Source organism: Fusarium coffeatum, assembly GCF_003316985.1.
Source record: "Fusarium coffeatum strain FIESC_28 chromosome Unknown BRIP53273_contig_307, whole genome shotgun sequence".
In the NCBI taxonomy this organism is placed as follows: domain Eukaryota; kingdom Fungi; phylum Ascomycota; class Sordariomycetes; order Hypocreales; family Nectriaceae; genus Fusarium; species Fusarium coffeatum.
In genome coordinates, this window is record NW_022158096.1 from 1 (window position 1) to 137,349 (window position 137,349).

The 137,349-nt window shown below is 48.9% G+C and overlaps 36 protein-coding genes across 36 annotated transcripts; 18 read left to right on the forward strand and 18 right to left on the reverse strand.

Moving 5' to 3' along the window:
- Window positions 1–3,364: 3,364 nt before the first annotated feature.
- Window positions 3,365–4,651, reverse strand: FIESC28_10408 (uncharacterized protein; the record flags this gene model as incomplete). The annotated part of the gene is made up of 1 exon (XM_031164540.1): window positions 3,365–4,651. The coding sequence occupies one exon, from the start codon at window positions 4,649–4,651 to the stop codon at window positions 3,365–3,367; it is 1,287 nt and encodes a 428-aa protein (XP_031011366.1).
- A 3,172-nt stretch (window positions 4,652–7,823) lies between these two features.
- FIESC28_10409 (uncharacterized protein) lies at window positions 7,824–9,965 on the reverse strand (the record flags this gene model as incomplete). Its single annotated transcript, XM_031164541.1, has 2 exons — window positions 7,824–7,897; window positions 7,946–9,965. The coding sequence occupies 2 exons, from the start codon at window positions 9,963–9,965 to the stop codon at window positions 7,824–7,826; spliced, it is 2,094 nt and encodes a 697-aa protein (XP_031011367.1).
- A 1,085-nt stretch (window positions 9,966–11,050) lies between these two features.
- FIESC28_10410 (uncharacterized protein) lies at window positions 11,051–13,086 on the forward strand (the record flags this gene model as incomplete). The annotated part of the gene is made up of 3 exons (XM_031164542.1): window positions 11,051–12,551; window positions 12,602–12,703; window positions 12,962–13,086. 3 exons carry the CDS (start codon window positions 11,051–11,053, stop codon window positions 13,084–13,086), a joined length of 1,728 nt encoding a protein of 575 aa, XP_031011368.1.
- Window positions 13,087–16,452: 3,366 nt separating this feature from the next.
- FIESC28_10411 (uncharacterized protein) lies at window positions 16,453–17,628 on the forward strand (the record flags this gene model as incomplete). The annotated part of the gene is made up of 3 exons (XM_031164543.1): window positions 16,453–16,657; window positions 16,708–17,291; window positions 17,344–17,628. 3 exons carry the CDS (start codon window positions 16,453–16,455, stop codon window positions 17,626–17,628), a joined length of 1,074 nt encoding a protein of 357 aa, XP_031011369.1.
- Window positions 17,629–18,775: 1,147 nt separating this feature from the next.
- On the reverse strand, window positions 18,776–20,788 carry FIESC28_10412 (uncharacterized protein; the record flags this gene model as incomplete). The annotated part of the gene is made up of 3 exons (XM_031164544.1): window positions 18,776–20,444; window positions 20,582–20,671; window positions 20,754–20,788. 3 exons carry the CDS (start codon window positions 20,786–20,788, stop codon window positions 18,776–18,778), a joined length of 1,794 nt encoding a protein of 597 aa, XP_031011370.1.
- A 463-nt stretch (window positions 20,789–21,251) lies between these two features.
- On the forward strand, window positions 21,252–22,519 carry FIESC28_10413 (uncharacterized protein; the record flags this gene model as incomplete). The annotated part of the gene is made up of 4 exons (XM_031164545.1): window positions 21,252–21,283; window positions 21,357–21,445; window positions 21,495–22,384; window positions 22,436–22,519. The coding sequence occupies 4 exons, from the start codon at window positions 21,252–21,254 to the stop codon at window positions 22,517–22,519; spliced, it is 1,095 nt and encodes a 364-aa protein (XP_031011371.1).
- Window positions 22,520–22,734: 215 nt separating this feature from the next.
- On the reverse strand, window positions 22,735–23,703 carry FIESC28_10414 (uncharacterized protein; the record flags this gene model as incomplete). Its single annotated transcript, XM_031164546.1, has 2 exons — window positions 22,735–23,606; window positions 23,658–23,703. The coding sequence occupies 2 exons, from the start codon at window positions 23,701–23,703 to the stop codon at window positions 22,735–22,737; spliced, it is 918 nt and encodes a 305-aa protein (XP_031011372.1).
- Window positions 23,704–24,067: 364 nt separating this feature from the next.
- FIESC28_10415 (uncharacterized protein) lies at window positions 24,068–25,171 on the forward strand (the record flags this gene model as incomplete). Its single annotated transcript, XM_031164547.1, has 3 exons — window positions 24,068–24,237; window positions 24,407–24,855; window positions 24,906–25,171. 3 exons carry the CDS (start codon window positions 24,068–24,070, stop codon window positions 25,169–25,171), a joined length of 885 nt encoding a protein of 294 aa, XP_031011373.1.
- Window positions 25,172–26,407: 1,236 nt separating this feature from the next.
- On the reverse strand, window positions 26,408–32,126 carry FIESC28_10416 (uncharacterized protein; the record flags this gene model as incomplete). The annotated part of the gene is made up of 2 exons (XM_031164548.1): window positions 26,408–31,361; window positions 31,612–32,126. 2 exons carry the CDS (start codon window positions 32,124–32,126, stop codon window positions 26,408–26,410), a joined length of 5,469 nt encoding a protein of 1,822 aa, XP_031011374.1.
- A 3,824-nt stretch (window positions 32,127–35,950) lies between these two features.
- FIESC28_10417 (uncharacterized protein) lies at window positions 35,951–38,466 on the reverse strand (the record flags this gene model as incomplete). The annotated part of the gene is made up of 2 exons (XM_031164549.1): window positions 35,951–38,150; window positions 38,201–38,466. 2 exons carry the CDS (start codon window positions 38,464–38,466, stop codon window positions 35,951–35,953), a joined length of 2,466 nt encoding a protein of 821 aa, XP_031011375.1.
- A 595-nt stretch (window positions 38,467–39,061) lies between these two features.
- Window positions 39,062–40,229, forward strand: FIESC28_10418 (uncharacterized protein; the record flags this gene model as incomplete). The annotated part of the gene is made up of 3 exons (XM_031164550.1): window positions 39,062–39,069; window positions 39,121–39,914; window positions 39,973–40,229. The coding sequence occupies 3 exons, from the start codon at window positions 39,062–39,064 to the stop codon at window positions 40,227–40,229; spliced, it is 1,059 nt and encodes a 352-aa protein (XP_031011376.1).
- A 374-nt stretch (window positions 40,230–40,603) lies between these two features.
- On the reverse strand, window positions 40,604–41,200 carry FIESC28_10419 (uncharacterized protein; the record flags this gene model as incomplete). The annotated part of the gene is made up of 1 exon (XM_031164551.1): window positions 40,604–41,200. The coding sequence occupies one exon, from the start codon at window positions 41,198–41,200 to the stop codon at window positions 40,604–40,606; it is 597 nt and encodes a 198-aa protein (XP_031011377.1).
- Window positions 41,201–42,074: 874 nt separating this feature from the next.
- FIESC28_10420 (uncharacterized protein) lies at window positions 42,075–42,566 on the forward strand (the record flags this gene model as incomplete). Its single annotated transcript, XM_031164552.1, has 1 exon — window positions 42,075–42,566. One exon carries the CDS (start codon window positions 42,075–42,077, stop codon window positions 42,564–42,566), a length of 492 nt encoding a protein of 163 aa, XP_031011378.1.
- A 1,348-nt stretch (window positions 42,567–43,914) lies between these two features.
- Window positions 43,915–44,741, reverse strand: FIESC28_10421 (uncharacterized protein; the record flags this gene model as incomplete). The annotated part of the gene is made up of 3 exons (XM_031164553.1): window positions 43,915–43,996; window positions 44,126–44,278; window positions 44,419–44,741. The coding sequence occupies 3 exons, from the start codon at window positions 44,739–44,741 to the stop codon at window positions 43,915–43,917; spliced, it is 558 nt and encodes a 185-aa protein (XP_031011379.1).
- A 6,297-nt stretch (window positions 44,742–51,038) lies between these two features.
- On the reverse strand, window positions 51,039–52,244 carry FIESC28_10422 (uncharacterized protein; the record flags this gene model as incomplete). The annotated part of the gene is made up of 1 exon (XM_031164554.1): window positions 51,039–52,244. One exon carries the CDS (start codon window positions 52,242–52,244, stop codon window positions 51,039–51,041), a length of 1,206 nt encoding a protein of 401 aa, XP_031011380.1.
- Window positions 52,245–53,741: 1,497 nt separating this feature from the next.
- Window positions 53,742–55,706, forward strand: FIESC28_10423 (uncharacterized protein; the record flags this gene model as incomplete). Its single annotated transcript, XM_031164555.1, has 2 exons — window positions 53,742–53,912; window positions 53,967–55,706. The coding sequence occupies 2 exons, from the start codon at window positions 53,742–53,744 to the stop codon at window positions 55,704–55,706; spliced, it is 1,911 nt and encodes a 636-aa protein (XP_031011381.1).
- Window positions 55,707–56,584: 878 nt separating this feature from the next.
- On the forward strand, window positions 56,585–57,973 carry FIESC28_10424 (uncharacterized protein; the record flags this gene model as incomplete). Its single annotated transcript, XM_031164556.1, has 1 exon — window positions 56,585–57,973. The coding sequence occupies one exon, from the start codon at window positions 56,585–56,587 to the stop codon at window positions 57,971–57,973; it is 1,389 nt and encodes a 462-aa protein (XP_031011382.1).
- An 870-nt stretch (window positions 57,974–58,843) lies between these two features.
- Window positions 58,844–62,567, reverse strand: FIESC28_10425 (uncharacterized protein; the record flags this gene model as incomplete). Its single annotated transcript, XM_031164557.1, has 8 exons — window positions 58,844–59,081; window positions 59,131–60,400; window positions 60,460–61,228; window positions 61,284–62,005; window positions 62,064–62,135; window positions 62,247–62,319; window positions 62,380–62,409; window positions 62,502–62,567. 8 exons carry the CDS (start codon window positions 62,565–62,567, stop codon window positions 58,844–58,846), a joined length of 3,240 nt encoding a protein of 1,079 aa, XP_031011383.1.
- A 1,798-nt stretch (window positions 62,568–64,365) lies between these two features.
- On the reverse strand, window positions 64,366–65,910 carry FIESC28_10426 (uncharacterized protein; the record flags this gene model as incomplete). The annotated part of the gene is made up of 4 exons (XM_031164558.1): window positions 64,366–64,446; window positions 64,502–64,860; window positions 64,912–65,540; window positions 65,597–65,910. 4 exons carry the CDS (start codon window positions 65,908–65,910, stop codon window positions 64,366–64,368), a joined length of 1,383 nt encoding a protein of 460 aa, XP_031011384.1.
- Window positions 65,911–66,751: 841 nt separating this feature from the next.
- On the reverse strand, window positions 66,752–67,795 carry FIESC28_10427 (uncharacterized protein; the record flags this gene model as incomplete). Its single annotated transcript, XM_031164559.1, has 2 exons — window positions 66,752–67,232; window positions 67,293–67,795. The coding sequence occupies 2 exons, from the start codon at window positions 67,793–67,795 to the stop codon at window positions 66,752–66,754; spliced, it is 984 nt and encodes a 327-aa protein (XP_031011385.1).
- A 1,070-nt stretch (window positions 67,796–68,865) lies between these two features.
- Window positions 68,866–71,394, forward strand: FIESC28_10428 (uncharacterized protein; the record flags this gene model as incomplete). The annotated part of the gene is made up of 7 exons (XM_031164560.1): window positions 68,866–68,890; window positions 69,313–69,462; window positions 69,516–70,075; window positions 70,124–70,397; window positions 70,444–70,619; window positions 70,673–70,856; window positions 70,910–71,394. The coding sequence occupies 7 exons, from the start codon at window positions 68,866–68,868 to the stop codon at window positions 71,392–71,394; spliced, it is 1,854 nt and encodes a 617-aa protein (XP_031011386.1).
- Window positions 71,395–71,632: 238 nt separating this feature from the next.
- Window positions 71,633–73,744, reverse strand: FIESC28_10429 (uncharacterized protein; the record flags this gene model as incomplete). Its single annotated transcript, XM_031164561.1, has 8 exons — window positions 71,633–71,866; window positions 71,938–72,179; window positions 72,232–72,706; window positions 72,758–72,969; window positions 73,024–73,113; window positions 73,168–73,279; window positions 73,386–73,487; window positions 73,556–73,744. The coding sequence occupies 8 exons, from the start codon at window positions 73,742–73,744 to the stop codon at window positions 71,633–71,635; spliced, it is 1,656 nt and encodes a 551-aa protein (XP_031011387.1).
- A 6,026-nt stretch (window positions 73,745–79,770) lies between these two features.
- FIESC28_10430 (uncharacterized protein) lies at window positions 79,771–81,613 on the forward strand (the record flags this gene model as incomplete). Its single annotated transcript, XM_031164562.1, has 3 exons — window positions 79,771–80,058; window positions 80,118–80,175; window positions 80,232–81,613. 3 exons carry the CDS (start codon window positions 79,771–79,773, stop codon window positions 81,611–81,613), a joined length of 1,728 nt encoding a protein of 575 aa, XP_031011388.1.
- A 5,744-nt stretch (window positions 81,614–87,357) lies between these two features.
- Window positions 87,358–89,653, forward strand: FIESC28_10431 (uncharacterized protein; the record flags this gene model as incomplete). The annotated part of the gene is made up of 6 exons (XM_031164563.1): window positions 87,358–87,513; window positions 87,647–87,853; window positions 87,908–88,061; window positions 88,111–88,223; window positions 88,274–88,611; window positions 88,663–89,653. 6 exons carry the CDS (start codon window positions 87,358–87,360, stop codon window positions 89,651–89,653), a joined length of 1,959 nt encoding a protein of 652 aa, XP_031011389.1.
- Window positions 89,654–103,692: 14,039 nt separating this feature from the next.
- On the forward strand, window positions 103,693–107,394 carry FIESC28_10432 (uncharacterized protein; the record flags this gene model as incomplete). Its single annotated transcript, XM_031164564.1, has 2 exons — window positions 103,693–104,238; window positions 104,293–107,394. 2 exons carry the CDS (start codon window positions 103,693–103,695, stop codon window positions 107,392–107,394), a joined length of 3,648 nt encoding a protein of 1,215 aa, XP_031011390.1.
- A 1,200-nt stretch (window positions 107,395–108,594) lies between these two features.
- Window positions 108,595–110,223, reverse strand: FIESC28_10433 (uncharacterized protein; the record flags this gene model as incomplete). The annotated part of the gene is made up of 3 exons (XM_031164565.1): window positions 108,595–108,848; window positions 108,910–109,594; window positions 109,648–110,223. The coding sequence occupies 3 exons, from the start codon at window positions 110,221–110,223 to the stop codon at window positions 108,595–108,597; spliced, it is 1,515 nt and encodes a 504-aa protein (XP_031011391.1).
- A 3,120-nt stretch (window positions 110,224–113,343) lies between these two features.
- Window positions 113,344–114,111, forward strand: FIESC28_10434 (uncharacterized protein; the record flags this gene model as incomplete). Its single annotated transcript, XM_031164566.1, has 2 exons — window positions 113,344–114,019; window positions 114,074–114,111. The coding sequence occupies 2 exons, from the start codon at window positions 113,344–113,346 to the stop codon at window positions 114,109–114,111; spliced, it is 714 nt and encodes a 237-aa protein (XP_031011392.1).
- A 1,060-nt stretch (window positions 114,112–115,171) lies between these two features.
- Window positions 115,172–115,663, forward strand: FIESC28_10435 (uncharacterized protein; the record flags this gene model as incomplete). Its single annotated transcript, XM_031164567.1, has 1 exon — window positions 115,172–115,663. The coding sequence occupies one exon, from the start codon at window positions 115,172–115,174 to the stop codon at window positions 115,661–115,663; it is 492 nt and encodes a 163-aa protein (XP_031011393.1).
- A 1,006-nt stretch (window positions 115,664–116,669) lies between these two features.
- FIESC28_10436 (uncharacterized protein) lies at window positions 116,670–118,284 on the forward strand (the record flags this gene model as incomplete). The annotated part of the gene is made up of 4 exons (XM_031164568.1): window positions 116,670–116,723; window positions 116,803–116,892; window positions 117,032–118,181; window positions 118,241–118,284. 4 exons carry the CDS (start codon window positions 116,670–116,672, stop codon window positions 118,282–118,284), a joined length of 1,338 nt encoding a protein of 445 aa, XP_031011394.1.
- Window positions 118,285–122,462: 4,178 nt separating this feature from the next.
- FIESC28_10437 (uncharacterized protein) lies at window positions 122,463–123,533 on the forward strand (the record flags this gene model as incomplete). Its single annotated transcript, XM_031164569.1, has 3 exons — window positions 122,463–122,652; window positions 122,701–123,388; window positions 123,440–123,533. 3 exons carry the CDS (start codon window positions 122,463–122,465, stop codon window positions 123,531–123,533), a joined length of 972 nt encoding a protein of 323 aa, XP_031011395.1.
- A 184-nt stretch (window positions 123,534–123,717) lies between these two features.
- FIESC28_10438 (uncharacterized protein) lies at window positions 123,718–124,474 on the reverse strand (the record flags this gene model as incomplete). Its single annotated transcript, XM_031164570.1, has 3 exons — window positions 123,718–123,930; window positions 123,985–124,348; window positions 124,437–124,474. 3 exons carry the CDS (start codon window positions 124,472–124,474, stop codon window positions 123,718–123,720), a joined length of 615 nt encoding a protein of 204 aa, XP_031011396.1.
- A 1,175-nt stretch (window positions 124,475–125,649) lies between these two features.
- On the forward strand, window positions 125,650–127,911 carry FIESC28_10439 (uncharacterized protein; the record flags this gene model as incomplete). Its single annotated transcript, XM_031164571.1, has 1 exon — window positions 125,650–127,911. One exon carries the CDS (start codon window positions 125,650–125,652, stop codon window positions 127,909–127,911), a length of 2,262 nt encoding a protein of 753 aa, XP_031011397.1.
- Window positions 127,912–128,894: 983 nt separating this feature from the next.
- FIESC28_10440 (uncharacterized protein) lies at window positions 128,895–129,783 on the reverse strand (the record flags this gene model as incomplete). Its single annotated transcript, XM_031164572.1, has 3 exons — window positions 128,895–128,919; window positions 129,075–129,360; window positions 129,774–129,783. The coding sequence occupies 3 exons, from the start codon at window positions 129,781–129,783 to the stop codon at window positions 128,895–128,897; spliced, it is 321 nt and encodes a 106-aa protein (XP_031011398.1).
- Window positions 129,784–130,543: 760 nt separating this feature from the next.
- Window positions 130,544–131,358, forward strand: FIESC28_10441 (uncharacterized protein; the record flags this gene model as incomplete). The annotated part of the gene is made up of 2 exons (XM_031164573.1): window positions 130,544–130,885; window positions 130,966–131,358. The coding sequence occupies 2 exons, from the start codon at window positions 130,544–130,546 to the stop codon at window positions 131,356–131,358; spliced, it is 735 nt and encodes a 244-aa protein (XP_031011399.1).
- Window positions 131,359–131,512: 154 nt separating this feature from the next.
- FIESC28_10442 (uncharacterized protein) lies at window positions 131,513–132,586 on the reverse strand (the record flags this gene model as incomplete). The annotated part of the gene is made up of 2 exons (XM_031164574.1): window positions 131,513–132,109; window positions 132,161–132,586. 2 exons carry the CDS (start codon window positions 132,584–132,586, stop codon window positions 131,513–131,515), a joined length of 1,023 nt encoding a protein of 340 aa, XP_031011400.1.
- Window positions 132,587–133,061: 475 nt separating this feature from the next.
- Window positions 133,062–134,565, reverse strand: FIESC28_10443 (uncharacterized protein; the record flags this gene model as incomplete). The annotated part of the gene is made up of 3 exons (XM_031164575.1): window positions 133,062–134,190; window positions 134,243–134,323; window positions 134,537–134,565. 3 exons carry the CDS (start codon window positions 134,563–134,565, stop codon window positions 133,062–133,064), a joined length of 1,239 nt encoding a protein of 412 aa, XP_031011401.1.
- Window positions 134,566–137,349: the final 2,784 nt, after the last annotated feature.

A 137,349-nucleotide genomic window follows, 5' to 3' on the forward strand; every position in this document is an offset into this window, starting at 1 on the left:
ATGAAGAGGAAGAGGAAGAAGAAGAGAGAGAAATTGAGGGAGGAGAGATATAAATATTGCTTCCCTGAAGTGGGTCTAGGTCAGTGATTGTGCGGCCGGGCTGCTGAGGAAGGGCTGGCGCGGTGAGAAGCCCTGAGGTGGCAGAGGCCAAGGAGCTGCGAGCAGAGCTGTATTTCGATTGGCTTGAAAGATTCTAGAGGTGGTCGGCTGTCAACGAGCTGATTGTTTAGCATCTGAATCACTGTCATGGTGCAGCGGCATGGCTCGACGACTAGATTGACGCGTCCCCTGAATGGAGCCACCATGATTGCTCGACGACCACAAGGCCCAACTGACTTATATTTGATTTCAGGGACTTTGTATTGTTTCAATGTTCACAGTGATGTCTTGTCGGTTGACTGTAATTCTATGTAATGTAATTCCATATCATTGACTGCATAACAGGAATATAGCCCCTAGACACTAGTAAACGTAAACTGTTCATGACCTGTACATGTCCGTATCCTGTTGCTCTGTTCTATTGTATTTTCCATGATTACACTCCATGGTGTTGCGCCTGTCACTGCCAAGTATCTCCAATATCAAAATTGCTGATGGACGCAGATGCGCCCAAATCGCCCCCTTTAAAATTCTCAGGGCAACCACCACAAAAGTCAGATATGACATTCTGGATATGCCTCGGAAGCTAGAAATTGGCATGTCATTCTAAAAATGGTGTCCGATTTTTGCTGCTCTTCTGTTTGGCAAGATCACAGACGAGTGTCCGGAGCGGTCGTCGATATAACGTCCAGCCCACCCCCACTCTACCAACGCAGCCTGCCCAACCCCCCCGGTCTGACAGCCGCCAGACCCTTAGCTCGATGACTTGCATATTACTGAGGTCGCATTGAACCAGGGTCTTCCATGGCCTTCCCCGTGGAGGATCGACCAGCTGCTGAGGGCAGCGCAGAGCCGCAGAGTGGCAGATCAGCTGGAGCTTCACCGCCCTGGCTCATACGTCTATATAATCCTCCTGATGCTACCTCCTCCAACTCTTTCCTTTCTTCTTTCCTTCATTATGCCAAACGACCGGTGGCACTCGGGGATCAAGAAGCCCGAGGACTGCGAAGCATGTTGTTCCCTTTTCGTGGGCTTCGTGTTACCTGCCTTCATTGCAGAGCGGCAACCAAATTTTTTATTTTGAACCTTTTTTTTCATTGAGATCTTGGCCTTGTGTCGGGACTTGAAGAAGAAACTCGCTCTATTGTGATGATCTTAAAGTATGAGGACCTATCCTTACAGGTTGGATCTCTTGTTGTGCCCTAACTGTAGCATCGTGAAGGAAGTGCATCTCTCTATCGACATATGTGACGGTATCTCCTTGAATACAATTTAATACTGTTCTTTTGGTCAATCTATCGTAGTATTCCTCGTTCTCGGTCAGGCTTGACGCCTTTTAGTGATCTGCCAAACATGCTCTCTGCGGGGACATTTGATGTTCATGTCCCACCCCTAGCGTCTACTACGAATTCCCGAGGCCCAACATAATGCCCATTCAGTGTTTTCGATGCCCGTCAAAGTCGTCACGATATTTAGAATTGGTGTTTTGGCTCGACATGCCTTGCATGCATCGGAAATGATGCCTCTAGTCCCCCTATGGCGTCTATGTCACTCGTTCATATTATTGTCACTGAACATCATATACACGCTTCAGATATCAGATCCATTTCCTGTTCCTTAAGTGTCACTCCAATCTTCTTTGTCTTTGTTTTGAGCGGGCCTTGGATTTTCAGTGGCACAGTAGAAAGTTGGCCGTAGGCCATATACCACATCGTAGAATATAATTACACTGGCGAATAAATACTCTACCTCGTCCGTTTCGTTCCTTTATCATGTTCATTATGTATCATGAGGTGTTTTGTGGTCTCGGACGTCCCAGGTTGTGCTGTCTACCCAGCTGTTCGCTTTTCAGAGGGGCAGCTCTTTCAAACCACACCCACCGACCGGCAGCTGCTCAGGCCCAGGCAACACTCGATGCACTCCTCAACTCTTCCCTTCCCATCCTCTATCTCGAAGACTGAATGATGAATCGTGTCAAGTTGTCCTTATTTTTTATTTAGAACACAACAGTTTTCATTGTTCTAGTTCAAACTACCCAGGTCAGTTCTGCCATCTTGTTCGCGTTCTGAACACCCAACGGAAATTGTTCTAACGCCATATTCGCTTCACAGCTAGCATGATCACGATCCATCCTTCCTGTCTCTATCGGAGCGCTATCGAAGTTGCTCCATTCTCGACTTTACTACAACCTTCAACTACAAATCGATACTCCTTCTCCCTTCTCGCACGCTCTTCCAGTCAAGTCATCGTTGATCAACTTTTTAGTTCTGGTGCATCACGAACAGTAGCTACACTTGGAGGGAGGTTTGTCTTGTTGCCGTTCATCTCTTCTTCTTCTTGTGGAAATTCAGCCAGCATTATATCACCAGCCAAGGCCTCTTTGACAACCAGCAAGTTCACCAGATCTGGCTCTATGGACCGGCACAAGAGCGGGCCGTTCCAAGCATACTCTCCGCATTCCTACTCACGGACCTAGAATCATCCCTGAGTCTTGGTGGCGATCACAAGAACTATTTGTTACTTGAGATCGGTCGTTGAGGATGACTTGCGCCAGGCGCTGCGATGGTCTGGAGGTATACCGTAACTCGCGCTACCCATCCACATACTTAGGAGCTTAATACTGACTAGCCGTACGACATTATGCAAGTCCTAGGTTACAGAGCGTCTTCGCTTGTCATTGCTATGTTTTTCGGTTAAATACAATCTACGGCTTCTCCCTATAACGATGCAAGTTCAAGATCTTTGCTCTGACGACTTTCAGAGTCTTGTTATTCTGCTGCGGGCCTGCAGGGATATTCGATCAGAAGTCCAATCTTCGAAAGACATATTCGTTTCTCTCAGGTAAGTCACATACTATCGTTACTCGCATCAGCAGTAATACTGATTATATCTTCCCATAGCGCGAAGAAAGTACAGGATACCTGGATAAAACCTCGAATCATTCTCCGACTAGCAGACGGTCTTCAAGACGAACTCAGACCAGGTTGCGTCGCTTTCATAAAAGACTCGAAATACATGGTCTTACCCAGGCATCATAGCATCAAGAGACTTTACACAATATATAGGGGCTTTGCAACAGGAAAGGCAATTGCTAGTTATCAGTGAGAATTCAACTTGATTCTTCTATACTATGCTACTTTGACTTCAGTCTATCCTACAGACGCGCTCTCCAGTTCAATCTGATCATATAGCGGGCATTATTCATCTCTAAGGTGGTATATATATCCCGTCTTCCAATCATATCTCCAGGTATCCTACTAACCTATTATCTGGCCTTAGACTCAGCCAGGTCCTCCAAAAGCTCAGAAGCCCGATCCGCGCCCCCAAGCTCGTTAAGCTCGTCACCCAAGCGTCCTGCTCTCTCGACATACCCCTTGTCGCACAGTATCAGCCTCGTGGCCTTCCGAAGCTGTTCTGCCGAGGGAGTATCTGTCTTGAGATCGATTCCTGCCCCAGCCCAACCGACACGAGCTGATGTATCTTTCTTGTCCTCTGTTTGGCCCGCGCATATCAGAGGTACTTTATGAGACAGGGCTTGTGTTATACTTCCGTATCCGCCATTTGTGATGAGAAGACAGAGCTGTGGCAGCAAAAGATGGTAGGGAATCCATTTGACATATCGTACATTTGGTAGTTCTCCTATTCTGGATGTCACCTCCTCGACATGGGGCGTTGCTACTAGTAGAAGAAGTTGAGGGTCATTGCAGAGAGCCTCAATGGCGGGGATAATCAGCGATGTTGGGTCCATGGCCAATGTCCCCTGGGTTATGCCGACAACACGGGGATGGGCAACAATTTCATCCCATTGAGGCGGCAATTGGACATAGTCGGTCTGGATCTGAGTGACTGTTGGTCCAACGAATTTCGTGTGCTTTTTCTGCTCTCCTGGCTTCGGGAGCAGCTTGAACTCCAACGATGGGGAAGAGGCCTGGATGTGAAGAAAGGGGCTATAAGTGAAGGACTCAATGGGTTCACCAAACGGCAAGTTCTTTAGTCCCAACACTTGTCTCTGCGCATTTATCACAGGCCTCAGCAGGTATGGCAAGATGATCCATTGAGTGATGAGATGATGCAGGTAATTGCAGATCAACCAGAACAACGATGCCGAAGGACTCTCTCCCGACACCGCCTGAGGTGCTCCCCAGCCCGACATGTACATCGGAATCACCCCAAGAGTTGCATACGCAGGGATCTCTCCCAATTCGCACAGAGCTCTCGCTCCATAGGGCATCACATCGACTAGCAGCAGATCTGCTTTGAAGCCGCCCCGCAATACCCGACGATAATCGCTCACTTGGGCGAGAAGACGAATTTCCAGACGGTCATACATCTTGTCGAGAATTCCAGTCTCATTCTTCTCAATGAGGGGCTCATCGACAATGGCGATGGCTTCTGTTGGGACGAAGGTGGCTCCCACCGCTCGAACGCGGACCTCGTTGTCGGCGCTGGCGAGCCATACTACCTGATGACCCCGACGGATGAGAGACTGGGCCACAGCCTGCATAGGATATGTGTGGCCCGCTGGGAAGTGGGAATGTAGGAGGATCTTCATGTTCGCTGCTTCATATAATAATGAAAGAAATAATCGTTATTTGGGCGACGTAGAGATTGTGTAATGTTGAGACTGTAATTGGGGGGTTTTCGGTGAAGTGCTTACATGGCATGGATCTTGTACAGTACCTACGGTACAGCGCAGTGACTCGCTATTACCTCCATACTAAAACTACCTACGTGGGGCCTGGAGAACATGGGGTAAATATTAGCCAGAATCTTCTCTCTTTTTGGAGTAAATGAATCAATTGGAGGCTCGGAATGACTTTCTCTAGCAATTAGATCCGTTCTAAATCAAGTTTGAGGAGGATGATCCTGGTTTCCTTCAAGTCACACATAAGGTTCTTTCTTATACAGGTTGAAGTTACCCTGTACCATATCATTTATAAGTAGTTATTTGATGAATCGCCATTGGTTTTTACATTACTTGTATGATTAATTATTCTATTACTTCCTTTTTGTTATCCTTTTCATGCTCTAATTGAGGGGAAACATTGCTGTCTGTTCACAAGATCATGTTGTTGAACAACACTGGATTTCCGGAACACCGAGAAAAGACCCGCCTTGGCGGCTTCACCTTCCTTTCGCCCACCACTACAATAACAACAAAGCGGGCAAAGGGGATTAAATAAAGACAGTGAAATTTCGACTGCAATATACAATCTCTAAAAGGAAACATGATGTTTCTGCGAAGCTCTTCTCCTTCAATGGTTTGAACAAAAGAGACTTGGTCTGGCTGCAGACCAAGTCCAACCAAAATACGGCGCTCTCTTTTACATTTCAACTTCTGCTAGACTACTATCCAAACGACGACTTCTATCTTCCTAGCAACCGCCTCAAACCTCAGCTCAACAGTACTCAACGATACCCCGCGACATCTTCAACCTCTTACTCTCATCTGTCCTTCCTCTTTCTCTCAACTGCCCCATATTATTCACCTCGGCATCAAGCTCACCGAAATATCTCCTTATTCCCCTCCGACGACAACAACGCCTTCGAATCTCGTACAATCACGTCTATGCTAGATAAGCCAAGTTCGAGCCTCGCTAGCATGTCCTTCTTCTTCGGGAACAATTTCGTACGACAAGCAGCTATGACGTGGGATGGCCAGGGTCCGCAAGGTTGTACTCCGATGCGCCTTGACGCTATCTTGCTTCCCCGCGTTCATATGAAGCTATAGGCATGGTCCCATCGTCTTCAGTATATTTCTGTTTCCCGGGGTAGCTCGCGTCTAGTTGCCGCTTAGTTGCTAGCATTGGCCGTAGAAATGGTGGCGCTGGCCGCCTGGACACCAGGCACAGAAGAGGACCAACCCAGTGAACCATGGTTGACATGAACTCGACTTGCCTTCAATAAGCGGACCAGGGTGTTATCCACAGTGAGAATGACTCTGCTGTAAGTAGTCTTGGACCGACGAAGAGAGCATGCTAACCGATACACAGGATTCAGCGAGGGCGCCGCAAGCTCACTGGATCAGTGCAAAGGGCAAGCAGAGCCGACAGGCGCACTCGAAAGAAGGCCGTCCAGATAAGCAGTCACCTAGAAACTATGTCAAAGACGCGTTATCAGAGAAAGGGCTCAATCTTTCGACAAAAGCAATTGGAACGGTTGGAGTCGACAAATACCCGGAGACAACAGGTTTAGCAATTTGACCCCTATGGGTTCCACATACTGCAAGCACTTCGTTCATGCAAGTCAAGCAGGTTCTCGGAAGATCAAGGCGAAAAGGAGAGACGACTGCTCTGCGCTGTTTCTACCTTGACAATGAACGCCAGCGGCGGCATGGGCATGGGCAGAAACAGTCCGCTCCCTTAGCCATAAAGATGGTGAGCTTAGAAAACGGAGGATACGTAAAGTATACTAACTTGGATCTTTAGATAGAAGCCTCCGACAACACCACATGTTTCGCTACAGAAGCATCTTTCTTCGCAGGGAACATGGAGCAAAAGACCCCTGCAATGCACTACTCGTCAGGCAAATAGTCGCTGGAAATGAGCTCTCTCCTGGCTGCAACTCGATCCCGACTTTTTACGAAGCAACTTGCCAACCATTCAGGTCAAAACCATCCTGAGATTCAACGCGCTGGCTCTGAGTCTGCAGATGCTCCCCTACAATCGCCAGAAAGAGTCTCCTCGGAGTATTGACACCGCCACTTCCCACTGGAAAAGACCTTCATGGACCTCAGGATCTGCTTGGGACGGGGAATGGTACTGTATGCAAGCAATATAGGAATAGAGTAGATGATGTGGAACAGTTAGACAATTGTCCCAAAATGCAAATTATGCTAACTAGATTGCAGGGAAATGTAGCAACAGTCTCATGGTGTCTTGCAGTTCACATCAGGTCTCGACTATTGAAGCAACAGGATCACTCAACAGAGCGGCAAGAAGGGAGGAGGATGTGAGGACACAGTGCCTCTGCGAGTCCTATCTCGCAGCCTTCCAACCTGATACAAGGCCAATCCATGAGCGTCAGGTCACATCAGCACACGAATAGCCCTCTGTTCTTCCTCCCATCCACATATTCTTATGCCCACCTCTGCAAAACCAGTCTCCTGGAGCGCCCCATCAGGTACGATGGCATCAGTGACTCAAACTTGCCCATGAGAAGCACGTTGAATAAATTCTCTGGAATTTTGTGGTGCCCGGGAGGTTACTCAGAATCTCTGTGCAGTGCTTTTCGGATGATTCTTATGAAGTAGAAAATCCATCTTTGGAGCATGGTGCGCCGACAAGGGATCAATAGGACCCCAGTACAGAATCATTATGGTTACAAATCCCATTACAGCTCCGAAGCCAAAGCTATGGCCCTATCTTTGAGTGCTTCATCAGGCCAAATGCTCAACTTGGATTATTGGATCAGGATTTATAGCGTTCCACTACGACATACTGTGAGTTCAAACCCTTAGGTAGTGACTGGGCCCATTGAGCTGTGAGCAAAGGGAAAGTTTGAAGCGATCTGCAATGTGACAAATGAGCAACATTCGGTATTAACTCTTTCTCTCTATCTCCCACAAGAGGTAAGCGCAGCCCGTCTTGACGCCATACTAGTATGCTTTCCTATGATTCTACACCTGCAACATATAGTCAAGTTTCCAAGTTTCTCCAATCTCCAACATACTAGCGGCCAGTCAAGACGCCATCCTTCTATAGATATAGTCAGAATCCCTCTGCTCAGTTCTTCTTCTGCTCTTCGCTCTCTTCCTCGTTCTTCTCCTTTCCATCTTCACCGAACATTGTCTCCTGGGCTGGAAAATTGTCAGTAAAAGAAATCGAAGTCGATCTTTATCACTTACCACTCCATAACTCAGCGTAAACGCCATCACGATCGATCAACTCCCGGTGTGTGCCCATCTCTGCCACCTGTCCCTCTTTGAGGACAATGATAAGATCAGAATCAAAGATTGTACGTAGACGATGAGCGACGAAAACACTCGTTCGTCCCTTCTCGCGGAGAATGCTGTTGATGTTCACCATGAGAGCCTGCTCGGTGTGTGTGTCCAAGGCACTGGTTGCCTCGTCAAAGAAGAGCAGAGGGGGGTCCTTGAGCAGGAGACGGCTAACGGCAAGACGCTGCTTCTCTCCACCCGAGATCATGAGTCCTCTCTCTCCGACCTTGGTATCATAACCGTCGGGGAATGATTGAATGGTGTTGTGAACGTGGGCGCGCTTGGCAACAGCGACAACCTCTTCATGGGTAGCGTTGATGGAACCATATCGGATGTTGTGCTCGACTGTGTCGTTGAAAAGAGGAGTATCCTGGGGAACCACACCAATAGAACGACGAAGAGACTCGAGGTTGACATCACGAATATCTTGGTCGTCAATCAAGACTCGACCAGCCTGGACATCGTAAGATCGGAACAAGAGACGCAACAGGGTAGATTTTCCACATCCACTAGGGCCGACAATAGCAACCTTCTTACCAGCAGGAATCGTCAAGGATAAATCACGGAGAATAGGGCGGTTAGGATGGTAAGCAAAGTTGACATTCTCAAACTTGATTTCACCACCCTTGGAAAGAGCCAAAGGTGGAGCACCGGTCTTCTCCCTGATGTTGGCATTGACCTTCTGAAGGTTGAACAGAGTCTCCATATCTAGCAGAGACTGTCGGAGTTCACGGTAGACGGATCCAAGGAAGTTGAGAGGAACTGAAAGCTGGAAAACAAGCTGGTTGACCATGACCAAGTCACCAACAGTCAGAGTGCCCTCAGCCACGCCGTTGGCGGCAAGGTACATCATTCCTGTAAGTGCCGATGAAAAGATGATGTTTTGTCCACTGTTCAAGAAAGCCAGAGATGTCGCAACCTTGATAGAGTTCTTCTCATACTGCTGCAGAGCCTTGTCGTATCGTGCAACCTCAAACTTTTCATTGTTAAAGTACTTGACAGCCTCGTAGTTGATGAGCGAGTCTACAGCCACAGTAGAAGCCTTGTTGTCCGCTGCGTTCGCTTGTCTTCGGAACTTTGTTCGCCAGGCAGTAGTCCAGATAGTAAATGCCGTGTAGCTAACCATTGTCAAAACAGTGAGAGCTGCAAATTTGGCGCCGTAGTTGTAAGTCAGAATTCCACAAACCATGCTGATTTCAAGCGCAGTTGGCATAATGTGAAATACCATGCTAGATAGAATGAAACTAATTCCCTTTGTACCGCGGTCCAGAGCTCTGGTTAAACCACCGGTTTGCTTGGAGAGATGGAAAGTGAGGTCGAGACGTAACAGGTGATCAAAGACATTGCAGGCAACTCTTCGAATGGCGTTTTGAGCGACAGAAGCAAAGACAGCGTTTCTCAATTCTTGAAAGACTGTTGCGCCAATTCGAGATGCGCCATATGCTAGGATCATGGCTCCAGCAACCGTTGTCGCAGTACCTCCAACAGCAGCAATGTCAATGTTCATGGAGTCAACAATACTTTTGAAATAGAAGGGAACCTGAACATTGAGAACTTTTGCGCCAACTAGTAGAGAGACAGCAAGGCCGACTCGAAGCTTAGTACCCCAATCATCCTTGGGCCACAAATACCGAGTCATCTCCTTCATGATAGCCCAATCGGCCTTGCGCTGCTCTGTCGCAGACTTCTCGGTCGTCGCAAGAGGATCATTTTGTTTCGTCGGTTGCTTCTTAGCGGGAAACACGGCTGATGGTGTCGCGGTCTTGGATTTCGAGTCCGTGGGTGTTCGAGATTGTTCGCGACGCGGGGCTGAGGTCCAGAAGGTCTGTGTAAGACCCGGTCTCTGAGACGCTGCAGACAGTCGGAAGAGCGCCGGATTGTACCGAGGACATGCCCTCGATGAGCGCTGCAGCAATTGAGGGATCATGTTGGCGTTTCGGCTCAACGCGAGCTCATCATGGGATGTCTGGGTTGGTGGGATGGCGGGGAGCTGCCCAGACTTTTGTCAATGCCGATAGCGCGAGACAGATAGGTAGAGAAGACAACAAGGTACCGGAGCTGCCAGGGACCGACCCTTCGATATGGGGATGTTTAGCTGCAGTCCGGTAGATTAATCTAGTTGTCCAAAAAGGTGTCTGGTCCAACCCAGAGGGCTATAAGCAGTGATGATGAAGGTCACATAAGGTAGGAGCGGAATGATGCAACCAATTGAGGCCTGAGGCAGCCGAGGTCGGAGTCAAGACTTGATGGCATATATATATAAGGATTTGACTTGCACTATTTTCCCATATTCGTTTTGTATAATTGAGGTTCAATAAGCTCGAAATCAAATTATTAAGTTGAGTTGAGTTTCGTGCACGTTAATCACGTTGAACGTCAACTTAGACCCTGGCTACCCGCATGTTGGTAGGCAGTGAATGGTCCATCGCACAACCTTGATGAAACTATCATTAGTAGGTATGCCAACTTGATCCCGTTTGAGCCATGTGTGTGTATATGTGGGAAACACTCGGGGTTTCCGCTTCTTATCCCGTCGCTCAGATTTTTACTATTTCTACATAGCGATGGCAGTTCAGGTTACTCAAATGTAGTCTATAATTACTGTTCACAGGCATATTGTTTCACCAAATATTATCCTTTCACGAGATATAAACACAGGATAATTATGGCTATCTCTCATAATAGAACTGGTACATATTCCTGTTCACTTCCCAAGAGGAAACTACTGGTGGGTGAGACCAATGGTCCCGTCCATCGGGCTATTCAGAGTTACACCAACCACTGTGACGCCCTGGCTACAGTGCACAGCCCTACAACTCACGGCTGAGTAGAGAAACGCAACGCCAGTCAGCATGGGCGGGTCTGGTCCATACAAGCTCGAGCTTTGCACTTGATCTTCAGCAATAAAATTGACAGATTACCTCAACTTCATTGTGTCTCTTCAAAGCCTGCATTTTCCAACATAAGGAAGATCTACAATTACTGACAAAAGTTTCGTCTTCTTCGCCCAACATGGACAGCCTAGAGGCTTTCCGGGCACATCTCAATGAGACTCTCATCCCCCACGCCCAGCGCTATCCCCTACAGGCTATCCTCGTCACAACAATAGTCCTCTTCATCACAACGAGACTATTCACAGGAAGCTCTTCGTCAGCTAGAAAAGATGGAGCAAAGACGCCTCCTCTCGCACCTTTCTGGGTTCCTCTGTTCGGTCACGCTCCGCGTATCTTCCTCAGTCCCTCTTCTGCCTTGACGCGCTTCAGAGATCGATACACTCAGGGTGTCTTCTCAATCCGACTGTTCCAGAGTATTCACTCTTTTGTTTTCCGGCCTTCGCTGGCTGCTCGTCTACTTGAGCAGCCGGAATCTGTTACCGACAAGGAGTTTGTTGCGAGACGTATCATGATGACCAACTTTGGTCTTTCGAAGAAGGATCTTGCAGATTATGACAAAGCTGCTGCTGAGGTTCATGAGGTGACCAAGAAGTATCTAAGCGATTCCCATTTGGATGACCTAGCCAAGGCTACTCTCCGGGATCTCGACGACAATGCCGCCGATGTGGTCACATTCAATAGCTATGCTACCGATCAAATGGATTGGGAGAGAATGGCCAATGCAGAGCTTCTAGAGAATATGGGTGACGAAAAGGTGATGGCCATCGACTTTTTCGAGCTCATGAAGACCTTTGTTGCCAGAACTGCTACAATCTCTGTCTTTGGCACAGACTTTGTTGAGATTTATCCCGACATCTGGCCTCACCTCTGGATCTTCAATGACGCATTCCACTCCTTGGCCATGGGTGTACCTGTTTGGGCTCCTTTCCCCGGCTCTCAGCGAGCTAGATTTGCTTTAGGTAGATTGCTTACCTTTATGCGGGAGTTCCATGGCGAGTTGGACAAGTTTCTCAGCGACGAAGAACCTGCTACGAAATGGCAGGACTTTCACACTATCAGCCCCCTTGTCCGTGCTAGAACTGAGGTCTATCGAAAGCATGGTCTATCTTCTGATGTACGCGCTGCATTCGATGTTGCCCTTCTCTGGAGCACGACTGTCAATACTACATCGCTCATTTCATGGTCTCTGTTCGAACTATATCAAGACCCCGTTCTTCTATCACAGATTCGTGAACAAATCACGCCATATGTCGAAGTTGTCCAGCCCAAGAACGATTTCGGGGGCGCAGTCTGGATCCCTCCTCAAATCAAGAAGCTTGACCTGGAAGGCCTACTAACAAAGTGTCCTCTATTGGAAGGCGTGTACCTCGAGACACTAAGGCTCTACGGTGGAGGATGGTCGGCGAGATATGTAAAGGAAGACGTTACGCTCAAGGATAAGGAAGACAGCTTCGTCCTGAAGAAGGGAACTTTTGCGCATGTCATTAATGATCTTCATCACTCTGATCCCAGAAGCTTTACCGACGCCAAGATCTGGCAAGTTGGACGATATCTTGAGGACACTGTGGATAAGGGAGTCAATACACAGAAGATCAACCCCTACACGATCAAGGCATCAGGTATGCACATTCTTTCGACATATAATTGGACTACTGACTGACTCTTTTAGATGGAACACTAACTATGTGTGACGACTCGGCGTTCACTCTACGGAAGGTCCTTATGTACATCTCAGTCTTCATCTCACTCTACAACCTCGAGCCGGCAGGAAGTGAGAGGTGGCCTTCGCCATCAATTGTCAAAGGTGTGGCTTCAGCACAGCCGTGGAGGTCAGTCAGGTTATGGGTTAGGAGAAGGACACCTCCAAAGGCCAATTGAGTTGATTGCTCTTGACAGAGTATTGTCAACATGCTCAAGACACGTATACCAGGTCATAGGTGTCACAATACGAGAATTATTTAATGACCATCTCAAGATGCACTTTGTCTACTCTTTGGAGACCTATCTTATCTACTGAACATGGTACCAGGCGGTGACACTTCCTGCATTGCTGCTCAGCCGGAACTGTTCAGATCGCAAACTGTTTACATGTCAAGCCCCCGAATTCTACACATCGCAAGCCGTGTCTTTCCTCGCCCATTGACACCGACCTGAACCTGATGACACTCAACCTGTTCCATCATCCCAGTCCAGTGAACCCTAGTGGGGCGCGGTTCAAGCCTGCTCCAGCATCAAAAATATCCACAACATCAAAAAGACAGCTTGGAGAGATCTCTCCCCCGGGAAGGCTCGAACTTCCGATCTCCCGATTGTCTGCAAGTAACAGTCGGACGCTTTAGCCAACTAAGCCACAGGGGATAAGCTGATTTGATGATGGTCGCTTTCAGGTTGAGGTATATGTTGTTGCGCGTGGTTTTTGACGGCGCATTTACGAAACAAAGCTCGCGTAGACATGATGGCCGTTTATGTGTCAATTGAATGTGTTGTTGATAGAAGGTAAGACGAAGCTCAGAAGGAGACGGAAGTAGCTGTTTTCAACAACTACAGGCTGAATGTTTTGTTCCAGGCGTTAAATTAATCAATCTAGAAGGACCTGTTGCAATTAAACTTCACCATTGTGCCTTCGACTAGACGATTCATTCGGCTGAGGTACAGCCTGCCATGGTAGCCCAAGTAACATAAAACAAAGCAGTGTTGTCAAGAGGAAAAAGAAGTCCTTTATCACCCATCGCTCTAATGCACAACCGCAACAGCTGTCTTGGAACTACCAACTAAGCAAAGCTTTTACCGGAACACCAAAAGAATGTGTATAGGATTCTAGAGTAAGAGACTGGAACCAGTAAAAAGAAGGCGGGATTGGCAAAAGAAACTCCCCCGGGAAGGCTCGAACTTCCGATCTCCCGATTGTCTATTTAATAACAGTCGGACGCTTTAGCCAACTAAGCCACAGGGGATGCTTTAGTTGCTGTTGAAGATCGAGTCTCTAATAATGCTCCTGTACCCTTCAAAGTTGTTTTTGCGTGCATTGGAAACAAAATGAAACTCTCGCTTGTTGGTATTGGAGTTAACATCTGATTGGATGCGTTTCTGGTATATTTAACTTCAGTTCTTGTGTTTGTGCTACCTAGTAAATGTAGGCGATAAATCTTGCGGGTTAACATTTTGTTGTGTCTAGTTGACCTCAGTCTGGCGTTATTTAACAGAAACAACCCCCATACAATTCCGAAAACTGATCTGATATATTCAAGACATAAAAAGATCATGGCCAACAGACAATGGTATCATGCCATGTAGTAAAGTGTTGCAAATGCCTAATAGTCGTTGATGATACTTCACACCAGTTCGATCTAGCATACCCTGTATCTCCAGGTCAGGCAGGTTAGAGCCGATATCGCTTCGCCATGCAACCCTAAAAACATGACATGGGCTGTGAAAGCTTAGCCCTGTCTTTTCCATTTCATCTGTGACTTTCACAATCCTAAGATCTGATATGAGACCTTGCCAGTGGAGACGTTCTAAAATCCTTCTAAGTGGCTATGTTCATTGAAGGATGAAGACTGTGATGATCTTTGATAACGGAATTGGTAGTCTTCTGGAAAGTTACGAGTGGGCCTGTAAAATCCGTACATAAGAGCTGTTTGGTAGAGAACCCCAATGACTATTTCGTCATTGCTGCAGTACCATGGCGATCGCTCGCCCAGGGGTATGTCACGGGGCCGAAGATCTCGGCTCCGGGGTGCCGTTCTGAGCAATTAAACACCTGGGCTATGCAGAGGCTGAGTTGTAAAATACAGTATGATCTTGTTGGTGACCTGATGCTTGAGATAAGCGGTCTGTGATCTGCCTTGTGGAGTAGAAAGCTTCCTTTCTGAGGCTCAGTTGCCTCTGTACCTCATCAACCAATGACTGGCTGAATATGTGTCCCTAGTGGCAAGGTGGACTGAGGCATTGTTGGACAAGCGACCCTTCTGATGCAATATTCAATCCACAACACGATGCTAGGGCTGAGAAGCATTCTAGAACTTGTCAGATGGGTAACATAAAAACCGAGACGGCAAGACACCTTCAACACTGACTTTAGTATGGGAAAGGGTCTCGTTTTTTTGTGACCCACCTGCTTGTCCATTAGTCCATCTAGCCATCCCAACCAGCAGCAGCAGTCGGCAAGCAGGTCCCGGTCGTTTCCAGATAGAGCATATGCATGGCTTACGATCGTGCCATGTCATGTTCGAGCTCGGCAGACCAGAATACAATGACCAACAATGACAAGTGGACATTTGTGAATTGGCAGAGGCGGTGCAGCTCAGTAGGTCACAGGTTCTTTAAACCAATGACATAACACGTCTGCCATCGCGCTCACGACCCTGAAGCTCGGGGTTGTGTAATGCGCTCGTGTCCTGATTGGCCATAGTCATGCAGTAGCTCTGCCGAGTCGCCGTGAGCAACAATCCAAGGGTCATGGAAACCGACTGCAGTCGGGCGGAAGGACAGCTACTAGCCAAAGTATCGCGACCCCTTCAACGCCGTTGCCGCCAAAGAGGCTGATTGAGATACAAGTACTGTACGTACATATTTGCCTCTAGGGCCTGACTCAATGCACCATCTCCTTGAAGTTATCTCCGGCGCCAACAGTAAGACGAGGGAAATTAAGAAGCGCTCGCAAGGCAGAATAACTAGAGCTATCATACAGCACCAACAATGTCGCCAGAAAGCTGCAATGCAATATTACAAGCACTGCTTGGCCAACGCATATCGTTACTAGTTTCGCTGCAATTCGAGCGACCAAAAGTCTTGGCCATATCATGGACTCGAGCTAGGCCGTGTTATTTCCACAAGAGGCACTCGGTGTTTCGGATCGAAAGCGAGGTAGTAGCCGATGGTTTTGACTAAGATCGAGAGTTTGGGAGTAGAGTACAGTACAGTAGTCTACATTGTATGCAGCAGACAAGTCGCTGATCTGATAATTCGTGTCGTGTTCATCGTATTTCCGTGGACTGCAAGTTACATACTGTAATAACAAACCACTTTCTCGTGCAGACGCCTAGCGGCATGACCCAAGCCTTGTGCCCCGCAAGTCCCTGACTATAAAACCAATCAAAGAATAGTGTCAGGGGTTGGCATGCCATAAGAGCTCCACAATATGGGGTAGCAGATCACTCTTTCCCCATTTTGCCGGTGTCACCTGTGCTGCGCTTTGCTGTGCCGAGCAACAAGGGAAGGAAGCTTGGGTTGTGCCGGGTGTTACTGCCAATAAGGTAGACGTCACCTCATGCTCTTGGCGTTTGTAAGTTACCTTAGGTATCCAATTCGATTCAAACGAAGGATGAGCTGAAGGAAGGTTGACCGGCTTAGACTGACTGGCCTGATAAGATTAAATATCACCCTCCCCCACCCCAAATTTCGAAACACTTGTCTCTAATACCTACTCATACCATACCATATCATCAAAATATTGATCTTCCTCAGTATCACGCAACTCCATTTGATCAACAACTTTCTCCAAACACAATACAACTCACAATGTCGTCCACCGAGGGCATGATCAATGGCGGAAGCTCATCCGCCAACCCAAAGGCGCCTGCGCCTGCGCCTACTGAGGGCAACGGAGGTTTCGTCTCCCAGCACAAAATGTCTGTCGAACCTCCCAAGAAGGAAGACCTTCAGCGCAAGTATGCGACTGTTGTTGAGCATGAGGCTGGTACCAACGACTGGTATGGAAGCATGAGTAAGTGCTGCAAGGACTTTTATCATGGAGTTAGCAACTGACAAGAGCAGTGAACGTTCTCGGAGCCGTTGTCGGAACAATGGGTGCTATTCCCTGCTGCATTGTTTGCCCCAACCCTTACAAGGAAGTCCATCAGGGTAATGTTGGTCTTGTCACCAAGTTCGGAAAGTTCTACAAGGCTGTCGACCCCGGTCTGGTCAAGATCAACCCTCTCAGCGAGAAACTCCTTCAAATCGATGTCAAGATTCAGACAACCGAAGTCCCAGAGCAAATTTGCATGACCAAAGACAACGTTACTCTTCGCTTGACCTCCGTCATCTACTACCATATCGTCTCTCCTCACAAGGCTGCTTTCGGTATCAACAACGTTAAGCAAGCTCTTATGGAGCGTACTCAGACTACTCTCCGCCACGTTGTCGGTGCTCGCGTTCTTCAGGATGTGATCGAGCGACGTGAGGAAATTGCTCAGTCGATTGGAGAGATCATCGAAGATGTCGCTGCTGGCTGGGGTGTCCAAGTTGAGAGTATGCTCATCAAGGACATTGTCTTCAGTCAGGAGCTGCAGGAGTCGCTCTCCATGGCCGCACAAAGCAAGCGTATTGGTGAAAGCAAGATCATTGCCGCCAAGGCTGAGGTAACCCTCAACATTAAATCTATCTTATTAAACACTGCTAACGCACTCTCAGGTTGAATCCGCCAAGCTTATGCGTCAGGCCGCCGACATCTTGAGCTCAGCTCCTGCCATGCAGATCCGATACCTCGAGGCCATGCAAGCCATGGCTAAGTCGGCCAACAGCAAGGTTATCTTCTTGCCTGGTGCCAATCAGACTATGGGTAATGCCCTTAACGCCGCCATGGCTAACGAGACCGGCGAGTCTAGCGGCCGCGCCTTTGGCGAAGAGCAAGACTTTGGAGGTCAGGACCCAGGTTTCCAACAGGCCATGAACGCCCGCGTTGTGGAGAACATCTAATCCCAGATGCTTTTCCTCCGTGCCTTTCAACTCTGAGGTGAAGGTCGGCTAACGTTTGAGGGTTTCCCGTTACGGGATTTAGCCTGGTCTACTTGATTTCGGAAGCACTGCTTCGACTGCTTTCCTCCCGTCTTCAACAGCGCTTCACCCGACTCCGATCTTCCAATCCACCTGATTGGCCTGACACCTTCTTGCTTTTTCTCCAACGCTGCTCTCTGATACCCGTCTCAGCAACTGCTGCTGCTTCTTCTTTTCTGTCGTATTCATTGTATGTATTCTACTTTTCTTCTTCTTATTGGAGACAGAACGATGGGAAACGGGGTGATGACTTGGTGCTTGTGAAGAATACCCTTGCTTTACTCTCACGACCGCTTAATGAGAACTGGAATTTTGAATTTGATGGATAGTTACAATACCCAACCGCTATGAATATATCTTTTTGCTTCGAATCTTATTGTCTCTGTAATCTCCGAGTGCCACGCGATCCAAGCCCCTGCTCGGCTAGAACTTACCTAAAGCGTAGCACCTGTTGGGGTGTCAAGAATTGGCCACCAAGAACATAAGAGACGAAATAATTTTGACAAGTTATGCCAGTTTAGATAATCATTTAGTAGATTTTATTTTGATGCTGTAAGCTTTAGATGACAATTCTTCTATTACGCAGTACCAGTCACACGATCTTTTTGACTGAGCCGAGGCCAATTCAGGATTAACTTTTTAAATTTGACAAATTCTTTCTTCTAAATCCCCTCTGTTCACCATTTCTTAAGTTACATCGGTTAGTACTCAATCATCCTTCTAAAATCAGCGCGTACCGCCCCAAGGAAGGGTGGGAACAGAGAGTCAAGTAGAAAATTCGAAAAATGAGTAAAACTCAACGCCAATATGCCCTCCATCCAAACGCCAGCCAGCCAGGAAACAAGGTGCGGGCAGAAGCTGCCATGCCAGGAGTCTCTCAGGTATCATATATCTACACATCGGACGGAATACCATCCAATCGTTTATCTTTTATTGTGATGTCCGTCCTCTGTGTTTAGACAAGTACGAGTAAAGCAGGTAGGATGAGAATTATAATTCTCATTGTCCTACAATTGTGTCCGATTCAGCGTCGCCACGACTTACGCCGTGACAAGGTACTCGGGGCCATCTAAGCCTCAGAGTGACGCTTCTTCTTCTTCTGCTTCTTCTCCTTCTTGGGCTCAGCCTCATCTTCTGAGTCGTTGTGCTTGCGCTTCTTCTTGCCGTCGGTCTCCTCGGCGGGTTGGGACTTGGAAGGTGTGCCCTTCTCGGCGGCTTCAGCGGCCTTGCGCAGCTTCTTGAGCTCCTTCTTGCTGACAACCTTGGGTGTGCCATCATCGTTCAGCTCGACATCGCCTCGCTCGTACTTGCGCTTGAACTTCTTGACGGAAATACCGGCCTCCTCGGCAAGACGCTCGTAGTCAGCCTCAGAAAGCTTCTTTGGCTTGGCGGGAGTGGCGGCATCGTCGCTCTCGTCGTCATCGGCGTCCTTCATCTCCTCGTCGACCTCCTCAATAAGCTTCTTGGCCTTCTTGATCTTCTTGGCGGGAGTGGTGCCGTTGGCCTCCTCGTCGTCGTCGGCAACACCATCGGCATCGCCGTTGTATCGGCGGGTCTCCTTGACAGTGAACTGACCAGCACCAACGATCTCGCCAGAAGGAGTAACATTGGCACCCTTGGGGAGAAGAGGCTTACCCTCGAGCTTGCGGAGGTGGTTCTCGAGCTTGATACGGTTGCTGAGACCGAGAATGGCACGCTCCTCCTCGTCCTCATCATCTTCAGCCTCGCCAAGAGCGTCGACACGGAGACCAAGAGCAGCCTTGGCAGACAGCATACGGGCGATCTTACCCTTGTTTCGGCCAGTGGCCTGTCCAATGAGCGAAGAGTGGTAGATGAGACCGTACTTGGGTGTATCGTGCTTGGTCTTCAGAGCACGGAAAAGAGCCTTCTCAGCACCGAGAATCTGGATGGTGGAACCAGGAGACTTAGCCAAACTGATAAGGGATCCAGCGTGGGCGATAAGGCGGGCACCAACGAGGTAGCCAACCAGAGCAGTCAGGTTAGGAGCGATGGCGCGCATGCGGCTTTCCAAGTAGCTAGAGAGCTGAGCCCTGTAGTTTTGGTAAACGATGACCTGGTCGGCCAGGAGCTTGATGTTCTCAAGATCCTCCTCAGTGATCTCAGTACCCATGCTGATCTCGGCAGCAGCCTTGATAGAAACCTCAATCTCTTCAGGGAGGATCTCAGAGAGGTCGGAGTCAGCGATGCTGGTGCGCATGCCAACAGCTAGGATGACACGAGCGTAGGCCAAGTTGTCATTGAGAATCTTGGCCATCTCAGGGAAATGCCATCCGTACCACTCCTTGGTTCGCATAGCGTAAACGTTAAGCTCCTTGTCAAGATCGTCGAGAAGCTTAATGGCCTGAATGATCATGGAGTCGACCTTGTCGGCAGAGAACTTGAGCTTGTGACGCGACATGGAGTGAGAGAGACCCAGAGCCATGCGGTCAAAGTTCTCTTCGACCAAGCCGGGGATGAGGTTGGCCAATTGGCCTCGAATGCCTCGGAAGAGATCCATAGTGTTGGAACCAGAGACAGGGGAGATGTTAAGCGAGGGCAAGTTGGAAATAGCTGTGCCCAGCTTCATATCGGCAACGGCGAGCGAAGCCTTCTTCTCGGACTTGAGGTCGTCGAGGAGTTGGGTGAGAAGCTCGGGGACCTTGCCCTCCTTGAGCGAGGCAGCCTCTTCGAGGGCGGTAGCGGCACTGTCGAACTTGACAAACTTCTTCAGCTTGAGCCTGCGATAGGAGAGCATGTCAGTCAATATGGTTCTCGCAACGTGCCATACTTGCGACCGCTCAATGTCTTGGAAAAAAACATTGTCGATGCTCAATGGCGAAAGTTTTCGCAGATGAAAAAAATATTCGAAACTTACATTTCGACGACCTTCTCGGGTCGGCCAAGCTCAGCAGCGAGTTCCTCGTTCTTGAGCATCTTCTTATCAGCGGCCTTGAACAGGCCATAGCTGTCAATTGTTAGTTAATGACTTTCGACATGCAACTTCCTCGTGGTGATGCATCGAGGCCGAGGTCGAGGTCGCGACTTACCCTGCCGGCGTTTCGGCGAGAACGAAGAGCGACATTGTTTATTAGTATCTTGGGGTCTCGCTCTAATCGATGGGTATCGTGGCTTCCTCGCGAGGCACAGTCCGGTTTGTTGAGCGCGGCTGCGAAAGGAAAGATCGAGGGTGGACTTGCGATGGAAAAATTTCAGAACAAGCTTGGGAAGGCTCCACTCAATTTTTTTGGTCTTTGGTACTGGCGCAGAAAGTGTGATGCAGGTTCTTCGGCTGCCGGCAGAAGGAAAGTCCGACTGCTTACGCGGGTCGGGTACGTACCAGCCACACCCGCCTCCTGGCCACTCACGTGTGGGCCTGACGCTCGCGACGTCCAGCTTGCGTTGCAGGCTTGGGAAAGCTAGGAGACCGACCAACTTTGACGATAGACCTAATCCATCGACTCGGCCACCAAAGACATCTATTCATTTCTTGATCTCTCAAATACGATACATCAGGCCCGATCGTGACGCGAAATCTGTGATACAAGATGGAGGGTCTTCTTTACAACGTCAACAGCGGGTGCGTCTAGGCTTGGAGATTAGAGATGGAAGCTTCATGCGAGTTAGTTATGGAGACTAACCCCAGTGAACAGCTACGTCGAAGGCATCGTCCGCGGCTACCGCAACAGTCTTCTCACAGGCCCAGCCTACAACAACCTGACCCAATGCGAGACTATCGATGGTAGGTGATCTGGCTTGTCGTTAATACTTGAGATGCTGATAGTGTCTAGATCTCAAGCTCCAGCTTGGTCCTTCCTATGGCGACTTCCTTGCTTCTCTACCGCCTAACCCCTCGACCTCAGCTCTCGCGGCTAAGACAACCGACAAGCTCATCTCAGAATTTCGATATGTCCGCGCCCAGGCTGTCGGCTCTCTTGCTACCTTTATGGACTACGTCACTTATGGCTACATGATTGACAATGTCGCCCTTCTCATTACAGGCACCCTCCACGAGCGCGATACCCGTGAGCTTCTTGAGCGATGCCACCCTCTGGGCTGGTTCGAGACCATGCCTGTGCTTTGCGTTGCTACCAACATCGAGGAGCTCTACAACAGTGTGCTTATTGAAACCCCTCTCGCCCCATACTTCAAGGGCAGCCTGAGCCACCAGGACTTGGATGAATTGAACATTGAGATTGTCCGAAACACGCTCTACAAGAACTACCTTGAGGATTTTTATAACTTCGTCAACACTCACCCTGAAATGGCTGGCACACCCACGGCCGAGGTCATGTCTGAGATTCTTGAGTTTGAGGCTGACCGCCGAGCCATCAACATCACACTCAACTCTTTCGGCACAGATCTTTCCAAACAGGATCGTAACAAGCTCTACCCTAACTTCGGAAAGCTGTACCCCGAGGGAACCCTCATGCTTTCCCGAGCTGATGACCCTGAGGGCGTTCGCTTGGCGGTTGACGGTGTTCATGACTACAAGTCTTTCTTTGATGCCATCAACGTTGGTGGTGGCCCATCAGGACCTGGAAACATGGGTGGTGGCGCGGGTGAGACCAAGACCTTGGAAGATATGTTTTACCAAAAGGAAATGGAGATTTCGAAGAACGCTTTCACTAGGCAATTCACTCACTCAATTGTCTACGCATGGGTGAAGTTGCGAGAGCAGGTAAATCATCCATCTGCTCTTAGATTCGACTTCAAACTAATTAATCAACAGGAAATCCGCAACATCACTTGGATTGCCGAATGCATAGCCCAGAACCAGAAGGAGCGCATCGGCAACTACATCAGCGTCTTTTGATTTGAGTTATCAGTATCCCCAGTTTTCGTTTTCAGCAGGGTTTTGTGTAGTATAGTAGCAAACGTGAGCTCGTAATGGCACGGAATAATTTCCACACTGGCGCAAAGGAACAGAAAGGTAGATGCAAAAGGCGGCATTGTCGCTCATCTTTCAGGTGGCTTGTATTGTACATAGAGAAACAAGTTATTCTACAAAAAAACAGCTCCCGCCTTTTCTTAGAGCGAGATCTGACCCTTCCAGGTCGCAGGTGTAAGGCCCAGCGTCTCAACCATGTGAGTCCATCGCTGATTTCCCCTCTCCTTGCGATCCATATACTTCATGAGCTTCTGTCGGCGATGCAACAGTAATCTAAGGTTGCGCTTGTTGTGCTTATCCTTATAGCCTCGGTTGATCTGGAGAGCCTGAGATAGGTTGTGAATCTTCGCTGTCAAGATACCAATTTGAACTTCGGAGCTGCCTGTATCAGGGCCAGCTCGTGGCACTTTCCTATCGGCCTGAGGGACAAACTTCCTGGTTTGGGGTTTGAAAATCGTGTCAGTCTTGTGACGGCCGAACTCCTCAATAATACGCTGAACGTTGGCGTGGAAGCGATCCTTCGAACTACCATTCTCCAACGATGTGATTCGCCTCAAGGCTTCGACAGCCTTCTGATGGTTCTCCTCGTGTTGTTTCATCTTGTCCTCCTTGGTTTCGGGTTCCATCTGCGACTCGACGGCGCCGATCGTGGGCTTGGTGAGCTTAAAGGCATGCTCGGTGGCGGCATCGACTTCGCGGTCTGAAAGGAAATGGTTTCGTAGTCCGGGATTCGTCTCCGGACTCTGAGCTGTAGCCTCCTGCTGGCCAGCCGTTTGAAGAGACTCTATGAAAGCAGTCTTCTTGCCAAGGATAGCATCTCCCCATGCCTCCTCTCGCTCGCGAGAGAGCTCTTCACGCCGTTGCACATTGGCGGCCTTTCTTTGCTGTGCTTGAGCCCATCTATACGGATCCTGCTTTGCCTTGCGCTTCTTCTCACGCTGGGAGAGGTTCGCTGTCTGAACGATGGGGAGAAAGTTGGCGGTTGCAGGCTTCACTGCAGGCCGGAGGCAGACTGGGCAATTGATTAGCAGTAGTAGATAATAGAGTTACAGCATGTACATACGATTCAATGAGCCTAGACTCGGGAGTGTCGTTATTCTCGGAGGCATGGTTCAAGCATCAATCTGTTTCTGCTTCTACACCAGAGACCGATGGATTGTCGTCCAATGCCGCCCCAAATTTTCCATAACCCGGTCGCCGACACCCGTACCAGGAACGAGCGAAGCCCCAACATGGTCTAGCTTCAAGATCACGTGCAGATACAGTTCGAAGAGTCTTATCGGCACGCCAATCCGTAAGCAGACTAGCCTAGCACGGCATCAGGGCTTCACTACCACACACATTTTGGAGTCAAAAATTCCGTCGCGAACTTTCCGTTTTGCGACTCTTTGTACGCAACACCATAATCCTCCGCCGTCACCTTCTCCCAAGCCATCCCTTCGTCAATTCAGACAAGAGAACATATCAGTCAAAATGGCTCCCTCCAACCTGCCCTCCGTCATGAACGCCACCAGCCAGGACATCGAGACCCTGCTGGCTGCTCAGTGCCACCTCGGTAGCAAGAACCTTCAGGTTCACATGGAGAACTACCTCTGGAAGACCCGTGCTGATGGTGTCAACGTCATCAACGTCGGCAAGACCTGGTATGTGTGAACTGATATTTTTATGGAATATTCGGGCTTCAATTTGTGTCTGGAGGGGAACATCGAGGCGTACCTTGAAATTCGGGAGAAGGAAGCTATTCGGAGGAGGGGCACAACTTGAACCGAAACACCATACACCAGCACACACCCGCTAACAACCTGCCCACAGGGAGAAGATTGTCCTGGCCGCCCGTGTCATCGCTGCCATTGACAACCCCGCCGACATCTGTGTCATCTCTGCCCGTCCCTACGGTCAGCGTGCCGTCCTCAAGTTCGCCGCCCACACTGGTGCTACCGCCATCGCTGGTCGCTTCACCCCCGGTTCTTTCACCAACTACATCACCCGATCTTTCAAGGAGCCCCGTCTGATCATCGTCACCGACCCCCGAACCGACGCCCAGGCCATCAAGGAGGCTTCTTACGTCAACATTCCCGTTATTGCCCTCGCCGACACTGACTCTCCCACCGAGTACGTCGATGTCGCTATCCCCACCAACAACAAGGGTCGCCACGCTATCGGTGCCGTCTGGTGGATGCTCGCCCGTGAGGTTCTCCGCCTCCGTGGTACCATCTACAACCGCGAGACCCCCTGGGACGTCATGGTCGATCTTTACTTCTGTACGTCACCCTCCAATGCTAACATACGAACACACACTGACTGTCTACAGACCGTGACCCCGAGGCTGAGGCTGAGGACAAGGTCGAGGAGGAGAAGCTCCCCGGCGCTGACGAGGAGGGCCCTGCCGCTATCGAGTCCGGCTTCCAGAACTCCGCTGGTGCTGACTGGGAGACTCCCGCCGCTGGCTTCGCCGGTGCCTCTGGCACTGCTGCCGCCCCCGGCTGGGACGGTGCTGCTGGTGAGGAGTGGGGTGCTGCTCCCGCTAACACCGAGTGGGCTGCCTCCGCTGAGGCCCCCAAGGAGTCTCAGTGGTAGAGTCCTGAGGTCCAGGAGGGTACCGGCGCTCAGGGTCTTGAGGCCTTTGAGGTTGATTGGTAAACAAAACAAAAAAGAGGATACCACAAAATTCAAAGAAAGTGAATTTGACACAAGGTCCTGGAATGGGAGAACAGAAAAGGCATTGACGGATGTGTGGATGTGGTTCAATCAAACTATTCGACAGACATTTGCTGTTTCTCCTATCCCCCTCATCCTTCTACGACAAAACACAATAACTTGCTGACCTTTTTTACTACGAACTTGCACGGGACTGAAGGTTTTTGTTTTCAAAACTTGGCGGTGCTAATGAGGGAAAGATACTCGCCTCCTTTTCTCATTGAGAAGGATGGAGAGGGAAAGCCCTGCGCTGCTGAGGGGATGGACTTGATCGTTATCCCGCCTTGGTTGCTGTGGAATTTGTATTGATGCGAGAAGAAGTCAAATATTAGTCGTCTAAGCTGGGTTTACCCATCTCAAGTGTGTCGTTGAAAGTGATGTCCGTTGTCCGTTGTAGAACACCATTGCGTAGCGTAGTTCAGCCGTAATCAGGGAAGCACAGGGTATAATTCTCATGGATACCTACCTATATATGTCCAAGTTATCTCTGTATACCATCGAGGAAGAGTGTAGCGATCCTACACCGACAAACATATAGCACTAAACCAAAGGAGCGACAGGTTTCTATCATCGTACACGTGGTATCAATTGCTTAAATCCTTGACTACATCTGCTCATTTACCAATCCTCCAGTTTATGAACTCCATGATGTTATTCCCACCCATGGCTAACACTTATGTCAAGTCAATCCAATTCACCGATCTCCCAGTACTCAGTCCCATCGATCCCCGTCCCGCTCTATGAATTAAGAAACCAAGAAAAAGGAACAGACGCAGTTTGACGCTCGCGCTGTGCGGGCCTAGAAAACCCCATATATGAGTTTCGTGTGAAAATAGACGAAAAAAAAGGTTCCCAACTCCATGCTTTAGTCCCAGATGCTTTGATGATGAAGATTATGTTGTATGTAGAATTGGAGAACGAAATGGCTACGTAGCCAGGTGATGTTTATACGAGGTAGGAGATGGGTATAATGCAGAGGCATGCTGGGTATGCTCTTGTGATGGTGGTGAAACATAGAAGATGAAACGCCGTCGAGTCGGTGAGTCATAAATCGTAATTATCGTTCCCGTATGTGTGGTGTGTTGTGAATATGGTGAGCGGCATGCTTGAAGAGGTTTATTCAAGCATCTCCGAGTGACGTCGAATTTCTTCATCACTCAAAGCACTCATCCAGAGACAGCGCTCTGTGATGCCCTCGATAGGTTGGAACCTGTATCGAGTACTGGCTTCCAACAATCTAAGCAATGTCTTGACCACAGAAGCGGCGATGCGGCATCGCTCAAAGTTGACCAAAGGAGGTGTGGTAGGCGAACCAGCCATTTCAGATGGACGTTGCGCGTTGTAAAGAAGGTCGTGGGTGTAGATGCCAACGAAGGGAATGCAGCCCTGATCTGAGCCGGTCTCCATTTCAGCACGGAGGCTGTAGAAATTGCGCATGGGAGTTACCAACTTCTCGAGATCTTGCAGTGTCTCCAAATCCCGGGGAGCGACATGTTGCCAAGTTTTGGTAAGACGGGCAACCTCGTTACTGGATAGAGCGATGGTGAGTTGACCAAGAGTGGCAAAGTTGCGGTAGCGGCGGCAGTGGTTTGCGATGTGAATGTACTTGGTAATGCACCGCACTCTTTCTTCGAGGCCTTGTGTCAGGACAATCTCAGAGATGGCCCATTTGACCATAATGTTGAAGCGCGCGATAACAACCTCAACGCCATGGGCATCGGAGTTACGGAGGAAGTCGACCCACGAGCGAGAATCACTGTGAGCAGCATCTTTCCAGTTCATATCGATAAGCTCCTTCCAGTCAATCTCATTCAGTGCATCCTTCTCAATGAGAGTAAACTGTTGTGCAAGAATCTCCGAGTCAAATGCCAGAATAAACGGCAAATGAGCCGAGTACTTGTTGCTTTCAATAGACTCTGGCTTAGCAGCTTGGCGGTATCCATCGACTGTCGACTGGTCTGTTTGTAGAGCATAAGGGGCCGTTGGTGTTGTCTCGGGAGTTGGAGGTAGTGGCTTTTGTCCCCAGACCTGTTCTTCATGTAGCGAAGGAACATGAACACAGTGAGTGGGAGACATCTCCAAGGCTTGCACCAGTGTCATAGGGGGCGAGGGAGGTTTGCGATTAGGAGCCGGCGCGGGAGATCCAAGAGGATGAGCTGGAAGCTTCACTCGTGGGACCAGACTCTCACCAAACTCAGACTCTTCATAGTCAAGAGCATCGGCAGACATTTCAGAGGAGAGGTCGCTGTCGTCGTCGAGGAATGACTGGTCTTCTTCAACCGATGGAGCTGTGTCACCTGGCTTAATCCCTTCAATACTCTGTGTCTTCTCTACAAAGTCGTAAGAGGCGTGCTGGGAGTCGCCCTCGTCGTTAGTGTATAGGAGGGTTTTCTGCGGACGAGGTGTGTTCTCTTCGTCGGGACCCTCCAAGATAGACATGTTGGTCCATGGGCGAGCCTTGACTGAGTCCCGCTCGAGAATTGGTACAGAACAGTACGACTCGTGAGAAGAGCCAGTTAAGAACGACCTTGCTTCAGTAACAGGTCGTTGGGTTGTGAGATGCTGGCTTTGCGACTCTATGATAGATTCAGGCTCGCTGTCCTCAGGATCCAACATAAATGTTTCCCTAACAACTTGCTGCTCATGGTGCTCCTTCCTGTGTTCGGCATCTAAGATATGTGCGGCGACGCTATCGCTGACTGCCCGGCCCATTGGAAGACCTACAGCTGATTTGTAGGCTCTCCTCGTAGGGAGCTTTCCCTCCAATTTGGCTAGTGCAGATTCGATACCACCGTCGTCGTCATCATCAGGAATCTGAGCCAGTTTTTGTGCCTCTTTTTCAAAAGAAGGGCGCATTACCGGTTTGGATGAATGAGTGCTGAACAGGGAAAGATCTCGTCTCGGCTTATCTGCAAGTTGTCCGACCGAGAAAGCTTCGCTCTTAGGCTGCGTGTAGTCAATCGAAACAACTTCGCCGTTGCCATAAGAGCCACGACTGTAGGAACCTCGACCGAAAGAACCGTGACCAAACGAATTCATGCGCGGGCTTTGAACAAAAGAGCTGCGTATTGACTCTGAATATGTTGTGAGTGAGCCAACGGACTGTGATCTCCTGAGTGTGTTGACGGGATCCAACTCTCCAACATTCGTAGCGGCTCGAAGGTCTCCTCCTGGGCGTCTTCGTAGAATTCGTAGGGGCTGTGGCATAGGCTCTTCGGGTTCTTCGGGTTCAGCGATCGATCCCGCAGACACTGTTGTAGCGTCGAAGCTCTGGACAGTAGATCGACGAACAAGGGCGTTGGTGCCGGAACTTTGGCGACGTAGAATTGAATTCAATGACCGATGTGTTCTGCCCGACTTCAAGCGTCGGTGATTCTGGAAGGACACGGGAGGATGGTTGCGCGTGCTGCGGGCTGCTGTCGAGTACGACACACGGTTGCCATCTTCTGAGATAGGAGCACTGGTAACAGGGGCGAGAGTTTCAAAATCGGGAACAAATGGAGGCAGGGGATCCTCATCCAACGACGGGCGGACGACGTGTTGGTTAAGCAGGTATGAAGAGCGCCTAGGTGTTCCTGTGCCATAAGCGGCGGGAGGCGTAGACGGGGGCGTGGGGTCAGCACCTGTTAGCTTGAAGGCATCAGCAAAAGCTTCAACAGAAGCATTGCTAGTAGGAATCCTATGCAGAAGAGATGGGTCAAAGGGCGTCGTGTCGTCCACGATAACAATAGATTTGCTGCCTGTGGTAATTGCCATGTCACTAACAGGCCGCTGCCTTTGGTCGTGGGGCAGGTGCTCGTAGGAGTGTGAGTCCATATGAGCAGCAGAGTAGTGGAATTCACCGGTGGGTGTCAAAGAGGGGTTGGGAGACATCGGCGGTGGTAGTCCACGACGATCGGCCTCGGCGGCGGCCTCATCCCGTACCGCCTTCTTGAAATCCTCAACGACTTCCGCACCAAGCAAATCAATTCTCAGAGGTGGTCTGGAGCCGTTTGGTCTTTGGCGGTTCTGAGGTACGACAGCTGTTCCAGGGATACGGTTAGTTGTAGCGCCTCGAGGGCCCATATTGTTGATGCTAACAAAGCTGCCTTGAGTGGACGACATCCCTTGGCCCCTGGTACTCAAAGCTCTTCGCACACTGCCCAAAAGTTTCTTCATTCCGTGACCGGACATAGCACCTGCAGGCGTTCTCCCTTTGATGAGACTTTGGTTCTCGTGGTTGGTGCTGACAGTTCGGATTAAGGTATTAGAGAACTCGTCCGGTTCAATGTCGACATACGCTTGGCCTGGAGGTAGCAGGTTTCCGCGAACAAGGCTACCCGCGTAGGGGGCAGTCATCATGAACTCCTGATCCTTGAACGACAACTTGTCCGTGCTATGCTCTCGTAAGGAATCAGTCAAGCTGTTGTTGCGCTTATGAGCAGCCTGGGGTCGCACCCGCTTGCCTACGAGCGCGCGAGGAGTTGTTGCTACGGGGCCCGAATGGGGTTGTGAAGTTGTTGCCACAGGATGGGCAGCCAGAGGATTCGTCTGATGAGGTTGGGCTGTAGGCTGGACTGTAGGCTTGACCTTACTAGGAAAGGAGCAGGAAACGATATCCATGCTTGTCATGCTAATTGGTGATGCTTGTTGCTCCATAGAATCTCTTGTGGCTTGTTTTTGTGGTGTGCTCGGTCGAGGCTCTACTAGGACGGTATCTCCAACATGACCAGCTCGAGAAATATCGGCGATGAAACTAGTCCGCTCGGCAGGGCTCCTCCGGAGTGGTAACAAGCTTTGTATCCTTGGTGTTTCGGCTCCATCCTGCTCCCAGAATGACGGGTCTAGACTGGGATCTCGGTGGCCTACAATACCGCCAGGGGTGATCGGTACACTAGAGTCGAGGGTGTCGTCAAAGTCCGGGCCATCCCAATAAAGTGCGCAAACTCTTCGCCAACATTTTTTCAGCTCTCCGAGAATCTTCAGTTGAACCTTTCGCGATCGTTTACACTGGGAAAGTTCATCCACAAAGTCGTTGAGTAGCTCACAGAAAGTGAGTCGGAGGTTGTAATCCATAACGAAATCATCCATAAAGTAGTTGAGAATCCAATGTCGAAGAGCGACAAATGTGCGAACGCGAACTACCATGCCTGTTTCATCATCCCGAGCCAAAGCCCACCGTAATCTCGCTATGAGCATACGAAGAAGATCCACGGGCTCGAGAAACGCCCGGAAGGTGAGGAAGAAGTCGGAGATGAGTTCGTAGTCCAGGAAGCTGGGAGATGTGATTTCAGCGACAAGGCGCGGAGGCGTAGCAGCTATGACGGCACCAGTCACCGTAGAATATTTGACGAGTGTTCTATCATCGCAAGCGGGTTTGAAAGTGAGATCGTCGAACATGGCTGGTTCGATCTTTGAACTGGATCGGTAACTGGGGCGGGTGGTTTTGGAGAACTGCGCACTTGACGGAGTCTGAGTCAAGGCCGACAAATTTCTTGAAAGTCGAAGCATCGGGACAGCCATGGAACTCGGTCGTCTCGGAGATGCGATATCAGGATGAGAGCTATTGAGCACACCCTGAGGCCGGCTCAGTAGCGAGGCGCTACTGGAGCGAAACTCCTCTGTGGGAGCGTAGGAAGAACCGCGAATCATTGGTGTGCCTCTTCCGGTAAATCGTGGGATACCAATACGCCAGGAGGGGATCGAAATGTCGAGAAGAGGATCAGAGTTGGAATCAAAATCCTCCATAGTCCGTGGCCGATATTCCTCCAACGGCTTGGAAATAACGATCTTAAAGGCGCCCGGCTCCGAGTCCTTCGCAGCGGTTACTTCGTGAACCGTGCTATCGGAGAGGGCGCGTCGGTGCCTTACAGGTCGGAGCGGATAGGAATCGTGCTCGAAGTACGTTCGATGGTTGGTGTCATAAGGCGAGGGCTCGGTCGGGGTCCACTGGCTGACGTGAAGCTCGCTGGTCTCGTCTTGAGACTGTTTGTTTTGAGGGATTGCATCCAAGCCTGCAGTGCTGGGTGGTGTGATTGGGAAGACGAATTGAGGCTGAGGACATCGCTGATACGCAGGGCGAACGGTCGGCCTGAAGAATGGGAGTCAGTGGTTTGTGACACGCAAGTGTTAATACGAGCAAGCGTCGTGTCTCGTGCCAGCCACGTTGCGATATCCCCAAGGCGACGGTAGATAGGATCGCAACAAAGCTGCTAAGACATCTCCCCACAAAGTGCGAGCAAAGGCCACAAAAGGGAGAGTGCGATAGTGTGGCAGGCATGTTCCCAAGGGAGACCTGGGTTGACAGGAGGAAACACGAGATGATTCAGATCTTAACCTACCTCAAATATATCCGGCCATTGTTCCCAACGTTGGCAACTGTGAACTGTCGTCCCTCTCGACCTGCCGATCCGCCATCCGGGGTAATTTCCCATCGGGAAATGCTGCCCTGGTTGTCAGCGCTGGAATCTGAGTCCTTGAGACTCCGAGTGGTATGCTTCTTTTGGTGAATTCTTCGCTCCGACAGAGGAACCAGGGGTTTCGCGACGGTGTTACTCGTGGGCATGCGCGCGACAGTGGTAGTGGACCTTACAGAAGGCCACTTACCGGGCGTCGAGAAGTTGGGGCTGGTGTTTTCCTTTTTCTTGAGTGCTGTTACAAGGCCTGAGCCGGAGCGAGAGCGAGACCTTTGCTGATCGATTGTTTTGGTCGACGTCGGATCCTTGACAGTGGTTGCAGTCGCAGCTGCAGCTGGAGGAGGCGATGGTAAAGGAACTGGGACTGGGACTGGGGGCGCAGCGCTGAGACCAGACGCTGGCGGCAGCGGGTCTGCAGACGATGGCTCCAGGGCCTCCATGGCACGTCCGCTTGCAGGCGCGTTGCCTGTTGGTCAAGAGAGTGCAGAGCTCAAGGTGCTCAAAGCGATAGAGGAGCTGGCAATTAAGGCATTGAGTTAGCAGCAAGTAATTTGGAGGCAGTAAAAGCTGGCGCGCATATCGTGGTTCGGTTTGTGCTGTAGTGTACTGGTCCTGGCGCGTGCACTGGCTGCAGTGTAGTGGGGGATAGAGAGAGATGAGAGATGGAGGGAGGTAAAGGAAAGAAATGAAGGTGAAATTGAGAATCAAGAGACAGCGGCGAGTCCGATATGGATATGAAGAATATGGGGTGTAAAGAGAAGAGGAAAGTAATAGCATGTGTTTGTATTGTGCCTGGACCATCGACCATCAACAACGTTAGATTGCCCTGTTATGCTAGTAGCGGCACTGTAAATTAATTACCAGCCGGGACCAACCTGAGGCCTGGCGAGACGACAAGCATGGCATAACCTGGTCGACTTTCCAACACGGACAATCTTGAAGTGTGGAACTGATGTCATAATGAAAGTAAAGAAAAGAAAAGCAAAGCAATTAAACAAGTGACTTACATGACAAAGCCATAAAGCAAAGAAGCAAGAATTTTGTTATGTTAGCAGAGTATTGTTGTTCTTGTTGATGTTGACATTTGAGTAGGTCGGTTGTTGGTTGTATTGGATGTATCAAACTGGCTGAGTGATCGTCGTCGACCAACGGCAGACAAAAAGATAGACAGACAGATAGCCAAAGACGAGAGACAGAGGGGTCGTAAAAAAAGAAGAAGAGTCACGCTGTATGCGAAAAAACAGACGTGTAATATCTGAGCAGAATACCGGCACGCGATACGACAAGAGGACCCTAGTCAAGCCCTTTCGATCTGTCTCACACGTAAAAAGCAAAGTGAAGAGGAGGAAAAGCGAAGAGCACTTTCAGAAGCAATTGAGAGAGAGACTTTTCGATCCTCTCTCCTCTACTCTCCAACCAAAGCCAGAGCCAGAGCCAGAGCAAGACGCTTGCTTTGAATGGCGCGGGACCGGGCTCTGGACTGGACTAGGTTGGCACATGGGATCGTGGGAGAGACGAAGAGGGTGTGGGGCAGAGTCAACCTAGCACTTAAGAATAGCACTTATTGATTCAGGTCAGTTTTGTAGCTGTACCTTTTGACGCCTGGACTGTACTCGATTATCTTGGTTCCTGTACCTCGAGTGCGGTATTCGTGCCCCATTGAACCCAACGGAAGGGTCACTGACGAGCTAGTTCCAGCTCTCTCCCGACTTCCAGACTGTTGCTCAGCAATCTGATTGGTGATGCAGTTCAGCTGGACTTGACTTGACACGAACTGTTTGCCTCCTGTGCTAAGCCAAAGAATGGGAGTCATGGATACTAGCGAACATCCATCCATGGCAATCACCAATTTCTTGTGTTCCCATCTCTCTCAATGATCGAGAAATAATTGTAATTGTACAGGGTTACGGGTAGTCTACACAGTTGACAAAAATCCAAAGCAGTCAGTTCTTACAGGGATAACCTTGATGTTGGTACAAACCAGACCAGGCTTTCTTCCTCTATCGAGGTCTCAATTGGTTCGTCCGAGGTCAAGAAGTACTCAGTACCTGCAGCTGAGCCCTCAACGGCAGAACGGTTCCCAGCTCGGCCCGTTCTCGCATACCAAGACATCCCTGTCGCACCCAGCCATTGGATTAAAGCCAAGTACCCTCTACTTGCTTATCGGCCCATGCCTCGACGTTGCTGCAAAGCTAACAAACCACAAACCTCCAAAAGACAGAGAAGAGGCACACACTTCAAGCAAAGTGCGAGTCAATTTCCACTTCAATGTTCGGACAGAGTTTTGGTCAAGTCCGAGACGGGACGTTAGGCTGTTGGCCGTGTCGAATCTAGAATTAATGCCCAGTTTTGTCGATCTATCTTATGTATGCTGCGTACTGTACGGTATCGCTCTTGGGTATCAATCCTGATAGAATTTTTTAAACAGTAAATATGCCATGAGGGGATTTTCAGATACTGTACGATAATTGATTGCTTCAAGGTCCGGCGGGGGTAACAGGTCCTGTTCTGTCCCTACCCTCAATCGATCCAGAAAGAGAATCCCATGACCGACAATGCAGCGCAGCTAATGCATAATGCATGGTCCATCACGTTTTTCTCTCTTGGCATAACGTATCCTCATTTTTTCATCACTAAGGAAGCCAACATAATTCTCTCCTCTATCTTCTCTTTCTTTGTCACTCGCGCAATGTCAATGAATCCTTCATGTGTTAGCTCAGGCTCAAGCTCACACTCACAGTATGACAACGCCAAATAGATCCATGGCCTCCGATCTATGGCACCCACTGTTACGACGAACCTTTTAGACTCAAGACCCAAGTCAAGCTTTAGGATCTGATTCGACACCAGTTGTTCGGGTGCCGGGGAACCATCCGTAGTCTTTTCCTGTCTCGGCAGTCTACCTACCGTCCAGGCCCAGGTCCAGGTTCAGGGTAAGGGCAGAGTACTCGAGACTGGCAAAGTCAGACGAGACTGACATGCACAAAATCCTCATGGTATTGTATTGAACGTATGGATGGACGCTTATCGAGGTCATGTAAATAATCCTGCAGCCCTGTTTTGGTCATCTCTGTAAGCCTTGTCTTATTTGCTTGGCCTGCATCGCTCAGTGAGCCGCCATTCATGCTATGGCTAGTACTAGGTACCACTTGGACAAGATAATGTTGAACCCTAACAATGACATTGCACGAGTGCATCAATTCCTCGCATATCACATTATATCCCCACAAACGGACAGTTTAGAGAGACTGTGTGGTCTTCGGTCCCGACTCCAAACAGTCACCACCGCGCCAGATCAACACAACTCCCCATCCATATCCTTCTCACTAACACTGCAAGGAACCCAATGACCTTTGCTTTGACTCGTTAGAAATGCGCTGAATAGAGAACTTATTGCGTGACGTCGGCCGGGGACCCCGCTGGAGGGGAAATGGTTGGACGTCAAAAGCATAACTGACTCGTGGTGATGGGTTCTTTTGAGTTTTGGTGTTGACCGCCTATCAATTCGAGAAAGATTCCTCTCTTGCCGCCCACTATGGGCCGTTTCCGCAGCCGCTGCCCCGGCCGAATCAAGCAAGATCAGATCTGGAGAGCGGTTCATGTTCATGACAAGAAGGGCCCGCTCCGATAAACCATCCGGAGCCTGTGCTCTTTTTTTCTCCAGCCACTCTTTTTTTGTTTTTTTTTGACCAGGCACTTCATGTTGCTCTTGTGAACATATGGTATCTGTATAGATGGATCCTCACATGCTCTATCATCCTGGCACTCTCACTAATGCATCTTCTTGCAATTAGCCCGCTTGGGGCGATAGCCATGTGATCAGCCTTTCTCGATATGTACGCTTCATGGTTACATGCTGCCGCGTTCTGAAAGACGATCGAGACGATCATGATGCCCAATGTCACTGTTACACGATGATAAACTCGAGCATATCTGAGTACCTAGCTTCCAACGCGGTTCCACATCTGCAGCTGCAATTTCATCGACTAAGTTTAACCGATCTAAGACATTGAAACGGCTGAAAAGCTCAAGTCTCGCATCGTGAGATGGCATTTGATTAACCCACCCTGCGTAGTCAACATTATGTGCTTGGTTGGAATAGTTATTCAGTAGCCGTGAATATCCAACATACGAGTCAATATTGCATTAAATATCAGAACGAGGTCACCACCAGCTTACAGAATTTCAGGACAGTCAAACCTCGACCGGTCGAGAGATCAGTATTGGGAATTTCAGACTCTATTCAATACATTTACGAAACAATCTATGCCCTTAATTCCTGAATCTTACCAACGAGCAGCTCTACGAATGCCTCGACGACCTGCCCGTTGGGATCTCTCTTGGCCTCGAAGATACAATCCAAAATCGTCTTGATGCCTACGCCGACACTGTCAGAGCCTGTCTGTTGACCGATCTCGTTGACTGTGGCGTTGACATCGTAGTCAAACTCAGGCGACTCATGCAGAACCGCCGCTAGCTCGCGCAAATTAGATACGCCAGGAACGGCGACCTTCTTGGCAAAGTCGTTATCGATCTCGAGCATCTTGAGTACCGAGGCCTTCGAAGTGGTAACAAACACCAAGAGACGGTGGCCCTTGGGAGGTCGGGAGACGATCAGAGTCGTCAATGCTTCCAACATGGTGTTAGAGAAACGAGGTCCGATAGGGTTCCATCCAATCAGACGCTCAAAGTCGTCCAAGATTAGAATACTTGCAGGTGACTTGTATGCGTCTGTAAATGCCTTGTGGATATAGTCCTTCTTGGCAAAGTCGTCGCGGTATCCAACGAGGTCCGAGGGGGTAACCATTTTGACAAAGGGGAAGCCTGACTGCATTGCGATGTGTGCAGCCAGAGCGGTCTTGCCGGATCCCATAGGACCATGGAAAAGCACCGATGTACTGAACTTGTTCGGGTCCTCCTTGACCATGCCGACGACACGCATCATTTGCTGGATCGTCAAGTTGATGTGTGGCGCGTAAGGATAAATACCCAAGCGAATAGCCTCCATCAACTCAGCCTCTGAGACACCATAAGCAGGTCGCACCTCAGTAAGAGCCACCATGAAATCTTCGCGCTTCACGTTCATGCTGGCAACATCCTGCTTCACTGCAGCAAGCTGACCAACTTCAGTGTGTCGTGAAAATGCACAAGATGCAGCTGCCTTGACCAGACCACTGATCTCAGCACCCGAGAAGTTCTTGGTCAAACCAGCCAGCTCTTCCAAATCAATGCTGGAGTCCAACAGTCCGTTCGCGCTCATCTTGGCAGTGTGGATTTTGAGAATATCGAGTCGGCCCGCCTCATCAGGAAGTGAGATCTCGAGGTGCACCTCGAGACGACCAGGTCGCAACAAAGCATCATCAATCATATCCTTTCGGTTGGTCATTCCGATCAGAAGAATGTTGTTGAGCTGATCAACGCCATCGAGCTTGGCGAGAAGCTGGTTCACCACACTGTCGCCAACACCAGTACCTCCACCGGATCCCGAGCCTCGCTGCTTGCAGACGGCATCCAGCTCGTCAAAGATGATGATGTGCAGACTACTCTCGTCTCCCTTCTCCTTGTACTCTTTCTCTGCTTCAGCGAACAACTTTCGGATATTCTCCTCGGATTGACCAACATATTTGTTGAGCACTTCAGGTCCGTTGATAACCTTGGGTGGGTTGGCGTTCAACATCTTACCAATTTGTCGGGCAATCAAAGTCTTTCCGGTACCTGGAGGACCGTATAGCAGCAATCCCTTGACGTGAGTAATACCCATCTTGGCAATCAAACCAGGGGGGAAAATACGAGAAGCAAATGCGCGACGGAAAATGGTGGCGAACTCATCGTCAAGACCACCAATGCCCATATCTTCGAACTTGAAGTCCGGAGCGAGGATGGCGTTGGAATTAGGCTTATGCATCGAAGGCTTCAGGTTGAAGTCACCCTTTGCATCGCGATGAAAAATAACTTGGCTCTGAGTCGTCAGGATACCTCTGGCTTGGGGTTCTCGCTGGGCCTTCTTGGAGGAGTCATCCGAAGTCATGGCCAAATCTGTCAATGAGACTGTCTTGACGACGACGAGGAGAGGAATATTTCGGTGATCCATCAGAATGCGCTGACCAGGCGAGAGTACCTGATTTTGATATGTCTCGATAAACATCTTGGAGAGCTCGTCCTCATCGTAAGGAACATCGGTCTTCTTGTTGGGAGAAGCGAAGCCAATTTCGAGATCGACCGAGCCCAGGTATGCCTTGCCTCCGGCCGCGAAAGGGTCGTAGATTTCTCCAGTAAACATATCTCGCATAGTGATGCCGGCCCATGATCGTTGAGGGTCTGACAGACTGATGCAGCCCTGGGGGAATCCAGGGACAGGCTTTGCGGTGACAACGTATTCGCCAACAGGTTGGCCTCCTCGGAGGAGAATATAGAGATCGGACCCATCGCGGTTAGAAGGGAAATCGTCGGGAGAAACGGCGCATCTATTCAGATGTTAGTTCAAATTCAAAGATTCAAGAGTGTGAATACATACAGGTTACCGTAGATCAATCTTGATTGTAGGGACTTGTCTGTGACCTTCTCAACTCGAAGATTGACTTGACGAACACCAGACCGCGAGGGCTTCTCTCCATAGCCACTGCCTTCGCCTCCGCCTTGGTAGCTCTGGTAGTTCTGAGGAGGTTGCTGCTGGCGAGGGTCGTTATATCGAGGAGCACCGTAGCCTTGCTGTTGCTGAGGTGGAGGAGGCTGTTGGCCTCGGGAGCCACCCATGAATCCACTGAAAGGTGTTCTGGACATTGTCGATGTGTGTGTATACGAGGTTGCAAAGTCCAAGTTCGGTCGACGAAAGCTTGGGTTGGCTGCCTTATATACTAGCTAGGAAAGTAAGTACAGGTGTCGTGTCTTGTTAATGGATGGATTAGCCAGCTGCGCATACCCAACCTCTACCTATGCTGACACTGTAGGTGTAGCAGTATTGAATCAGGCTTTCAGCCAATCAAGACGCACATATAGAGCCACCCAGATCCACAGCTTACTGAATTCGGCCAATTGTTAGGACAGTTCTTCAACAGTGTACTGTATGAAGTTCTAAAGATATTCGACTTTGAGGCTTAGGTACGAGCAAGACTTTTGGCTAAGTAATAGAACTAAGGTACATCTCGTCAGTTTCTGCCTGAGATTCTATTTGAGCTTTGTACAAACTTACCTCATGATTAGGAGAACAGGACATGACAGGACGCTGATGAATGGAGGGGCAATACGCATTCATTATCAGGGGCTTACAGTACCTTAGTTAGTAGTACCTATGTCATCTTCGGCCCCGCATTCCGGACGGAGAGCTTCTGCACCGAGGCTCGATGTTTAGTTCTTTCCTTTCACACCAACTCTCAAGATGCCACTGTAAGTAGGACAACCCAACAACGCTGGCGCGCAACTCTAACCGAATTATAGTCATCTGCTAGGGAAAAAGTCGTGGAACGTCTACAATGCCGACAACATCGCGCGCGTCCGTCGCGATGAAGCTGCCGCAAAGGCCGCCGAGGAAGGGGAAGAGCAGCGTATGCAGGAGATTGATGCCCAACGCCGACTAGCCATTCTACGCGGTGAAGAACCTCCGCACATTGAAGAACCAGAGCCACACAGACCAGATGAGCCCTCCGGTCGTAATCACGATGCCTCGCATAAAGGCGGCATGCGACGAAAACGAAAGCGACCCGGCGAAGACGATACCGATTTCGAAATGCGGATAGCCAGGGAGAATGATAGTTCAACTCTCGTAAGAACTGAACTTGAGCGTAAAAATACGAGCTCGGCGCCGATTATGGACCGCAATGGACATATTGATTTGCTAGGCGATGAGAAGTCAAGGGCGCACGCAGAGAAGAATGAAGAGGCCGAGAAAGAAGCAAAGAAGAAGAAACAAAGCTACGAAGACCAGTATATGATGCGCTTCACAAATGCGGCAGGGAAGGATGGTGCTATGCGGCCATGGTATTCACAATCTGATGCTGCAGCCCCTGATGCTTCTTCAAAAGATGTATGGGGCAATCAGGATCCAAACCGAAAGGAAAGAGATGCCAAACGCATTGTATCTAATGATCCTCTGGCTATGATGAAACAGGGAGCATCAAAAATTCGGGAGCTGAAACAGGACAGAAAACGTTTCCAACAAGAAAGAGAAGAGGAGTTGAAGAAGATGCGCCGGGATGAACGACATCGTGAGAAGAAACGACGGAGACATGAAGGTAGGGAATATAGTAGAGAACGAAACAGAAGCAGAGATCGTGACCGTGAACGGGAAAGATCGCGGGACCGCCGCGAGCGAAGACACCCATCCAGAGAGCGACGGAATGATGGTGAGCGAAAACAAGATTCGCGGACCCAGAAATATGAGCATCATGACAGAGAGCGATCTCGGCATGAGAGAAGGCGCCATGATGAGGGCGAAGCCCGAAGGGAGCGGAGTGGGAGATATGACAAAGAGTCTCGTGATAAACGAGATCTGCGGTCTCGAGAGAGAGGACCACGAACGACGACAGAGTCGTCATGAACCACAATAGCATTGCATGATACCCTTTTGGCCACTCTTTATGCCATTTCATGAAATAGATTCATTTCGATAAAACAGATGAGGCTACCGATAATACGTCCAAGGTCGTGGAGAAACCGTCATGCACTCTATGCTGTGATAACACGTTTTTCTTGTGAAATCAAGTTATATCTTTTACCTCCGCAACCGTGCCCGGCTTATCGAAGGTAATTTGCGAGGACAATTTGGGAAGGTAGAAAACTGGTGCTGTATTTGATGTGTGTAGGTATGTTGTAGTTGATCTTAGATCATAGGGTATATTGCAGCCAAACTCTTAAAAAATATGCTAACCAAGCTATTAAGTATTCATCCCCCTCTCATAAACCAAAATTAGATACAGCAAGTTCAGTTCTCAACCCAAGGTAGTCTGATCTCAACAGGCTGCATATGGGTCTCAACCAACTCAGCAACCTTCTTGGACTCGGATCCTTTCAAAGCCTCCAAAACCCTTGCGTAAGTCGCTTCACTCAAACCCTCTTTTCGATCACAGTAAATGTCAACTCCCTCCTTGGTAAATATCGTTGGTGCAAACCAAGTAACTGCCCACCTCTCCTTCACGCCCTCTGCAGTGACAACTTCGCCCCAGCCCAGTAGCTCCCAGTGAGTGTGGACAATGGACAGCCACCCCTTGCCACGCCAGTCCCAGCCGATAGAAGAAGCCTGGGTATCGACGCCCTCAACGGTCTTGAGGGTGCCATCCTTGGATAGGGGCTCATACTCGACGAGGTCGTCGATGCGAGGGCGGCCATCTGAGGTTCCTGGGAGCATTTTGTATGTGATGCGCACGTTACGGGCATCGCGCCACATGGAGAGTGTTGAGTGCGTAACGGACCATGTCGTCGTAATCCAATCGAGAGTGGGAGGGTCTACAGGAGGAGAGTTCTTGGTGGATGGGCTGTACTTGGTCGGAGGGTTGAGCTTGATGGGTTTTTGTTCCGCCATAATGGTGATGTAGTTGATTTAGTGTAGGTAGATCTGAATAACAGCGCAGATCTTAGTCTGGGATATAGATTGGAGCTTATGAGATGCGATGGAGAGTGATCAAACTAGGTAAGGAAAGAATAGAGAAGAAGAAGATGGAGAAAGAAGAAAGAAAAAAGCAAGAAAAGTTCACATGAAAATTCAAGCTCAACAAAGGGCCTTGTCTGGTCTGGTACTACCTAATTTTATCTCACCCGAGGAATGAAACACGCCAGGCTTCAGAAGCCGCAGATCCGTCACACAAGCAGTAGGTAAAGATTATTTTCATTCGCTGGTTTTCGTCTAATGCTCCGAATGCTCCTAGCACTGCATAAATTATCCTGGCTCTTTTATGTTTGACTACCCTTGGTCATCAGTCTGATGTCACTTATTTTCCGTCTTCATCTCGAATGTCAGTGAGCAGAGTCAGATTTAACTGTTTATAATGCCGACGCATTGAAGTAACCCCTATGGACGTATTACTGTATATCTGGTGCTCTGTCGAGAATAGAAGATACCTAATTATGCTGTTCAGCATAAAAACAATGTCTTTTTTTTGGCAACCCTTGTTCCTCTCAAATGCCGGCATTCGGCTTCCCTACCCAGGGCGATATGTAAGTTACAGGGTGTCAAGCCACAATCGATGCCCGACAGCCACAATTCCACTACGCCTTAACCCCATATTCCATTTACGCCAAACGCGCCTCATTCTTTTTCATCCCGTCTCAGTTTCACTCGACTTCCATCTCATCCACTGTCGACATGGCATTGCCCAAACATAATTAAAACGCCTGTCACATCGAATATCACCACAGTCATAGATTTCTGAGACTGCAGCCGGGCCCACCCATCCAAGATGGACCCCTCAGACAACGACGTCGAAGCTGTCGACGAAGCCCTTATGGCTCAGATGGGCTTCTCATCCTTCGGCGCTGCTTCACCACCCTCAAAGCGTCGTAGATACAACCCAAACGCAGATGCAGCACTGCCATCAAAGTCTTCTGCAACCGGCGCAAACTCCACAGCCTTGGGTACCCCCTCTAACACGGATGAGATTGCCCTTGATGACGAGGACGACTCAAAGGATGATGCATCTGAACAAAAAGCCCCCGCGCAAGTGCGCCCAGCTGGTCTGCCTCAACGGCCTGCACCAGCGCTGATACCACGCCAGGGCCAAGATTCGGTCGCCCATGAGCGCAGGGATACTTGGTATATTGGATACTACGATCACCTATCTAACGAGAATCCATGGGAGAGAATCGAGAAAGCCCGCGGTTTGACGACACAGGGAACGTGGATCGTCCGGAAGAACGACAACGTTGTGGCGACAACAGATGCGGCGGCTTGAGTTATCAAGATATTGACCGGTGTGATCCTCAAAGAGGAACGGCTCGAACCGCGCCCATATACCGCCTGGGTATCCAAGTCAAGTCACATCGTTTGATGTCTTGGAGCACCGGCACGCTTCCTTGCTCTGGCTTGGTCATTACCACAGGATTTGATATATGATCACATATCACGTGCACCAACACGTGATCTTAGACAGGGATCCTCCAACCTCAAAGCACCAGGACAACGGGACGGCAACTTACTACACCAGCATACCTCAAACCACATGCGCTACCTCCCTCACACTGGCTCAGGATGGACCGGAGGGGTGTGGGGAGCAGGTCAATCACATCTACGGGGGGGTTATCACATCAATTAGTTCCGGGAACACGCCGTCTGTCAAAGAGGGGAAATAAGATGTTGCTTGCTACGAGAACTGGTAGAAGACTCCGTACTCCGGTCGAGATACCCACAAAGAAAACGTTCTCACAGACCCTTGCCTTGCCCAAGACGGCTCCATCAGCTCTTCATTCCCCCGTGTTACCCAATGGAGATCCTTTCACATCACTGCCTCCCCTGATTAGGGCAAGCGTCTCAAATACACTGCTTTACAAACCCGCTGCTATTCTCCATCCCGTCATCGTCTTGGTTCCGTGGTTTCCAGGGTTATCACTCAATACACGCCCCTCGGCAAAACCGATAAGTCGGACGACGTTGCAGTCCTCGGCTGGTCCCGCGTCACCCACACCCCAGAGATGCTTCCTAACCCATCGCCCATGCAGCGATCGGTGCCGACACATCATGTTTTGATGCCAACCTGCTGACGCTATCCCCTGGCACCCCCACAGACGCTTGGGAGGAGGCGTACTTTTAACAACCGCCCCTAGGTCGTCCAGTTCATCCAATCATAAGCCATAAGTCGTGAAACAGCCGCCCATTTCCGCTTTCTCTGTGTGTTTCCCCCACACTGGCTCCAGTAGCCACAAGGCTGGCGTTCCTGGCTAAAAGCCGTCTGCACACCTGCCCTGTCGTTTGTGTTAAAAGCAGCAAGGCACCTCGCGTCAAGCGGCTCAATTTGCCGCGCTTAGTGCCCCTGATTCCAACGTCACCTCCCATTCCCCCTGCATGAACTACTCGTTCATGCAGGTCAAATATGAGGGTGTCCTGGCAAATGCGAAATTCGCGATATTAAGTACAAAAGAAAATCATTGTTGAAATACCAAAAATCCAATCGGGCGTTCTTTTCGCAGAAACATATTTTATGTGCGAAAGTTGAGTAAGTTGGTCATGAGATAAAAGTTGCTCGCTAGATGATAATTTTGTCGTTAAAGTAAAGATGCCGCTCCAAAGTTGATTCTGAAAAGAATCTAGTTCTCAGGCGACGGGTATCGGGCGCGAGCCTTGCTGTACTCCTTGCCGTGCTTGCGAGAAGCCTTTGTCTTCAGCGAACTATGGCAATTGGTTAGTCGCCATGTTACAAATCCATGAATGATGCAAATTGAACTCGCTAGAATGGACAAACCACAGATTGGGTTTGTAACAATCTGACAAGAATGCATTGTATCAAATCCGACTTACCCAACTTTCTTTTGTGTCCACTCAAGGTCGCTGCGAACCTCATGGGCGTCGCGCATACCCTCCTGGAAGCGCTCGCGTGTCTTTGCAAGGCGAGCTTGTGCCTTCTTCTGTAGCTCCATGAGCTCTCTGTGTTTGGCATTCATCTTTCCGGATCTGTCAACGAGTTAGTACGGTGTTAAAAGAACCTTGCAAGCCGGCTACGGCAAGCGAGTGCATTTTCCATGAGTTTACCGACACACAAACAGGGATCTGTCGCGGCGATCATGAAAAATGGTTGGGATAGGTCCACTTACGTCTGAGCCTGCATGGCCATGCTGCGGTCAAGAGGAATTGGGTCAAACGAGTTGGCAAAGCGGTCCTGCATGTACTCCTGGAAGTCCACGCCACTAGCAGAGCGAGTGCTCTCATAGTCGCCGTATCCGCCAGAGTATGTGTAGCCGGACGAGGTAGCCGAGTATCCACCATTGCTGTAAGAGGGGATGCCCGAGGCAGAGCTAACCGAGTCATCACATTCCGGAGGCGAGACGGAATATTGACTGTAGGTGGGGTAGTGGGAGCCCTTAGAGGGAACGGGAAGAGGCATGGAGTAGCCCGCAGAAGTGTAGTGGGAAGACATGGTGATTTGAGAAGGGAGGAAGTTGTGTTTATGCCAATTGACTATTTCGAGAGGTGGTTTGGGTGATGGTTCAATGCCAAGTTGACTTTGAACAAGTAAAGCTCACTTTGAGGTAGAATAGTTGTATATCAAGACAGCAAGTCAAAGAGACTTGGTGTGAGTACTGAGTAAGCTGAGGCTTCGAGTTTGAAGTTGATTGAGAAGTGATGAGAAAGGAAGAAGAATAAACCTTCAACTTGATCAACTCTGGCCTTTTTATACTTTTTCAGAGACCCTCCGCTGCCAAACCGGAACAACTTCAGGATAACTCATCCCAAAACGATTCGTCAACAGGTAAAAGCCCCGCCCACGAGGGCGTGCAATGGGATGCGGCAGGATAATGGCATGGTAGAGAGGTGATCGAGGGACTAGACGAGACGATCACAACGAGATGCAGAGGTGTGGGCCATCACGGAGAGCGACGACAAGGTAACAAACCTTCAAAACTAGGACTGCTAGGAGGGCGACTAGGGGGGTTAGGAGCGGCAAAGGAGTCTTGGGAGGGTTATGAAATGGTACAGACAGTACCCGAACGTATGGCTGGTTGACAACCGGACCAACGAAAGAGAAGAGTGGGAAAACATGGTCAAGATAGGGCTTTACGGGGAGGGTGAAGTTAGAGAACGAATCTTTCGAATATGACAAGAGTAAAATAAAACAAAAGCGTGTGGCTTCAACACGCTTCAGGGTCTCTGCTTGAGCAATGCAGTGACGTTAAAATTGTAAACGGCCTTGAGCTACGCCGTTGGCTGAGTGTAACAAGACCAGTCTAGGATGAGCAAGGGCATGTGCATATGCCGAGAGCAAAGACCGCAATCATAGATGTAAGATGTAACAATTAAGAAATTGGAAAAAATGGAGACCACATTGAGGTCAAAGTGACATCTACCGGACAAATCCAAGAGTAAGACTGGGATATGTGCTTGAAAGGGCAATGGCTCTGTGCCAAAGGCGCCAGACAGGGACATGACGATGCATGTGCCAATGAATAATTGATTCATGGAAAGAGTATACATATCTGTGTGCTGGAGCGGAGACCGAGAGAAAACCCAGCGTGGAAGGGGCCGAACTAGACCGTAAAGTACAATCTACCAGTCGAAGGGCAAAAGAAAGTGAGATGTTGCTAAGATGCCATGCATACCCGGGCCCATCAACAGACACCAGTGGCTGCACTAGCCCTTGGGCCCAAGTGTTGAGAAGGGATAAGAACCATGTGTAGAACTTGTCTTGGGGCAAAAAAGCGATCGGTGCGGTTTCCCACCGATATTTGCTTGACTGGCCTGTTGAGAACTGTAGTGTCGGCCGTCTGAGCGTAGAAGTACAATAACTCGGTAGTTGGGCAGCGGAGGAGGCAAGTCGAGGCCACTCTTGGCTTGGGTTCGTGGTCGAGTGACGTGAGGGACATGGCTGGCGTAAACTAGGCTGGCTTGCTGCTTTTTGGCGATAACTAGTACGAGACTGTAGCGTACTGAAAGCAGGCAGATGGATCGTGGTAAGAAAGAGCCAAACGGACAACGCAACGAACGATGGGACTGACGCTGACTGGTTGGACAGTAGGCTAGATGGACCTAGGCAAGGACAGTAAAGTAGACACCGATGCCCACACCCTCACAAGGCATATCTGTACCATACAGAATACATCTGAATCGGCCGGCTTCCGATACCTTTTGGAGTAGCGGGTAACATTGGGTGGTGGGCGTCAAGAAAAAAGACATTGGTTGCCTCACCGTGTAAACGGATATCAGTGAGAGATCACCAACCGCCTATAAGCCTCTTGGCATTCCACCGCCATATCAAGTTTCAGCTTTTTGAGCAAGGAGAAACTGCGTGGAAACGTTGCGGATACCGGAAACTGCAGAATTCCTGATTGTATCCGCTGTGTAATTTTGGCATGCATTAGAACTGCGTCTGGTTCCCTGTTGCAGGGGAGCAGGCAGCACCGTGGATGGAGACGAGACGGAGCGGAGAGAGTCGCAAACAAGCGCGCTGACGCTAAGTAAAGCCAAAAAGGCGAAGTTGATGGAAAAGCAGCATTGGATTTTTCATCTTGAAGCTCTGAGCCAAGCGCAAATCTGCCTACACCCCCCCATCCAATTGCATTTTCCTCGTCGTTCGGCGTTTTAACCAGAAAAGCTCAGACGTGTCGAGAAGAGGAGAAGAGGCGATGCGCTGCGATGGTCAAGATAGACACCATGCAATGGACTAGGCGAGGATTGGTCCACGAGAAATAGTTGACAGGGTGTGGGTTGAGAAGCGAACGCAAGGCGGCGGGTCGGGTAGAGCTGCAGCAGGTCGGGCAATTTCTGGCATTATTGCTCTCTGCAATTGTACAGGAGAGTACAGTAAGGAGTTGATGCGTTGTCAAGATAATTACCAGACGTTGTTGTGACGGTGGGATGGAAAGGATTGATTGACATTAGGTAGACAAGGGACGGTACTGAATTCCAGGGACCCGATCGAGGGGTCAGTCAATCCAATTGATGGGGGGTCAGGGTCTCCTCTCTTTCTCTCTCTCACACCTGCCCTGCTTGAGGACCTTTCCTGGAATGGTGTGCCATAAGGTAGGTTTGGCAGGAGCAATCCAATACGTAGCACGTATTAGAAGCCTCCAAAGAACCTTAACTAAGGCGGAATAGAAGACCAAGGAGAGGGTGGTGGATGGTGGGGGGAAGGTGCGTGTGGTTTAACGACCAGGTAGGTATCTCTGATGGCAGCACAGGCTGAGCCGACCAGGCAGGGCCAGGACAGGACGTTCCGTCCATCCTGCCATCTGTCACCATTCTTGGCTGAATTTGCTTTTTACTTCTGGCTACTCCCAAATGTTTCACGTGCCATATCAATTTTTTTCTTCTTCCCAATTACGCAGAGCCTCATCGACCATTCATCTACGTATAGCATGGGTTCAATTCGCGCGACTATTGACTCAATCGTTGAACTTTGTACCACTGCAAGCCCACAGCTCTTAGACACAACTCCATGGATCCACTATCACCACTATAACATGACCTTTCTTAATGCTTCATCTACGATTTCTCTGGGTTATGTCCTCTGCGTCCTCGTTCAGTTCGACCTCCTACTAAGCACACTTGACTTAATGCGAACATGAGAAAAAGTAGAAAGAACGGTCAGTTCCTCTTGGTTTCTAATTGGACAATGTTCGGACAAAGTGTCATGATTGCATCCATTGCAACGGGTATTCTATCTTTCTCTACCTCTACTCGCCCCTCCCCCGCTTTCTTACTAACGAACACTAACCACAGGGCAGAATGCGAGGTCCACCATCTACCACATCAATCTAGGTAGTTGGTGAGTAATGGCACAGTTGATTCAGGACTGCTGTGACAGGGTATATGCCTGAAGATCCGTTCGGGTTGAGTCTCTTGACTTAGGACTTACTGATAGTGAAGAGCATTACCCTGACAGATTTGTGGTTCATCAATCGCCTTTCGATTCAGTTGCAACGATACGGTTCGTTTAACAGCTCCGGGAGTCAGCATCATGAGCACTAAAGTGTGACATAACCAATCGTGATTTCCAGGCTCTTTCCATGACAATGGAATCTCAATGGCCTACAATAGTACTGGCCTACCAAGCTTCCCTGTCGTCTTGGAATGTCTCATGATAGCCTATGCCATGAGACATGCCAGCAGCCACTGTTGCACTTGCCATTGATGTTTTCAGGCGATATTATCATTCAACATATATCAAGAAACCATATGCTTTGTCCGCAATGGACCTAAGCCCTGCAACTGTGTCGAAAACCGTTGGTTGGGACTGAAACTCCACACTATGGTCCGTCCGGTTGACTGACACCTACGAATGGAGAGGACGCCCCGTTTCTGTGCAGCTTCAAGGTTGCAACTCAACGGTGGCAGTCCTGGAATCTGCAGCAACAACGCCTTGTATGCTCTGCCCATGTCCATGGTACTTGAAGCCACCGTGACACGTCTTCCAACGGTCACTGTGGCTATCCGCCCTTCACAATAGGAAGTCATCACTAAGCTCTCAGAAGCTGTCACGGCTCATGCACATCCGATGCGGACAGCTGCTTTAATCGCGAAGCACAGTGAATTGCTCTCCGGTCTCACCGGTACTGCGTCCTCGGACTTGGAATGCCTTTGCACTACGGCCGATAATCATCGGTATCAATGAGCGTGTTCCCTGTTCCAGCGTCTCGCGATCCCATTAGCTGTACAAGGCCCCTGGTGATCGCATCTTGATACGGTTTAAATGGCAAGTCCTACCATCAAACCCGAGATCCATCACCTAGGTGGCATGACTTGCGAGCCCTGCGCTGGAAGCTGTACGTCAGTTCGAGCTCAAACTGCTGTGCTTTGATGACTTGCTTCTAGAGTCCACTGGAGTCGTCTGATCTGCCCGCCTCACATTGATCAATTTGAGGTAAAGGCCACGAGATGAACCTGTAGATGATGACTGGAGCCGAATACTAACGCCAGATTCGTCGAGATTGGGGGGAAATCGAGACATGGACGGCTTGTTCCTCCACAAGAAGCCGAGTGCTTTCTTGCTGCAGTGCATCGCATCGCATCGCATTGCATTTGCATGGCAGGGCAGGGCAGGTGTCGTTTTCTAAGAGCGCATCCACATGTCTAGTCCACCAGGAGACCATTGGCGGCGGTTGATCATGACATTCTCTTCTCATTTTCAACCTACTCGGTAAAAACTGAGCAAGTTACAAACAGAAAATCCTTATTGCAACATAGTTGTCCAAGCGTACATTACATACCATGAGACATTATAAACCTAGTACATACCTAGCTACTACTGACTGTACTTGGATTTACACGCCTCCCCTGTTTTTGATACCCTCCACCACGCACGGACAACTCAGCGCCGTTGTGTGCGGCAAGGCGTGGCCCAGGCACACGGAGGGGAAGATGCGACTCTGTACAGGGGGGCTTGATGATGGGGCACCATTTCATAGGATGGCAGTTTTAAAGAGAGATGCAAAGTAGATGGATTTTTTTTCTCTTTTCAACAAGATGGTGTGAACGGTATGCGATGAACATGAGGCTTTGCCGAGAGAGCAATTGATATCCATTCCAATCTACCCAGCTATTTACCCAATGCAGAAGGAGTTTGCCTAGGAAATATCTCAAAACCATCTTACTTGTCTGATAATTCGTGACGTAGGCAACCATCTTCTAAGCAGAACTCGCCCCCAGCATTGAGCGACTCGACTCGACTCGACTCGACTCCCACTCCAACTCCCACTCTCCCCGCCGTCATGATGGCTGTCGTGTAAGTCCGTCTTCAACGACCGGACATAACCGAGAGACAAAATCATGCCCAGGGTAATTCCTCCGAGATACCAAAAAAGAAACTTCTTAAACATTTCTGTACAACTTGTCCAATCCCGGATGATTGGCATCCGAAACTCTTCTGCTCATCTTATTCACTTTGTACAGCCTTGAACGTGGTGAAACATACTTCAGCCCAAGTGATAAGCATCACCGGAATTCCTAGCTTGGATACTTCGTGGAACCCATGTATTAACTAGACCGTTGAGCAGGGAGGTGAGCAATACGAAATGCCGTACAGCCTTCGTACAACAGACGTCAAATGTGGCGCGACCAAATTGTTCGTCACAGGATGTCATGATTTTCGAGTTGATCGCAGAAAAGAGATGCGTTTCGTCTCATGATCTAACTAAGATACCCATAGAGTCCCGTCCTGTCTACTTGTAACCAAGATATCACACCCGACCATGCCCATGCCCATGCCGTTCCCGCTCCATGTTCTATTCCAAAGCGTCCCTGCTATCGCCCAAAGGAATAGATATATATTCTCCCGATGTAACACCACATGCAAGCGTAAAACCAAGGTTCGCGGCCATGTACCCAAAGCGGATATTCATGTCGATTTTTTTTTACTAAGGTGGATTGGTTTCCCCTGTCTCTACCACGCATCGTTTCCATCTCACAAGCTTAGCTCAAAAAGTACAAAGAAAAAACTCAGTTCTCGAAAGACATATGTGAACTCGATCTCCAGTAGTCCCATTGTCGAATGATGAATGTTTTCACAAAGAAGAACGAGTAAGAAATGAAGACACGGATGGAGAAACGAGGGGTGAGGGTAGGGTATATACACATGCCCCTGATGCATGTACAATGTCGGACTACCGTGTTCCGTGTATGCGTTTTTGCTCAATGTCTCATAGGAGCCGTCCTCTGATAGAACAGCTGGGTTCGGCTCATAAGAGGTCGGTTCTGCATTCTGCTAGACAAAGTTTCTTGTCTATGAGAAAATCTTGAGGAAGCCCCAGATACCGATACCACTAAGGACGGGAATCGTCAGGTTGTCATCCCAGCCGAAGATATCCACAACTTCACTAGCAGAAGCTACGAAGCCGGACCAGAGGCCCATAACGCCCAGAGCAACCGCACCTGAGATAGTTGTTTGTTCCTGCGAAACGCCAACAGCCTCGCATATGGTCTTGGGCAGTGAGAGAATACCCTTGAACATGAAGTTCTCATCGCCAGGGAAAGGACCGATGGTGGGCACCAGCCAGCCGTAAAAGAAGTATGATGTGCCAACGCCCACAAGAAAGGCGGCGGTGGAACCGGCAAGAGACTTGCCCTTGCGGAGACGAGGGGTGTATCGACCCCAGAGTCGGCCGAAGGTACTGGCAGCAGTATCACACCAACTGAGCAGAAGGACGCTCATAATACCAACATCCTTGGGGAAGTTGAAAAGAACAATCCAGGCACCCAGGAGATAGAAGATAACACCGTTCCAGCCAGAATATTCGCTCTCGCGCATCAAGGCACCGAGGGCCTTGACGTAGAAGCGGTTGACAGAAGCGTACCGGTGTCGGAGCCAGTCGACTGTGGTGATAGGAATGAGCGCTGACATGAGCCAAGGCGTCACTGAAGTTGTCTGAGTGCCGGTCACGTAAAGCCAAATGACGAAGAAGCCAATTGAGACGTGCAGCACCTTGCGGGGTACCTCATGCTTGTGCACAAATGTTCTCCAGTGTCGATGGATAGGAATCAAACCGAGCGGACTAGGGCTCCGGCTGAAGTCGCGCCATGACCATCCTGTTGGTGCTGAAGGCTGAGGAGGCGCAAGGTGGCCATTTGATGTGGAAGCCTTTCCATTGCCGCTGCCGTTACCGTTGAGCGCGCCATCTAACGCTTGTTCTTCAGGAATAGTATCCTTGGACATCTTGCCCGCTTTCGCAGCAGTGCTTGTCCGCCTTGTCAGGCGCGTTACAGCGTTTGTATCGATCGGAGAGCGGCTGCGGGTTCGAGCTCGTCGAAACTCGGGAGGTTCAGGTATATCCTCATCCAGCTCTTCGTGGAGCGGCTGGGGCGTGGGTGTCCGTCTCCGGGCCGCGGAACGTGTAACGGGGCCCATGTAATCGGAGGCATCACGTTCGGAGGGGGTGGGACTCGGCGAGATGACGCGGGGCGTCTCCGGAACCTTGGATCGGAAGGACATGGTGAGGCAGAAGGGCGGGAGCGCGGAGCAGCGAACGGCACCGACGACTATACGTCGAAGACTGTTGAAACCAGGAGGCCAGAATGTATTGGGTATTGAAGAGTGGAGATGTTTATCACGGCGCGATGAGCGCACCGTCGCGATAGGTTCTGATGAAGATGAAATGGTGAAGGTGTCGGGGGTGTCGTAGTGGGAGGATCCGTGAGCGGGATGATTATGTTGTCGCTTTCCAGGGTCTAGAAAGTGATCGTCCGTGTCGCCGTGGCTATGCCTTCGATGGCTGTGGCGTGTAGTTTGGCCGTTATGTTCGAGGCCTTGTTGTTGTTGCCCTTGCGGCGGCGGATGATGTTGATGATGTAGTTGGTCTTGGTTGCCGTAACCCTGACTCGGGCTCAGACTCTGACTCGAATTCCGCTTCCGCTTCGGAGGACTCGGGCTACGTTTTGGCCGAGTTTTCGGTTTGGAAGATTGGATATTTATTGAATCCAGATTGATTAACAAGGATGCAACGGAGGTCGTATCCCCCGCCGCATGATGGGTTCGGAGATATAAGACGTTGATGACCGGGGCACGCACACATGTAAAGTACAGTCGAAAGTACAGTACTAGCTGGGCGTGTGAGAGTGACGGCTGATTCCAGGTGACGGGGGCGCTGAGACAAGCAGGAGACGAGAGTCAACGAGGGCAAAGATAAGTCGCGTGACACTGGAAATGAGAAAAAAGAGGATACAGTACTGTACAGGACTAACGCAGAAGGGCGAGTATTCTCCTCACAAGTACAGTATTTGGCGTTGGTTGTAGGTAACTTAACGGTAAGGTTGAAGATTTTCCTTCATTCTGGGTCTGGGGAATACGTATCTGTGGCGTTCAATTCCGCTGCTCAGACCTACGGATACAGAGGTACCTAACCTCTAGAGTGGGACACCGCCTTTTACACGCCCACTGTACTGTACATCTACTAATTACAGGTTTGAAGCATGTGATGGACTACTGGAGGGTCCTTTTTGGATGAAAACCTCGGTCTTCAAGATACCCTCATGTAAAGGTTTGGTAAGAATAGCGGGTGGGAAACACCAACCGTTCGCGAACAAGCATATGAAATTAAAAACAAGATTAGCTGTTCCTCCTAGCACTTGTGCTGTGTTCCGGATCTTCCGCCATCTGGTCTGACAGACTCTCTTCCAATCAATCAACATGTCACGTCACCTGCCAAACTTAAGCCCAGATTAAATCATTCATTTCAGGGACTGTCAATTCCCACGTCATCCGAGCTGTAGTGCTTTCATTAAGCACGTGCCGAGACGGGCAGAACACAGCCACATCGACTACGCCACAGCTCAAGATCAGCACGTGGTGATAAGATAAAAATTTCAAGAAATGTTTCGCGCAAAAGATGTCAAAGACGGCCCCTCGTTGCGCCTTGGATCTGTGATATACAGTCCAACTAATTATTTTATATAATAACCATACCTTGGTCTTGTCCACTGTTGGCTGATCATGGCTACTGAAAAGCCCAAGAAGAGAAGCCCTAGAGCTTGGGATTCCCTTGATCCGCCTCTAGCGGACTGGATTCGCGATGCCGTCGCAACCATGGGCTTCAACCAGATGACGCCCGTCCAAGCTGCAACTCTGCCACATTTCCTTGGAAACAAAGATGTTGTAGTCGAGGTATGGCTAGAATTGTAAACTTATGGTTCGATTGACATTCTAACTCATTTCTAGGCCGTCACTGGTAGTGGAAAAACCCTTGCTTTCCTTATTCCTCTTGTCCAAAAACTCCTCCGACTTAGCGAGCCCACGAAAAAGCATCATGTCGCCGCCATCATTGTCTCTCCCACCCGTGAACTGGCTGCCCAGATCCATACTGTTCTTGTCAACTTACTGCAATTCCACGAGGCCTCTGCCGAAGTCCTTCCCCATCTTAAAGGCGACGAAAAGCGACCTTCCACCATGGTGCCCGCCATCGTGCCCCAATTGCTAGTTGGAGGTACAACGACTACGGCACAAGATCTTAGCTTCTTCCTTCGACACAGCCCTAATGTTCTTATATCCTCGCCCGGCCGTCTCGTCGAGCTCCTCTCTTCGCCCCACGTCCACTGCCCTCAATCGTCCTTCGAAGTTCTGGTTCTTGATGAAGCCGATCGACTCCTTGATCTCGGTTTCAAGCCTGACCTACAGAAGATCTTGTCGCATTTGCCGAAACAACGAAGGACTGGTCTTTTCAGCGCCAGTGTGAGTGAGGCTGTTGGCGAGATCATCCGAGTTGGTCTGCGAAACCCTGTCAAGATCGAAGTTAAGGTTAAGATGAAGGGAGGTGGTATTCTTGAGGATAGAAAAACGCCTGCTAGTCTTCAGATGACATACATGGTCAAGCCAGCCAGCCAAAAACTTCCTGCTCTTGCGGAGCTTTTGCGACAACTACCTATACAACCTCAAAGGAGTATTGTCTTTCTTTCTACGTGCGCCGCTGTCGACTATTTCCAACATACCCTGCCTCTAATCCTACCAGAAGGCTTTGCGCTGGTACCTCTACACGGAAAGCACCCAGCTAAAGTACGAGAGAAGAACTTCAACAAGTTCCTCAACTCGGTTTCTCCCACAATATTACTCACAACTGACTTGGCTGCTCGTGGATTGGATATTCCACAAGTCGACCTGGTTGTTCAAATCGATGCGCCTTCGGATCCCAAAGTGTTTATCCACCGCAGTGGACGAGCTGGTCGCGCAGGCCGAAAAGGATTGGCAGTGGTGATGTTACATCCGGGACGAGAGGAAGACTATGTACAGTTCTTGGAAATTCGCAAAACACCAATCGCAAAGTTGGAAAAGCCTGTTGTCATCACCTCAGAGGAAGATGCTGCTGAAGCCACGAAGAAGATGAGAGACCTTGTATTGACAGACAGGGGTTTATTCGATAAGGCCCAAAAGGGATTCGTAAGCTTTGCTCGAAGCTACGGCGCTCACCAAGCTACCTCTATCTTCCGTGCGGCCGACCTTGACTGGGCCGATCTTGGCAACGCATGGGGACTACTCCGTATGCCTCGAATGCCCGAACTCAAGGGCTGGACAGGCGATAAGATGTGCGGTCTTGAGATCGACTGGGACAATTATGCCTACAAGGAGAAGACTCGAGAACAAGCGAGAAAGGCTGCTCTTGAGGAGGACAAGTCCGGCACCAAGAAAGAGATTCAGAAAGAGGAGGTTAAACGCAAGCGCAAGAACAACGAGGCCTGGAGTGCTAAGCATGAGAAGGAAGACGAACGAGTAGAGCGAAGGGAGAAGCGACGCAAGCGACGCGAGGCAGAGGCAACATCCAAGATGACGGACGACGAGAAGGTTAAGCAGATGGAGTTGAACGACCTGATCGCCGAGGTTCGGAGACAAAATCGTGAAAAAGCAGCGGCTGAGGCTACGGCGGCTAAGAAAGATAAAGACGATGAGTTTGCAGGTTTCGACGATTAGACAGGAATATACCCCGTTGTTTGCTACAGTGGTTTCTTTCTGGATTTATAAAAGACAATTGATGATTGAAGCCTTTTGTTCCTGGGTATATTGCGGCTCTTGGATCGAAGCTATGCATCAATATTATACTACCGGTTCTAATAAATAGATACCTACTCTATACGCGTATAGTACGTAGGCCAAATACGAAAATTCATACTGAAACCGATAACCGCGTATTCAGACCAGCTCTAGTGTAAGTGGGTTGCAGGGCTACAGGCAAATTTATTCCAGCAGGCAACAGACTTGTCTGGTTGACTATCTGTGTGGTGATATTGCCTTGATTCCTTTGTAAAAGGTCGGTTGTTTTTTCAATGTCAATTGAGATGTCTTAAGAGATGGAGGTCATTGGAGGCTCAGTTATACCTGGCATAGAAATGAGGATTTTAAACATTATGGATCATGAGGCATGGCTGTGTCCCTTTATTCTCACGTCCTGAAGACACTTCGCTACTGTGGATGAGGAACTAGGTAGATGCTATTATTATACTATGGAAGGTGGCTCAGACAGATATACGAATGACTAAAATAGGTCCAGTAACGTTATTTTAGCAAGAGAAAAGCTAAAAACTTAACCCAAGCAATACGATAAGAACGTTGGTACTTCACCATCAGCACGCGTTTTGCTGTCTGGAAGGACTTTACCAGCCAATCATAACGCTCAATTAAGAGCTGAACCAGTATGGAGTACTAGTCTTCCTAGTCACAGCTGTTGGATACTGTTGATCTGATCTGACCTCACCTGTTCTGAACAGCCAATTCTTGCTTGCTTCAGACCACACCTTGTGCTTGAACTACCCTACCACCCTTTCTTTTTCCTTACATTTCTTTTTCTTCCGATGCATCCGCATCCCAACCCTCACTCTAACGATGAGACCAATAATCCCGTGACCAAGCTCCGAAGACGCCATCGCAAGTCCCGCAATGGTTGCTTGGAGTGTAAGAGACGGCATATCAAATGCGATGAGAAACGTCCTGCTTGCGGTAACTGCATTGTCAGTGAGCGAACATGCTCTTTTCCGCCTTCCGCCGCACCATCAGCTGCTAATTCCTCATCACTGGCGCGATCTGATCCGCCCTTGGCTTCCTCTACCTCCTTCAATGAGCCGTTACTAAGTGTGAGCAATAACGGCAGTCGAATGCAGAGCCCCGTCGATAGCGTGTCCAGTGCAGGGGCTTTACATCGTCCCTCTCCCATACCGCCACCAGCATATCTCGGATATAACGTCAATGTTAACGAGCGGGCTCCTTCAACGACTCTGCCTTCTTTCACAGAGGCTTTTGCTCCCGAATTTGCTGAGTCACCTGTATCATCTTCACAGACAGAAACTCTGCCTCTGCCCGTTTTCACCAACAAACATCTCATACTATTGCATCACTTCCGCAAGTCAGTAATTATGGATGCAGAGAATCTAGACACTATTCTTGATGTTGCTCTCGAATGGTCTTCTCACGCTCCCTATGCACTGGACCAACTTCTCGCCATATCAGCAGACCATCTAGCTGTGCTGCATCCTGAAAGTGCAGCTTCATATCGCCGGACAGCTACGGAGCTTCAAACCCGTGCTCTTTCATATTTCAACAAGGATGCCCAAGAGGTGGCTAACTACGATGCACACTATATCCCCCGGTTCCTCTTCTCATCACTCCTTAGCTTGCATATGCTGTACGACACATTTACTCAATATCGTTCTTCCCTTCATGCCTTTATAGAAAGGTTCTGTAATTCGGTTCACTTACATCGTGGTGTCAAGTCTACAACTTCAAACCGGTACAACGATCTTCTCGAATCTCCCTTGGCCAAGTTCTTTCTTGAGGTCAAAAACGCGGCGGAGCTCGGCGACACGGGTGACGAATGCGCTCCGTTGATAGAACTTATAAAAAGCTCCGATCTAAGCCCAGCATCAGTTGAGGCATGCAGCAATGCCGCCCACACTCTACAATGGGCTTTCAACGTCTATCGTAACCTGCCTCAAAGCACGAATTTGCAAGCTGCATCAGCGTTCCCTGTCGTCTTGAGCGAAGACTATATAGAAACCGTTCGCAAAAACCGGCCAGAGGCCTTGCTGGTCCTAGCATACTACGGCGTTCTTCTTCATCGATGCCGCCGCGTCTGGCTAGTTGGGGATTCTGGTGCCTTTCTGGTACGCCTCATTGCTGGCCATCTCGGGAGTTACTGGCAAGACGCTTTGGGATGGCCGTTGCAGGAGTTGGAGAATGATCAATGACAAGAGGACTACTGGATATGAGCATAGATAGTTGTTCGTATAACTGATACCACAAATGCATAGCTTAGCTCGTATGTATTCAAGTTCCTCCACGTAGCATCTGAAGCCATTGTTGGAGATATCTGGGTAGCGCATATGGCAACGCATATAGTACTGAAATGAGCGCCACCGCAAATGTAAGTAAGTCTTCCGTACCATCTCCGAACACGGTTGTCACGTCTCAATGATTAAGAATCGTATCGTCAAATTATGCAATGATGATCGACTAGGCAAACTAGGTCTTCTGGACACGACAGTAATTAACACTCCGACTAGCCATGCTCATGTCATTTCTGTTTGATTATCCATAGTGTAAGCTATTTCGATATCTACATGAACCTAGGCTTGCCTCTCTTTCCATAAAACAAAATCCTGGATAGGTATGTATCCGGATGTCATTTCTGTTCTTTTAATCACAGAAGCGCGCATAAATAGCTTCCTCAAGTGGTACCGATGTCGACCCAGGAGCCCAAAACAATCGATACCAATGTGAAACTCAAACCACGGCTTCTTTATCTTGCTCTTTTTTTCTTTAACACTTCCCCCCTGAGATTTCAAAGGGGTTGCCGATTTAGACTAGAGCATCAAGCCGCCTAGCAAAAGCAGGCGACTGATCACTCTTCTATGGAAGGAATATGGTATCATAACAGGAAAGAAATTCGGCGTGGACGAGGTGCTTCGACGTACCCAAAGCGGGGGATCAATGAATGAGCTGTGACTCCAGGAAATCCCTCAAAGTCCGTAAAACTCCCACCCGTCCCCAGCTGCATCCGTCGATGCCGCTTCATTGGCAGCTCGGGGTGCAAACTCAGTCCGTAGTTCTTCGTTGAGTCATAGCTCCTCATCGTCCAGCTCTGAGGGCTTGAGAAGACCGCCGACCTTCTGTCGTCGTTCCAGGTCGGCATTCTTAGCTTCCTGCTCTTGTTGCTCCTTCTCAACGATGAACAGCTCGGCGTTGTCACCGGCAAACTCCTTGAGAGAGACAAGGAAATCACGGAGGTTGAGTCGGAACTTGTCGTATTGCGTGTTAAGCGTGAACAAACCCTCCACAAAGCTCTGGATCTGGTTCCTGTTCGAGAGTTAGCATTGCGGCATGAATAATAGGGGATAGAACGTACGTTTGCAGGTTGCGGAACGCATTTTGCAAGAGATTAGCAACAAAGTTGGCAACAAATTCTCGGTTGTCGGTTCCAGCTTGTGCCTGGTCGGGGCTGTAAATAGGTCCTTGGATCTTGGGCTGAGTGCCGTCGGCGGGGTTGATGTAGTAGAAGAGCTTCATCAACAGCATGGATTGCGTCTTGAAACCAGCCTTGTGGTCATTGTCGGTCACAACGAAGAAAACATCCTGAAGGATGGTGATGAAGAATCGCTGGAAGAAAGCATTTGCGGTCTGGACGTCGGTCTTCTCGGCAATGTTGTTAATAAGCTCCAGAGCCATGTTGAGACCAGCTGCTTCAACATCACGGTTGTCGTGTTTGAAAGCCCACGAGCAGGAGTCGATAACAAACTTGAACTGATTGTTGTCGAGCTTGAGCAGAGCAGGGAAGCAGTGCAGGTTGATGGCCCGGAGGAGGTTGAAGAACTCCACTCGGTGCTCGGGGAACTCTGAGAAGTCCTTGTTGATCATTTCCAGGGTGCACTCGAAGACGTTCTGCATAATGGTCGGGACCTGGTCCTCCATCAAAGAAGAGAGTTTGGTGATGATGGTGGAGCAAGCCTTGAGTACCTCGGCATCTCGAGCACCAGGAACGTTACGGTTGTAATCGACCAGAACAGAGTCCAACAAAGGAGGCACCATCTGGGCACGGACAGCCTGGAGATCTTCTGCCTTGTCAACATACACCTCGATGAGCTTAAGGATCTCCTTCTTGATAGTTCGAAGACCTCGGACCTTGGGCATCTTGGTTGCAAGTTCACCATCGCGAGCAACGGCCTCGGAGATCAGTGTACTTGTGGCGTTGTACATCTGGAGCATGTCGTGGTAGATGCGGCCGATCTGGGGGTAAAAGTAGGATCCCACAGATGAGCAAGCCGATACGTTGGTCTTCATGATGTTTCCAATAACCTTGATAGTCTCGGCATCCTGAAGAATGGAGGGGTTGACTGTTGCTTGCTTGATGATTTCGTCCCACGCCGCGTTGGGGATGGCCATGAGGTCAGAGAGAAGTCTCTCCTGCTGGTGCTTGTTGCCCTGAGCCGCAACCATGTAACCGCAGGCCTCATAGAAGGTGTGAACTTGTTGAGGGGTAAGATCGCATGTGATTTTGCCCATGTTTCGGACAATCTCCTCGATAAAAGGCTCCTGCTCGCTAGGCTGGAGAGCAACAAAGTGTCGCCGGCATTGTCGTGCAATCTTAATGAACGTATCACAAGCCATGTCCTGTACACCTGTAATAGCTTTAGTTAGTATCCTGAGAATAGTGAGTAATCAAGGCTTCAAAACAAACCTTCATGAGACTCGTGCATAAACTCGAACAGCTTGTTAACGACCGTCTTGAGAAACTTCCAGTGGGCCTTCAGGAAACGAGGATACTGGCCGACAATGTACATAATGTTACTGGCGACGACAGCCTTGTTGTCTTTGCCTCGCTTCATTTCGGTGAGACCAAGTAAGTCCTTAATGACCGTTACCAAGAAACGCTTCTCAGTCTCCTCGTTCATTGCCAAGGAAATCGATCCAATGGCCCAGCAAAGAACGTTGCAGTTGTGCCAAGACCACTCGCTGCCGTCGACCTGTCGAGCAAGCTTTTCGGTCATGATGTTCTCTGTATCGACCACATCCAAATGTGTCAGGTACACCAGGCACTCTCTGATCGTCTTGTAAAGCTGCACAGTATCGCTCTCCTTGACGAATTCTCGGACAATTTCACCCTCATCGTTTTCGACGATCAAGACTTCCTCGGGACGGACCATCTTCTCGATCATAACAACTCGGAGGTTTGAGAGAACTTCGTTGTACTTGTGCTTTCGGAGAGGGTAGTTGTTAAGGACGGTAGGGTTCGGGGCACCGCCACCAGACATGCCTGCGCCGACAGCCATGAGGGGGTTAAGGTCCGTAATAGGGAGGGCTTGCATCTCCTCGTAAAGCTCCTGGACAAGCTTGAGCCAGTAATCGAGACAAATCTTGAAGATTTCTCGATCATCGATCTGCGATATCCTAATAAGATAGTAGTGACCGTGGATAAGGAAATCTCGGTTAGGAAGTTTTTCGACAAGCTATTTCGTGCATGTTAGAACAGTGTATATGGCACAAAGACGTCTCATAACCTACATTTAAATGCATTCCGAAGAAGTTGCAAAGGAAGAGAGCCAGGTTTTGGATAAACTCCTGATCTCTTGAGTTACTGCTAGGATATGTGCTCTTAAGATCAAGAGTAACCGGAATGATGTTAGCAATGGTGGTCAGGGTCTCAGTGAACATCTTGACAAGCTCCTCGTCATACGAGTTGGGCTGTCCAGGACCTCCTGTCTGAAGACCTCCAATCTCAGTAAGGCACTGCATGGTAACGTTGCGGAACTCGGGGGTCGAGAGGAATCGGGTTCGCAGTGTTTCGATAAGTGGTGTCTCGAAGATGTATCCCAGGGGAATCCAGTTGCAGAATCGCAGAAGGGTCTCGAGAGTTGCCTTGATCAAACTAGGCTGTGTGGCCGTGTTGAGAACCTCTTGGCAGAGGTTAAAGATCTGTGAGAACTCGGCGCACATAGTCTGCTTCAGGTTGCGTGTCTTTGTCGATGTCATCTGCTCGGCTGAGTAGTCGAAGACTTCCTCCGAAAGCAAACGAAGAATAATCATGTTGTTCTCGCAGATAGATAGGTTGGAATGGCATGACGAGATGATTTCGTTGATAAAGGTAGGCCAGTTGTGAGGCCACTCCTGCTTGAGGACGGAAACGAGAACGAGGTTAAGCTTGTTGAGCAAAGTCTTTTGCTGGCGCAAAGACTCTTCGGTGCTCGAGCACTGGATGATAAACTGAACGATGAAGTTTCGGATTCCTAAATGACAAGGCTGGTTAGATATGGCAGCCGAGTTGTTATTGGAAGCGTAACGCACCTTGGCACTGTTCCCGAGGGAGTACCTTCCACCTCGTCATGATCACATTATCCAGAACCTGCAGACCCAAGTCTGTTAAATTTTGTTAGTCGAGCAGTTTCATAACTCGCAAAGATCGAGGGGAACGAAGCTAGCTGCGGTGCAGCACAGCGTGGAAAGTGGCGCAAAGCCGAGTCAACGCACATTTGGTTTGAGGGTACTGCGCATCCGAAAGGATCTTGTCGACCATGAGCCAGGCATCGGGGTCTTCTTTGAACTGTAGGTCGAGTTAGTAAAAAAGCTCTGCACGAGCCATGAGCTGGAGAAGTGTACAAACCTGGTTGAGAGCAGCTTGAGCGGCTTTTTGCTATACGATTGACAAGGCGGGATTAGTTCTTGTTCCTCATCTCGACGCGCGGGGTCTGCGGCTGGTAAAACCCGAGCCAAAAGATAACCTACCTGCTCACCGCGCCCCTCGTAGAAGGAGCGGACGAGGACGTCCAGCTCTTCAATGGAGGCGGCCATTTTACGTTGTTATATCGGGTTCGCGAGGGGGTCGTTACGTGGTAGAAGAAGGTGGTGGTGGTTGGAGGTGGTAGAGCTGGTGGTGGGCGAACGAAGACGAGGCGAGGCGGGGGGAGAGAGAAGATACAAGCAAATGCCAGCCCCAGGCAGATAGACTAAAGCAAGTGAAGGCAATAGCGCAGCTCAGCTCAGCTCTACTCTATAATAAGGAGGAGTTGGTGGGTGTATGATGGTCGGTCGAGAAGAGAATGCGTCGCGAAGGAAGCAGTGAAAAATGAAAAAGAGGAGAAATGCAAAGTTCGGCTTTGGTCAAGCAAACTAAGGTAAAGTGGACGACGTCGGTGAGGTGAGGTGAGGTGTGAAGAGATCCATGAATGGACTGGACCTGGACCTATGCGGGCGGCTCAGGACGAAGTGGAGTTACAAGCCCAGCGCCGCCGCAGCGCTGTGAATAATCTCCATCGTACAGTACAGCAGACACCTATAGTGGAGTATCAGACTCAGAAATGCCCCGCAGTGCAGTCTGCGTCACTTCCATTGTAACCACCAGCAACCAGACCTAATGTAGCGGGAGCTTCCATTCTATCCGCCCAGAAGATCTGATGGATGCTTTTGTCAGCAGCGGGGCATAGCACAGGTACAAAGAGGGATTCATGGATGCCTGTCTGTTAAAAGCCATTGGATATCCTGTCCTATCATTATCACATCAACAAAGTATCTCTACTTTTTGCATCACTGCCGTTTGCTGTGGCTGTTGATGCCTATGCAAAAAGTACCGTGGCTGTGGTTCGTTGGGCCCATGACGCTGGGATGATTTTTGTAACAGTACATACTTCATCACCTCGGGCTATCAATTCCCAGCCTCCCGGGCGCATAAGTAAAATTACTGTACTGTACTGTAACCGATCCATCTCATGATTCGCTATGATTTTCATAACGGCGCGTGTTGGTCACCTTTGTTAGTTATGCATTGTTAATTAATGTTGCCGGATGCGGCAGTCCGATTATTATCCCGATTTTGCTGGGGCTATTGATCAACCATGGCAGACGTGTTAAGGTCTTGCTCAGCTGAACATGTCCGATGGGCGCGAAGATCTCTCTATGAGGTAATCGTAATGCTCTGCAGCAGCCCGATATAAGGCGTCGCATTTCTTCTTCGGCTTAGGGTAGCGTCGAGAGGCCTTTGTAAAAACGCCGAAGTCTTCTGCATTACCTACCGGCGGTACGATGTCATGATATCATTGATAACTATTTATAAGCCCATATAGCCTGGGTTAGTCCTTACCATCTCATGATCGCATTGAAGACCACTATGGCTGAACGCTGCCTAGAAAGAAGATTCTGGACGGCTCTGCCACTCCGGAGAATTAACGGATAGGACAGGGAGCTTGTCATGTTATCACTGACGTTAGGTATTAATGAGCAAACTACCACTGCGGTAGGTCCAAATAGAACTGGCAAGTTTGAAGTTTGGGGAATGATGTATTCAGCTCAAATTGTTATGTGCGAATCACCAGGAGGATGAGTCAAGACGCCTTTGGCAAAGTATCATATTTTTTAAGCTCGCTTTATCACTGAAGACAACACTAGCCAACCCTCTATAGTTGGTTTCTTCGTCTACACAATCACTTACAAACATGGCCAGCCATTTCTCTCGTTACATACTTTCGACTTAACCATAAATCACCCATATCCACTGGATGGACTTGGCTGTTGTGTCTTCAAGCTGGGCTATGTCGTCCCTTCGATCGCCTTTGAATCATGTTGATAGATTTTCTTATTTTTTGTTCTCTTATGTTTAAGGCTTGTAACCGGCCTCGGCCAAGCTCTCCTTGAGAGCATTGATGGCTTTCTCCATGTGACTTCGGCTAGGATCCAGCTGTGAATTACACGTTAGTTGCAAACTCCACCAAACAAGTTTAGGTTACACTTACAGCACTGACGCCCATGTGGCCGAATCGGATGTACTTGGGGGCGATAGCCTTGTGAATACCACCGGCAAAGACGACGCCCTTAGCAGCCAGCTTGGGCAGAACATCAGGAGCGCCAACACCCTCGGGCAGGTAGATGGCAGTCATAGCATGAGCCTGGTCTTCGGGTTTGGTGGCAACGATCTTGAGGCCAAGGTCGGTGATGGCCTTCTTGACCTTGTTAGAGACCTCGATGTGGCCCTGGAATCGCTCTGACAAAGGTCGGGCAAGGATTTGGCTCAAGCTGGTGTGGAGGGCGTGGACGAGCTGGGGAGAGGGGGTTGCGAAGTAAGAGGGCTTCTTGGCCTCATAGTTCTTCATGACTAAAGCATGTTAGCAAAATATACATGACCTCAAGAATGTGTCTCACTCACTAGGAGTCCAGTTCTTCATGGAAGCGAAGTAGGCGGGGATGGGAGTCTTGCGGTTCTCAATGGCAGCAGCGACAGCTCGACCGCTGAAGAAAGAGATGGAGAGACCAGCAGGAACACCAATGGCCTTCTGGCTGGCGGTAACAACACCATCTAGACCCCACTCGTCGAAAGCAATCTCCTCACAAGCAACACTGCAGACACCATCGACAATGACAAGAGTCTCGGGGGAGACTCGCTTGACAGTAGCTGCAAGGTCCTTGAGCTCGCTCAAAACACCAGTCGATGTGTCGACGTGTGTAACTGTAAGGATCTTGTACTTCTTCTCGGAAAGGGCCTTCTCGATCTCGGGGAGCTGAGGACGGCCACCAACCTCACCATCAAGCTTGGTAACGTTGGCACCGTAGGCGCGCAGGCAGTCGGCGAAGCCATCGCCAAAGTAACCAGTGCTGAGGACAAGAGCGTTCTCACCAGCCTCGACAAGGTTGGCAGCAACAATATCCCATCCCAGAGTACCAGAACCGGAGATAACGTATGGTTGAGCGGAGGGGTCGGTGGATTGGAAGAGCTTGCGGGTCATGGAGAGGGTTTCGCCGAAGGTGTTGACGAAGCCAGGGCCGACGTGGCTCTCACTAGGGGCATGTGTTAGCAGGCGAGACTTTGTGATATAGAGCAGAGTAGTCCCTACCTGTAGTGGCCCATAGACTTGAGGACCTCATCATCGAACTCAATGGGTCCGGGAATGAGCAGAGTAGCGTGTTCGGGTTGGGAAGACATATTGGCTGTGGTTGTCGATAGAGGTCGAGCTTGGTTGGATGACGAAGGAGCAGGGGAAGCTGCGTTATAAGAAGAAGAAGTCTGACGCGACAGATGGCCTGAGACGAGAGAGATCCTATCGGCCGACCCAGCGGCCGAATACGTCTTGAAGCCCGCCGAAGAGGGGCCTTCGGCGGACAGCTCCGGAGCGCGGGGCACGGGCGCCTGCACTTTTCTCCCCTCCATTCTGAGTGCCGATCCAAGCAAGAGCGACTGACTGCGACTGGCTGCTGCTGCTGCACCAACCCCCACTGACAACGACAACCGCTGGAACCGCTGTAAGGCCGCCAGATTGACTGCTAGGACTGTCTGAGGCGAACCTGAGCTGAAGGTGCCGAAATGTTTTTGCGGCACCGGAAGCAACCCAACCTAACAACACAAAGGAAATCTGAGCGTTCAGGTCACGGAAGAAGCCCGAGATTGACAGCAGACAGTAAAGATCGGTAGGTGTTCCGAATATGGGATGCAGAGCCGGTCTTTTCGGGTCTTTGAAGTGCCGAGATGGAATCTCAACACCGACAGTAATTTTTTAGAGGTTGTTCCTCTACGTTTGATGATGATGATGGTGATGAATTGAAAGTAACGGAATTGGGTCAGGAGAAAAAGAAAAGGACCATCGTCTGAGTCGCTCCCTGTTGAACTCACTCTAGCATGGACCGGTGTCCCCTGTCTTCCGTCCCCTCTTTTTCCTTCTTTCAGAACAGCTACGGAGCTTCATCAACGTGTTTAGAGGCCGCTACCGGAACGGGAGTCAACAATTTAGTGGAGGTCGCTTCGGAGTCGTGTCGGCATCATGGACCGATCATCCACAACGAGGTCTTTTGACAAGTGGCAGACATCAACGGGTATTCAACCGAAGTTTTTAGGTAAGTATTAACGCTAAACTGACTGAAGAGGACATATCGAATAGGATAGGAATACATCATGATGGAGTTGCGAGCGAAGAAGAGAAAAAAACCATTCTACCCACCGGGAATGGTCCTGTCAGACCCAGATAAAACAGACCGCCAATTTCAGGGATCTATACTTAAGCAATGCCCTTGTAAAAGTCAAACAACTTTTCAGCGCCATCTTTCCACTGCACATCATTCTGTAGGTGATGTCCAGCACCTTCTACAAAACGCAACCTCACCTCGTCACGCTTCTTAGTCCCAGCTTCACGATAATACTTTGCTGTTTTGTGAGATACTGGTCCTGTCATCAGCTTATCTTGACTTCCTGCCATGACAAGAACCTTTTCACCGCTGTCCCCGTCGTTGCGAATGTGTTTGAGAATGATCGATGCAGATGTGAACTGGTACATCATGCTGAAAGGCCATAGGTAGCTCTCATAGCGATTCATATGGCGCTGGAATGGAACGACGGCCGAGAGTGGATATTTATCGCCAAAGAAGGCGCGTTGTGTGAGTATGGGATGTGAGAGAGGTGAGTTGGAATGCCAGAGGTGGAAGATCATTCGAATGGTGAACCACGGGTCCATCTTCCACCAATTCATGTATACGCCCATTCTGCAAAGCTTTATTAGCATCTCAACTAGGAGCCAGAGTCAAGGTTGTATCTTGACTTACGATCCAAATCCTGGAACAGCACCCAGCAGTGCAAGGGCTTTGACATTCGCCAGGCCATCACTGAGAATGCCCTGGCTCAACCCTCCGCCACTCGAGTGTCCGACAAGCATCACCTGGCTCTTGTCGCGCATCTCAACCCAATCGATCACTGCAACGAGATCGGATGCTAGTGCACTTCGAGGAGTCGCAAAGACCATGCGGAAGTATGACGGATGCCATGATTCCCCGTGACCGCGTAGCGAAACAGCATAGCATTGGACTCCGCGGGCAGCTAGGTATTGCATGTACTCGGTCCATACCCAAGCACAGCCCATACCACCATGACAGAATACTATGGGCGGCCCATCTGTTCTGTTAGTGATGGATGGTGAATTGGAGAGAACTTCAATCCGGCCTTCGGGTGTCTCTACCCAGTGACGTTCGAGACCTTCAGGAACGGGGGATGGGGGACCTGAAGGTCGGGTATAGTGAAGCCACTGATAGCTGAGATGGAAGCCAAACATTGATTTCTCCTTTGTGTCGAGGTAAGTAGGTGTATGAAAGTATATAGGCACGAGTGGGCGTTGCAATGTCGTTGATGGTGACTGCAGTCAGCATGGGCATCGTTCCCCTCTTATACAAACATAACTAGCAGTAAGAGAGGATTTCAAGCTCAAGCAAGCACCGTAAAAGGCAGAGGACCCTCTCTTCCGCTAAAAAGTCGTGTTTGTTGCACAATGAAACGCGTTGTAGTACTCGGCCTGCAAGCCACCAACGAGCCATAAGCTTCTGACTTCAGCCGCTCGTTAGCCTGTGGTTTTGGGCCATCCACAAAGCGGATTTATTGACCCTCGGAACAAACAGGAATGAGAGTGTATAGGCTTATTGGTTTTCCTTCCCATACTCTATGTGCCTTTTTCTTGCTGAGTGGCTTCTTCGGTGAGGACAAAGTGAATAATAAACCTGATATCTAAAGCAGTATATGTGAGTCAATCAGCTGCATTGGCTCAAAGAGACGTAAACCTCCAAATGATCTATTTTTACGCTATAGACTAATTTGGGCATCTATCGTTGTCTCTTTGCAACGTTGTAGCCTGTGGCTTACGAGCTGCATAAGGCATGTTAAATATGACCAAGGCCGGCCATAGGAACCATCACACTGAGGTCCATGACTCCATTAATACTGACCTCATATTGAGAATGCTGTACTATCGCTGGCAGGGTTGACTTTAGACTCAAGACTTTCTAACGCAATCGGGCAGAGTAGACGATCAAAGAATTAAAACTCCGCCATTAACTAACACCAATCGTCTCACAAGAAATGATCCCCCAAGGAATATCCACATCTTCTAGAGCGTTTCTAATCCTTCCTCTTCGGCTTTGTATCCCTATCAGCCCCAATCTACCCCGCTCTTTAGTTATGCGGAAGCTTGCCCGTTACACGCAACTTGGCTTGGGTTGACGAGTCACAGGCATGTTGTTTTACTCATTTTCATACACAATATAATTGACTATCACGGATATCCTCTTATTCAGTCCTGTGTCCTCGAGGTGATGTCTATGTCTACACGCTCTAGCTCAACTCGACCAAATAATGCTAGGAAACGTGCTCCAAAAGCGTATGTTCTTGTTCTTATCGGATGGGTCCCGAGTTTAGTCACTGATGAGATATGTTTAGTTGTGTAAGATGTCGCGATCAAAAGATCAGGTGCTCTGGATCTCAACCTTGTCAACAATGTGACAAGAGAGGGTTGCCTTGTCGTTTCGACGATGAGTCTCGCAAAGTGGTGGTTTCAAGAGGGTTAGTTTTGTCAACAGTGCATTCCTTGATGGGAGACTTACTCACTTCCTCCAGGTACATTAAGAGTCTTCAAGAGAGGTTGGCATCCTTCGAAAACAAAGCAAATCACCAGCCGTCGACTATTCAATCGAGGAGCCCAGAGTTAGGTGAGCACATATAACCCTCTTCTAACTCGAAATGCTCTAACTAAGAACCAAGATGATCCAATACACTTACCAGAGACTAATGACCATGCTCCAGAACTAGCAATAAAGACGTCAAGCTCAATATCACCTTGCGGACCAGTCCAAGCACCTAATCGACAACCCAATGTCGAAGGCAATGCTCCTCTCATTAATCCCCTAGCCTTTCATACCTACGACTTTGTCCCAGGTCTCAAGGGCCATCTTTGTGAGTCCATGTTCTCAACCATGCAACTTTCTTCTTGACTCATCAGCCATCAGTGTTCATGGGGACTTCATCGAATTGGTCCTTCAACAAGAGAGTTCTCACAATGACACACGAACGCATCAAAGGAACACCACTGCCTACTCACAACCTTCACTTTGCTGGGCTTGAAGGAAAGGTCTTCGACTTCAAGTGGGATGGGACGAGGAGGCTTGCATCTGGGGATGTACCCGACATGACCGCTCTTCCAACAAAGGACTTTGCTCTGTATCTCATTAATTCAGTCAAATTCCACTGCAGCTGGCTATATAATCTCTTCGACGAAGACATCTTTATGGAACGCTTTCGTCGCTTCCACGAGCATCCTGCAGAGCACGCACAAGCCGAGCCTCTATGGTTTGTTCATTATCTTATCATATTAGCATTCGGAAAGGCCTTTGTGGTGCATTCGACAAAATCTCGACGACCTCCCGGAGGAGAATTGTTCGTGCAAGCTATGAAGCTCATGCCAGATTTTAGCTTCTTCGATTGCGATGTGATAGATCAGTTACAAGTTCTCTGTTGCGCTGCCCTTTATCTACACTGCGTGGATTATATTCAACAGGCCCATCGTCTGGTAAGTATGCAATGGCATTTGAAGGCACATAATGCTCAACAAAGATAGGTCTGTAACGCTCTTCGAAATGCTTTAGAACACGGTATGCACACAGAGATGCAATCCAGCGCCCTTGATAAATCTTACGTGCAGAGATGTCGCCACATGTTTTGGACAATCTACATTCTCGAACGACAAATGGGCTCTCTAATGGGTCTCCCTCTGAGCATATCGGACGATGTTATAAGTGCGCGCTTTCCCGATTTTCCAGGACAACCAGAACGCTTGGAGGCTCTCAAGTTACATGTTGACTTTTGCAGAGTGCTCGCAAAGATAGATCAGAGTGCGTATGTCTCGGTTAGATGAGAATATTTGCTGATAGTCTGTAGCTGTATATGGGCTCGAAGGAAAACTCGACAGTCGATACCTAGAGGCTACACAATCAGTACTCAAAAGCATCGCTATCGTTACAGAACGACTGAACAAGTCGTTTGAGATCCAGGCAGGCGAGGGTATGGCTGGTATATCGCGAATATCAGCGCACCTGCATCTTTTGCAACATCAGGTAAGCTCTTAATAGGAACGTTGTTCGGCGAATCTTCTCTCTAACGCTACTAGTGCATCATTTTAACCACAAGGCCGCTGCTCTATACGTTTCTTCTCTCACGTCTAGGCCATTTGGAGGTAGCTTTGATGCATTGGCTACAATCCGAGAGCGTGAAAGGCCTTGTACAGATTTGTACCGAATCGGCTCAACAGATCCTTAGAATTCTGTCCAGTCTTTCTGAACAGGGCCTACTTGGTGTGTTCTTCGACTCATATTAATCAGTGAAGGCTATTCTAACAAAATGATAGAAACATTCCTACGCTTTGACCAAGACGCAACATTTACCGCTACAATCGCACTACTCATGGCTTCTGCAATTGACTCATCACTGTTGCCAGACCACACTCCCTGGACACAGCGTGCCTACTCTATCTTTGATGAAATGGGGTCTCGTGGTAATCCTGTGGCTAATATGGTTGCGTCTGAATTAAAACAACTAGAAGGTTTGCTGAAAGAGTTTCTGCTTCACAATGAGTCAAGGTCTTTAGTTGCGACTCAGAGCCACAACACTCCGTGTGAAGGGCCCTCTGACGATACAAATACTACGGAAGCATCTATTCCTGGATATACCGAGTCTTTCGGCCTTGATTCTGAAGATGATTTCGGTTTGGGGTTAAACTATGAGCTTAGCGCTGAACAGTTGCTGAACATTGCGAATTCGCTGGATGTTGATAGTTTGACGTGGCCATGGCCTGAGGACCCAATGGTGGAGGGTATGGAGGAGTCTGGATAGATGATCGGATGTTGGGAGAAAGCTCTGGCAGCACTTCAAATCAATGACCAGATTGTATGATTTGACTTAACATGGGCATCTTAGAGTCTATCAATCGAAGTGTTCTTGTAAGAGATACCTATACTAAAAACAGAGAGTACACAAACTCCAATGACATATTGGTAGAAACTGACTAGCCAAAAAACACATCCGCACTCAACATCCCGTTGGTTTCTTGTACAACATGGAGACATTGCAGTTACCACAGTTGTACATATGTAAGGAAGCGTCTCCACTTGGGCTGAGCATAGTACTCATCAAGTTGCTTGATTTCCTCAACACTCAAGTGTCGTCGGCCAGTGAGACAGTCGGCAGTTGCTGCATTCCTCCAGGGGGTTCGGAAGATGACCTTGTATCCCAAAGTGAAGCTGAAGATGACTACGACTCCAATCATGTACTGGAAGAAGTTTTCGGCAGTAAATCCGGCATCGCCCTGCAGTAAATACGCGTCAGTCATTGATTCTCATGATATATGTTACCTAATGGCACAGTTGGATTACTTACGACAGGGTCTACGCCAGAGTAGATACAGCAGATAAGCAGCATAATGGAGATCAACATCAACCAGGTCGGTGCTAGAGGCCAAGCATTTGACCTCCAAGCATAGGTTTCAGAAAAGAGCTGGTCGTTCTGGGCTTTGAGGGCAGCATGGAATCGGTAGTTGGTAAAAGAGATGATGATCCAGTTGCTGAAGAAGGAAGCGCTTGTAATGGAAATCAACCAGTTTAAGACAGTCAAGCCGCCAGCTAGGTTATTATCAGTTTATGAAGATCTCTATACCAGTCGGAAGTCACTTACCAGACAGCTGGATATATCCAAGGACAACAGCAACCACGGAAGTAATGATCAGAGCAAGTCTGGGTCGTCCCTTGTCATCGACCTTGGCGAGCCGTGTCGAGATGAGGCCTTGATGAGACATGGTTCTCAATATTCTTGAAGAGAGATACACTGATTCGGCAGCGATAGCGAGGACACCGCAGATCATTCCAGCGTTAAGAATGGAAGCGATAGCGGGAATGCCTGAGTCTTGGACGGCGACGACAAAAGGCGATGCGGCAACACCGCCTCCACCGAGGAGTCGCTCGTCGTTGGAGGGAACGAGGATAGTGATGAAGACGACGCTGAGCATGTAGATGAAGTTGACTCGGAAGGGCACAAGCTTGGTTGCATGTGCGAGAGAGAAGCGTGGGCTCTCTGCTTCGCCGCCCATGATGCCAATGAAGACCTGGTCACCGACGGCCCAGGTAGCAAGAAGAGCGCAGTTTGCAAATCCCTATGGAGTTGTCAGTCCAAACTTGTCCTTGAAACAGATATTTGAACATACTGAGAAGCCATTTAGGAACGCCGGCAGTTCAGTCCATGTCTCGCCATGATGAACATAGCCATTCGGGCCGGCTCCGAGGACCAAGGCCAAAGATAAAGTAATGATAATCAAGAAGAGAAAGATCTTAATAAGAGATGTTACGTATTCGAACCAGGCGAAGACGGTATTCGGGAGGAGGAAGATAACAAGGCAGGCGAACATGAAGATACTGACTACAGTCTGTGTTAGCTGAGTTATGAACGCGATTCAAAAGACAAATCACTTACGTGATGCGGCCAGAGGGAATGATCCATTTGACCAATACCCGACCAGAATATGAAAGAAACCTGTCTCTGCAGAGACAATTGCCGTCCAGCCTGTCACATATTAGAATTGCTTGTGTATACTTGGATTTTGCTGAAAATACTAACCAAGCCATTCAGCAAAACCAGCACCGAAAGCCAATGCAGGGTCAACCCAGCGATCCGCATAATCGATATAATTGCCAGAGACAGGGAAAGCAATCGTCATCTCGGACAATGACTGCAGAACAGCCCAGACGCAAGTGAGTTGGACCACCAAAAGCAGTAGCTACCTTAGGACCTAAGGTGGTTTATCTTGGTGTATAGCAGTCTAACAAAGTGCACACCATGAAATAGGCGATCACCATATTTCCTGGACCACCAGTAGCTAGAGCTTTGCCAGTGGCGATGAAGACACCTGAGCCGATGTTGGAGCCTAGAGCGATGATCTAGGGAAGGTATATGTTAGGTATGGAGTTTCGTGGGGGCTATCGTAGTTGGGAAGGGATGGACTTACATGGACTTGGCGAGGTGTAAAGGATCGGTGGAACTGTCCGTGTTTTCCCTCTTGAAGTTCGATAGCTTGTGTCTCATCCATGCTTCGTGAAGCATGGAGATCAACGCCATCTTCCTTTGTCATGGAGTTTCGTGATTTCTCCATGACTCCGGGTTGGGCAGCAACATCGTGAAGACTTTCACGGCGCATGATGAAGGAGCTGATATAGCTTCAAACTAATCAAGGATATAGTGATGGGGATAGAAGATGCGAGACGATTGAGTTCTGGTTCTGAGGATTTAAGCTACTTGGAGATGACGATCATGGGTCTTTATATCCATTCTCGACTTCGGCAAACTAAAGCTTTGGTTGAGGGCAGAATCCGGGGAACTTGGGGAAAGCGATGATCTTGACAATCCTACCATAATTGTATTCTACGGGAATGTATCCGCGAGGCTATGATAACCTATCTCAGCTTTAATTATCTAGAGTACAACACTTGAAGGAATAGCAGGCCTACAGAAATACTATGAACTATGACCATATGTTTTTGACTACCATACACCTATGAGTTTACCCCAGATTCTACCCCGGCTTCAGCTTAACTCAAATTAGCTAGAAAGCCACGTTCTATCAGGTCGAGACTCGTCGCGAGTTGTGTATCATTGGTTGGTCGAGGTCGCGAGTGGTCGCATTTGAGTTTGTGACTACCTATCTCTAGTGCTACGGCATCGCTCCCGTTGATCGTACCGTGCTGTTGGAATCTTGAGCTTATCAGTGGTCTCTTGACATGGCGATAACCGTTGAGCAAGGGAGATAATACGCCACTTAATTCGAAGACGGAAGGGCACCGCGGGCAAGGGAGATTGAGGTAATATCTAGAGCAGGTTCACAGTATGACCTGTAGAGAGAGTTGCGGGGTACTCGATAACGAACTCGATGTTATCTTCATTACATTCGTTAAGGGAGCTTAACTCGAGACTGATTGGCTAGGTACTATCCATCTTGTCAACTGTTATCTAGTTCAACCTTCCAAGTACCGCTCTGTCCGGCAGTCATTCAACACTGTCCAGAACAACGTCCGTTCCAAGTTCTACCATGCCAATTCATAAACGTAGGACTCAAAAGCTTGCCATTCTAAGTAACTAGTTTACTACAGCACCCTGCGTTTAAGAGATATACCCCATTCCAGTGCGGCTTGTCTCCCGGTGGCTTTGCATGGCACGTCTAGACTCTTCCAATGAACTGGCTGATACGATCACTTCTTTTTGCTTCAAACTTCGAATGCTTAACGTTATTGTGGTACCCAATCTTGATTACATGATTCAGTGTTGGGAGACTTTTCCTTCTGTTGATAGCATATTGTTATCAGATGTGTATTAAACAGAGTAGTCAACTCATGCTAGAGTCACGATGTCTCCAGGTATTGGCACCTGGAAGTTTGAGTAAGACCCAAAGTCGCCCGTAACAAGACATGATATCAATGAAACAACTTATTCTGGTTTTGTCGATTATTTAGCTCTGAGATTCCCCATGTCAGAATATCGTACTGGACGGTAGAGAGTATGGTCTCAGTAACTATTATGTCCCGATATCCTTATCACGACTATGAATCGTAAATAGACTCTGTATATATCGCTATGAGATATCCAGGCTTAGTTGCTCGCCGTGATGTAGGTAGGGTCCGATGTGAACTATTGGCGGCGAAATTTCGATACGTTAATCATATCACAAGTGTTTTTCTTACAGAGGAGACCAAAAGGATGCTTCTTTGTATCGACACCTCTCCCAGTGCTGGACCTTCTCTTGAACAATGAGGGGAAGACTGGTATGTAGGAGTATCTAAGAAAGATATGTTAGCGATCTTTGATGTGATTGTATACCTGGTGTTGCTTCTCACTCCATCACGCCACTTCAACAAACGGTTGTGTATGTTTCGCAAACCTGATGGTATCAGGTACAATTTCAACAAACCCCACGAATACCGTTGATGCTGTCTGTTCAAAAAATTATTCGACTCAATGTTGCGGTCGAACGAACTCAAACCAAGCTCATCTTCAGAACAATTCCATCCTTCTGCCAATTTCTCGGCGTTCTGGGCATCCAGATGCGGCTGAGACATAAATCACTACCCTGCAATACCAAGAATTGGATCTTGATTGCCCCGAACCAAGATCCCGTCTTGGCCCTGCAAACTGCCGTGGCCAAGCCACTAGAGCCGATAAACGACGCCGTGGTTCTCTTCAATTCATTTAGCAAGATGTACCGATATCTTCTGATCAGAATAAGTCGATTTCGAGCTCTTTGACAATGCCCAAAAGCAACAAACATGATATGGGGCACATCAACGACACAACCGAGTGGTTCAAGGGTCAGCGTTAGGTTACCATATGGACCCTTCTTCGCTACGCCCGCAAGAGACCCTCGGCCCTGCATACTCATGGAAGCCGCCAAACGACAAACCCCACGGACCCTCCCCTCCCTGTAAGAACTGCCCGTCCAGTATAGGATCCGTCAGATAAGGCCGATGCATGGACTCTGCCTACACCAGCACGGGCATCGCATCGTGTCACTAATGTAGTGATCCGGCGAGGTGATTTGTGCAAGCATTCGTCCAGAAGGATGGGATACCGCTCAGGGTATTGCTACAAGCACAAACTGCAGGGTCGAACAGACTGGGCTCCAGAGATGATAGGGGCAACGAGATCGACAGGAGGGACGCGCAACCAGGGCCAAAGATAGGATGAGTCTCTCGCATTACTGTACAGTATCCGTACATTTGATGAAACATACATAGATGGTAGGTAGCACTAACCTAACAAAAAGTCATCTTGCCAACCAACATTTTGGTTGACCAAAGTCTTGGCGGGACGGGGGGGTTTTATATGCAACGACCCAGCCTCGACAAGTAAGAGTTCGTTATCGCTCTATGCCAAGTGATAACGTCGTAGAGAGCAGCGTATCAGGGGTCAGCAGCGCAAGAAGGCTCCCGGAGTGGAAGGTCGGAGAGTTCTGACTTGTACCTATTGCACAACCTGCCGTATTGGGTATCTAGTGAATATGTATGTCAGACTCGGATAGTTATCCCATTCGACTAATTATGCGCAATGCTGTTTTACAGTACATCTCTGCATCGATGTCTTCTCGAATAATGGCCGAGGCCTTCTTGCATGACATCGGCATTCGATTATTTTGGCAGGATAAAGAAGTCTCCCTGTATGCTTTAATGCCCATGATGAGTGAGCCTTGCTGACAAGATAAACATTGACATGACATGGTAGTATTCTTTCTTGAACCAACCAATAAGTGCCTCAAGATATGGATGTAATTGTACTTTGCGCACTCGAATACGGAGATTTCCAACCTGGGTAGTCTCCTCTGATCTCATGCACGAACTTTTAACTCCCTATGTTTTGATGTGGCTCGTCGCACTAAGCTTAACAACAACCTTAGCAGACTGTCCAGTTAAATGAGAATACGCCGCAGGCCATTCAAATTGAGATATGACCTTGATTCTCTCATCGGCCCGTGAAGCAGGGGCATGCAGTTCGGGGAACAGTTGGCGTCACGTGGGTAAAAGCAGGCAACTGCATTTAGAAGATCCGACATCATCCCGAGCAAGCGTATCAGCGACCGTTAGATTCATGACTGTTTGTTACAGTCATTCTGGTCTGAGTCGCGTGTCTCACTGCGAGAAATACTGTCCAGTTTAACTCGGTTCCAAGGTCAGGGGCTGCGCTTGATAACGCTTAGATTGTCTTTGCGGGGGCTGCAAGGGTACCTGGCCGGTCATGTCCGAGCCCGTCAATTATCGTAGACGGTAGGACCCTGCCCTGCCTTGTCAAGGCCTGTCTTTTCTCGTTGCACCATTTCAAAAACAGGGTCTCAAAAAGGATTGGATTGTATTACGTACAAACGCTGGGGAAATTCCTCAAAGGCTGTTGCTTTCTTGTTCTGAACGGGCCACTGGGTAAAGAGTATGGAGCCATCCCCAGATTGTCGGCGATGCGCCCACGGGGTAATGGTAATTGAGAGCAAACTGTTACGTATTACCCCGTAGTTGAAATTCAACGTCTGCGGATCTCGAGATTTCGACATCTTGACTTGACTTGGAGATGCCCTGTATTCGTGCGGATACATGAGGGCACAAATCCAGAGTAGAATCTTTCTAGAAGAAAGCCACAACCGCGGCGGTAAAAACAACCGCGGACCGCAATCAGGGGGCTGCCGACTTGGCAGCTATAGATTCTCGTTTGGTCTTGGTGTTATCGCCCTCTCCCCTCCAAAAGATAACTGTTGTCGCACCACGGTGAAAACTACCCGGGGTGTGCAAGCTATGGCCAGCCTGTCAGCACAAGAGTTCAGCTGTCTTTCCTCCAACTGGAGCGTTCAATCTTGATATGCCAAGATAAGCCATATTTTAATGCGACGCACACTTCCACGATACGCCACTGTTCTAGAAGAGAGCTGTTTTCTCGGCACGCTTCTCCCCTGTGGTATCCTGCAAGATGGGGTCAGAGGCGCCAAATAACCTGTCACGTCGTGTTCCAAAGAGATCTGTCCTCTCGTGAGTCGGATGACGATTTCCGAGCAGGAGCATGGATGGCACCGCGCAAATGTAGAAACCATAAGGTTTGAAATGACCAAACATTGTAATGAAATCACTCGACAAGATCAGTGGGGTGTACTGTAATCTTACAGTTGTGGTGTCATCAATATAGATTGCCAAGGTTCCCGGTATCATGTTGAGCCATAGTTTCGGTAACCAAGTGGCCAAAGACCACATAAACGGTGTCGAGATGCTATCTGGCATGACACCCAACGTGGCAATGCGAGCACTGTAATTTCTCGTACTTCAACTCCACAAAGTCTACCACCTAGGCAGCGTTGGGGGTTGCCTTATGAGCCCCCATCTTTCGAGCATTGCGTCCAGGAAGATGAATGAAAGCTCGCATTCAGTGCACGAGCCGTTGCGTTTCGGCGTTTCTGCTGACTGAAAGATAACAAATGCTTGGCAACAATTGAACTGCCATAGAGAAGTCATGAATAGTAGCCAGTATCGTCACAGTAACATGATGCGTTCATATTCTTGTATGGGCCTCTTCTGGTCGACAAATCCCACCTTGAAAACACTAGGCAGGCGGGTAAAAGGCTTGACTCTTCTGAGATTAACGCAGTGGGAAAAGAAGCGACAGAACCGCGCTCTTGCCTTGACCGGTCATGAAGGAATCCATCAAGGAAGGACAGTACCTTTGCAATGTACCGGTACCTTCCCTCTCGAGTGGAGTAAGCATTAGCGTTTGACAGGGGTGAGGGTTCTCTCCAATTCTCTCCACTTTACCTTCAATTAGGTTGATCGTCTCGCATGGCTTGTGCTCCCCTGGTCGTACTTCTGAAATGTCGCAGAACCGATTCTGGCCAGTAGCTATTGTCTGCTCGTTCTGGTGAGATGGAAGCATTGAAGCTCACATTGCCCGCTGGCCAGGAATGGGAAGGTGCAGTCCTCACAGGAGATGCATGTGCGACCCGTGTACGGATATCCGTATGCTCTGTCGAGAAACACGGCACGGAAAGCACAGACATGTGCAACTTCCCCAGTCCTTTTGCCTCTTTCCAAATCTCATCTCAGTGCAGCCCATTCGAGGATTCAATCTTCCTTCCTTCCCACGAAACAAGCAAGGGGTGCGTATAACCGTGACATCCACGTTGGATCTGTCGAATCGGGCGCCTCTTCTTCCTTCCTCTCCGTCGCCTGGCCCTGGCCCTCATGCCGTTGATAGACTCCGCTCCGCCATCTCAGACTTTGGACCTACCCCAACCATCCATGTTCCTCCGTCCGTATCGCGCTTCTTGGCATTCAGGCCCTCTCGTTCCTCTCTAATATCCACCCGCTTACTTGCTCCAAGCCTAACAGCTTCTTCTTGATCGGCGACGCAGCAGGAAACTAGGGGGGTCTGGTTTCAAACATGGGGCCTCATTAGAAGCTCAAGTCGAACGGATTCTTCCCACAATGGCGACCTTGTTGCCTTTAGCGCACCGAGTCGAATGAGACCCTAGTTCGCTCTGGCTGTTGTCCTTTCCTCCTCGACTTATATATAAGCAGCATCGTTGCCCTCCTTGTTCGCCCTCGATTTCGATCATCATCGCTCCTTCTTCTCCTCAAGGTCCCTTGACCTTTTCATCAATCTTTGATCCCTATAACTCTCACAGAGTTACCCAGCAGGGGAATATCCAACATGGAGTCAAAGAGCTCCAGCGACAACCCGACTAATGTCGGCCAGGAGAAGGGCACCACAGTCACCGAGCAGGCTGGAGATGTCCAGACGGGCGCCGGCTTTGCCTTCCAGGAGGAGAGCTACTGGACCCGAAATGGTCTCACGCTCGAGTCCTTCCAGCGTCGCAAGTTCACTGGCGATGCCGAACTCGATCGCCGCATGAAGCCCCGCCATCTTCAGATGATCGCCATCGGTGGTTCTATCGGTGCAGGTTTCTTTGTCGGTTCAGGAAAAGCCCTCTACAATGGCGTAAGTCTATGTTTCTTGCGTTGCTGTTGCTGTTGCATGTTACTGACCACTTGATACAGGGTCCTGGATCTGTTCTTGTTGATTTCATTCTGATTGGTGCCATGATCTTCAACGTCGGTATGTACTCACCTCGGCTTGGTAAATGAAGAGAAAACTGACGAGTTGTTCGATAGTCTACGCTCTTGGTGAACTTGCCGTCATGTATCCCGTGAACGGTGGCTTCTACATCTACTCGTCTCGCTTCATCGATCCTTCTTGGGGTTTCGCCATGGGTTGGAACTACGTCGCACAATGGGCCACCGTCCTACCACTCGAATTAACCGTCTGCGCTGTCTGTATCCAATATTGGAATGAGGAGCTTTCACCAGGAATCTTTATCGCCATCTTCCTCGTTGCCATTATCATCATCAATATCTTTGGTGGTATTGGTTATGCTGAGGAAGAGTTCTGGTCGTCTTGCTTGAAGCTTGGTGCTACCGTTGCTTTCATGTTCATTTCTCTCGTTCTTGTTTGTGGTGGCGGCCCCGACAACGGCCGCTACAACGAGTACTGGGGTACCCGTCTCTGGAATGAGGACCCCGGTGCTTTCAAGAACGGTTTCAAGGGATTCTGTTCAGTCTTCGTCACTGCTGCTTTCTCCTTTGCTGGTACTGAGCTGGTTGGTCTTGCTGCTGCCGAGTCTGAGAACCCCACCAAGGCCCTCCCCGGTGCCATCAAGCAGATTTTCTGGCGTATTACGCTCTTCTTCGTTCTTGGTCTCTTCTTCATCGGTCTCCTCATCAGCTGCACTGATGACCGACTCAATATTTCCGGTTACTCCAACGCCAAGGCTTCCCCCTTCGTCCTTGTTGGCGAGTACTCCGGCCTCAATGGGTTGAACCACTTCATGAACGTTATCATTCTCGTGTCGGTCCTGTCCCTCGGTGTGTCGTGTGTTTATGGTGGTTCCCGTACTCTGACTGCCATGGCCCAGAACGGCTATGCTCCCAAGGTGTTCACCTACATTGACCGGGGTGGTCGTCCCCTCATTTCCGTCATTGTCCACATCCTCATGGGTTTCATCGCCTTTGTCAACTTGGACCCCAAGGGTGGAGAGATCTTCGACTGGCTCCTGGCTCTTTCTGGTCTCTCAACCCTCTTCACCTGGGGCTCTATCTGCCTCGCTCACATCCGCTTCCGTAAGGCTTGGGCTCAGCAGGGTCACTCTCTGGACGAGATCCCCTTCAAGGCTGCCTTTGGTGTTGCTGGCTCGTACTTCAGTCTCGGTCTGATCGTTCTCGTCCTTATCGCTCAGTTTTACGTTGCCATTGTTGCCCCCCCTGGTTCCGACGGTATGGGCACTGTCGAGGGATTCTTCATCTCCTACCTTGCTTTCCCTGTTGTCCTTGCCTTCTGGGCTATTGGCTACCTCTGGAAGCGTGAGGGCTGGCTGTCCATTGATAAGATCGACGTCGACACTGGTCGACGTGAGCACAACTGGGAGGAGATCAACGCTTACCGCGCCAAGGTTGCCACTTGGCCTGCCTGGCGACGATTCCTCAACAAGATCATGTAAGCCATTGATCGGGTGCTGGAAGTCTGTTTGCTTAGTGTGTTCGAATTGGAGTATCGCACACCATATATCCACTCTCCTGTATGTCTTATAGTTAATTACGATAATAACATGTCACTTTGCATGACTTTGACGGTTTCCTCTGGGTGAAGTGTGCTGATCCTTTGAATGATGATTTGGTTGAATAGGGATGGGTCTTGTGAGAGACTGACTCCTGGCATCATGTTTGGGCGAAAAAGCATGCGCTTCAAGTCGAAGCTGACAAACGAACGGCTGGCTTTAATCAATAACAACTGAGGTATCTGAGATTATTTTGCGACAACTTTTTATCCAGTATATCAGCTATTTTAGCATCTGTCAACCGCGCCCTACAACGACTCAAATTTGACATGTGTGGAGATGGTCACGCCCTTCAGGTGCGCCGTGTGAATCAAGACAGAATCGTGGTGGAGTTCAGGAAATTGGATAGAATGTATTGATGAGAATGTTGGAAACAGTTTACCGCTACATCTGACTATGACCTTGGTCCAAAATAGACCTTTATAATCTAAGAGAGTGGAATGCAATTGATATGCAGGAGCTTGATTTTGATTCGAAAGGAAGATGCTTGACAGAGTGTATGTAACCTCGGTCGCGTCTCAACAAGACATTTACGTGCCTTGTCAAGACTCGACTGCTGCGTTCAGTAGCCAATGGTCCAATCTGGTATTGTTGCGGTCTCCTTGTTGAAGCGGATCTTGTTACGTACAAAGCCAAATTGAACGCGCAAGAGAGTCAAGCACGATCGGTAACGGCGGGTATCCTGGGGTAATAGGTAATGGAATCCACCAAGTAGGTAAGCATACATATAACTGAAGCAAAGCATAGCTTGAAGAGCTTCAGATTGAAGTGAAACTCACCAGAGACTATTACGAGAGAGAAAGCCAACAGAAGTGGAATCATGTCATATCGTGACCTGTTTCTCTAACTCGCGCGATATATGGAAAACCCTCAAAGAAAACATCCATTGATGGCGTCTCGCTCGAGCCAACACATGGATGGAAGTCACTGAAGTACAGTACTTGTGCTCCGGAGCATGCACCCCAGAAACGGCATAGACCCAGAACTCCACCTGATAAACTATCTTTCCCTGGAACTTCAAGGAGATACTGCGCGGGTCCGAGAAAGAAGGATAAGTTTAATTGCAAGCGAATCCATTGGGACCAATTACTTGTACGTATTTTTTACGAGATAGAAATTGGAGACTGTGCGGGGATGAGCGGGGAGGGGACAGAAACGTTATCATTTTTGGGGACGTGCGGAGAAGGGAAGCAAGAGCAAGAGCAACTGACGAGGGGTGAAGGAAGAAAGGAGGAAGTTGAAGTTGTACACCTTCCCCTTGGGTACTGTTCATTGCTTCCCCGGTGCTCTTGTCTTGAATCCGATTGAATTGCACTGCCTCGATCGAGGAGTCTTCCTCTTTGGTTACTTCCAAAGGAGAAGTGGTTTCGTTTGCACGGACAAGTCCCGAGCCTTGTCTGGCATGGGAGTGCTTTGTTCACATGCCGTGCATTTATATGCTGGCAGAACATTGTACACAGGACTTTGCCTAAATTCTCGGCGTTTATCTCCAACTCGTTGACCCCAATTGTATGTGGTGGCTAAAGTTCTCACGTTCTTCTAGAACTCACCAATTAACTGCCTCTATATAAAACACCAAAAAGACAATCACTTACACAACTACTGCCAAGAGAAAACAATACCGATGCAAGATCCAAAGATCCTCCACTTCCCCAGACTTTTGAATCTTGCAATTACGAGATTAAATAAAGGGATCCCTTCTTTCAGCTAACTATTACTCAACGGTTCGTACGGGGACAAGGTGTATCCCCTGCTTCAGCCGGTGCAAGCCGCCTGTGCCGACGCTGGCCATACCCAAACGCCGTTTTGATGTCTCGCGATCTGATTTAAACTCGTGGGCCTTTGCTTTCTCTGCCGTGTTTTAATGCAGGTTCTTCTTTAGCTAGGGGACGATCATTCTGGAGATGGATGACCCGTTTGTAGGGCTGCCAGGATGATGTTGTGATGTAATGGAAACTAGGTATCATGTTTTTGTGTATAGCACCGCTATCAGCCAGATACTGCAGGTTCTAAGTCCAAAGGACACTATACTGTATCATTGAAAGGGATACAGCTGTCACAGCATAGTTTAAGACATTTAACGTCTATGAGACCAGGGATCTTAGAAACACTAAGCTTTGCCAATGTTCTAAAGTTTCCCTAAGTTGTTTTTGCAAATGATAGAAGGAATAAATTCACCCCTGAGACTAAAGATCATTCGAACACGAGATGTATTCCTCATACTACTGCTACCTGGAGACATCCGAAAAGTCACTCGAAGTGAGTAAAGGCACTTCATAAGGAGTGTCATAATCAGTTGCTGGAGTCCTAGCAAGTCCTTGATAGCCCCAAGCTGTGAATGTCCTCACTAATAGGCTACTCATCTACTGCCCTGCTCTCATGGATGCACATCACTGCACTGTCAATCCTGAGAGAGTCTTTCTTTCCTAATCCAGGGTCGTCGATGAATAGTTACGTTGTTTAGGCCAATGTCGTCCATTGACGTTTTTAGCACTGGTTGCATTCTTCGGAACAAATCACGTTACCCTCAACATACCTACAGGTTTTCGGTCATAAGAGCAGAATCGATGTAGGGAAAAGAGGAGAGCCAGGCAATTTTCGACAATGTCGGTACCGCGTGGCATTGGCTGCGAGGTGCAAACAATTAAGCATTAGGTTCGTCAAGAAACAAGCCTTATGCCCAGCAGCTTGCAACTTTTGTTCTTTGGCCAAGCACTCAGTTTAATACTAGGTACTTGCCTGTATTCGATTGCTTGCTAGAGGTAACTATACGTGTTAGAAGAGTTCGGCCAATCACATAAGAAGGTGAAGGTTGGTTGGGCATTGCAACTTACACGGAAGGTACGGGCGATAACTCAATTCCGCGTGAATGCTAATTCGGCCAAGACTGAACTCAACGATAACATACTCTCATTTCCACCAAACTCGAATAAGAACGATAAGACCCTTTCGAATTGCAAACGGACCATACTAGGTTGATCGTCGATTACTAAAATGCAAGATGCTAACGCCCGACAGTGCTCTCGTGCGCCTCCCTCCTCGACCGTCACCATCACCGCCTCAACACCACAGCTATACAAGCAGCGCCAAAGAGAAGCAAAAATCAAAAGGATCACGACGTTGAAGCGTCGATTGCGATGCGTAATCTGGGAATCGAACCCAGGGCTCCCCGATACTTGGATGGCAACGGAGAATTTTACCACTAAACCAATTACGCGGTTATTGCTTGTTGAAGAATAGTTTGTAATTGTGAACTGAGACCTCGTTGATTATCGAAGTTGCTCTTGTCAACAGTTAACAGAGACTTGCTTGAAGACAATAGGACAGATGTTGAGGACCATGTGCCTTACTCAAAGCTCTCCAGCGTGGCGACATATCCAGCTCTTAAGGTAGAGTTAGACATCATGAGGAACTTCCAAGTAACGTCGGCAACAGAACAAGGAACATGTCTATAATGTCCTGGACATCACTTCATCGGCGTCCTGGGCCCGGAGGCTAAGCGTCCCCCTCTGCGGCAACCTTGTCAGGTGAGTAACACAAGAATTGTTCTTTATGGCTTATGCTACTATCATAAAGTCGTCTAAGTGCTGGTCTAAGCCAACATAAAGTGACTGAGTTATCTCGTTTCTTATGTTGACGGCAGCTAATTCTTCCGACACCATAACGCTTATACTTTAGTTAGCGAAGAAGATACAACCGCAATCAAGAACACTCCTAATATCACAAGGCACAGTTGAATCTGAGTTTACTCGGGTTCACTCTACATATTGCTCAACCACAGGCCTACTTACGACGACTTTCCAGTTGAATGCAGCAAACGGAAGAAAACTGTCGACAAGGACGCGACAGGACTTCCGCAATACAGCATTCGACTTGTCCTAATACTATGTGGATCCCTGTGATTGACAAGCAGAGTAAGAAGTTCCCGATACTTCGCCACCATTACTTACAAACATGGATCCCAGGGGTGTATGTTTTCTTTCTCTTCCTCTTAAGCAACTACTCTAGCCAAGAACTAGAGCGTCTATCTTCCACTCGTATCAATCATGGTAATGAGGCTATGGCCGATGGACAGTTGGTGAGTGCGATATGCAGCTGCATGGCTGTTTGTTCCCCTACAGCATAATTGGGATATGTGTGTTGTCTCTCAACTAACAGGTAGTTCACCACTCCGCTCACTGGCCCGGACTGATGGCTGTTGAGTGATCTCAATCTGTTCATTGATCGATAGCCCAGACTATGCTAGAAAAATTTACTTCTGTTTCATCCGCTATATCATGCCAGTTGAGTACCTTCCTTTGTGCTTGCTTTACTACTATGCTATTCATTGTTGTCATCCGGGTACGTATTGGACGATTGCGAAGTGGTAAGTCAACAGAGATATACACCTGTGTGAGTATGTCATAAATACAAATACCACGCTTTTCAAGATTCGTTTTTAAACCTTTCAAGTTTCTGAGCTCAAATTTTATCGCGCTTGCATATCCCGGGGACAGATCTTGAGCAACATGTCTCTTTACTCACAGTCCACTGCAGCGTGAGCTTTCCAAAGAATGCCAATGCAATATTCAGACAGTATGAGGAGATCACATTTCAAAAGTGGTATATTAAGCCACTATATTGTACGGTCAGTAGTTATATAAGTCTAGCTGGCCAGGGATGTGTCGTTGTCGGTTCGACGGCGGCGGCGGATAGTAGCAAGCGATCCCATAGACGCAACTGCACAACTTTTCTGAATGATCAGAATGCTGACTGGTCGTATCTAAGCCACTCTCTGATCTATCCAATGATCCCATGGCCGGTAGGTAGTGACTAAAAGATTGAGTTCTTGCTAATCGACGTCTTTTGGGTATTCACGTATAACTCGTCCACAACTTACACTACAACTTGACACGTGGGTAGTTCAACAAGCAGCTTTAGCAACTCCCAGTTAGTATAGAAGCCTGGCACATGAGTCTATTCATTTCCTGCTGCATAGAATAATTAATAGTGCCTGGCATAATATCTTTCAACCCGCTGCCAGTAATAATGTCGACGTGGTAACAGGATATCCTAAATATGACCAGCGCAAGAACCACGTGTTGTTGTCTCATAGCAGAAGAGTGGTACCTCATTGGTTAATTAACTTCATACAAGTTTTCTTGTAAGTAGGAATAGGGTGTTTGATCAGAAAGTCGCCATGGAGGATCGTAGATACCTAGATATCATTGTCTGATAGGTATTGCCCACCCTAGACAACACTACCGAGATCAGCTTCTCTTCGACACGCCACAAAACTTCAAGGAAATAGGTCCAGATTATTGTGATTGAATGCAACGTTGAACGCATCAGTATCCCTCACAACACGAAACTCCCAATTAAAGTGCCTCGTATAATAACGATTACGCAAGCCACAATCGCGTTACGAACACTTGTCCTGCAACTGTTTCTAAGACCTCTCAGCTGAAACAATTCCATCAGCCCAAGCTACATATGCAAAACAAAGAATACACATTTTCAATCGAAACAAAGAACAGTCAAAATCGTTATAACTACTTTTGGTGTTGAATTGCTCTATTGTTGACAGTTCTGGGGCCTCAATAGAAGACGTCCAAGTTAACCTACAGCGCGCACGTGATAAAGCGAACATGGCCCAGTTCTCTATCGCAACTCTACCTCCTCTTACACTATCTCAGCTCGTAACCTTCAGCTCCCCTCCTATGGAAGCGTCACCGCTCACTCGTCAGCCTCAGCCCGAGGTCTTCACCCCGAAGATCATACAGTTGTATGACTCTCTCTTCAAGGTGAGCGACCTCTACCCCTGTCCTGCTCTTTACTGCCATCATGAACTAAATTGCCTTCCTCTTCTAGGTAGATATTCGCAGACCTCCAACTATGCGCCCGCGCCCCGACTGATCCGCCCTTGTTCCGAATTAGGATGACTACGACGATGAAGAGAAGACCGATGGCTTCTGGACCGAGTTCTTCCTCCTTAGACCCGATCGTGCCGCCTTGAGACGTATCCTCAACGAGTTGAGCCCGAGCCATGTCTTGTCCTTCGATGTTCGCACACAGGAGCTCTTTGCAAGGGCCGTAGCTACGATCAAGGGCGTGCATAGCCTCGCGCAGCTACACGCGCTGGATGTGAGCCATTGACCGCCCGATTGCAACATACGAATTGGTTCTGACACCTGCTAGACGCTCAGTGTCTTCCTATCATGCCTCCTTTCCAAGAGGTACCCGCATCCAAGCTCCGACATCATGGTTCTGCTCGCAGGACTCGACCATATCGATTCCGTCTTTACCGAGTTCATCAGCGCCTTGGAGGCTATAATAAGAAATAGCAAGGACTGTAAGGACTCAGCTCCCGCAATATAGTGGCTGAACTGACATTGGTGTAGTGGACGTTCGATACAAAGCAATTGAGGTGCTGCTGGCGGTGACAGCTGGAGCGTACCAAACAACACTGTTGACGTACCTGATCCAAAGAGACCTCTTTCCCGCAGTCATGAAGGTACAGTTACCATCCGCAGGAAGAAAGATGTTCAACTAACCATCTGCAAGTTCATCCAAGATTCAGACACGCCAGACCAAGTACTCCAACCATTCACATTGCTAGGCCTGCTAGCCAACTACAATAAATTCGAGTTCCAGAACCCTTACCAACAACGACTTAACGACTTTGTCAACGAGGCTGTCATCCAGAAGATAGTCGGCGCCGTGGGACAAGCTTGCCAAACCGTTCGATCTCGATATATCACTATCCAGGATGATCTTCCTGAAGGCTGGACCTTCAGCGCTACCCTTAACATGATTGGACTTGGCGCGATTGCTCCCGGACCAAAGCCTGTGAAGAACCCAGTGTACGATGTCGAGACAGCCAAGGCTCTCTTCACCAAACTGTAAGTTTATCAAGCCTTCGACGTCTCACAACTTGACTAACGCCATGACAGACCGGAGGAAGAGGCTGCTATTCTACTAGCGACATATGACTTTACTCATGCCAACAAGCTCTTCTGCTTCAACTTGGTGACACTGGCACCAGAGCCAGGCGCTGAGCAACCCATTGCTAGCTACCTCTCACTCACCTCATACCTCCTCCAGCACGCCTACCTCTCACCTCGAGCTACCTACTACGCTCATCTTAATCTCATGGTTTTCCGCCTCCTTATCGAAGATCCTACAATTTGCAAGCGCATTTGCAGCGATGAATCTCGTGTGGCAGTACGTCTGTGCCGTCAACGCCAACCTTACCTTCCCCTTGTCAAAGGCGAGCGAGTCCTCGCCATATCCATCCTCGACACCATGATCGATGCCGTTAACCACAACCTCCGCCGCCGACTCGATGTTAGCCTCTACACACTCTGCTTCGGAATCATGCTCCGTATCATCTCGTATCTATCTCGCACACGCACACGCCTCGAGTACCACTGGCCTGAGTTCTTCCGGTCTCTGCTTTCTATTGTTCGCTTCCTCGCCACATATACATCCGATCTCAAGGATCTGCCGCACATTGACACCCTCCTCGATCACGTCGTTAATCTTATCGCCCTCTCCCTATCGGCTGGCGAAGCCTTCCTCCCTACACCCGCCGACTACGATGATCTCTTTTACAAGGTCGTCGAATCGGGCGAGGTTCTCACCAAATTCAAGGAGAATTATCGCTTGGCTAACCGTAACACCAACTCTATTGATACTCTCATCAACGTCAGCGCGCACTACAACCAGATGCTATCGGAGGGTGGTGGAAACCGTCGCAAGCCCAGTCTCTTGACGACGCAGGAGGTTACAGAGGTTATCCGTCAGGGATATGAAACTTTGAGTATTCAGGCCAAGGAGGGCTTGGACTCATGGGAACGTTACAGAGAGGCAGATGAGAGAACGCTACTCAAGAAGATGGCGAGGGCAGCAGTCGGTGACGTGCGTGTCATGGTTGAACGATAGATCTGGTAGTTGAGTGGTCTAATGACATGAGACCTTTCGCGATATAACTTTGGCGACTACATACGCTCTTCGTGCGATCGGTGAAGCCGTCCTACAACTGCTTGTCTTGCGATGAATCTCACTGCTAACCTGGTAGCATTCTACCTTCCACGGCAGTGCGTCAGAGGCCAAGGCCTGGCTTCAGAGATCCATGGGCATAGCATCACGAACCACGTAATCATGTCTCGGTAATTCCGTCATCTGCCGTCTCGCCAAAGCCCAGATCATCTCGTATAGCTATTATAAGATCCACATGCATGTATCGACCACTCCGTGCCATTCTCAAAAGAGTATTCTTTTCATCATGCTTAGCTGTCGCAAGGCTGATGTCCCGGTAAATAGATTGTTCATGATTCATTTCAATATCTTGACGGTCTTATTAGATAGCATTGAAAAGAGTTTCGGTTAATCCGGCCCTATGGAGCAAGATAGTGAATGCAACATGAAACATGATTGCCCTTTGAGTAGCATCGTGGCTTTTGAAGCTATGTTCAAGTCTGAGCCTCATCAAACTAGCCACTTCAAGACAGCAAATCGCTAGTAAACTTGAGGGTTGTGGTATATACCTGGTCAATGAATAGTTACTAAATGGCCGAGATAGCGTTACCTCGGTAGATATGAGCATGTGCTGGTATGTGTCGTGTGACCTGAACCAAGTTACGTACAATAGCGACTCGATGATGGTGTTCTAGGCGTGATCTGCTGAAAGATGGCCAAGTACAGTAACGTCAAACGATCATCTTCATAACAGAGGATATCCGTCGAGTCACCGTTAAGGCGAGAGACAGTCTCACCGCACGAACCAAACAATGAACCTACCGTCCCGCAGCGCCAACGTCGCACTAAGTTTCTTTAAGAACCATTTGACAGGAGACAAGGGTGTGCAGCACAACCACGTGGGCGGCTGTAACATTATTTGGCCTCAGTAATGCGCTGAGTCAACTTTGAGATGGGCAGGTCGCAACGCTTGTTGAACTGACAGACTTAGCGATGCGACTAACATGTTCCAACATGACATCGTAACAGTAGAGTAGTATTCAGTCTACTACAATAGGCATCTAGTCACCGGGAACGCCGCAGTATCCCCTGTTACTGGAAAGTCTTGGTTCCGGTTCCGAAGGAAGGGCGTGGCGTGTATCACTATCACCTCTCATGTTTTCTCATTCGCTTGGCCTGAGAATTCCGACAACGCGGTGACGAGACGAGGCTCCCATGCTTAGCCCAGAGCCACAAGCCAAGCCAAATCCTATCCTCGGGGACATTGATCCCGAAAGTCTTGCTGCTTCATCTCGTCTGTTTGATCAGATGTAAAGTCAATTGTGAAACCAATCTCTTTCTTTCATTGTCGGTCAAGCTCTCGGCCGAAGTCAGATGTTGATGCAACAGGAATAAAGGTTTGTTTGATCAACATTCATATCCATCGTCTCTATGCAGAAAGGGTTCTCTCCATCACTGTCACTGTCACCGTCGCCAAGTGCAAAAGGTCTTTAAAGTCCAGGGACTCTTAGAGCCCAACCCAACCCAACCTGCCCCGTTTGGGCGATCTACTGTGCCCTAGGTACTACGTACTTAAACTCCAGGGCATTGTTCCCCATTCGAGGGTTTTGTAAGGCCGATCATCAAGTACCTAGAAAGGTAACTCTCCTGGCGGGGTATGCGTAGATTAAATGAATGATTGCCAGGCAACAGCTTTCCTGTTAAAATCTTTCTTATTCAACCCCCTCCCCTCGTCAAGGTAACATGGGATAGCGGTCGAGACGGTTGTAGTTTGTGGGCCGAGAGAAACTATACCAAAGATGGTGCGGTCATTTGGCTGGAAATGGTCCCCCCCGGTCAACGGATAGATACCCGTCAACTTTGACAGGTCCACCAAGTAGCCAGGCAAAAGAAAGGAAAAAGAAAGAGAACAACGTGAGAGAGAAGCAACACAACAGATTGTAGGATTCGTAGCAATTCAACCGTAAGCAAGGACATGCCTCACCCGATCCTGTTGGTTGACAAGCAAGACTGGGATGGCACAGATAGCTAACAAGACCGCCGTCACATCGCGATCATACTGTACTCGGTCTACTATTTCAACAAGGTTAAATCGAGTGGTATAGACAAGGCGTTGTTGACCAGAGGAGTCGAGGGAAGAGCTTATTGTCTCGTTTCGTCGTCTCGCCTAGCCTCGCTTCGTGTTAGTTAGCTTGTCACAATCCCAATCCTAATCCTAATCCTGATCCCTCCTAGGGCGAACTCGTCTGTAACGGTGAAGATGAGGCGTTGCTAGCGCCGGCAGGTCTGCAGTCTCTACTCTCCACCTGTCTCGAATCCAGTGACACATGCAGCAAAATAACTTAAGCATATCCATCCGTACATACGAAGCCAAGACCTGGCCTGTGAGTAATTCAATTCTGATATATCACAGCGAGCCGTGCGTGCACGACAATAAAGAACTGATATGTGAGCCTTGTTGAGACCTGAGCTGAAGTCAGCATAACGATGCAAGTCAATCAATCGTGTGATGTGGTTATGCAATACCAATGCGGTGCAGTGTGACAAGACGTACATTCTACAGTATATGGCCTCATCACGTTTGCCTCCGCAATTCTTAATTGATCTTGATTTGCAGATCCTCAATTGCTCGGCGTATATCAATTGCATTATGCCATGCTTCAGCTCCACACCGACGAGACGTCTGTCCTGTCACTTGACATGTGCTTCTCAAGGATAATGCTTCCAGTATGTATCAGATGACGTGATTTTGCACTTGAAACGAAGGACAGCTTGTTCAGTTCGTACGGATACTGCAGTGCTGATACTCTGTAGAGGAAATGATCAGAGACCCATACATTAGCCCAGGATCAGGTACGGAGTACGACGCGACGCGATGCAATGCAAGGAAACCCTTATTGAGGCCATTCCAGTCTCCATCCATCGTATGGGGAAAATACCACCTCAGCTCGCTCTCTTCCCTCTTTTCTGTCGATCGGTCACATCATGGGTGCTTGCTGCCATTAATTAGTTAATTGACAAGACATGGTGGGTAGCCTGTACTGTAGTGTAGCTCAATTAGTGGCGTTTGGGACGTGACAATTCATTCCCCTGCACTGCATGTGCGTGCATCTCACTCACATCAATGCAGGAACCCGACCCGAATGCGCGCTGTAAGTTAATTAATTACCAACCTATCAATGGTTTCTTAGGCTAGCGCCAACAGCCTCTGGTTCCATGGTTGAAGCCGCGCTTAACGCGCTGACGTCCATATCCAAGGCCATACAGATACAGATCCAGCATCTGAAGGCGAAACCGTTAAATGTAATGATAGCTAAAAGGTCCGCGCTCTCATGTTGGGTTGGTAGGTGCGTTGTTGTAAGAGGTAATCATTAATAATACCCCGCGTGCAGAACACGATGCAACGGTCAGTCAAGCATCCTTGTTCATATCCCATCCTTCTCCTAGCGACCAACGTTGTATTGGTGCAATTATGCCGCTCCTCTTCTCCGTTGAACCTTGATCCTGGGTGGTTGAAGATGATGTCCGAAATGTTTTCTGGAAATTGTAAGAACTAGGCCATGATAATCACGTTTTGTTCGGTTAGCCTCCTGTCGTCGCCTATCGGGACCCATGATCAAACACGACAATTGGTTTTCGTAATACAGAGTCCCTCCTTCCTTTCAAGAAATGCTTGCAACAACGCAACCGTGAACAACTCAGAGCGCTTCAAAGTAACCCCCATGCACCAGAGCTTCTCGTTGTAGTGAGGCTGGTGATATGGCCTGCGGTTTTGGCAAAGACCACAAGTCTGACAATAGTCCCTATCGCCGCCGGCCTTTTTCAATTGCAAAAAGAATGCCTGTTGTCGGCGATTTAAGACCCAAATATGGTCAACGTCTTCAGTGGACGTTGGATGGTCTGGGTTTCAAATTAGCAGTTGAACAATAGCGATATAGCAAAGTTTCGATTACCGTAACATGGCCTGGCTTGTGTCCACTTCTTTCAGCCGATATTTCCGACCCTGCAATGTTGACGGAAGCATATATCACGGTACCGCTCGGTGAAGATTGTATTCTCTGGTATCACCAAGTTTCGGAATAACGAGCTGACACTTGCTCATGATAGGCCTTGCAAGATCCAAACGTCGTGCAGTAGCCTATGCAGAGCATGCTCGCGCCGCTGATGCTGGACGCACGTAGGAGGAGGTGGTGGATGAGGACGAAGGGGAGAAGCAGCTTCTTGGCCATCTCTCGAAATTTCGTTGTCGTACTCCAAGTTAGTAGATGACTGGTTGAATAAGTTCATAATGTTGTCCGCTGTTCATCTCAGACTTACACATTGTCGTCGCATATACTTACCTCAAGGTGCTCAAGCCATGCCCAAAGTAGACTCAGTCTATTCATACTGGTTTAAGACAGCCCATTTAATCTCAGGAACTGTCAGTGCGAGAGATTTTTTGGCTGATAAAGTTCAGTTGCACGGCCTGATCGTACCGATGCAGTCAAAGCTTCATCTTGACGCGGAGCAAGTTCCGCTTCCTTGGTATCTAGTATCTAGGTACGGAAAGGCGAGCGGCGAGCATTGTTTAGACTGCCGATCACAACAACATGCCGCCCGAGGTCCGAGTCTATCTCGGCAGTTGAACAGAAACACTCCTCCATATTATCAGCCCTGTATTCCCCTGATGCTTGTTCCTCTGCTGTCTCAGTGGATAACTCGCGTAAATACCCTGACAATAATTGGCACTGAGCTTGATACCAGCATTAATCCTTCGATATCAGAGACAGTCAAAACACAGTTTCTGAACCCGACAGGACATCCACAACAACGAACTTGAATCTGTGCGTTGGAGCATCAATATTCAGCACACAATCCCAGCAAGTGGATCAATGAATCCTCGACAGAAGAACATACTGTAAGAAACAGTAGCGTGCGGAACCATGAAGAGCCAGTTAGTAAAGAAATATCGAGCCGCAACCGTTTGGCCCAATCCTAGGCCCTTGATCACCGTGACCGGCCCTGTTTAGCGGCCTTAGGATCTGTTCCCCGGCCGCCCGTGTCTTGGGGAGGAGTCCAAACCGCACCAGCGCGCGGATAAATCTCACGATGTCTCAGAGGCTCCAAAAAGTAATCAATCATACCAGGTTCCTGGTGCTGAGGGTGTAGGTCGGTATACCAATCTTTGCCCGGACCGGCAAATGCCGGGCTGGTCCCATTGCCAGTGCGCAGTCGTAATAGTACTTCTGATTATCTCCCGAGGTGTTTCTTTACTTGAGACTGGCATGGTCCTTTTCGAGGCTTGTGTTCCCGAATCTGCAATGCTACGCTGCCATTCCGCAGATCAAGCAAATAGCTAAGAAGCGGCGGACACATCGTTCGAGCAGGAGCAAACCCCTGTTGGGCATTGCTGAGCTGCATACGATAGTTACAAGTGATTTTGCTGACCGTATACATGGTAGGTCCACAGACAGCAGGGCCCTAAAAGATGGCAAATTCCAGTAGCAGATTGACGATCTGACGCCACGGACGGCGCCTTCGAGTTTCAGGTACCATCACCAAATATATCCAATGGGAGTGTTTCCCGTTCTCTAGATTGGCAATCCGCGTCTAAGATGGCGCGCTACAACGAGCTAAGACGCTGCCTGCGTGGGTATAGTAAGCAAACTCCAGGTCCTGCAGTGTTAGTTATGTTGCGTTGCGTTGCTTTGCTCTGCTCTGCTCTACTCCGCCAGCTTTGCACGGCTATAGTACGGATACCAGTGCAGCTTCCATTCACACCCCTAAGTTGCTTCACCTTGTTGGTGATCGAACATTAATCTGCTCTCATCTTGCAGCCACATAGATCGTGTCCGGCCGGCCGCCCCAGGCCTAAGCTTCCCGAGCACCACGCAACAAATCAGAGCATGGTGTTGAGTCTGGATCTCTCTGGTGCATACATAAAAAAAGATTAGATAATAGAGTTGTCCTTTTAAGCCTCACCCTCGACTTGTTAAACCTAACTGTCCATCCGGCAGACAAGCGACGTAAGACATGTCTACACGGCTAACCATTTCTTAGTGTGAGTCTGATGCGCCGAATGTTATGACGTACCATAGTATTTCAAGCTTGAACAGTTCCTGCTTTTGCTTTGTCTCTTCAGTGGTCACATTTGTGTGGGGTCATGACTATCCCGGTTCGAAATCGGCATGTAAGCGGACCAATTCTTTGCTCGTGTATATGGAAAGCGACCCGGTGTGGCACGAAACCATCATGCCGTACCTGGTTGTCGTACTTCTTATTATCGTAGCAAACAAAACGGTGTCGATCAGCGTGGGAGTCGGTAGCTAGCGCAAAGTTTCGTCCGTATTCCCTGTGTTGAGAGACGAGAAACGGGAGCGTCCAAAGCGTTTTGTATCTAGCTCATTTGGTGAACCGTCACTAGCAAACTCTCATTCTAACATTGCATGTACAGATGCAAAAGTAACGAATTGAACGGTCCGTCCGCTATTGACACGGTCCGTTTGCCATTCTTGATGAGGCACTTGTAATAACTGATCACCGATCACCCCAGAGTGGCCGAAGGACCAATTCCCTTAGCTCCAGTTGAATATGATAAGAGAAACTTCCTCAAACAACGATGAGGGCATAAAACAGCTCGGATCCTTCTAACCCCAGTGCTAATCCCAGATACTAGATCCGAGGCATGTATTAGCAGCGGCGCTTTTACCGTTACATGCGGACCCGGATCTACACAAGCGGAGGCATCTTGTCCCATGCGGAGCGCCTTTACTGTTCCGGTGGTCCGGTAACTCTGAGCTCACCCGAATAGTGAAGAGAAGTAAGCTTGATGGCTCATTGCAGTACGTAGTTAGCTGGTCTGAAAAGTCTTTCGCAGTAGCTTTGGACTTGCATATTCGACTCCGCAATGATACACGAGATATGCACAACCGTGCAGCTCTGTGGAACCGTTCTTCATGAACGTATCAGCAAGCAGCCAAAATTCTCTCTTCATGGGCTTCGAATAAGCAACCTTTGGTTAGTGTGTCATTGTTGAGAAACGGCAGTATCGCACTTCGCGAATAGCGAAGACCGATGCGAATGGTGCAGTGTTACAACATGCTGTAAAAGAGCCCGGCAATAACGATGAGACTGTTGGCTGGGCACAGGTTGAAGGCAGGCAAGGTTGAGTGGGGACATTTCCCAGGTAGTATCCTTGTTAGTGGCTTGTTCGAAGCAAACTGCGTGTAAACAATGCTTGTCTTGCACTCCTTACACAATCAACCAACAAATGACTCTCAAGCAAACATATGCGCGTTGGTGATACGTATGGACTTGGCCTCGGTTATAAGCAGTAGATGGTGGTAACGTGATCTCGACCTTCTGCAAGGAGATATGCGGACGTCGATTCACGTTGAGATGCAGGAGCTGGGGTGAGCCAACTGCTGGTTCCTGGAATGCCCCTGTTGTGTTTTAGCAAGCATGGAGAAACCCCAGTGACCGACCGACTGGGGAAAGTGAATAGGTTTCCGGTCTTCGGTGTTGTATTTCGCGTAGACTGAACCACCAGATTTTGAAACTGAGACCCGGCGAAATCAGTAGGCCAAGGGTACCCGATGATATCAAGAGCCTAGAGAGTTCTTTCGTCGGTCAGCAGAAGGACACTGGCAAAATGCAAGACGAATCATAACGTAACGTCTGGCTGCAGTGCTCGTCTGGTGGAGTGGGGTTTGAGGCGGAATTGATTGCTCCGGATTGTATTTACAAACTAGTGATGAAGGATTCACAAAGTCTCGATATAGAGAACATACGCCTCGTTCAAAGATCGTTCTATTCGTCGGAAGAACGACATTATAGAGCGGGTGTACCATGTCCAGGTTGCACACCGTGGAGTTGGCATTCTAGCTGCATGTTGTGTTGCATATATCAGATCGAAGCCATGCTACACCCCGAATTGATAAACCACAGCGGCCAGGCTAGGGCGAGGGTATATTATGTAGATCAAGATGCACTATGAGTTGCGGATGACCGAGGGCGGCATTGGTGTCATGTTCTCGTGGTAGAGATTTGTGTAGCCTTTTGTCAGGTATAAACGCTACGCGTTGAAAACCTCAACGATTGTAAAGGTTTTAGGCCGGAAATGTTTAATCAAACGCGTAGGTGAGGCTGAGAAGTCTAAAGGTAAGGCTGACTTTGGAGTGTTGGAAGAAAAGTGCACAACCGCAAGCCAATAGTGTGCGTGGATTGGTAGAAATGCCGTGAGCCGTGATTAACAATGAGATATTGTTAGTTGACGACTGATCACGGCGCAGTTGTAATCTGCAAACAAGACGATTAGGCGGTATAACAGGGTCGGGTATAGACAGGGGCAAAGCCGTCGTTGGTACCGGGGAGGCTTCGCGGAAGCAACGTTTGGGCCATGTGTCAGGGATCAGGTCGTTCCCCCTGGCCTGGCAGTTCTAGCAATGGCAACGACCTTGAAAATCAGCCGGTCCCTGTCAGAACGTTCGAAAGGGGGTTGATGTCACTAGCCAATCTTTAGCGTGAAGATGAGGGTCCAACTTCCTAAAGTCTTTGACCTGCTGCAGACTCGCCAGGATGATCAGAAGGAAAAGCAATGATGAATAGATTGTATTGAGAGGGACTGTACTATACTGTACGTAATAGTCTTGAAGGTGATGCGACAATCATTCGTGTCGGCCCGTTCAAAAGCATTGGTAACGATCAGGGTCCTATGTCGATCTATGCTCACCTCAGCTATTGACCGCGAGAGAAAAGAAACGTTTTGCGGAGGTAATATTGGATGAACCACTCGAGCACAGGTCGTGTCATGGTGATGCTTCAAGAGGGTGAGTCGAGTCGAGTCGAGTCGAGTCGAGCCAAGTCGACCAGCGAATAGCCCATTGTTGTTGTGGGAGCAAAAAGTCCAAGCGAGAAGGAAGTGAAAAGTGAGGCTTAAGTCGATAACTTAGTGGAGGAGTTGCAAGGCAGGCGCCAGGAGGTGCCTGCCATTGATTGATTCAAATGACTAGCACTAGCAAACTTGCTGGTGAGATTTGACAGAAGGTGTAGGCCCGCGCGCACTTTCCATTCGTGCTTGGCCTAGATACGTAAATTTGACAAAGACATTCACAGAATCTAGAAGCCCCTCCGTGAGTCCTTCCCCCGTCCTTTCGTCATGGACCCTGCATTTCAGGATATGGATAGGTAAGGTAGAGATCTGTGTCAATGAATTGATGGATGGCAAAACATCAACGCCAGACGCCACATCGTGCGGTTTACCCTTCTCTGCGGAGGATTGCAACGCATTCGATTTAGAAGAATATTCGAAACGCCAGATCGAGAACAGCTATTGCTACGATGGCGCCGCCTCAAACAAAAGTCTTATCAGGATGGAAGTCGAACGATTCGTAGAAGGAGGAGTTCTGGATGCACCCAATGCACTCACAGTTCAGATCACTATGGGGTGATCATGTTAATCTTGGTTGCTTCTGTGGTACCCTAGCGAGAACCCTGATTTTCTTCTTTCTTTTTCTTTTTGCTTTTCTTTTCCCGTCAAAACGATCAGCAGCTAGTGGATGACGAAAGCATGACAAAAAAGGCAGATCGAATTTTGCGAGAGGCTACGCTGTGAGTTGAGCTGAGCTGAGCTGAGCTGAGCTGAGCAAGCAAGCAAACCTAGCCCCGTCGGTCCCGTCTTCAGTACGGTGACGAAGTGAGACCGAGTTCCTGGGAAATCACATACAGTAGCTCTAGAAGAACAGAATAAAGGGGCGCAACGTCTACCAGCGCGTATCGTCCTACGCCATCGTGGAACTAAGAAGGCGCCGTCTTGCCCAACTTGTGCGCCGAGTGGCAGACTAATTTGGAGCCGGCTCTCGAGGTGAAGCGACCCGGGTGCGTTTGGTGGAATCTAGACGTTCGACGGCGCGGATGGAGTCACGAGGTGTGAATGACGATCCAAGTTGGGCGGAAAAGATGGGGAAATCTTGGAAGGGTCAGATATTTACGGATACTGAATTTGCTTGCAGATGGGAACGTCTAATATCTTAATTGGTCTGGAGTACCTACCAATCTTTACTGTCACTGGGCCATGATATGGTGCGAATAAAACCAGCAACTGGCCAGAGCGCCTCTTTACGGCGAGAATATGGAGTAGGTTGTCATATCAATTGTTTGGTCGTTTTAGGGCATGTCATCAAAAGCAGGGTCCAGCCCAGGCTTTTTGACTTATTGCGTGGCCCAAACTGTGCTATCAGCGCGTTCGCGGGGAGTCGGTGACAGCAGTAGCTTAGATCTCGCTGAGGGGGTCTCGTGGCTCCAGAACGAAACACTTTCGCTGACGATCCAAAAGGGGATTGAGATAGCTCCACGAAAACCTCCATTGAGTCGGTCGTTACTGCACGGCAATTGCTGAGTCGGTAGGCAAGCTAGACGATCCATAGCTCCGTTGTGGTGCTGAAGCGAGACGCAGGAGAATGCATTGGCTCGCACATGTTGCATATCGCCTGCAGACCTGCTCAGGAACAGCAAACTAGGGCTCGACTAAGTCTGCTAGAGGAGGCACAAGACAGCATCAGAAACCGCAATCCCAAGGGATAGTTCTTGGGCTATTTCCCGTGCCAGCGCCCTTTGCGCCGCTGCCATTGAAACTGAACTGCCCCCTTTGCCGAGAGTTTTGAATCAGCCTGTCACTCTGTCTGGTATTATGGCAACCTACCCGGCAGTGGAAGTGATCAACACGCCTTCCCAGACTTTTCGGGTCTCTGACGACGATGACTGACGATATTTCGCGTAGAGATACACTTAGCATGAATGATAGGCCTCCAACAAGGTTGGGATCGTGACCAAAGAGTTTATGGCTTTGATTCGGGTTCGGAATAATGTCATATGTGTTTCGTTATTGTCTTATGGCTAATAATGCTACAGTCTTAGCAGCCGTGTATGTAGGTCAGACTGGGAAGACATGCATGTTACTTGACCGCGACAAGGTGGCATCCAATCCAAGAAGTCATCACCCTAGACTAGAAAATGAAGCTGGTAATAGTTCGTGTGATGAATGCTCTGGGCTTCCTCTGACTCGGGACCACTCCGTTATGAAGATAATCGCTCCGTGATGTGGGCATTCCTGCATCATCGTTTGTACTGTACAGTAGTCTTGTACTAAGACTCCTCTCCTCTTTTCTCCTCCGAGCTCAGCCATTTCACTGACGAGTTGAACACAACGCGACACGATACGATATGCACAGACAATGCAATGCAGGAGGGAGGAGAGAGAACTTGTGGAGTGGGACCGAGGCCGTTGATATCTAACGTTACCTCATTCGACAGTGGTTAGGTGGAAGTTTGTTCAAGGTTATCGGATTTTTACTTTGCGACAAAAAAAATACAGTTTTTATTTTTATTTTCTATCATGGATGTTTATTTCGTAGCGCCATCTGGCCAGGGTAGGATACGAACCGGCGTTGAGTATGATGCTGGATGATGTGATGACTCTAGTTGAAGTCAAGAGATACGTTGTGGTATTCGTACACGCGGTTTCATCTAAAGTTCCCCCTTCGTGATGGATGGTCTTGATGATTCACGAGGGCTGTCTAAACAAACCCAGGCTTGATCACCGCCTATTACTCGAGTTGGACCTCACCATGCATCCATTGACAAGGGGTCCATCTGCATTTACTCTTGTATCAATCATCCGTCTCTCGGGACCTTGCTAAAGCCTAAAAGTCGAGCTCACCTGCCGGATCACCGGGCCCTTGACATCGGTTCAGAAGCATTTTTAGCTGCCCAGACAACAGGGGATACGAGCAGTTAGTCTTTAGCTCAGATGTTTTCTCTCGTTCAGTCGAGAGGCCCCCAAGCCCCTGGTAAGAGAGAGAAAAAAAAGAACCCGACTCCACTATTCTCTTCGGTAGGTACCTTGGGCATGGTAAAGTCAGTTGATGAAGTTTGGAGGTTAGGTTGAAGACTGAAGCCCCGCTGAGACCGGGCACAATATGTCCCGTATGTACTTCCAGCACAGCGCCACTCGTATATTTCCCCGTCTCACTTCTCGCTCTTTTACTGTACTGTACTATCTCTCATCAGTGACTGATTGTGACTGTTACCTTGAGAGGTCTTTGCCCCCTGTTCAGTTGGACTAGGGACCTAAGCTTGGATTTCCATGGGGGCGTGGGGTTATCTTCCCGTCGACCTTGCCCTGGCCTGGCACGGCACCCTCAACACCAAAACCCACTCCGACCCGTACGCTATCTCCTCCACCCCCTGGAACTTGGAACTCCCACTTGGGACAGACCGGGGCCCCCTGAACCGACAAAAGAGAGACATCCCCACTTCACTGACGAAAGACGTGGGTGTGGTGTGGCCACCAGGCCCAGGAACCGAGAGAAGAGAGTCCCGTCCAGAGACCCAAACTAGAGTCACTACCGTACTGCACCGCCCATACATGGAAGGGACCGACTGGGTTAAGGTGATAATACCACCGCATTCCCCAGACGTCTTGTTCCCATCTCTTCTTCCTCGACCTTTGACTCGACTGGACCTTTTACATTGGTTTATCATTTACTTGCTCTCTTCTCATTGTTCATGTTCATGTTAGTGTGTTTGGGTTCGGTTTACGGTCTTCACATTTCACGTATCGCTTCTACTATTGCTTTTGGACAGCACATTCGACGAGTCCTCCGACACAGCCATTTAATTCGTCATCACCTAATTTGATACCGAGCTATCTCTCACTCTCTCACTCACTACCCTGAGCACGAGACTACAAATCACCCCTACTTCTCCGTCTCAACCACTTCATTCCATCAACTCTTGGTCAGCTCGGAAAGTCGACGAATGACTTGACTCACAAGTCACAACCGAAGGACGATACATCAACCGACGAACGCGAAGATTAATTGCGATTGGCCAATTGACGAACTGAACTGAACCGGATTGGATTCAACAAGGTAAGCTACAGGAAAAGAAAGCAACAAGTTGAAGTTGCGAGATGAAAAGCAATTGTCTATTACACCGCACCGTTGTCCCGTTTCACCATCTTTTTTTCTTTCCCCACATCCATTTGCAGTTGGTTGGATACGCAGGTACCGTATGTTGTCCGCAGCAAGGCACAGGCAGGCAAGCAAGCATCCATCAATAGGTGCATCATCACAAGCTATGGCTATATATCTATGCACATGGGCGGATCGTGCCGCATGCACGCTTCAGGCGCCTGGAGCTGGTCTGCGTCTTTGTCGGTCTGGCCTGGCTTGACCTGATCTGACATGATACGAGGAGAGACGAGAGGAAAGACGGTATTGTTGTATGAAATATGACAAACATCCATTGCCAAGACTGTTAGATGGAGAGCTTGGGGACACGCAGCAGTTCATGGTGCAGTCTCGGCCATCACTTTCTAACAGTTTATGGGGGGGCTCCATTGCTTTTTGGAGGGTTCGGTCCAGTGGTTCCCTTCTGCAAGTTCCATCCATGGATACGACCTGGGCTCTCTCCGCACTCAACGTTCCCGTCTTGTCCGCCCTAAGCCCCTCCAACGTCTCCTTCCCTCCTACGCCTTGCAGCGGAGCAGGTCCCCCCCTGCGATCTTGAACATTCCTTGACAACTCGTCCAGCCCGCTTCATTCAGTCTCCCTTCATTCCATTTCTGTTCTTTCCCACAACAATCAACTCAATCTCCTCCCAGGTGACTTACATGACTTGACCGACTGACATTCTTCCTCTTTTTCCCAGCCAACCGATTTCCCCTCCCTCGATTTCTTGTTCCTGTGGTGCGATTCCATCGACTTTGACCCGAACATCATCACGACTTACACCATTGATTGGTATCGACATCGACATCAAAGCACACCAACTTTCAACCTGCACGCATCTCTCTTGGATATCCAGATACGAATTGATTACAGAAAAGATCAGGAACTAAAAAAAAGAACGGATAGAAAAGAGTCGGATCGGTCTTCGGTTCGAGTGGTCGCGCAAACCAGCCGGTGGAAGCGTCCCTCGATGATCTGAACGTCGGCATCGATTGTCAGCGGCAATCGCACGCAATGCTGAGAAACCAACCAATGCGAGCCAGTCTCCAGGTGGCCCCTCTATCTATCGCCAAATCTCGAACCGACTCATCTGGAGATGCTTCATCGACCTTGGAGAACGACACCAGCCTCTACTCACAATCACAAATGACACCACCCGCTACTCCCAATGGCTCGCAGGAGGACCTTTCACCCGCTCCTTCACCTCAGTATACTCCTCCTCCGGCCTTTCACAACTTCCTGCGAGCCTTTTATCCTTTTAACCCCAGCTATGTTATGACCGACTCGAGTGTGACGTTGCCTCTTAACGAGGGCGACGTTGTGTTAGTGCACTCTATCCATACCAATGGATGGGCTGATGGTACATTACTTATCTCTGGTGCCCGGGGATGGCTACCGACCAATTATTGCGAGGCCTATGAGCCTGATGATATGTGCAACCTGCTGAAGGCTCTTTTGAACTTTTGGGACCTGCTTAGAAGTACATCCGTCAATGATAAGGAGATCTTTGGTAACCAGGAGTTCATGAAGGGCATCATTGCAGGTGTTCGATTCTTGTTGGTAAGCTCAATCGATATCCAACTCATCAACCTAGTCTTCTAACACGATGCACAGGAACGAACAAACTGCCTCAACAGAGAGTCCCTGTTTATTCAAAGGAGCGATAGCTTGCGCAAGTGCCGCAAGTCTCTTCTGTCAGAGCTCTCATCGCTAGTCAAGACTGCTAAGCGTTTACAAGAAACACAGCGTCTCGAAATCACTCCCGTGGAAGATGTAAATGACATAATCGACGAGATGATTCTTAAGGCTTTTAGAATTGTAACAAAGGGCGTTCGTTTCTTGGACGTTCTTGAGGAGGATCGGAGGGCACGTGCACCTGCAGCCGTTACAGTTATGGATACAGTTCTCGAAGAATCATGCGTGCCTCCAACACCACCAGCTGATCAATCAACTTTCGATGAACAAAGCCAACGAAGCCCCATTGACACTGATTCTCAGGCTGCCGCTAGTGTCGCTGCTTCTGAGTCGAGTGAGACCACCCAAACCTCGACTTCTATTTTCACGAAACGGCTATCATCACTCAGCTCTCGTACTGGCCCGAGCTCGCATAGATTATCTCAAGGAAGCCTTGCCCAAGCACACCGCCTGTCTGCTACCATCTCTCACAGAGTCTCTCTCGCTGGGCCTTCATCAGTGTCGCGAGCTCATCACCTTGTCACTGAACGTCTCAACCGCAGCCACGATACCTTCCTGTCCCACCTGGGTTCTTTCATCGGTCGCCTGCATCTCCAATCCCAGTCGCGCCCCGAACTAGCTTCTGCTATCCGTCAGTCTGCACTATCTGGTGGGGAATTGCTTGCAGTAGTTGACGGGGTCTATGACCACATTAACTCGAGCTCAGAGGCTCTCGCCCGAGCTCGGTCCACCATGTTTGCACGAATCCAAGATCTCGTCTTTTCTGGCCGCGATACCCTTGTCAGTGCGACCTCTGAAGATGCCGATTTGATTATGCCTCACGACAACACAATGCTTCTTGCATCCGCTACAGGCTGCGTTCGAGCCGCTGGCGACTGTGTTGCCAAGGCAAAGTCAGCCATCGAACGCATCGGCGATTTTGAATTCGAGCTTGAGACTAGCAGCCTTGGTATCGATCTGAGTATTTTGGACATTGACTCAGAGGAGCGAGCTAGAACACCGTCCGTTTCAGAGCCCAATGTACCCGATACTGCCAGCATCGCCGGCTCGAACCGAACTTCAAACTCGTCAAACCCTGCCTCACGACGCCTCACTGTTGTCGCAATTGACAAGCCCCTCCCCGAGGTCCCCCAGGTGACGACACCTACTGATGAACAGACCATTCATCAATCACCTAGCTCCTCTCGACGCTCTTCAGTCGTGGATGACAATATCTCGAGTGTTGCATCCTCTATTTCCTCACTCCGACCCTCGCTTCCTCCTCTCCCCAAGCTTTCTACTGCGATTCTGGCAAACGAGGAATACAGTCCTGTCGATAACCATGACAGCGACTTCAACTCGTCTTCCCGCTTTGACAGTATGGTTGCGTCCAGTGCTGGCAGCAGTGCCACTTACCTTAGCCGCGACTCTGAAGTCAGCATTGTCTCGCAGTCATCAACTCGAGCCACTACGCCCGACCACACTCTTGCTCCTCAGAAGCAACCCTCCCTGTCAAACCTAAGCAATGGCGGAAGTTCGTCGCAAATGGAGGAAGTCGACGTCGAGTCGAGGCTTATGGAGAAGACGTTTGCTCACGAACTCATGTTCAACAAGGAGGGCCAGGTCACTGGTGGCTCACTACCAGCTCTTGTCGAGCGTCTGACCACTCACGAATCTACCCCTGATGCCATGTTCGTTTCTACCTTCTACCTCACCTTCCGCCTTTTCTGTACCCCAGTCCGATTTGCCGAGGCGCTTATTGAACGGTACGACTATGTTAACGACTCCCCTCATGTGGCTGGACCTGTCCGCTTGAGAGTATACAATGCTTTCAAGGGCTGGCTCGAATCCCATTGGAGGGATGAGACCGACCGCAATGCTCTCGATTTGATCATGCCCTTTGCCGAATTTAAGCTGGCTTCCTCACTGCCTTCTGCTGGAAGACGTCTTTTTGAGCTCGCTCAGCGCGTCTCTGGTGAGGGTTCTTTGGTGCCTCGACTTGTCTCGTCCATGGGCAAGACCAATACCTCTGTTGCTTCATACGTCCCTGCTGACACACCACTGCCTATCCCTGCTATCACCAAGGGTCAGCTCGCCTTGCTCGCTTCTTTCAAGATGGGTAACGCTCAGCCTAGTATTCTCGATTTCGACGCTCTCGAGCTGGCTCGCCAATTGACTATTAAGCAAATGAACATCTTCTCCTCCATCCTTCCAGAGGAGCTCTTGGCTTCTCAGTGGATGAAGAATGGTGGAGTCGATGCTCCTAACGTCAAGGCCATGTCATCTCTGTCCACTGATCTGTCAAACCTCGTCGCCGAGACCATTCTCCAGCAGCAAGAGGTCAAGAAGCGGGCGCAGGTGATCAAGCAATGGATCAAGATCGCACATCAGTGTCTCGAGCTCCACAACTACGATGGGCTTATGGCCATTATTTGCAGCCTCAATAGCAGCACCATCAGCCGTCTTCGAAAGACTTGGGATGCCATTTCCACAAAGCGAAAGGATATGCTCCAAAACCTCCAAGATCTCGTTGAGCCTTCCCAGAATAACAAGGTCTTGCGAACCAGACTTCACGACCACGTCCCTCCCTGCTTGCCCTTCCTTGGAATGTACCTGACCGATTTGACTTTTGTCGACATTGGCAACCCTGCTACCAAGCAGATGTGCCTCGGTCCTGAGTCTGAGGAAGATGGCGCTGGTGGTATCACCGTCGTGAACTTTGACAAGCACACTCGTACAGCCAAGATCATTGGGGAGCTACAGCGGTTCCAGATCCCTTACCGACTTACCGAGGTGCCTGACATGCAGGACTGGATGTCTTCTCAAATTAGCCATCTTCGTGACAGCGAAGAGGGCAACGCCAATGTCCAAGTTACATACTATCGCAAGAGTCTCCTCCTGGAGCCTCGCGAAACTGCTAACCGCCCTACTGTTGAATCATCAGCTGCTTCTATCGTTGGCGTCGGAGGTAGCCGTGCTGATCTGTTCAGCTGGATTTCTCGCGACCGCGGTACTTCAACACCTACACCTACCCACATATAAGGATTTATTGTCCTTCGTTTCGACCTATCGGGCTACCACAATTTACCAGTACCATCACCACACGCACATATTACCTCCCACCAGTAACTACTTCATCTTTGATACCCCCCATTTTGTTTGAACTTTATCAGCAGATGGGAAACATCGTCATGTTCCTTATGACCTCTATATCCATCAGCACAACGGCGTTATCTACATTTGGGTCTCACATTTATGCTTTACGGTATTCACATCAGTTCCCGCGGGTGGAACTAGATCGGGAATTTTATCACGAAACGCGAATTCTCAGTCCTTCGAGACTTGAAGCAATTATCAAGTTTGAATTCAAACGCCGCGACCAATTTTTGGCCTTCGACAACTTTCAGGCTACAGCTTCATCACGAAACAGTTCGCATTTATATCTTCTACTTCTTAACCTTCTTTCACTTTCTTTTTTTGCATCCCTGTATTATTCTCTTCGGGTGAAGAACGGACAGGGCATGGAAAACCAAAAACCTTTACGGCACAGGTGCATTCGGAAACGGCCAGCAACGATGGACAGGATTCGTGGGCTGCCTATTGATTTTCGGGTTCTTTTTAATGTATTCTCAATGACGGAGGGTCGAAACTGTTTTGGCTCGCCTGTGCGAGGACGAGTAGATTTGATTCTTATTGTATGATCAAGGAAGGCCTGCCGCCTATGTTTCTTTTTTAAACGTTGTACTTCTGGGAAAGGAGTCTGGTGACACAGGACAGGAGGTGGACGGAAAAGAAAGACAAAAAGGATGTATTCTGCAATAGAATAGGAAGAGCAAAAAGAAGAATGAGGATTCATTGTCCTTGAAACAAATTCCCTGCAAACGTGACTTTGTTGCTAATGTATTTTGTATGCCGCGTATGCACACGGAAACCCAGTGAGAGAAACAGGCTCTGTATAGATATGAATCGTGTATGGCGTGAATCATCGTGGTTGCTACTCTAGAATAGACTAATAAAGAACTAGTTGCCCAATGCCATTTTATCATAGATTCCCAAGGATATTTCCAAGATCCCATAAAACAACTGTCTCATACAATGTCATAAGCCGTCAAAGGCCAAAGCCTACCTCCTGTAGCTAGCTATATTATGGCTTATTCGCATGACTATATGTACCATCGAAACGCCCGAAATGATGAGTATTAATATAAGTTTGCTTATATATATGTTTGACCTTTTGGTGGTTTACGATTCGATGTCTGTTGTCTTCTTATTCGTAGGTGCGACAACAACGTCTTCGATATTCTCATCGCTGAACTTGAGGTCCTCTTCCATGGAGACAGAGTCCTGGATCTTCATGAAGATCACCGGAGCGGCGATGACAAGCGACGCGCCGAGGCAGGCCCATGTTGCAGCAAAGATGGTATCGAATGGCTTGCCAAGGCCATCCATACGCCAGAAGATGGCAGCGCCAGCGGACTGAATACCCTTGTAGAAACCTAGAAGCCCAGTTAGTGACCTGTTTCGAAGGAATAAGAATGAAAGAAGTACGAAACTTACCAGCGAAGTTGGCTGTCTTGCGGCCAGAGTTGGAGAGTGCGCCCATGTACCAGTAGATACAGGTTTGCCAAGCAGCATCGAAGAAGCCGTAGAAAAAGTAGAGAATCATAGGGGCAACGAATCGCTTGGCACCGTCGTCCCAGTCAACCTTGTCGTCTTCATTGGCAGGGTTCATGGCGATCTCGCGAGGTCGCTGATCCTTTTGCCAAGCATAACCACCGCCCCAGATGGCGAAGGTCAAAATAAATAGGGCGACGAGCGAGATTTTCGCACGGACACTGCGACGAACGCTGGAGATATCGAGGGCATAACCGATGATGAGAGCACCGAAGATCTGAGCAAGCCAGTAGAGCAAGTTGTTGAGAGCACGAGTGCGGACGTTGAACTGGGCGAGGTTCATGTTGACGTTCTGGTAGGTATAGAAGATGTTGGAGGAGAAGAACATGGGGAAGAGGAGGACGACCCACGGGGCGTCGTAGAGGGTTTCCCAGAGGCCCTTGATTTCTGTGCTCCAGGAAGGGTTCTTCATGACGATGACCTTTGTGTTGTCCTCGCGGACGATCTTGTCGGCGTCGCAAATCATGAGGGCGAGGATAGCACCGATAGCCATGAGGGCAATGAAGGCAGCGTACGTTCCATCGGACACGGGGCCTGCTTTCTTATTGATGTTTTGAGCGAGGGGGATCTAGGATTCTTGTTAGTAAAACTTGATAAGGAAACCACCTGGGTGAAACTTACCAGAGAACCAATAACTGCACCCATGTTGAAGATAACCCAGAACCAAGAGATGTATCGTCCCTTGCTCTGTTCAGGAGGATACGACATCATGATGGAACCTTGAGCAGCCCACAACAGTCCAGCGCAAACACCGAGCAGAGCACCTGCAAAGACAACGAAAGGCATGTTCTGGGTATGCGAGTAGCACAAGAATGAAGCAGCATAGACACAGTATCCGAGGCCACCAATTGATAGTGTCAACCTCAGTCCCAGCCTGTTGGCGAAAGTTCCAGCAAAGAAACCAACGACAGCAAAAGTGCTGTAAAGAGCAGTGTTGGCATGATCCTGGGCCTCGTTGGAGACCTGACCACCGCCACCGAGACCTGTCAGGGCGTTGAACATGCCGGGACATAAGAAACAGACAATTGAGACCATGAAGAGCTGGACCTTGGGCGAAGCGTACCAGAGCTCCATACGTCCGAGGCGAAGAGTCTTGTACATCCATCCTTTAGGACGGAAACCGGGAGCGGGAGCATCTGAGTCTGCAGTTTCCGAAGACGCCTGAGCGACGTTGTTATCCTTTTCGTGTGTAGACATTGTGGGTGTAGTGTGAAGTCGATGATTGATATGATGTGAAGTTGAAGCGACCGAGGGTCAATGCCCCAATGTGTGCGATGTAAAGAGAGAGAAAACCAATTAAGACAAAACGATGAATGAGTATTGATGGATAGATGGATGGATAGTAAAGAAGGATTGTCCAAGTGGACGGACGTCGCAGAATTAAAGTAGTTTGGAGCCAGGCGAGAAGAAAAGATGGAGAGATCCAATCAAGACACACGACAAATCGTCGAGTTCCCCAAAAATAAACCACCCCTGTTTTTATTGCCCTTTTTCCCTATCGAGTTTATCACGAGAAGGCGAAGAGTTGGACTGAATTGGACGTTCAGGGGTCTAAGCTCGTGAGATCAAAAGTCGGATGGTGGGTGGATGAGATGGAGACTGGAGACATGGAGACATGGAGACATGTAGATGGATGGGGGAGGAGCTGTAAGGGTACGGTACAGTACAGGTGGTGCGGGTAACTTACAGGGGGGGTTGGATGCAACAATGGGATGTCGATCTGCTTACGCTTCAGGACAGTGGCGCTTTGTCAAGAGTAACTAAGAGTTGTGTTAGTAAAACTATCTATCGCCCGAGGTACTACGTAGTAAGTGAGAGTCTTTTGTATAAATGCAGTAGCTGCGAGTATCGAGGAGCTGAGTCTTTTGTTACGCAATGATTGCATATGGTTATCAAAGAGATGGTGTACCAGATCAAACGGTTATTCAACGACTTTCTCGGCCGAGATGTAACCTAAGTACTGAGTTGGAGAACGGGGGTAAGTGCCGGCCAAGGCCAAGGCCGAGACCAAGACCAAGTACCACTTGAAGATGCATCCTTTGCTTGTATGGACTAGAGTCATAACTAATCTAATTCCTACCAAATCTAAACGTCTTTCTCATCCCCAGTTTCCAAACCCTCAAAAAGCCTCGTTATCCTGGGGTAACAATCCTCGTCGATGAGAGGCTGTTCGCAGCATCAGACTTCAGTGGCGCCCCTACAACGGTAACGTCCGCTCGCGAAGGAGACTAGCAGGCCCCTAAATGGTAACGTTCAAGTAAATTTAGCTTAGGAATGTCCCAAGAAGAAAGGACTGAGACTCTGTATGAATGCTACAGTAACGAGACGCTGATACATTTGCTTGGGGTGGCATACATGAGCTGGTAATTTCCTGCAGGTTGAGGTCATTCATCGCATTTCCAATACTGTCTAAGCTCAAGGTAATACGATTAAGCAGATTATCAACCTCTTTTGATATTGGTCTCATGCAATGCAATGCTGCAGATTGAGGCGATAGACATTTTTAGCTGGTTGAGGTTCCTGCTGCTCGGGCCCGCCTTACCGTTAAACCCCAGGTGGAGCTGGAGCTGGAGGTCCATTTTTAGAGCTCTTCCAGGGGAAAGGCCCGAATATTAGACTCCGTGATTGGTGGTCTCGTCCCAAATCTCGAGACCCTACAGCAGAGAACGAAACGGGTGATTTTCTTGCATCTCGCCTGTTCACTCTTAAAAATAAAAGTAAGATATCGATACGAAGATGCACGGCCCATTACGAGAATTACATATATAGGCCATGACACCTACTGTGCCTCTCATTCATAGGTGTTGTTCATGCCACCTACGGTGCGATAATTCTCTGATTTGTTTTCTGACCTCTCCTCTAAGACGGGGCCCGTAATTCCCGGCACTGCCTTCTTGTTCTCGTAACATCCGATATTACATACTTTTTCATTTATCACGATAACCCAAGTTTCTCAGTCTAGTTCTATCCTAGCTCTGAGTCTGCGGCCAGTCCAGTCCAGCCCACTCAAGCCAAGCTATCGCTGTCTCCATCTCTAAAGCTCCGACCGTACCCAGTTAATTTACACCCGCATGTAACGTTTCGCCCAAGCGGATACTATGATACTACAATGTCTTACCCTTTTCCCCAGCGGTTACTGATTGTCCATTGTCGTTACCAATTGTTCGAAACATGCATGTCCAAGTTGGTCTTGGCTTCTGTCAGCTGCCATTTACATCGGTCAATCCTTCAAAGTTATCTGTGTCTACCTATCTTGCAGTACACATGATGATCAAGATAAAGGCGGCCGATTGTTGCACCTCCGCAATAACACGATTACGGTGGGTTATAGATATCAATATGGAGCACCTTCTCCATCGTCCTGTGTAGATTAGTATCGCATGTCCCGTTATCACTTGCAATTGATCTGGCTGTGACTTTGCCAATCTAAGACCCTGCATGAAGACCTCGGCCAGTTGCATGACCACCAATCTATCTTTCCTGCCATCATGACATATTCTGACCTTCAGTAGTCATGATCACCGATTTCTCACTAACATCTCGCACTTGTTTGTAAACAAATCCTTTTGTTACGACACTCATGATGAATTGATAAGCTCTCGGAAAAAGTGAGATACTTTGACGTCTCTGACAGAACGGGCGTGTATTTATGATTTACGAATTCGACTTTCTTTGTTGTCATGATAACAAAACAAAAAGAGAATGGACTTGAAGAATCTGGCAAATGTTGCACATCATTAACCTGCTGGAAGCCGTATGTAGGTCACATTTAATGATGGCTCAACCAACTGCTGCACATGACCACGAGTACAAACACTGATAGAATGGAACGTCGGCCTCGAATAAGGATGGCATTCATTCTGTACTGCATTATAAACCTTGATGACCTGAATTTGGAGCCTATCACGAAAGTCAAGCAAAGCACATAACCATATGCCAGATCAAGTCAAGGGTACAGTCATTCCAGATCACGACTGCCACAAGTAATATAGACGATTGACTTTCTCTTAAGGTTGAACAAAAGAGAATAATTTCTTTCCCATGCCATCCAATGTCATGATTCTCCAATACATGATGCTTGAATGGCCTTATATTACATTATCATCACGTGAGCCTGACAAATTCTGTCGGTCTGATTGGCTCGGACGAGATCGGGGCGCCACCCTGACGTACCAGCGGATTCCGGGTTCAATCGCCTTTTAGCACCGAGGACCCGGGTGTGGGTTTGGGTTTGAAATCATAGTCAGTCACTCACTAAACGCTTGCCTTTCCTTTCACCTCACCTCACTTCCACAACCACAACCACATGCGCCAACCATGTTTACTTCAAGATCCGTAGCCAGACTCGTCCTGCGACGAGGATGCTCTCATGTTTCGCTTCCCTTGAGGCAATTCTCAACATCGAGGCCTCTCGCTGTTAGCTACCACTCCTACACTCTTCCCACCCACACCTCTACGCCTCCTAGAAACGACGACGTTCCCGAAACATCGATAACACAACCTGATCCTCTACCCAAAGTTCACGAGACTCGCCCGCCTCCCCAACAGCCTCAGCATCCCCAACCGCCAAAGCAGCAAGAAGCAGCGACTACAAAGACAACACTGCAGAATGACGTTCCCGCCACCTCGGCATCAGCTCCGAAGCTAGACGAGAAGGAAGCACAGAAGCCGAAGGCCGCTCGGCCACGATCTAAGCTACGCCCGCGTAAGGCTGCCATGAAGTTGACGCCCTCTGCGGTGGAACAACTAAGAGAGCTGCTCGATCAGCCTGAGCCGAAACTCATCAAGGTCGGCGTACGGAACCGAGGATGCAGTGGTTTGGCGTATCATCTCGAATACGTTGACAAGCCTGGCGCTTTCGACGAAACGGTTGAGCAGGATGGTGTCCAGGTCTTAATTGACAGCAAGGCTCTTTTCAGCATTATTGGAAGCGAAATGGATTACATCGAGGACAAGCTCAACCAGCGCTTCGTGTTCAAGAACCCTAATATCAGTAAGTTGTTATTTTGTCCGGTAGCTTCAACACGATACTAACGTTTACTTTCAGAGGAAGAATGTGGTTGTGGAGAATCTTTCATGGTATAATCAGTTCATCTTTTGGTCATCGCATCAGCGTCGGTATCAGCATATCACGAAACCAAACCACCACACTTAACGAAACGACGGCATGCATGCTTGGATATGATATGGACCAAGAGAAACATGCTTGACGTTTGCATATTACCGGGAATAGACAAGAGAACAATCCTGTGACGAGCAGGGTAATGTTGGGAGCTTATCAATAAGCAGCACGAAATCGGCGGGCAGAAGGAATGAAAGCCAGTACCTCGAATCGGCATAATCATCGGCGTTGGGTTAGACTGGAGAGGCATCATCTCCCTTTGTTTTGAGAAAACACATTATACTTATATATACCATTGTGCTTTTTGGGTATGGAATCAAAGATACGTGTCATGGAGAAATGACCGAGGAGCATGTTACTTGTCAAACTCACATCATTAATATTGGTGATACAAGCTTGACTCCCCTGCCACGCCGTACTGCCCAACTCTGTGACTAAAAAAAAAAAGATTCCAATGTGCTTCACGAGATCTTGGGAAGACGTAGTATTTCTGGCCTGAAAGCTTCGTACATAATGGCATCCTTTTACAACTTGATACCAAGTTAGCTGTCTCACGAATTTGTACTTTTGTATCACGAGGATTGTAAGTTATACCACATAGTGTACCAGACGCGGCAAACTTCTAGAACACAAATGAAAGTTTCACCGAGTAACCCTTATGGCCTTATCAAAATGACCATCTAAGAAAGTCATAAGTGTAGAGATACCCAGATATGGAATGGTTCATCTTCGCCAGCGTACTACTCGAAAAGCTCAAATGTCAATGTGCAAGAGAATGGTTCGCGGAAGATCACATGATCTCGTGATATGTGTTGCTTTATATGTTGGCGTCGAACACGCCCTTCGACTGTCGCGCCTGTATTTGTGACTAGATTTCTAGACATCTTCTTATTTCAACTTTGTGATTGAAACAAACTGCAAACTTATAAACCTACGATCATTTGAACTGAACCCGACGCATCTCACACCTCGAAGCTCTCCATCGACTGTGACCCAACATACCTAGTCCTCTGTTACACGGCAATGGTGACAGTCACCAAGAGACCCCTTGAGGAATCTCAAGAGGACCGCAAAGTAAAGGTTTCAAAGACCATAAAGGAAACGTCACCTACCTCATCACTTGCCTCACCTACCACCACCGATTTTACCACAGCTATGGCACCTCAGCTCGCACTCATCGAATCGTCTACCCGTACAACATTCGAGAAGCAAGTATGGTCACTCTTATGTCAGATCCCACGGGGAAGTGTCTCAACATATGGCATCATGGCTGCTCATCTAAAGTCTTCCCCGCGAGCAGTTGGTAACGCGCTGCGTCGAAATCCGTTCGCGCCAGAGGTACCATGCCATCGTGTTGTCGCTACAGGTGGTGCATTGGGCGGATTCAAAGGCAAGTGGCCCAAGGATGGAGAGGGTATCACACTTGATGAGAAGAGGAAGCTTTTGAAGGGTGAGGGAGTGAGGTGGGATGAGAAGGGCAAGGTGATTGGGACTCCATTTGGAGGGTTCATATGATGTTGAGATGATATGGTCTATGAATAGGAACAAAAGACTGAGTGATGTGCTGATCTGGATAATCATGAAGTTTGTAGTCAGACGAACCTTGATGAAATAAAGTCCCGTATTGTTTATCATTGGATTCAACTCTCTGGACGTCCTTCTCCATGTGGGGAAAATACTCGGTCAACGACACAGCGAACATGCCTGTTGTAGCCGAAACCCGGAGACGATTGAGCACCAAAATGAAGACTCAAAAACTGATTTAATTCGTTACTTCACCTTGGAAGTCCAAGACCACTTCCGAGACGGATTTGCATCACCGATTTACCATGTTTCGGTGGTCTTGTGCCGGGGTATTATAACTCGAATAGGTTTGGCGGTTAGTCAAACAGTGGATCTGTAAAGCCCTGAGACAAGAGGTCAGAGGCCTGAACTGGATCATGGTCACCGAAGATTGGGATGTGTGACTGATGAGGTCGCGGGAACAGTAGGTGAGTGTTTTAAGTCATGTTATACGTGAGACGTATGAGCATGGATACGGTTGTGTTTTGAGTGAGCCGGTCAAGACGTTGGATAACTGAGAGAAATACAAGTCAAGCTACCTAAGTAATTAACTTCATTATTCTCAACGGCTAAAAAAGGCTTTACCTAACAGAACCTGACGTTTCGTCATGGTCCAGTTTGAAGTGAAATTCGGTGAATGTCTTTTTCCGTAGCTGCTAGACAAAGTTGAACCTGCACCTCCAAAAATTAGCCCGACAAATCCCGTGCCCAAAAACAAAAGAGTGGATCTTAACCACCACAGAACAGACGGGATAGGCCCTGGTCAGTGTGGTCTGTCTGGCAGTCCTGATTTGATACGGCAGCGTAGCGTACCTTAGCTTCTCGTCATCCGAAAACCTCTTTTTCTACCTCCTGTGACGAACGATACAAGTTTACTTCTCCCCCCATACCCGTATCCTCCCTATCCTCAATCTTGAATCCCCTCATACTCCCCTCTCCCCTCCTTACCATATTCACAATGTTCAAGCTCGGCCGCAGTCGCGCTGTGGCTTCGGCCCTCAACGCCTCAAAGGTAACTTTTTATCTATCAAACCAAGCTTGTCTTGGCTTCAATCCATGAAAACTGTTGCTAACCCTGTGTCTTTATTCAGTTTGCTGCTCCTGCCGCTCGCTTCCCTGGTGTCCAACAACGACGAGCTCTTAGCATTCACGAGTACCTCTCTGCCGACCTCCTCCGACAGGTAAGGTTTTATCTACACAAGTCCCCCTTTTAGCGATCGTCGATACTGCGAACGAGAGACAAAAAAGGCGAAAAAATAATGGGCCCGCCATTATCACGATCTTATCAACAAAGTTGCTAACCACAAATCACTTCAACAGTACGGTATTGGTGTCCCCAAGGGTTCCGTCGCAAAGTCCGCCAAGGAGGCCAAGGAGATCGCTGAGAAGATTGGCAACGATGATATGGTTATCAAGGCTCAGGTCCTTGCTGGTGGCCGAGGAAAGGGTACCTTCGACAACGGTCTCAAGGGCGGTGTCCGTGTCATCTACTCTCCCCACGAGGCTGAGATGTTCGCTCAGCAAATGATCGGCCACAACCTCGTTACCAAGCAGACGGGTGCTGGCGGCCGTCTCTGCAACTCTGTCTACATTTGCGAGCGCAAGTTTGCTCGTCGTGAGTTCTACCTCGCCATCCTCATGGACCGCCAGAACCAGTGCCCCGTCATTGTTTCTTCTTCCCAGGGTGGTATGGACATTGAGACCGTCGCCAAGGAGACCCCTGACGCTATCAACACCAACTACATCGACATCAACGTCGGTGTCACTGACGAGACTGCCCGCGAGATCGCTACCAAGCTCGGCTTCAGCGAGCAGTGCATCGAGGAGGCCAAGGACACCATCCAGAAGCTCTACAAGATCTTCCGCGAGAAGGACTCTACCCAGATTGAGATCAACCCCCTGTCTGAGACTTCTGACCACCAGGTTCTCTGCATGGATGCCAAGTTCGGTTTCGACGACAACGCCGACTTCCGACAGAAGGAGGTCTTTGAGTGGCGCGACACCACCCAGGAGGACCCCGATGAGGTCCGCGCCGCCGAGTTCAACCTCAACTTCATCAAGCTTGACGGTGATATCGGCTGCCTTGTCAACGGTGCCGGTCTTGCCATGGCCACCATGGACATCATCAAGCTGAACGGTGGCCAGCCCGCCAACTTCCTCGACGTTGGTGGTGGTGCCACTCCCGCCGCCATCAAGGAGGCTTTCGAGCTCATCACCAGCGACTCCAAGGTCACCGCCATCTTCGTCAACATCTTCGGTGGTATCGTCCGATGTGACGCCATCGCCACTGGTCTTATCAAGACCGTCGAGAGCTTGAACCTCAAGATCCCCATCATTGCCCGTCTCCAGGGTACCAACGTTGAGAAGGCTCACCAGCTCATCAACGACTCCGGTCTTAAGATCTTCTCCATTGATGACCTACAAACCGCTGCTGAGAAGTCTGTCCAGCTGTCCAAGGTCGTCAAGATGGGTAAGTCTCACTGAAATTCCCCGAATGTTTGTCACTTCTGATTGTTAACATGTCTGTAGCCCGTGACATCGATGTCGGTGTCGAGTTCAGCCTCGGAATCTAAGCAAATAAAAATTGCAACCCCCTGTGTTAGATGAGCATGGGTGAGGATATGATATAATAACAATACGTGAGACTGAGCTCCAGAGAGGCTACGGTTCCAAACAAAACCGGGAGTGGGAATTCAAACACTCATGAAAGAGTGGGAGATGCGGATGGATATTCCTGTTTTTTAATTTAGCATGCATCGGTCGGTCTTGGAGCTCGCTGCTCTTGAGGCGATGAGTTCAGATGCTCTCGAATATGTCCAAATGGTTCGATAGAAAGGACGGATGGTTCAAAGGATGAACGGGCGACATGGTCTCCAACAAGATGAATTTTTCGCGTATCCACGTCCTGCAGCTTTGCGTCCATGTCATGCTGATTTCCTTTGTGTGATCCTTATTCTCCATCAGACTCTGGAGCTGAAGGACTTGAAAACAAAAGCCAAACTTGATGAGCTGAGTTGAGCTGCGCCGAACGAAGGGTGGAGGGGCGAGCATCAACTGAACTATGTGAGAGTATAAGTTGGCCGAAGCCTGACCGCGTATCCCCAGTCACTTGACTGGTAATGAATCATCTATCATGACGAGTGATGATGGGTAGGTATATAAGTTTGAGCGCAGGAGAACAGTCGTGGCGATGAAAGACAGAGATCCTCTCCTTTATCATGGATAGGATAGAATTTGAGTCATAGAATGGGCCGATGCGGTATTCTATATGAAGACGATTCGATGTTTCGGTCCAGACTCGGCTAATCAACATCTCGGATGTAAGGATCCCCATTTCATGCGTCGTCTCAGAGCCGTAGAATAGTCTCATGTGGATATCATGAGTTGACTGGCTTTGCAATCAGTGCAGACGCTGATTCAATCAATCTACTTGGGACTTGGCGCAATATGTGAGAATGTTTAACCAGGAATCCATGGGATTGGAGCTGGAACAATTGTAGATGTGAAGCTAACAGGCATACATCGGGAGCAGGACTTGGCGATCTCTTGGGCACATCATCACGCCACAACCCAAGTCAGCCTCAACTTTGAGATCTCAACCCCTTTTGGACGTCGTCGTTAAACCCAAGACTTCTTGAAGAAAAGGCAATCTAGTTATGATGATCAGACCATTAAACTGGAACAAGTCTACCTCCCTTATCTTACTTATCCTCGGTTATTCCTCTGAGAAGACCATGACCCATGCCGTTTCTCAATCATGACTGATAAGAGAGAAAGAAATTTTCAACAACATGTACATGTACTTCTCGTTGGATTCTCCTGACGTCGTCGAAATCGGGTTGAGCCGCAAAGTGGCGAGCCAATAGGTTGTCATTCCGATGTTTGGTCGAGTTAGACGTTCCATCTTTCAAGATCCACTGCGGAAGAGCCGCAATGCAATGCAAGTTATAGAGGTAGAAGGAAGACATGGATGAGTTTGCGAATGCCGACGCAAGACCGATCAAGAGCTGGATGTATCTGAGATGGAATCTGTAGATGGGAGGTAAGTATCGTGATTACTGCATGAAGAGTGTTGAGATTATGAGCAATGATGGCATATGAGGTGATCAACTAAAACATTTACACTTATACTTCGTTAATGTAGTTGAGTTGCCCTGGAGTAAAGAACAAAGCCACAAGTCGAGTGATGTTGGGTGTATACTAGTATATCAAGTATTCCAACATCACGACAGCAAACATATCAGTAGCCAAGTCTTTAATATAATGAACTGCAATAGTGTTACGATAGAAAGCAGTCTGCTTGTACTGTCTATACTACTTACCAAATACGTGAGATTAATCGTTCGTTTCCCTCACGTGCCAACGCCTCTAAACAACCATCACCATCATCACTAACAAGCATCGAAACACCCAAAAGCATAACAAGAATAAACTATTTGTCAAAGTGCCAATCCTTTCCCAAGCCAAATAACTTTAATGAGACCACTCTTGGCTTCCCGCTCATATCCACGTGTCCCCTTGCATGTTAACCCCCCTTCCAAGCCATTGGTAGAGTCAACAAGACCCTTTCCTTTTTCCAGCAAAACGCGGGGAAATGGAGATTTCTTGGTGAGGGGAAGACTACCTTATTGACTTTAGAGTGCGCCATTATTATTACACCATGTTACGGAAATGTCTTGGCTCTGGGGAAAAAAGAATAGAGAATGAAGGGTATAAAACGAGTTGGAGCAAGCGGTAAAAAGTGAGGGCATCGCCATGTGCATCACTGATTCCCGAGCCCACTTCTTTTCCGGACGTCTCTCGGTGTCGAGCAGGAGAAGGGCTGCGGGACGGGGGACGGGGGTACGGGGGTTGCAGGGGTTGCAGGGGTAAGTCTTGGATGGCTTCTCTTTTTTTGCTTTAGAGTCGGTCCAGGTCCACATCCTTATAGCAAAATATTAGGATCGAGTCGGAATCTCAAAGGGCATAAATACCCAAGGGGCCCTCTTTCTTTCTGAAGTTGTCTTTGGTTGATATTCAGTCCTTTAGTCTCATTCACTACCAAGAGAGGTGCTCAAGTACACTTTAAGATACAACACCAGTCTCATCTACACACCACTTCTGCATCTACACAACTTCAACATCAACTTCACTCTTCATCATGCCTTCTTCCGTCAAGAACTGGTTCGCTCGTCACTGCGCTCCTCCACCACCTCTCACAAACAACCCTCAATGTCCCTGCACAACTTGCTTCAATGGAGGCTCTCACTCCAACAACTCAGCCTCATTCTCCATGTCCTCAGAAACAAGACCTTCAGGGCCATCAAGATTCAACTCAGACAATGCCTCTCTCAGTAGCGCCACGACTGTCGCTGCCTCATCATACATGGAGACACCCATCAAGCAATAATCATAACCTACCAACGGACCAATCAGTTTGACTGACTGACCCTGGTCTTAACGAATTACTACCGGAACGAATAGCGAGTTTGATGCTTCATCTTTTAATATTTTCTCTTATACCCGCTGGCGTCGGTCGGAATCAACAAGGATAAGGATATTCAGGTACCTATACAGAACAGAGTACAAGGGATATTGCAGCTGAAAAACAATCTTACGGGGCCGAAGTGGACTCCCTCATGTGGAGTCTTGTCGATGCGGTTCGGATCCGAGGCGGAGCTCATAGATACCTAGATACGTACAGCGATCCTTGGAATCCAGGACAGAATCTGTAATTGAGATTGGATCGATATGTTATCAGTGGATTTTAGTCTAGACTAATCTATATAGGTATCTAAGCCTCAATTTACAAACTTGAGATTTTCTGCAGACCTAATTTGCATTATTCTATGAATATGTATAGCCAAGCCTACACAGAGTAGTATATGCAAATGTTATAAGAGGTTATTCCTCAGGGCTACTGATGGCATCCAGTCTTGACATAGATATGATGTTAGTTAATATGTTGGTTTTTCCCTTGAAACCTGCAAAGATGTAAGAGATGCACAAAGTGAGTAAACATGACCATGAATGACTGACTGTACGAAGCAGACTACTGGGTGACTCTAGAAAGTTAAAGATCAATATACGTCATCGTCCTGCCAAGCTTTAAGTTTGGCAACAAGTTAGATGAGATGATGATTCTACATGTTTGACCAAGAGGCTGATCTCTAACACCGATCATAATGGATTAGCTCCCGTGTCTTGCGGCCCCACCCGGCGTCAGCTCCGGGCCGAGAGCTTACTTGGGTATCAGATCATCAAGATTAAGAACTCTCGCAGTAAATCAGCACTTCACATCCAAAAGCAAGGGCTGCACTTGATGATATGCCCGTCACAATTGTAAGAAGTGAGGCCACTAAATCATAATATAAACTTGGATAGACCCTTACTATAGATCAAGCAAGTTCAGTCTTCTCGGAAGATTGCACAAAGATAAGTAGCAGCTGGATAATATCCACACTCTCTCTATAAAGTGATGAAAGCATAACATCATGCGCTCCCTCTTCTTGCCCACTCTCTCCGTCCCCATTTCAAGATGCTTACGGTATAATCAGCAGGTCGCAATGCTTTACTTGGCCGTGCATAGCTACTGTAGGTAGTTCCGCATTACTAACACATTTGACGTCACCCCATCTTATCCCATGACATCCAATGCCGAGTGTCAACCAAATTCAGCTAGGAACTATCATCAACAACTCAACTACCCTAACCAGACTTTCTGAATATCGTCTTATATTTTTCTTCATATTCTTTGGGGGACTACATCATCATGCCGCATACAAAAGTTGACCCCGCCATCATCGAGGCATTGGGCCTCGACCCCGCCAACGCGGCCATGCACTCTCATGGCGGATCTGGTTTTGCCTCTACATTCAAGATAACATCTGAGAAGAATGGGTCACCAGTAAATTACTTTGTCAAAACTGGGACAGGAGATGACGCACAAGTCATGTTCAGGGGTATGCTACACTCATATCCGATATCATGATCGCTCTAACAAGATACAGGTGAACATGCTTCTCTGAACGCCATAGCTGATGCAGTACCCAACTTCTGCCCGCGATCTCACGCTCATGGCGCTCTCTCCCAGCGCAAGGGTCATCACTTCCTCGCAACTGATTTTCTAGATCTGGGCTCTTCAGCCCCGGGTGGTTCGGGCAGAACTCTCGCATCAAAGGTTGCGCAGATGCACACAACGCCCGCGCCTATTCCAGAAGGCTACGACAAGCCCATGTTTGGTTTCTCAGTACCTACATGCTGCGGTGCTACGGAGCAGGACAACTCCTGGCGGGAATCATGGGCCGAGTTTTATGCTGATAACCGTCTGAGACATATCGCTCGTCAAGCAGTGCGCAACAATGGTGCTGATCCTGAGCTTGAAGAAGCTGTTGAGCAAGTTGCTGGAAAGGTGGTACCGCGGCTCATTGGAGATGATGTCGTGAAGAACATCAAACCTGTGGTCATTCATGGCGACTTGTGGAGCGGAAATCACTCCAAGGGGCAAATTGGAGGGCAGGGCGGATGCGAGGAGGTTGTTTATGACCCCTCGGCTGTATATGGCCACTCCGAGTTTGAACTCGGTATCATGTCCATGTTTGGCGGTTTCAGCAATCACTTCTGGAAAGAGTACCATGAGCTGGTACCAAAGGCCGATCCTGTGGAAGAATGGCCAGACCGAGTGAAGCTATACGAGCTGTAAGTTCATGCCTCCTCAAATAGATCAATACCCTCGCTGACGCATCTCAGATACCATCATCTTAACCATTTTGCGATCTTCGGAGGGGGTTATCGAGGAGGCGCAATGTCCATCATGAGGAAGCTCATTAGCAAGTACGCATAGACAGAATAGCAATAGAGTAATGACAAAGATACTATGTTGGATCTAAATGCAAAAATGCCGCAACGCCTCGTTGTACCCGCTGTATACGCCCAAGTCTAAGTTAGAGAAACATCTTCTATGAAATGCAAATGCTCCTTGTTCAAAATGCTTCGGAACAAAAAGATATTTGGTCTGTGTCCTTGATCTATGCTGCGAGCATGGCTGGTTGTTTTGTCCTCTCTGCCTTCGTCTGTGCCTCGATCTCTGGCTGGGGCTGTGGCAATTCGTTGATGGGAACGTCTGGGAGTCGTTCGGCGGGTGCAGGGCCTGTAAGTTCGGCCTCGAGAGCTTCCAACTCGTCTTCCACTTCTTGCTCGTCCTGGTTCGACATGCGCCCTCCAAGCAAATCGCTAACTTCCTTGAGGAGTGTAAGTAGGAAATACAATGCATGAATGTAATCGTGGTAACGTACCTGCTGATAGGCAATAGCATCTGCCGTTTCACCCATCAATTTTTCCACGTTTTCTATACCGCCCATCTCAGCATGAATCTCCTTGAGGACCTTTGTACCCTGCTGCAACCCAAACACAACGTCCTTCTGTATAAGCGCAAACTCGACATCCGACGTCAACTTTTCAAGCTGGGCCAGCTGCGCATCCGTCTTTGCCAGCAACGACTCCTGATACTTCTTGCGCCGCAGAGCCAACAGAGCGCGCTTCTTGTCACCCTTTGCCAGCATCTGCTTTGCGATATCGGTCTCCTTATCTGTAAGAACTGTTATTTTCCGCTGGTACTGATGGAGTCTATCGCGCTGATTCTTCATATCCAGGATGGCTCTATGAGGGAGTTGTTAGTCAAACTGAGAATCGGCAGGCGGTCACGGGCGCAATCGCGGGGGATGTAAAAGGATTAGGAAGAACATACTTGTCCTGGGCTGTGACTTTGCTCCCATTTGCACCCATTGCGATTATTGAGACTATATGGTTCGCTGTGAATTGAGCTTATCGTGAAACTATTGGAGTCTTTGCGCGACAATAATGATGTGTTGAAGATTGAGGTTGAGGTTGGGATTAGTATGTCACTTCAACGATAAGGTAGCGATTGTCACGAGGGAGTATCGTCATCGGCGCGGGACCGGGGTTCAGGGTCTTATCGATAAGGCGGACCTTTTTTGATGGACAAAATTCAGCATCATTGTAGTGCTTGGTTGGGACTATCACATAAAATCAAGCATCTTATGGCTTTGACATAACCTGATTCAAGTAATTATACCTGCCGAAGCGTTCAATGTCGGACCGCCTTGACTCTAAATTTTGACCGACAGAACATGTATTTGTCCCAAACGCTTGTAGGACTTTGTAGGTTAAGAGGAAAGAAGAACCTACTAACCTTGCGTACAGTTTGGCAGCTGTTAATGCCTTTTCATTGGCGTTCAAGTTCAGTCAATCTGACTTGTATAACTAAATTATACAGCAGCCTTTTGTGCCAGTGGGTCACTGTTGGCGAGAGTTAAGAGTTCAGTGGCTGTGGGCGACTTGAGTTCTATTGCGACGAGCCCATGGACTATATCTGCCTGGAGAGGTCAACCTTGATTTTCAAACCACCGAGATGTTAGGTAAACGTTAATACCAGGTAACTTATTGAGATATTGTGACTCAAAGCTCCAGAGCAACGAATTTGTATTATTGGACTTAATTATGAAAACACAGCGGATTTTGCTAATTATATTGCGATTCGCACACAGTCCCCATAAAATACACCATGTCAGTCGTACTAAAGATAACTTGAACTGCTGCCAGGAACATAAGAGACGAAATAATTTGATCATCTTAGTCGAGCTTAGACTAGCTTCTAGGTTACATTATTTTAGAAGTCAGATAGATCGAAATAAGAAGGGAGACGATTTGGGTTGGATGGCAGCCCGGCTCTTGATGTCCGTCTCAATTATTACTATTACCCGCCTATATGTGGGTCTTGACTCCCCTCCCTGTGTGCGAATTGAAGCTACTCTGTGCGAGTATTGTCCCTTCCGCTTTTTTATTTTTTTTGCTTTAGGTTGTAGTCTAAATTATGACATCTTTTAGGATCCTTTCCCAACCTAGCTTCCTCATTCACCAAAAAAACACTAAAAGTCAAGATGACCTTTGGGGCCAAGAGGCCGCGGCCCCAATTGCAGAAGGGGCTTGATCGCGATGTCTACCTAGTTTTGAAGAAGCTCGAAGACTCAAACGACGGTAAGCCCTTCAAGACGACAACAGCCATCTACGAAGCCATCAAAGGCTCCAACTCTAGCCTCAGCCGGCAGAAAAAGCGCCCTCTCGAGGACTCAATCGATCGTGTATTTCAATATCGCAAAGAGGAATTAGGCCAAGATTCGAGCGACTCAGAAGCTGCTCTCGAAGAGACACCCAAACCCGACGACGACCGGTTTCTTCTCAACAGGCAAATGACGAAGCATTGGCACACTCCAGCTGCCCAAGATACCACAACTCAAACAAGCGAGGGGGCACGCTCTACAAAGAAGCGTCGTGTACAGGAAGACGGGGACGAGCGCGCAAAGGACGGCGCCGTCACACCCAAGGGCGCATTGACGGATACAGATGCTGCGCCGGCAGAAAAACAGACGAAAACGCCGTTGAAAAAGACCCAGAAGTCGAGCCGTCACAAGGTCGAGCATCCTTCCAACGCCGTGCAGATTGGAGGGGTTTCCGATATCTACGTAGAGCTTTGCAAGCAGACACACCCCTTGCTGAAACGGCCAGAATCATGCGTCGTTGCCAACAAGATGCGTAAGGTGCCAGGTATCCTGCTTTCAGGACCCCCAGGAACCGGAAAGAGGTCTTTGATTAGGTTCCTTGCATCAAAGATTGATGTTCCGATCGTATCACTTACTGAATGTTTGGAAGATCCTGAACGCCTGGAAAGAAGCCTTAACGATGCCGTTGAAGAAGCCATGAGGCTGGCCCCTTGCATCGTTCTAATCGAGCAATTGGATTGGTATATGTCAAAACCAGGAAGCAGCAGCCACAGCGACAGCCAGCGCCGAAACGTGGTTCAGTTCAGACGGCAGATGCGACGAATCGAGGCGGAACAGGACAAGGATAGACACATTCTTGCCATGGCTACGACATCACAAATCACCGACGTTGACCCTGAAGTACTGAGGACTGGCTTGTTTGAACGCACAATTCAAATGCGAATACCAGATGCCGAGGGTCGTGAAGACATCCTTAGACTGCTTACGAAAGACAAGAAGCTGTCTGACGACGTCAATTTTAAGGAATTGGCAAAGATAACACATGGATTTGTGGGTGCTGATATCCTCAATGTTTTGACCCTCGCAGAGCAAGTGGCGCTGGAGCGCTACATGGATCTTAGCTTGTATCAGCAACATCTCAACGAAAGGTTTCCTACGGATCAACCACTCCCGGACCTTATGGAACTTGAGGATACACAACCTTCCACTCCCTTCCTCGAACCACCACTCGATGACCCTTTGACACGGGAAGATTTCAAGAAAGCCATCAAAGACTTTGTGCCCTCTTTGCGAAAGGACGGCTTTACGGTTGTGCCCAACATCACTTGGGATCAAGTCGGTGCCCTCCAAGCTGCACGTAGGCAACTCGAACTGTCCATCATCGGTCCTATTCGAGACCCCAACCGTTACCGTCGCCATGGTCTTCGTCGTCCGGCAGGCTGTCTTCTATGGGGTCCTCCTGGATGTGGAAAGACACTTGTTGCCCAAGCTGTCGCCAACGAAGCCCAAGCCAGTTTCATTCTCATCAACGGACCAGAGCTTCTCAACAAGTACGTGGGTGAATCAGAACGCGCTGTACGTGAGCTTTTCAACCGCGCGCGCTCGTCTACCCCCTGTATTCTCTTCTTTGATGAAATGGATTCTCTTGTTCCCAAGCGTGACAACGCCTCCACAGATGCTGGCACTCGTGTCGTCAACGCCCTTCTTACCGAGCTTGACGGTGTGCAAGACCGCACAGGCGTGTACGTCATTGGCACAACCAACCGCCCAGATATGATTGACCCTGCTATGCTCCGTCCTGGTCGCCTCAATGTGCGCCTCTTTCTCGATCTTCCCTCCCCCAGCGAACGAGTCGATATTCTACGTGCCATTTACCGCACGAATCACCCAGATGCAACCCCAGCTGAGTTCGAGAAGCTGGAGGCTGTAGCACGCGATCCTCGCTGTACTGATTTCAGCGGTGCTGACTTGGGAGGATTGCACGAAAAGGCAGCCGAAAGTTCACTCGAGCGAGAGGCTGAGAAGCCCGAATCGGCAGGCATTGACGAGGTGGATTGGGAATACGCGCTTTCGAGGACATATAGAAGCGTAACAAATCCAGAGACGTACCGTAAGCTAGAAGCGAAGATGGGGAAGTCATGACGAAATTCCGAAATCCCCTAATGATACACAAGGTGGATGGCAGTGCGTCAGAAGAACTGGCCTTTGTAAGGCATAAGAGACGAAACAATCTTAGCCACCTTATGTTAATTTTTAGACTAGCACTTTTGCTAATTTATTTTGATCTTCTAAACAATAGAGGACAATTCTTTTATTCCCACTTTGACCCAGCCTTCTCGCGAGTTCATTCACTTCACCGTACACCGAACCCCGACTCAGCCATTGACCACATGTGGCTCAAGTTTCTCCAACTGTCAGTTACCGTCGCATGGCAAGTCAGGGGTAAAAAGCAAGATCTCCAAAAATAAACCAGGATTTAACAAAATCCAAGACAAGGAACAAAACAAGAAAGCGCATGACAGCACTGTCCGCCGATCGCCGCTGGTGCCGCATATGCCGTCCGGAGCAACGGAGCTGCGGAGCGGAAATAGCTCGGCAATCACTCTTTCATGATAAACCTGCAAAAAATCACAGGCATACATAGAAAACAGACCGTTTTTTTATAACTCACGAGACCCATTTTCTTTACGGGGCTCTCGGCTATCGGAGGGGAGAAAATAGGAGATGTGATTGTAATTGAGACTTCTGAGATTGGCTGTTGAGAAAGTGAGATCAAACACTCATCATGACGTTCACGTTGCATATGGATGATGGTAATATTAGGAGGTGAGAATATGAGAATGTTAAATCTCTAATCTAATCTTAACAAAACATGATTTTTGGATGTACAGAGGCGAACACTTTTCATTTAGTCGTTCATGGCATTCCTGTTTCGCCTCATCCAACGCCGGGCTTTCTTTGTCTCAAAAAAGTGTATTGGACGAAGATGCATCAAGGAAGATGGGAATGAGTACAAGCACGTGGCATGTCTTAACAAGTGCTGTGTAAAATCTATAGTACAATCGCCCCTTGGCGGTGGTTCCCATCTATCGAAAGTCGTAACATTACACGCGATCTAGAGTCGCTTAAGAAGTAGCATCCTTGAGGTAGCTGTGAAGCAGTTAGTAATTGTTGTGAAACCACAAAGTGTCCAGAGCGCGTGACAGATTTGGAACCATCATCTCGATGCATCATACTCAAAAGAGATATTGTAGTAGAATGATGTCCATTGCTGACTGCAGCTCAGGTGATGTAGAGAAACTTACGCAATGAGGTCGTTGCGGTCCTTGGCCTTCTTCAGGCCACCGAAAGCCATCTTGGTACCGGGGATGTACTTCTTGGGGTTCTCGAGGTAGTCGAAGAGAGTGTCGTCGTTCCACTCAATGCCCTTCTGCTTGTTGGCATCGGTGTAGGAGTAGCCCTCAACGGAGCCGGTCTTGCGGCCCCAGAGACCGTGCAGAGCAGGTCCAATCTTGTTGCCGCCGTCCTTCTCAACGGTGTGGCACTGAGCACATCGGGTCTTGAAAAGGTTGGCACCCTTCTTGATATCGCCTGAGGAAGTCCAGTCAGTACATGAGTTGATTTGTTAAGTGAGTTGATAAGGCTGAAGCAGGCAATGGTTGTGGAAGCAAGTAAAGATGAAGAGAGAATCGCTATTGTGATTGGAGACGTCGGATGGACTGGTGGTGAGACCTGGTCGACAAATCGTGGTTGTGGGAAAACCTGTTCTGGGTAAATGACGCAGGCAGCAGAGTCAGCTGGCATGAGGCTGAAGGTAGCCACTGCAGGATTGATTGATGCCTTTGTCTAGAACCCAAAATCCCTTGACAGACGAACTGAAGTCGTAGAATCGTATCGGCGAAGCGTCTCTTTCTCACAATGCTCAATTGACCCGCCAAAGCCATGCACTGCTATCCGGCGCAAACCAAGGAGGTGTGCTAAAGTGTGCTATAAGAATAACTTACCGCCAGCCATTGTGAATATGGGTTGTGATTAAGAGGTAAAAGGTGGTAGTAATTAAAACGAGAGGGCGTTAGCCAAAGACGTGAAGAGATCGTTTGATGGTTGAGAATGTGGATGTGGAAGGGAAAGAGGAAGAGAGAGAAAAAAAAAAAGTCCAAGGCAAGCCAGGAAAATAAAACTTTATGACACCATGACACACTGGGGAAAGAATCGCTCATTCTCTTGGAGAGCCACAAGTGGCTGAAGACTTTACAGCCAATCACAGGCCAAGAGTAAGTAAGCCGTCATTCTTACCCCTGCACTTAGTAACTGTGGCTCCGGGTAAAGTCGGATCACAACTCTAGAGGTGGACCTCATCGGCGGTGTACATTGTTCCGGGGCGTCTTGTCCCATCATGGCCGCTATAGATGCAGCCAGGGCCACTGGAGAAGCGAAAAAAAATGATTGCTCTGTTGGTTCCACGAGATGGAGTCTGTCTGACTGTGGTCATCCGTCAAGTCCTGCTTTTTCCCAGACCAAGAATAGACTATACCAATAGAGGTTTAGTATACCCCGTCAAAGAGACGGAGTGGGACCTCCGTGCCGGACCTCGTTTCTTACAGTAGGTTCTTTTCTTAACGTAACGGCTCCGGAAAAAAGATTCTTCTGTGTTTGGGTTTGGACAAACGTGAGGGCATCACGGCACCACCACAAACAAGCTCTAAAGCTGTAAGAGGAGGAGAAAAGAAAAGGAAACATTCATATATCATTTGAATTTGTATATATCGACAACATGACGTCGCGCGCTGTCATCCCCCGCTTCCTGCTTCCTCTTCAGGGCCCTCTCTGGCGTGGAATTAGCATCCCACTTTCTCAGAACAGCATCCGAATTCGATTCGCCTCCTCTTCCTCAAAGGACAAACCGATTGTTCTCGAAAAGCCCGCTCGCTTCAACCCCCCCTCGCATGGCTCTCGTCTCAAGAAGGGCAATGTGCCCAGACACTACGGTCCTGAACTGACCGCCTCCGAGGTCGCTATCCAGAGCAGGAAGCACTATCCCGGCATGATGGCCCCCGAGGGAACATGGGAGCACTTTTTCTGGCACAGCAAGACGCTGCATACCTTTATCACCATGGTACGCTCACATCTTACAGCTTGATGGTCTACCCACTATCAATGCGCCCTGCAACTGGACCACTGGCTAACTTATATTAGGGAACCCTCTTTGCCCTTGGTATCTTCACATTCTTCATGAACTACGCCTACAACTCCCCATATAAGGAGCTCGTTCCTCCCATCTCAGACCTCTGGACTCATCCCATTCACTTCTTCGTTGCCTGGAAGAACGTAATCACGCTCCACGAGAAAGACAAGGCCTTGAAAGCCAACGAGCACCGTACCAACCATCTCGACGATGTCGCCAAGCGCCGCCTCTTTATGAAGATGCACGGAATCGAGACCAAGGACCCCGTGACCGTCATGTTTGGCAAGGGTGAGGAGGAGCCCAAGCCCGAGCAGGAGGCTGTTGCGGAAGCGGAGCCGGCATCCAAGGTTGAGACCCGGGACAATGTTGAGGAGCCCAAGAAGAAGTGGTTCGGTGTCTTCTGAATTCTGTAAAATAATGATGAAAATCCTTCATGTATTATATAGCTGTAAGATAACGCTCCTCGTTGTACGGGCATCATGGGTTGTAACGACGTGGAATATACAATGCTCCTTTGCGAAGTGTTCTATTATACCCCTACCGTAACCATACATGAGATCATGAAAGCTCAACCCCCTCTAATCCATCCAGAACTTCGTCTGCGACACCGCCCTTCTCCAACACAGCCTGTATTATGCCATCGATGACTCCAAACTTGGTTCCACCCAGTGGTGCCTTCCAAACGCCCTCGGTTGTTTGAGTATCGCTTTTCTGCGCGGGTCCTGAGTTGTTCGCAACATGCGGTACTCCAGGTGGAGTCAATCTCGATGGAGGATCAACAGTTCGCACCGACAACAGCTTGAGCTCCCGCCCCTTCTTATCGACGTCCATATCACCCGCTTCCTTGATTTTACGGACTTCAGCCACAGACACAGCCAGGGCGCTCTCAGCGACAGCAAGTTCCTCCTTTGCAGGATCGAAAATGGTGGTGTCGCCAATTGCCACGACTAGCAATGTGATAGGTGGTCGTGAACCCTGTGCGCCAGCACCATCGCGAGGGTACAGGAATGTAGAGGACTCCCAGTCATCATCGAACATAGGGTCTTCGTCGCCTTCGGACTTGAGACGAGGAAGCCGTGTAGCTAAGAGTGCGAGATGCGTTGTGAGTGAAAGAAGCGGAAGAGGATATGATAGCGGAGGGGATATTAGAAGAACCTGCGCCATCAATTAGTAAACCCTTTTTTATCGAGCCTTGAAGCAACCTACATCTAGGTATAGTCTCCAGTGAAACCGTCTGTTGATCCTCAACTTCTTGGCAAACTCGTTATCGGCCAACAGCGCCTCTCTCAACATCTCGGCCAAGAAGACTGTCGAAGCTTCATCGTCTCTTTGTCCCGGAATTTCCACTGCCAGCTCAAGCCAGTCATTCCTTGACCTATCTTGTTCATCGTGCTGCTCCTCGCTTCCTCCTGTCTTTTCAATCTCAGCTTTGACTCCTACAATGGCTTCTGTGCCATCCGAAAAATGCACGCGCGCGCTTCCATTTGTGCCAGGAAGGATTCCCGTCTCAGCTGTCAAGGGGCGGAACTGGGTAGGGCTGCGTCCATCGGGTCGAATTGGGGGATGTAGAGAGAGCGACTGGTGCAGATATGCGAGTTCTGCGGGTGAGAAGAGGTTTTGCTGGGACGTCATGGTGATGAAGAAGACGACGGATAGCCAATAGAGATGCTATGGATGCAGCACGATATCCCCGTCCCCGTATAGCAATAGCAAGTCGAGTGGCTTGTTTGAGGAATGCGACGTGAAAATGGCAATGACGCAGGTTTTTGATGTTGAAAAGGCTGGTCGCTCACCGAGGTGAATGATAAGATAAAACAGAAAAAAAGTGTGGTGGGCTGGTCGACCGCTGGTTGGAGATTGCGGGGTGGTACCTTTCAACGTGTGGATAGCTTGGTTACCAATCATGAAAGTGCATCTGACTATTGAAGTAACGACGTTTATAAATATATTGAATACCTTCATGACGTTCGCATTGTTCTGTGTATTGATTTGATCAAACTGTTCTTCCTAAACAACCATTTACTCGGGAGATTTGACACATAGGCGTGGGATCATGAGCTTAAAAGGCCGGTGGTGGGTATGCTTATAACTAGGCGTCCATCTTTCCCTATCGTCGTGGAGCAAAGTCTAGACAAATCCGATCCATCAAGTCCGGGCCAGTTGCAGCAACGAGTTCTGCCACTGTCGCCTTCAGTCCTGGTTGCTCTTGAACGCCGCGTTCGTCCCAACTGACAAGATCGGATGTCTCATATAACGGGCCAGTGGGAGCAATCTTTAGGGCGATATGGTCCATGTCCCAAGTAGCTGCCGAGGATATCGGAGGTATGCCAGGCATCCCAGAGGTGAAAAGCCAACCACTGTCTTCTTCGTCACTAGATAGCGAAGAGTCGGAGCCTTTGGATTCAGAACCGTTGCCCATCTTCACCTGCTCACTGGGAGCTTTGGGTGCAGACATGTCCTCCTTAGTAGCCTGCTTCTTCTCAAGCGAGAGGCTTACGAACGTCTTTTTGTCGAGGAGATCTAGCATCTCTCGATCCAACGGGTCCCAAGCCAATGAGTCTGGGTCAAGGACAAACTGTGGTGAGTAATCGATCTTGTATCGCATCTTGGGACAGCTGTGTATATAAAAACCGGGATACCACCAGCCATAGCCTTCTTCAACGGCCAAAGCGATCTCATACAAAGCGCCGAGTTTCCCTGGTGCATGCCTGTGTATGCTCTCGTGGTAAAGGAAATAGACTGAGCTTACACAGTCTGGTAAAAGATCGAGAACACCGATGGCAACCAGCTTACCATCCAGCCTGTAACAGTGATGATAAGAACCCAGTCGTCGTTCATGTCCATCTGGTGCTACCATTGTTTCCCTTCTCAAAGGCGAGCTGCAAAGAAAACGTCTGAACCCGCTCTTGCTTATTTCACTTGGCACATCCTTATGTACTACCCGCTGGTAGTTCTCATAAACAGCAAACTTCTCCTCAGTGAAGTCGTCATGTTCCAAAGTCACAACGAGTTTGTGTGCAGGCTCAGGTGGGTTCTTTACGCTCGCATCCTCAGCCTCGTGGATTCTTTCAACAAGGTTAAAGTGGTTGTCACGTTTCTTGGCTTCGTCACGCGATTTGGGGTACAGTCGGGAAGCTTCCTTGACGTAAGAATCCCCCACAACAAACTTGTTGAACCTGTTGATGGTTTGCCGCTGATCTCTAGACGGTTTGAACTGGCTAGAGTCAAGACGGATACTATAATGAGGGCAGCATGACCGGCGTTGGTCGGGTCGATACATGAGTGTACCTGAGCGCCTCCAACATCTGTCCAACAGAATCTGGTAAAATCCTGGGCTCAGCGATGATGTTGATGCGTAGTAAGAGTAGCCTGTTGCCCACGTACTAGTCAGCGTTGGGTTACTGTGATGAGGTCACTTGAAAGAGCTTGACGGTGGTGGATAGAGTGAGGGTTCGGGCATGTCAGAAGCGATCTTCCACGGTATCTACATAGCGTTTCTGATACCTCGTGACGTAAGTGCAGACAGTTTTGGTAGGATTTAAGAACACGAGAGAGGTGCAGGGACTTCACGTTTTGACTGACTCTTGCCACGAGTTCCACAATAACCACATCTTGATGATTTAGAGTATCCTGGACGATGGTCAGCTTTCATTGAAGGGAAAGGTGTGAACAGCAATCGCGTGGGGGTAAGTGATCAGACTGGATGTCACACTGGAACCTGAAGCATACGTGGGGTCGGGAAAGAAAAAGGCCAAGTCTAAGTGTGAGCAGCAGACGAGCAGTACAACGCTTGACGCTTATAGCAAGACGCAACTACTCAGACAGTGTTCGTGGTGAGCCTCATCAAATGATGATATCATGTCAGCGTCGGGTCAGGTCCTTGCAGCCCTATTTGAGGATAAATGTCATGGCCCAGCCCATTGCCATTTAGACCTGCGCTGATGAAGAATAGAGCGTACAAGAGGCAGAAAGTGACAGAACTTGAGAGCTGGCCATGAGCATGTTTGTTCGGTCACAGCTCTCCATTCGTGTAATTGACAGAAAACCCATGACTTCACGGGGCAAAGAAAATAATTCCTGTTATTTGAACGAATGCATCAAGGACCTATGGGCAGGTAGGTGCGAGCGCAACGCCTATCAATTCTGACGGTGGCATTGATCCCTAGCGCAGAGTGTTGACATGCGGAACTGCAGTCGGAATATGATCAACTGGTGAAGAGCTGGAGTGGAAGCTGTCGACAGCCTAAATTGAGTGTCGATATTGACGTGGATGTATGTAAGTGTGAAGTGGGAAGTGATATGGATCGACTTGACCCGGACGGGGATAACGGGGGCGCCACGGGGACCGGCCGCAGCGGAGCTCAAGCGCAGGCGCCGGCAGCCAACGACAAGCCGGCATTTGACCACGGGGACGATCGGTTGGAGAAGAACATGAGAATAAGCACTCACCAATTGGCGAAAGATATTCATACAGCAACGCATCTCCAGGGATGCGCATGCCATTGGGTTCCATCGTGGTCCTCGAAACTGCACAGCTGGAGAAGGTGCTTGTCTCTTGTATTCTCACGACGGAAGGCAACGGTGATGGACGTATGTACAGAGTGCCTCACCTTTTTCTCAAGCTGAGACAATTTGGAGAGTAAGTTGACGCACGAGGCTCGCTAAGTGCTATCCAAGTTGGGCAAGTGAATGCGTGAGGTAGCTAGTTACCGCGTACGGCTGTCAAGTCAAGCTCAGACGAGATGGAGACAGAGAGGGGCGGTTTGGTTTCCCGAGACCTGGAGAATGGAGGGGGCGTGTGGATTTGTCGAAGGAGATGCGATCGCGTGTCTCTTGGAATCAAAGCAGGCAGACGAAAGAGAGGTGCGTGAGCGTGGGATGTTGTGTCGTGTCTGGCGGTTGGTGAACTGAAAATCAGCCCGACTGGTCTTTCGGCTGCACACGAATGATGACGAGAGGTCGGCTGCGGATGGTATCCAGGGATTGACGCTGAGGGACGGTGATCGTGTGTGGGCAATGCGCATGTGCGACAGAGTTGACCAGAGTTGACCAGAATCGAATGGCTTCGATCTAACTTTAGACGACTAGACCAGGATAGTAGAACAGGGGTCGAAGACGTTGAAGGGGACCCGACGGGCAAGGGCGTAGGATAGCAATGGCGTGAAATAGACCAGACCGTTTCGTAGGCTTGAGTAACGGTTTGAGGTCGAATAAGGCAGTCCCTAACTGTACGGCTAGATTCCGATGTTGAAGGCCTGGCTGGCAGAAAGTTGCATCATCGACGCCTATCAATATAGCTCGAGAACAGATTAAGAGACGAACAGTGGCAGTTGATTAGATATTTTCAAAGGAAGATGGGAAGAGAAAGGGAAGAGAAAGGGAAGAGAAAAGTCGGAGCTTGATTGAAGTTGATGAGATTGACCATTGCTCAGATCAGCTCCGCCAGGTCCAATGGATCCAACCATGGAAGGCAACAACCGCTGGAGGTGCACCTGCCAACCTGGACTGAACTAATGGCGGGGTCCTCCACAGACTACTACCTACCTACGCTGCCTGCCCAACGAGACTCTGAGATCCAATATACAACCCGACCCTCGTGATAAATTCACATAGATCATCACCTCTGGATAGATATACAATTTTCTTACGGATGGTTTTATACAAGTGACGTCTATTTGCACTAGTCTCAGTATTACGAGGCGTCGGGGTAAGTTGTAGCTCCTCCTGTCGTGTAAATCCAGAGCCTCGCTGCTGCGTACTAACACCACTAAGTAGGCCAGTGGTCTTGTCCTGCAAATAGGAACAAATAGAAACCAATACGATCGCCCAGTTTCTAGTTGTTTCCTGCATCTGAGATTTACACAAGTTTCCTCATGATAGCATAAGACATAGAATCATTCCAGACCCGGTTCATACCCAGTAGGAAAGCTTCCGGTCTCTCCAGAATCTGCTCCAGCATTACGGAACCAAATTCGGTACAAGGCTGAGTCTGTGTTACCAACCTCGATAAAAGTTGTCTCGTCTCATTTTGACAAACCTAAGCACCTATCTGTTTTGGACGGAGGAAGAGGAAGGAGATTGGAGGAAGCTGCATATTGCCCTGGTTCTTGTCGGCCAATCCCTCAGTGTTGTCAATCTGCCCAGCTTACCAAGTACTGTAGGTACAGCCAAGTACCTACATGTTCGAAATATTCCTTGCATACTGCAGCTCAAACTCAAGTGTGACGAATAAGACGAGACGGGAAGAAAGAAGCCTACAGGACTAGCCTCAAGCCGACTGGCCCCAGAGCCAAGACAGCGAATCGAGGTGCTGTACGAAAATTGGTGCTGTGTGTTCTTGCATAGTAGGTCCATTACTCTGCAGATTCTGATGGTTTCTTTTTTTTTTTTTTTTT